This window comes from Eubalaena glacialis, chromosome 8 (assembly GCF_028564815.1).
Source record: "Eubalaena glacialis isolate mEubGla1 chromosome 8, mEubGla1.1.hap2.+ XY, whole genome shotgun sequence".
NCBI classification, from domain to species: domain Eukaryota; kingdom Metazoa; phylum Chordata; class Mammalia; order Artiodactyla; family Balaenidae; genus Eubalaena; species Eubalaena glacialis.
Window position 1 is genome coordinate 54543458 of NC_083723.1, and position 144179 is coordinate 54687636.

General features: G+C 36.4%; 1 protein-coding gene across 3 annotated transcripts; it reads right to left on the bottom strand.

Moving 5' to 3' along the window:
• Positions 1-18656: 18656 nt before the first annotated feature.
• ITGB8 (integrin subunit beta 8) lies at positions 18657-111720 on the bottom strand. 3 transcript variants are annotated; one of them, XM_061198510.1, is made up of 14 exons: positions 111589-111720; positions 77745-77830; positions 71721-71892; positions 62763-63009; positions 61212-61377; positions 60473-60631; positions 47583-47678; positions 38257-38346; positions 34582-34716; positions 31536-31941; positions 28850-29075; positions 27469-27575; positions 24310-24473; positions 18657-24213 (listed from the first exon to the last, which is right to left on the bottom strand). In XM_061198510.1, exons 1-14 carry the CDS (start codon positions 111713-111715, stop codon positions 24091-24093), a joined length of 2304 nt encoding a protein of 767 aa, XP_061054493.1. In that variant the 5' UTR covers positions 111716-111720; the 3' UTR covers positions 18657-24090. The 3 variants fall into 3 exon arrangements, with proteins under 3 accessions (XP_061054493.1, XP_061054495.1, XP_061054494.1); XM_061198512.1 differs by lacking the exon at positions 77745-77830 and having other exon boundaries at positions 111589-111659; XM_061198511.1 differs by lacking the exon at positions 111589-111720 and having other exon boundaries at positions 71721-71879; positions 77745-77828.
• Between the last annotated feature and the right edge of the window lie 32459 nt (positions 111721-144179).

The following is a 144179-nucleotide window of genomic DNA, read 5'->3' on the forward strand; positions in this document are numbered from 1 at the left end:
AAAGCTGCAAATGTCCAACAGCATAGGTGGCAAAATACTTCCATGAAAACAGGTGCCAGTTTCATCACAGAAATCCTGACAGAGCCAAAAGTTGCACAGTTCAGAGCTCCCATATGGTTTTAATTCTAAAAGCTGGCTTTAAACAAGGTGCTTTTCATTTTTAATTTTTATTAAAACCAGTTTGCTATGTTTTAAATGGGTTTTCTAGTCAAAGATTATGACAAGATATTCAAAATTATTTTTAAAAATTAAGAATTATATTTCACAATTGTTTGATAATGAAACTGGTTGTGTAAACCTATACAAAATAGTGCTAAATTGATGTTAATAATGTTTTTATGCGATCATATATTTTAGTATTTGTATATTGAATAGCACTTCTCCATGGGTAGAAGGAAGCTGAGTGTGTGTTTCCGGGGTGGGGGACTACAAAGGAATAGAGATTTCAACACAAGAAATAATAAGTAAACATAAGTATACATAAATTGCATTATGTGTAATTTAAATTCAGAGATGTCAAACAGATCTTATCTTTGTATCCCCTACAAAGCTTAACACAATGTTTCATACAAGGTACTGCTGAGCATTTACTGTATAAATTTATGCAACATTTTATCTTTATTTTATCCATATTTTTACAAAGTATTTTCAGAGAAACAGGAGGTTCTCTTTATCTTTGCAGTTCCACCAAAAAAAAAAAAAAAAAATGAGCACAGTCTTTCAGAATTGCTCCAAGAACAGTAAGGGTGGGAGGAGGATTATCTATGAGCATAACATGACTGGAATCTCCCCAGAACTAGAACTAGAAATTCCCTGTGTTATTGTGCTAGGAGAAAAATACCAGTTGTGATACTCAAATATTATGCTACCCTACTCTCCTCCACTGACTCTTATCTCCGTTTGCTGACCCCAGCAATTTCTCCCTCTTCTTGATATTGCTTCTTGATAATAAAAATTTGGAAGAGTGCTCATCTTCAAATGATTGGCCCATGGAGAGAGAACTTAGATAACTGGAGAAAGGCTCATGGAGGAGGTGGAATTGAACTGGACCTTGAAGGGAGACAGGGATCCAGATAGGTGAAGGGAAAAGAGGATTGTGGGTCAAAGGATGAGTGTCAGGCAGTCAGGATAGTGAGATCCCACAGCTTAGGGTTTGTGATTACACCTTGTGCAAAATTTGGCTGAATATGTATAGAGTAAGTTTATATTGTGGGGGGTCTTTACAAACAGCTAGGTTAGTTGAACATTCAAAAAAATCAATTAATGTAAATCACCATATCAACAAGCTAAAAAGGAAAAAAATATGATCATGTCAATAGATGTAGTAAGGACATTTGAAAAAGTCAACAACCATCATGAAGGAACTCTTAGCAAATGTGGAACAGAAGGGAATTTCCTCAAGTTGATGAAGAGCATAACTATAAAAGCCTACAGCTCATAACTAACTTAATGGTGAAACACCAAATGCCTTCACCCAAGAGTTGGAGACAGTGCAAAGTGTATGCTTTAATTACTCCTGTTCAACATTGCACTCACTAAGATGTGAGTTTAGAAAGGTCATAGGATAAAAGGTCAAGACACAAAAATCAATTGCATTTTTCTATACTGATAATGAAAAATTAAAATTGAAATTAATAAAAAGTATTAAAATTGAATTAAAATATAAAATACATAGGGATAAATCTAACAAAATATGTGTAAGATTTGTATGTTGAAAGCTATAAATCATTGAGAAAAATCAAAGAACATCTAATTAATTGGAGCTGTATCTTGTTCATGGACCAGAGGAATCAAGATTGTTAAGATTTCAATTCTCGGATTGGTTCAAGATGGTGGAGTAGAAGGACGTGCGCTCACTCCCTCTTGCGAGAACACCGGAATCACAACTAACTGCTGAACAATCATCGACGGGAAGACACTGGAACTCACCCAAAAAGATACCCCACATCCAAAGACAAAGGAGAAGCCACAATGAGATGGTAGGAGGGGGGCAATCACAATAAAATCAAACCGCATAACTGCTGGGTGGGTGACTCACAAACTGGAGAACACTTATACCACAGAAATCCACCCACTGGAATGAAGGTTCTGAGCCCCACAGCAGGCTTCCCAACCTGGGGGTCTGGCAACGGGAGGAGGAATTCCTAGAGAAACAGACTTTGAAGGCTAGCGGGATTTGATTGCAGGACTTCGACAGGACTGGGGGAAACAGAGTCTCCACTCTTGGAGGGAACACACAAAGTAGTGTGCACATCGGGACCCAGGGGAAGGAGCAGTGACCCCATAGAAGACTGAACCAGACCTACCTGCTAGTGTTGGAGGGTCTCCTGCCGAGGCGGGGGGGTGGCTGTGTCTCACCGTGAGGACAAGGAAACTGGCAGCAGAAGTTCTGGGAAGTACTCCTTGGCGTCAGCCCTCCCAGAGTCCGCCATTAGCCCCACCAAAGAGCCCGGGTAGGCTCCAGTGTTGGGTCGCCTCAGGCCAAAAACCAACAGGGAGGGAGCCCAGCCCCACCCATCAGCAGACAAGCTGATTAAAGTTTTACTGAGCTCTGCCCAGTAAAACAGCCAGCTCTATCCACCACCAGTCGCTCCCATCAGGAAACTTGCACAAACCTGTTAGATAGCCTCATCCACCAGAGGGCAGACAGCAGAAGCAAGGAGAACTACAGTCCTGCCTGTGGAACATAAACCACATTCACAGAAAGATAGACAAGATGAAAAGGCTGAGGACTATGTGCCAGATGAAGGAACAAGATAAAACCCCAGAAAAACAACTAAATGAAGTGGAGATAGGCAACCTTCCAGAAAAAAAATTCAGAATAATGATAGTGAAGATGATCCAGGACCTCGGAAAAACAATGGAGGCAAAGATTGAGAAGATGCAAGAAATGATTAACAAGGACCTAGAAGAATTAAAGAACAAACAAACAGAGATGAACAGTACAATAACTGAAATGAAAAATACACTAGAAGGAATCAATAGCAGGATAACTGAGGCAGGAAAACGGATAAGTGACCTGAAAGATAGAATGGTGGAATTCACTGCCACGGAACAGAATAAAGAAAAAAGAATGAAAAGAAATGAAGACAGCCTAAGAGACCTCTGGGACAACATTAAACACAACAATATTCGCATTATAGGGGTCCCAGAAGGAGAAGAGAGAGAGAAAGGACCCGAGAAAATATTTGAAGAGATTATAGTCGAAAACTTCCCTAACATGGGAAAGGAAATAGCCACCCAAGTCCAGGAAGTGCAGAGAGTCCCAGGCAGGATAAACTCAAGGAGAAACATGCTGAGACACATAGTAATGAAATTGACAAAAATTAAGGACAAAGGAAAATTATTGAAAGCAACAAGGGAAAAACGACAAATTACATACAAGGGAACTCCCATAAGGTTAACAGCTGAATTCTCAGCAGAAACTCTACAAGGCAGAAGGGAGTGGCATGATATATTTAAAGTGATGAAAAGGAAGAACCTACAACCAAGATTACTCTACCCGGCAAGAATTGCATTCAGATTCAACGGAGAAATCAAAACCTTTACAGACAAGCAAAAGCTAAGAGAATTCAGCACCACCAAACCAGCTCTACAACAAATGCTAAAGGAACTTTTCTAAGTGGGACACACAAGAGAAGAAGAGGACCTACAAAAACAAACCCATAACAGTTAAGAAAATAGTAATAGGAACATACATATCAATGATTACCTTAAACGTGAATGGATTAAATGCTCCAACCAAAAGACACAGGCTCGCTGAATGGATACAAAAACAAGACCCACATATATGCTGTCTACAGGAGACCCAGTTCAGACCTAGGGACACATACAGACTGAAAGTGAGGGGTTGGAAAAAGATATTCCATGCAAATGGAAATCAAAAGAAAGCTGGAGTAGCAGTACTCACATAAAATAGACTTTAAAATAAAGAATGTTACAAGAGACAAGGAAGGACACTACATAATGATGAAGGGATCAATCCAAGAAGGAGATATAACAATTATAAATATTTATGCACCCAACATAGGAGCACCATAATACATAAGGCAACTGCTAACAGCTATAAAAGAGGAAATCGACAGTAACACAATAATAGTGGGGGACTTTAACACCTCACTGACACCAATGGACAGATCATCCAAACAGAAAATTAATAAGGAAACACAAGCTTTAAATGACACAATAGACCAGATAGATTTAATTGATATTTATAGGAAATTCCACCCCAAAACAGCAGACTACACTTTGTTCTCAAGTGCACATGGAACATTCTCCAGGATAGATCAATTTTGGGTCACAAATCAAGCCTCAGTAAATTTAAGAAAATTGAAATCTTATCAAGCATCTTTTCTGACCACAATGCTATGAGGTTAGAAATCAATTACACGGAAAAAAACGAAAAAAATACAAACACATGGAGGCTAGACAATACACTACTAAATAACCAAGAGATCATTAGAGAAGAAATCAAAGAGGAAATCAAAAAATACCTAGAGACAAATTACAATGAAAACACGACAATCCAAAACCTATGGGATGCAGCAAAAGCAGTTCTAAGAGGGAAGTGTATAGCAATACAAGCCTACCTCAAGAAACAAGAAGCATCTCAAATAAACAATCTAACCTTATACCTAAAGGAATTAGAGAAAGAACAACAAACAAAACCCAAAGTTAGTAGAGGGAAAGAAATCATAAAGATCAGAGCAGAAATAAATGAAATAGAAACAGAGGAAACAATAGCAAAGATCAATAAAAATAAAAGCTCGTTCTTTGAGAAGATAAACAAAATTGATAAACCTTTAGCCAGACTCATCAAGAAAAAGAGGGAGAGGACTCAAATCCATAAAATTAGAAATGAAAAAGGAGAAGTTACAATGGACACCGCAGAAATGCAAAGCATCATAAGAGACTACTGTGAGCAACTCTATGCCAATAAAAGGGACAATCTGGAAGAAATGGACAAATTCTTAAAAAGGTATAACCTTCCAAGACTGAACCAGGAATAGAAAATATGAACAGATGATTCACAAGTAATGAAATTGAAACTGTGATTACGAATCTTCCAACAAACAAAAGTCCAGGACCAGATGGCTTCACAGGTGAATTCTATGAAACATTTAGAGAAGAGCTAACACCTATCTTTCTCAAACTCTTCCAAAAAATTGCAGAGGAAGGAACACTCCCAAACTCATTCTATGAGGCCACCATCACCCTGATACCAAAACCAGACAAAGATACTACAAAAGAAGAAAATTTCAGACAATATCACTGATTAATATAGATGCAAAAATCCTCAACAAAATACTAGCAAACAGAATCCAGCAACACATTAAAATGATCATACACCATGATCAAGTGGGATTTATCCCAGGGATGCAAGGATTCTTCAGTATACACAAATCAATCAATGTGATACACCATATTAACAAATTGAAGAATAAAAACCATATGATCATCTCAATAGATGCAGAAAAAGCTTATGACAAAATTCAACACCATTTATGATAAAAACTCTCCAGAAAGTGGGCATAGAGGGAACGTACCTCAATATAATAAAGGCAATAGACGACAAACCCACAGCAAACATCATTCTCAATGGTGAAAACCTGAAAGCATTTCTTCTAAGATCAGGAACAAGACAAGGATGTCCACTCTCGCCAGTATTATTCAACATAGTTTTGGAAGTCCTAGCCACGACAATCAGAGAAGCAAAAGAAATAAAAGGAATACAAATTGGAAAAGAAGTAAAACTGTCACTGTTTGCAGATGACATGATACTATACATAGAGAATCGTAAAGATGCCACCAGAAAACTACTAGAGGCAACCAATGAATTTGGTAAAGTTGCAGGATACAAAATTAATGCACAGAAATCTCTTGCATTCCTATACACTAATGATGAAAAATCTGAAAGAGAAATTAAGGAAACACTCCCATTTACCATTGCAACAAAAAGAATAAAATACCTAGGAATAAACCTACCTAGGCAGACTAAAGACCTGTATGCAGAAAACTATAAGACACTGATGAAAGAAATTAAAGATGATACAAACAGATGGAGAGATATACCATGTTATTGGATTGGAAGAATCAATATTGTGAAAATGACTATACTCCCGAAAGCAATCTACAGATTCAATGCAATCCCTATCAAATTACCAATGGCACTTTTTACAGAACTAGAACAAAAAAATCTTAATATTTGTATGGAGACACAAAAGATCCTGAATAGCCAAAGCAGTCTTGATGGAAATAAACAGAGCTGGCGGAATCAGACTCCCTGACTTCAGACTATACTACAAAGCTACAGTAATCAAGACAGTATGGTGCTGGCACAAAAACAGACGTACAGATCAATGGAACAGGATAGAAAGCCCAGAGATAAACCCGTGCACTTATGGTCGCCTTATCTTTGATAAAAGAGGCAAGAATATACAATGGAGAAAAGACAGCCTCTTCAATAAGTGGTGCTGGGATAACTGGACAGCTACATGGAAAAGAATGAAATGAGAACACTCCCTAACACCTTTCACAAAAATAAACTCAAAAAGGATTAGAGACCTAAATGTAAGACTGGACACTATCAAACTCTTAGAGGAAAACATAGGAAGAACACTGTTTCACATAAATCATAGCAAGATCTTTTTTGATCCACCTCCTAGAGTAATGGAAATAAAAGCAAAAATAAACAAATGGGATCTAATGAAACTTAAAAGCTTTGCAAAGAAGACGAAAAGACAACCCTCAGAATGGGAGAAAATATTTACAAACGAATCAATGGACAAAGTATTAATCTCCAAAATATATAAATAGCTCATGCAGCTCAATATTAAATAAACCAACAACCCAATCAAAAAATGGGCAGAAGACCTAAATAGACATTTCTCCAAAGAAAACATACAGATGACCAAGAAGCACATGAAAAGCTGCTCAACATCACTAATTATTAGAGAAATGCAAATCAAAACTACAGTGAGGTATCACCTCACACCAGTTAGAATGGGCACCATCAGAAAATCTACAAACAACAAATGCTGGAGAGGCTGTGGAGAAAACGGAACCCTCTTGCACTCTTGGTGGGAATGTAAATTGATACAGCCACTATGGAGAACAGTATGGAGATTCCTTAAAAAGCTAAAAATAGAATTACCATATGACCCAGCAATCCCACTACTGGGCATATACCCAGAGAAAACCATAATTCAAAAAGACACATGCACCCCAGTGTTCATTGCAGCACTATTTACAATAGCCAGGTCATGGAAGCAACCTAAATGCCCATCGACAGATGAATGGATAAAGAAGATGTGGTACATGTACCCAATGGAATATTACTCAGCCATAAAAAGGAACGAAATTGGGTCATTTGTAGAGAGGTGGATGGATCTAGAGGCTGTCATACAGAGTAAAGTAAGTCAGAAAGAGAAAAAGAAATATCGTATGTTAACACATATATGTGGAACCTAGAAAAATGGTACAGATAAACTGGTTTGCAGGGCAGAAATAGAGACACAGATGTAGAACACAAATGTATAGACACTAAGTGGGGAAAGTGGCGGGGGGGAGGTTGGTGGTGGGATGAATTGGGAGATTGGGACTGACATATATACACTAATATGTATAAAATGGATAACTAATAAGAACCTGCTTTATAAAAAAATAAATAAAATAAAATTCAAAAATTCAAAAAAAAAAGAAGGAAGGCTTATCTTCATAACTAGGAAAAAAAAAAGATTTCAATTCTCCCTACATTGATCTATGTATTTAATAGAGTCCTGATTAAAACCTCATCAGGCCTTTTTACAGGAACTGAAAAATATATATTTTAAAATGTGTGTGGAAAGCAGAGTACCAAGAATAGCCAAAGAACTTTTGACAAAGAAAAAACAGTGTTGGGGAATTCATACTGATTTCAAGATTTATACTCTAAAGCTAGAGTAATAAAGCCAATGAAATACTGGTAAAGGATATCCAAATAGACCAATGGAATAGAATAGAGTCTAGAAATAGAACCACACACATATATGGTTGACCCTTGAACAACATTTGGGTTTGAACTGTTCAGGTCCACCTATAGATGGATTTTTTCAGTAGTAAATACTACAGTACTACATGATCCATAGTTGGTTGAATCTGCAGGTACTGAATCACAGGCAAGGAGGAACCATGCACACTGAGGGCTGACTATAAATTATGCCCAAATTTTGGACTGTGCAAAGGATCAGTTCCCCTAACCCCTGCATTGTTTGAGAGTCAACTGTAGTCAATTGATTCTTTTTTTTTTTTTTTTTTTGTACAAATGTACCAAGTTTATTTAATGGATAAAGAATAGTCTTTCTAAGAAACGTTGCTGGAATAATTAGACTTTGAAAAAATGAACTCCACTCTATTTTTAAAAAACTTAAAAATGGATTGCATATCTAAAAGTAAAGCCTAAATTTATAAAACTTCCAGAAGGAAATATGAGAAAAAAATATTTTGACCTTTCATTAGGCTAAGATTTCTTAGATATGACACCAAAAGTATGAACCACGAAAGAAAAAGTAGACAAATTGGATTTCATCAAAATATGAAATTTCTTTCCTTGAAAGAGTCTGTTAAGAAAATGAAAGAAAACAAGCCAAAAATCTGGGAGAAAACATTTGAAGAACACCTATCTTATAAAGGATTTATACCCAAAGGATATAAAGAAATCTTTTATCTCAAGAACAAGAAGGCAACCCATTAAAAAAATTAGAAGGCTTGAACATACATTTTACCAAAGAAAAGATATGAATGGTGTGTTAATTATCTATTATCACATAACAATTTACTAAATAACCTAGTTGCTTAAAATAATGATAAAAAGTTTTCTCAGTTTTTGTAGTTCAAGAAATCAGGAGCATTTTAATTGGTGGTGTTCTGTTTTGTAGCCAAGATGTTGGTGGGGGCTGCAGTCATCTGAAGCCTTAACTGGGACTTGAGGATCTGCCTTCACAATGGCTCACATGGCTGGCAAGTTGGTGCTGGTTAATGTCAGGAGGCCTGACTTCCTTATCATGTGGATCTCTCCATAGGGTTTTGTCTTTAGGCTTTTTTTTTTTTGGCCACTGTGCTTACCAGGCGGCATGTGGGATCTTAGTTCCCGGAACAGGGATCAAACCCATGGCGCCTGCAGTGGAAGTGCAGAGTCTTAACCACTGGACCGCCAGGGAAGTCCCCTCCATAGGGTTTTCTGAATGTCGTCATTATATGGCAGCTGGCTTACGTCAAAGTGAGTGAGCCAAGAGCCATCAAGGAGGAAGCAACAGTGGCTTTTATGACTTAGCCTCAGAAGTTACACTGTATCATTTTCATGGTATCCTATTTGTTATTTGTTACAAAGCCCTATTAAATTTAGGAGAAGTACATAGAGGTGTGAATACCAGTATCTCAGGATCATTTGTTGGGGGGGGCAGGGGAGGTGGGGGAGACTTGGATGCTGGCCACTACAGATAGTAAAGAAGCACATGAAAAGAAGTTACAGATCTTTAGTCATTAGGCAAGTGCAAATTAAAACCACCAAGATAGAGCAGTACACAGCTACTAGAATGGCTTTTAAAAACCTGACACTACAGAGTCCTAACATGGATGCAGAGCAACTGGAATACTCATCTGTTGCAGCTGGGAATGTAAAACGGTACAGCCACTTTGCAAAACAGATTGGTAGTTTCTGATAATGTTAACCATACACTAACCGTTTGACCTAACAGTTCTACTCCTAGGTCTTTAAACAAGAGAAACAAAACATATGTCTGCATTAAGGGCTTTATGAGAATGCTTATAGCAGTTTCACTCAAAAATCATTAAAAACTGGAAATAGTCCAAATTCCCATTAACCAGTGATTGGATCATCAAATTGTGGTACATTCATACAGTAGAATCTTACAGTTCAGCAATATGTATTACTTATACATGCCATTATGGTTGAATCTGAAAATCACTATGCTACGTGAAAGGAGCCATACACAAAAGGCTATATACGGTATAATTCCATTTGTACGACATTCTGATAAAAGGAGACTATAGGGACGGAAATCAGATTAGTGGTTGCCAGGGGCTGGGGATAATAAGAAAGAATTGACTGACTATAAAAGGGGCATTGGAAACTTTTGGGAATGATTCTGTATCTTGATTATGATAGTGGTTGTACAGTGATATACATGCATTTGTTGAGATCCATCTGAAAAGAATGAATTTTTCTATAGGATAAATTATACTACAATAAACCTGACTTTTTAAAAAAACAAAGGTAATTTATTTAAGTATTATGCTAGCTTCCATACTTAGCTGCTATGAGAAGATTGGGTTTGGATAAATGTCAGGGGAAGGTCTGTTAATTCTGAGGGAAATTACAAGTAAGAAAGCTGTTTGGTTATGGTAAGAGAAATCAGTGATTGCATGGAAGGGGAGGTGTGTTAGTTTCTCCAGTGGAACAGAACCAACAGGATAGATAGATAGATAGATAGATAGATAGATAGATAGATAGATAGATAGATAGATAGACAGACCTAAAGGAATTTACCTGTGTAATTGTGGAGGCTTGGTAAGTCCAAAATCTGTTTGGGGAGGCCAGCAGGCGACAGACTCAGGAGGGTTGCAGTTCAAGTCCAAAGGCAGTCTGCTGGAGAACCAGGAAGAGCTGATGTTGCTCCAAAGGCAGACTGCTAGAGAATTCCCTCTTGCTTGAGGGAGATCAGCCTTTTGCTCGCTTCAGTGACAGAACTGATTCAACTTCAATTTCAGTTGATTGGATGAGGCCCACCTACATTATGGACAACTCGAAGTCCACTGATTTAAGTGTAAATCTCACCCTAAAACACTCTTACAGTAATATCCAGAATACTACTTGACTAAATATCTAGGCACTGTGTCCCAATCCAGTTGACATAAAATTAACTATCATAAGAAGGGGATTGATTGACCGGAAAGGGGCATAAAGAACCTTTTGAAGTGATAAAAATGTTCTATGGTGGTTATACAGGTGTATACATTTATCAAAACTCATCAAGTTATAAACTTAAGATTTGTGCATTGTATTGCATGTAAATTAAACTAAAAGAAAGAAAATCCAGAAGGGATGCTGGGCAGCTATGTCATGACATGTCATATCTCATATGGAGTAGTATATGTGAGTGTGTGTATGTGTGTATGAGAATGAGTATGTGTTTGTGTGTGTGTGTGTGTGTGTGTGTGTGTGTAAGGGCTGGTAGATAAGTGATGGAGATTTTTCCTGCTGTGACTTTTTCTTCACCATTTGTCTCTCTTTTATTCTTGAACCACCTACACCCATCATAAAGACTCACTGATGCCTTCACTCACCATCATTTTAAAGAATGCGTTTACTTTCTCCCCATATCTTTGGAAGTGTGTGGGTTTCTTCTTCTATCTGCTCTTGTTTTCGAATGATTACTGACTAATTAGGCCATTATCTACTCATTACCAGAATAGAGAGTTAAGATGTATGCTTATTCTTACTAAATGACTGAGGAGCTAGGAAGAAACTTAAATTGCATATATTTCTTTTATTAATAAAGGAAATTTAAAAGCTGACATATATAGTTACCATTTTAGTCATACAATTTTGACTTGAAGAGTTCTACATATTTTTTCTACCCAAATAGACTCAATGTCATCAGAGGACAAAGTAATGAAATCTTGAAGCTTAATAATTGGCCTTTTCACAATTTATCCGAGGGCAAAAGAGAGAACCGTAGTCATTTTAAATGTTGAATAATAGTCTGTATTTCTATTTTTTTAAAAATAAAAACCTTAGTCAAACCAAAGGAAGCAAGGAAATTGCCAAGTGAAAAGTAACCAATATTTGCAAAATCAATCTGTAGATTAAGGTGAATATTTTTTATACAAAGTAATCTGCATATTAAATGCACTAAAAATAAACTCTAAGTAATTTTTAAAACATAATAAACAGTATTATTCCAAATGTTTTCAATACATGTTTTTCATTGTTCTCAAATTCTCTGGTCAGGGTGAGGGCATTTAAATTACACCTAAAATCATTCTTGGGAAGAGTCTGATAGTATTGTTTCGGTATTTGAAAGGAAAAAAAATGACATTTATTGTTTCAAATTATATATAATTATATATATAAGTGCCATTAAATATATAATTATATATATATGTATATATATATAATGATTATATACCTGTAGAGTAAGAATGACACTTGGTTAGAATTAGGACAGACATACCTAGTACTTGCCATTCTTCCCCTCTAGTTTTCATGGGGGGAGATAGGACCCAGGCCACAGCCTTATGTGTTATGAGCACTAATCTATGATGAAGCCTCTTTTTCTGGCATGAGCTAGGCATCAGACTTCTGTCTCCCAGGTGTAGGGAATACATTTCAAAGGTCCTAAGAGTTCCCTTGAAGCCACACTAGGCTGGAAGTTAGAGAGAATATCCCCTCCTATCCCCAAAGAAAGCTGAAGTGGAGACTCAAGGCAAGGGTCTCTCAAAAATTATTTTTAACAATATCCATTCCTTCCTGTCTCTGCCCTCTCTTTATATCCTCCTTGGCCTGAGGGATCCAGAGTCCCAGAATAAGTTCTCAGTACCATTTCTTATTCTTTGGGTCTGTCTGCCCCTATATACACATATGCATATGTTTCCTTTCCTTTTTTCTATTCACTGATACTGTACAGGTTATTTTCACTTGTCCAAGTCCACACTAAAGCAGAAATACTACCAAAATAAGTTCAAAATTTAGAGGACCAGGGACAAATTTGAATGCATGCCTGTAGAGCTACTTTTTTTTTTCAGGATGAGATAAAACTGGATCTAGGGTAAGGGAGAGAGGGGTGACTTAGATATTTTTCTTAGAGAAGAGTAAACAAATGTGATTCCTCAAAGTAAGAGGGAGCAGAAGGGTTTTCTACTCCAGTGACCAGGGGGTGCAATGGAAGGGATGCTGTACCCAGCTGTCCTTGGTATCGCTGTCCCACTTGTATTCCCTATAGACAGCCAACAGACCTTGACACTTGCAAGTGTCTCTGAACAGAGAGGAGGGAGAGAAGTTGTATACTTTGGTGGACATGAGAATATGAAGAGAAGATTTAGCCCTCTGACCAAGATGGAACTCCACAGACCGTGTTAGGAATTTCCCTATTAATTAAGGCAGTGGTAGAGATCCTCCACTATCTCATACACCCACACATAAATCTGTATGCATTTAGCTTTTGGGAAGAACAGAGAGTGTTTAAGTGACAGAAAAAAGAGAACTGCCTGTAGATAATAAAAATATTTAATGTGGGCCTCTACATACACTGGATATGTTAGGCTTGTTTTAAAAAGTAATTGAAGTCAATTTTATTTTCTTAAACAACATGCCAGACAATCATTTTATTACTTTGATTTTAGCTGTAATAAATGACAGACAATTTTTTTTTTTTAAACATCTTTATTGAAGTATAATTGCTTTACAATGGTGCGTCAGCTTCTGCTTTACAACAAAGTGAATCAGTCATACACACACATATGTTCCCATATCTCATCCCTCTTGCATCTCCCTCCCTCCCACCCTCCTTATCCCACCCCTCTAGGTGGTCACAAAGCACCGAGCTGATCTCCCTGTGCTATGCGGCTGCTTCCCACTAGCTATCTATTTCACATTTGGTAGTGTATATATGTCCATGACACTCTCTCACCCTGTCACATCTCACCCCTCCCCCTCCCCATATCCTCAAGTCCATTCTCTAGTAGGTCTGTGTCTTTATTCCCATCTTGCCACTAGGTTCTTCATGACCTTTTTTTTAAATTTTTTTTTCCTTAGATTCCATATATATGTGTTAGCATACTGTATTTCTTTTTCTCTTTCTGACTTATTTCACTCTGTATGACAGACTCTAACTCCATCCACCTCATTACAAATACCTCCATTTCATTTCTTTTTATGGCTGAGTAATATTCCATTGTATATATGTGCCACATCTTCTTTATCCATTCATCCGATGATGGACACCTAGGTTGCTTCCATGTCCTGGCTATTGTAAACAGAGCTGCAATGAATATTTTGGTACATGACTCTTTCTGAATTATGGTTTTCTCAGGGTATATGCCCAGTAGTGGGATTGCTGGGTCGTATGGTAGTTCTATTTTTAGTTTTTTAAGGAACCTCCATACTGTTCTCCATAGTGGCTGTATCAATTTACATTCCCACCAACAGTGCAAGAGTGTTCCCTTTTCTCCACACCCTCTCCAGCATTTATTGTTTCTAGATTTTTTGATGATGGCCATTCTGACCGGTGTGAGATGATACCTCATTGTAGTTTTGATTTGCATTTCTCTAATGATTAATGATGTTGAGCATTCTTTCATGTGTCTGTTGGCAATCTGTATATCTTCTTTGGAGAAATGTCTATTTAGGTCTTCCGCCCATTTTTGGATTGGGTTGTTCGTTTTTTTGTTATTGAGCTGCATGAGCTGCTTGTAAATCTTGGAGATTAATCCTTTGTCAGTTGCTTCATTTGCAAATATTTTCTCCCATTCTGAGGGTTGTCTTTTGGTCTTGTTTATGGTTTCCTTTGCTGTGCAAAAGCTTTTAAGTTTCATTAGGTCCCATTTGTTTATTTGTGTTTTTATTTCCATTTCTCTAGGAACTGGGTCAAAAAGGATCTTGCTGTGATTTATGTCATAGAGTGTTCTGCCTATGTTTTCCTCTAAGAGTTTGATAGTGTCTGGCCTTACACTTAGGTCTTTAATCCATTTTGAGTTTATTTTTGTGTATGGTGTCAGGGAGTGTTCTAATTTCATACTTTTACATGTACCTGTCCAATTTTCCCAGCACCACTTATTGAAGAGGCTGTCTTTTCTCCACTGTATATGCTTGCCTCCATTATCAAAGATAAGGTGACCATATGTGCGTGGGCTTATCTCTGGGCTTTCTATCCTGTTCCATTGATCTATATTTCTGTTTTTGTGCCAGGACAGACAATTTTTGAGCACAGTCTTTTCAAAGGGACATGTCTGAGGGGCTCAGAGAAAATAGAACATCACTGACTCATTCAACACTTAATAAATAAGTACTTGCACTGAGTATTGAATATCAGGTACTCGTCTATGTGCACCAGTAAGCATAATCTATAGCTTTTGGTTTCCTGATGCTAACTTTTACTCTTTATGGAAATGGTTCTTAAACTTTGGCAGGCATCAGAATTACTTAGAGAGCTTGTTAAAACACAGATCTCTGGGCCCCATTCCCAGAGTTTCAGATTCAGAAGATTTGGGGTAGAGACTAAAAATCTGCATTTCTAACAAGTTTTCATGTGACACTGATGCTGCTGGTCTGGGAACTACTCTTTGAAAATCATGGACCTATAGATTATCCTGAATTTAACAGGGGAAAATATTTTAAAAATGTTGTTAATGGCAAATTAAGATTTTCTTAAATGGATAATTCTCTCTCATGACTTTAATGATGGTTAGAATGTATTTTGTACTCATAACAGTGGAAAAACAGCACAAAGTATGACAAAGCCCAATAAAGAAAGAGTTTTCCTCTCACCACTATAGACAGTTTTTTATGACCTTTAAGCAATTCATTGGAAGAAGTCTAAACAGCACTGGGCCCTAAGTACGAAATAATGCACCAGTCCAAATAAGTGCTAAAGGATTGCCAAGTTGGAAGCCAAGGTGCCATTTGTTTTTCTTATGCAGCCCACCACTACTTCTAATTATGATCAAAATATTCATATATAAATAACTAGATTAAAAGGAGATACTGCTTATCTTGCACTTAGGCTTATTTTGATAATACTGAAAGCATGACCATTGACATGGTTTAAAAATTTGCAGCTTTAGTTTTGTCTGGCCAAATATTTTGATGAAGTTAGAATTTAGTCTAAAAGTCATGGACTGGCAAGAACAATGTGGTTTGTGAGACCAGATTGGGAGTTTTATCCAATTTGGGTAGAAGTCTGTAGTGACTTTCATAGTTGGCATTAGAATTCTATTCAACTAAATTCTTTCCTTATCACCTGTATCTAGCCAATCTCCAAGTTCTCTCTAATTTTCCTTGTAGCAGTAACTCTTATTCCCTCCCTTTGTACTTTTGTGTAAATCTTTATTTCCTCACGAAAATTCTCTAAGCTCATTTCACTGATTTCTCTTTGTCATAATTTGAAATGCTCCCCTATTGTACCTTAGACCAATACAAACCATCCCAATATAAACATTTCTCTCTACACTGGCTCCCTCTCCTCTGCCATTATAAATGTGCAAATCTCTCCCATTCAAAAACAGTTTATTTAACCAATCTCCTCCTATTGAATACTAAAGTTGTTGACCATTGTTTTATATTTGGTATCATTTCTTGCTCATTCTTTTTCTCATTGAACATAGAGCTGTGATTGTGGCACATTCTTGGATGGGATTATATCCACCTAGTAAAACTATAGTTTAAATCTTGACATGGAAAAATGTTTGAAATGTTTTCAAAGAAAAAATATCTTTATACCATACTATTAATAGCATATTTCTTTCTTAGTTACAAACACACGCACACATAATATATGGCAATGGTCAACTCTGAGTGGTTGGATTGGAGTAATATTTATTTTAATTTTAATGTCAAGGTATTTTTGGATGTTTTACAACAAATATGTGTTATCTGCATAATAAGCTATAAAGTGCATAGAAAAATAAAGTGAAAATATGCCTACATATGAAAGTGATTGCCGTTAGGAAGTTGGATTTTCAAATTTTTCTGCTTTTGTATACTTCAGTTTCTTTTACATTAGCACTAAATAGTATTTAAATTTATTGTTAAATGGCATTTAATAGAATTAAATATTTAACATTATTAAGTGGTATTTATATTTAGTATTAGAGGGGATAAAATTAATGTTTAATTAAAAATTATATTTAGTTTATGTTAGTATATTCCAAACCATGTATAGTTCCAGTAATACCACTTTTCTGTGCAAAAACTTCAGGGCTTGCTTTTTCCTAGTAACCAAAGTTCAAACTTCTTAGTCAGGAAAGCAGGCTTTCCATAGACTAGGACCTGTAGGTTACTTTTTTTCATTATACAATGCTGCATCTCAACAAGATTTCAATGTTCTTGGATGGAATCCCCACCCTTTTCTCCTTTACTCTTCCCTTACCTCTCCATGATCTTGCTTTTCTGCATGTCTACACTTACCTTTCCTGCAAGGCCTAGGTCAAATGCTATCCTCCATGGACTGCTCCAGTCTAGTTACAGCATCTGAGTGCACTTAACATTTTGTTTTTCATTTTTAAGTTCCGTTCACTTCTTCCTGTGTAGTGTTTCTGCACATATATTAGCTCCTCAACTTTATTTATTGCACTTTTTTTGGTTCATAAGGACATAGTTAAACTAGTAAAACTAACTTAGTAAAAATCTATCCTCATAAAACATATGATCAGTCATTTATGGAATGAAAAACAGATCTGCCTATGAATCCAGCCTTGGCCACCTACTGGCTGCATTCATTTATACACGGTGCTTAACCTCTATGTGCCTTGTTTTCCTTGTTTGAAAAATTGACAGAAATGGTATTTAGTATCGCTGAGGAGTAAGACAATTATATAAATAACACACCATTAGAGTACAAAATATCTGCTATACCATCAAATGCAATGGTTTAGCTAAAAAGATTGTTTCCCTACCAGGGTTCAGTTGAGGAGAGCAGTTCTTGGCTGAAGCAGAAGCTCTGAATATTTCAGCACAGGGTTTCCTTTGCCAAGACACCTCTAATTGTCGAGATAGCAAAAACATAGAAAGGGGAAGTGAGATCCTGGGTTCCTCTCGCATCTGCCCCACTGGCCAACATTTAGTCCTGTAACCACATTTAGCTGCAAAGGAGTCTGGGTAGTTAAGTCTCAGCTGTGTGCTCTATTCAAACTCAGGGTGTGAGTCCTATTGCTAAAGAGGGAAGGGAAGAATGGGGCCAAACAACACTCATAACAAAATCAGTATTCTGAGCCTGAAAGACTGTAGCCCAAACCCAACTGGGATGAATCCTCAAAAACAAAGGCCTTGTTAAACCTCCTGATAGCTTCCATCTGATCTCTCCAGTGAAACCCTTTTATCTATAGTATGCTACACATATCCTTTCCTTCAAACTATTAAAACTCCTTAAGGACAGGAAATCTGTCTGCATATCTTATTTAACTTTCAGTGTGCTCCCTCATCTGCTTTAGTTTTTCCACTAGATTAAATAAAGGAAAATCACAACACAAGGGTACTCCATAAATTTCACTTGTTTAAATATGGCTCTGGAGAATGTGCAGTTGAAGATTATGAACATGTTATGTTTGTATCAAGGTGATGGTAGAAGCCTTTGTCTGCTAGAAAAAGCCCAATTTGTCTTTTAGCTAATTTTTCAGTTTTTGTAATTAGGATATTCCTTCTGCTTTCACCATTGGGTGGCTATTGAAGGGAAATAGAGGAATTAGGATGGCCTCACATCTTTATCATTGGCTCTACAGTTTTCCAGAAGTAGTAGCTTTTTGGAATTATGTAATGTCCTCTACCAATGACCATGTATGAATGTTATTACATTTCCTTGTGTGACAATGTACTATTGTCTGGCAGTGCTGAGAGTCATGTAGCACACAAAAAGAAATAAAGAAGCATTCTGTGCATACTTAGATCTTTACATTTTTATTTTAAAACATAGAATTTCATATTGGTTAACACCTACTTTTAAACAGAATGATGCATTAATTAAATGCCTTGTCATAACTGTTATAAGCTCTGTTATAAAAATAAACATCTCACAACAAACTACAGTGTCAGCTCTTTAATAAATACATAAACCAAAGTTAGTAGTCAATCAGAATTATATGAACAGGCTCATAGTATACAATGTGAAATTATCGTATTCCCCAATCTTCTATGTCATTTAAGGCAATTTAAATTTATGTATAATTCAAAGCCAGAAATAATAAGAAACTTGCTTAATGAGAAATAGTTTCTTTCTTAGAACTATTTTATATTCAAATATTTTAATTTAAAAATACACTCTATATTAAAAAAATTTTTTTTTACAAAGGCAGGACTTAAATGAAACACATAGGTTATATTACTGAAATTTAAAAACATTTCTAATTTTTTTGCAGACATTTAAAAAACTTTAATGAAGTAGCTGGTAAATGTAAAGTGGTTTTAAAGTTATGTTAAATATACACCAAATGAATTTCTATATTAATATGTGCAAATTTATATTTTATTTTAATTTAGAATTAAAATATTTTATATTCAATATTAATAAAATCTATGTGCCATACTTATTGTGTGGAATTGTTATCAAAATCACATTTATCTGTTGTACAGTGTAAAGTTAGTAAAGATTTTTTACACAAGTCATACATTTTCCACCCTTGATGACTGCAGTGTTTTGGTTTTTTTTTATTGTTGGATTAGATGATTTTAACTGAAATAGGTTATGGAGGTTAGAAACCTGATTAATAGAGTTAGCTTACAAAGGTAAATTTTTGTGGGAAAGTAATCCAGGTAGATAAAAGAGTAGTGTTATTACTCTCAGATATTTCATTAACAGCTGCCCAGATAGCTGAACAATTGTTTCATATAAGTCAAATAATTTAAATATACAGTTTTATGACAGTCATTACATGGGCTTAAGGTGAATTTATCAGAGCCAAAGAAAAAAGTCAAACAAAAGAACAGAAATGATAAAGAATAAAAATGTAGGAGAACTTGAAGGGAAAGTTTTCCTACAACACTGATTGGTTATATCATATTTTTCTCCTGTCATTGACATATGACATATAAGATGCTGCAAAACCTAAATATGCAAAATCTAAATCTAAATATGATGGTTTTATGTAATATTTTTCCAGTTAATTCTGTCTAAAAGTGAGATGATCATATGCAAGTATTATTTAGGAAGTAATAGAAAGAATAAAAATTTGTTAACAAACCTGGGAGAAACTCACTCATTCTTGTCAGTTAGGTTAGGGTTCGCTGAAATTGTAGCCACTAGCATAAAGCATAAGTAGGAGGCTGAAAGAGCTTTTATAACCTAAAGGTCTACAGGATCTGAACTCATAATCAGATGGTTAGGCTCCATGTTGAGTTGTATGTGATCCAGATGTACTGAAAACTGACTTCACATGTTATCATAAATGTGTTATTAAATATTTATACAAAAATGAATGTCCTTATACCCATGAACATTTGGTTAAAGATAAATTAGTATAATGTTTATTTAAGCAAAACTTCAAACACTGCATCTAAGAGGTCAACAACTGCAAGATACATTTAGAGATGTTAAATTAAAAAGTGGATGTCTTAGAATTAATGAAATATGAACACGTATAATTAGTTACCCATAATAAATTTACCATTGAGGAATTATAAGAGAAAAGGGAAATGATCTGAAAGAATGCTAGTTTTATATTTCTTTCAAAATATATCTCAGTTTGCATTGCATGAAGTGGAGTTCTTAAGGTCGATATAAATAAGGATAGTTGTAAATTAAAATGTTAAGAGTAAATAAAACAATATAATATGTACATGATTGGACTCCCAAGTGGTTGTATTTCACTTGATACTTTTATTAAAATATATAGATCTCAAATCCTTTAAAATTGAAAGAAGTCGAACAGTTGTAAAAATTTAAAATTCTTAGTTTTTAATGGGTCTTTGTTCGGGTGCATAGATTCAAATAAGTTTTAAAATCATTAAGAGATGTATGGAAATGAAGAACTTCATTATACCATTACAGTCAGTTTTTTTTCACAATTAGGCTTATTGAGCTTGAAGTTTTGGGACACTCTCTTAGGAAAAATGAGTAGAAAAGAACAGGAGTAAGGAAAGGAAGGAAAAGCCATTGAGTTTAACGTACTGTATCAGGTACCAGGAGGAACATAATTCTAAGGAGAAAAATTTTCGTAGTCCATCATAATCATATTTCAACATCTTATAGATGCCCATTGTCATACATAAGAATATCTTCAATAGAGATTAAGTGCATATTAAAAACATTTGAAGTTTATTCTTTAGTGAAGTGTTGCATCTGATGCATCCACTAATTTTAAGTCTGAATTTTGAAAAATTTGCCTCCAGAGAAATCTATTGTCTTTAACCTTAGATTTTTTTTTTTTTATCTTTATAAACCAAAGCTAAATTAAACATTTAGGACATAATCAGAGTTTTAGTGAATTTCTGAGTCTTTCAGAGAATGTCTGAGACTTCATAAATATTAATAAATTTCAAAAAAAAAAAAAAGATATCAGATGCTTATAAATGCATGTACACTGCAGTGTAAAGATATCCCCAGAGAAGTAAAATGCATACAGTTATATTGTAGTGCATATATGGCACATTTCTAAATCATGAAATACTTTAGGGCACAGAAATGCTGTCGTACCAAAAGTGTTGTTGAAGTTCTTAACTTTGTTAATCATTTAAAGTTTCATAACTCGTATTTAATATCAGTGAATCTCAAAAGGCTCCTGTGTTCATATTAGTTGAAAATAGGCTTTATTTACATAAATTATTTAATCTAAGAATACCCTGTTTTCCCTTAACTTTTAATTAATTCTAGCTAGTCAAATATTAATTCTTTTCTCACAAGGAAAATGTCAATTATTCAAGTAAATATAAGCTCTAAAATCTTTTAAGAATTAGACCTTTAAGTAAAAAAGGAAAGCACAAGACATCACAAGCATAACTGCAGTCATCATCTAGCATTGAACTGCCTACCAGAAAGTTTGTCCCTTCCTATGAGAAGAGCCTTGTTCCACTATAAATTAGTGCAAACTAGTGAGAGTGTCATAATATATATCCCTTTATTTTAAGAATTTCATTTTATTATGCTATTTTGGATAACTCAGCCCACATAGAAATTAGCTTATGAACATCATAATGTTTTAAAATTTTAAAATTTTCAGCATTTCAGTGAATGGATATTTTCCACTTTTTCCTTTTTGAGGGCTGTCAAGTATCCATTTATTTTCTTTTTTAAAAAGGATGCTGTGACAGGCATGCTGCAAAAAGAAGTTTTGCATTATCCTTGGTGATCAAAGGTATTTTACATAAGTGAGTCACAGTACTGAATTATGTCAATGCCGCTGATTTCTCATTTGGGGAGAGAAATACAGTTCAACCTAGCATCATAATTGCTTGGCTGCAGGGGACGGCTGATGGAGTTACTGTGTTTGTTGGCTGCAGAACAACTTATATGTGTTTAAATCCTCTTTAGGGTAGAATATGGAGTGGGATTTAGTCTTCATCGAAATGCAAATATCTGGCACTTTAACTCAAGTGCTGGAAGACAGAAAGTCTGGGAAGCTGATTATAAGAAGACATTTTAAAGGAATTTAAAATAAATTCCTTAGTTGTCATAGGCAAAGCTCTGTACTGCATACAGGACTGTTGGACTTCTAGCCAATAAAATCAGACTGAATAAGTCTGTAAGGATATGGTAATTGTGATGAAGTTCCTGTTGGGGAGGATAAAAGTTCATGGCCTCTGTCTGTATCAAGCTCTCTGGCTGAGCACTGAGCACTGCACAACTCCAGGGGGCGCCGTTCACACAGGCTATGGTGTGAACGGACTTCCCTCTAGTTAGGCTATTTTGCAGTCTCTTAGAAGCTGATTAGCAGATAGACTGGAAGCCAACCATGGACAATTCTGTTTGAATTACTTTTTTCTGCTTTGTTCTGAAATTTTCTTATACTTAAAACTTCAGTAAATCACATCTAAAAATACTTGCCAATTGATTATTTTAAAGAGTCAAGAGGTAGTATGACATTGTTCAATGAACAGTGGCCTGGCAATAAGAAAAAAGTTCTCTTTGAATGTTGCTACTTGGTCACTTAGGGGTTTTTGAGAAATCATTTAAACTTGCTGAGCCTCAGTTCGCTGACTAACTACAAGAGTGAATGAGCTTATTTCTAAGATATTGTCTATCCTCCTCCAATTGTGTACTTTTAGAATTCTGGTGAGTAGGGTTGAGGTGATTCAAAGAAAGAATGTCCTTAGACTGCATTGAAGGGCAAAAATAATATAGCTTAATTTAGCTTTTAATTTGAAAAATGCTATTATCTACTTGGAATAAATATTGGAGAAGACTCAAAAGTGTGGCGCTTTGCTTAGAAACTTTGCAGAGTTTCTAAATATCTCGTGAATTTCAACCTGATGATTAGACAAATGAAATGGTGAAATAATCCATCCAGTTTACCAGGTAAGAAGATATAAAACTCCACATCTGCACACAACGAAGCTGTTCAAATTTTGATGTTACTTGAAGTGTCCCTTATTAAATGTTCAGCTTTTAAAAGTATTCTAATAAAGTGACGTTGTATTATTATTAGGTTTTATGGCAGTAGTAACTTAGCACTTATTTAATCCAGTCATCTGTGACATTATATAAACTTATCCTGTAAGAAAGAAAACCAAAATATAAAGGCAAAGAGGAAAGAATGTTAGAATTAGTATCCATCTTGTAAAAGAAGAAAACAAACACACATGCATAAAACTAGTTTCGAAAGCAATATCCCTCAAGATTAAGGTTTTATCTGTTCATCTCTTGAATGAGTGAAACACTAATCATTTACTCATCTATCTGTTCTTGTCTATTCACTGCCAATTGTTGAAGTGTTTGGCAACATTAGTATAACTGCCTTATTATTTTTTCATCTGCATGTTTGGTGCAGGGATTACTGTACCCTTGTAGTGACACAATGCCAAAACTATCTCACAGCATTGTCTCTCTGGGAAGTGTAGAAATGGCGGGTACCTGTAAAGTGTAATCAGTGCTCTTCAGATGATCTACATTCTATGCTGATCTAAATAAGTTATATATTACAGTAAAGTGCTACAATGACACTAGTATCAAACAGTAGTAAGACACATTTTTCTCTGAAGAATTCAGCAGCAGTGTGAGTCACATGATGATGAGGATGCTTGTCAGTCTTCATTCGAGTGGACAACCAGCAACTGGCATGATCTAGAAAATTTATCTCCTCCTGTGACTTATAAAATTATTATTTTATAATAATAATTTTTAGGAGCGATCATTAAAAATCCAGTTTCCCATAAAGTACTTTTTAATCTTTTTAGAAGTTGCACCTGAAAGTTTCATGAGTGTTTAATTTGCTAATGTCCATTTTTATTTCTTCAGGTTTCTCACGTCGGTAGGTTACTGCTCTTGTGCAAACGCCTTGCAGAATCAACTTGTCCTTGATGGAGAAGAAATATTATCATTAATTAAGTGCCTAAATATTGAAAGTAGACAATAACATACTGAAAGTATTTCTTTTTTAGAATTCACTGACCTTTTTTGAGGCTGACACCCTGTAATCTGCCGAGGACTTAAATTTATTACTATTCCATTGTAGTATCACCTGTCTAATAATAAGGACTTTAAGCAACCCAATCAAGAATGTAACTATGAAGATGATGAAAAATATCCTCAAATAGCTTGGGCTAGAGAAACATTCTGTAAAGAAGCAAACAAATAAATGGTTTAAAAAACTGGAATGCGTAAGTCAAAGGGTTCTAACAATAATGTTAGAAGTAAATAATGTTCATCATCTCAGTAGGATCAGAGATATTTGCAAATCTACATTTTCAAAATAGAGGACTGCCATTATTGTTGATTCAAGAAGTAAACTAATTATTATTACACATTTATTATTCAAATCTTTTCAACAGAAAACTCTCCTTTGGAGAATAGCCACAATTAAGGTATTCAATAAGATTATTTCTTTGCAGCTTGATTCTTTATTTGTACTAACTGGAATATGTCCAAATCCCTTAACCAAATATAATTTTATCCATGACAGAGAGAGGGACAGTTTTTTTGGTGTGGTGTGGATCACTAAGTGAAAAATAGGATTTAAAAAATTATTTAACAGCTCCGTGCATTAACGTATGTTTTTCTTGTTATGCTTACTCCTCATTTGTTACACATCAGTAATGGAAAATAAAGTAAACATCTGCAGAAGCTAAAATCAGTACTACTCTAATAGATGAATAAATATTTCCTTTGAAACTGCAGTGTAAGTTTTCGTTATTATTACACATAGCTTCTCCAGGAAATGGGAGTGTATAATTTGGGACAATACCCAAATCTCTTTCCTCAATTGTTATTAATTTATTTTTTACTTGTCTGTTAACCAAATCTATCCTATTTTGCGTCTAAAAATTCCGCTTTTTGTTTTTTCAAGAACAGATAATTACTAGCTGGAAAAGGAAATGCTGCATTAAGAGGAGGGGCATTCTAGGTCTCTGTTTTAGCCCTAGACCTTTGGCAAAGTCTAGTTGGAAAGTCTGCAGGCTGCCAGAGGTATTACCCTAATCTAAGAGGAACATGGTTGCATAATACACAAGTACTCCACAGAACTCACCAGCTGCCCCACACTCACAAAATTACCTCCTGGCCTAAAGAAGCATGTGTTTTCCGTGCATCCTCCAGACTTTGGGGACTTCACCTAACTGTCTGAAGGTCTCCTTGAGAATGCCTTTTGGGAGGGGACCTGCCAAGGCTTAGAAGAACAGTCAGTCATGCGTGATTTGTGTCTGAAATCCCAGGGATGACCAAGCATTGCTCTGAATACGCCAAGAATTCAGTAACAAGGGCTCTTCTCTAAGTGGGAAGACTTAGAGCCCAGTTTTCTCTTGGTCATAATGATAAGGTTCCTTGAAAGGAATGCTAAAAGGAGGCTGGAGGACTACTAACTGGAATAGAAGCACCAAATGCAAGTGCAAGTCTCCCTTTGTTATGGTCTCACATGCAGAGAGAATCCAAGATGCTCTATTCAAAAGTGGTACCCTTGGTGGTGCCCAGGTTTGTGACATGCACGCCTTTCATTTCCCTTGGCTGACTTAGAATACTTAATCAGCTAAGGTGGCACGTGGCTTGATCTCACTTAATGGCTTCTTGCCTAGTAGGAGCTTAGCCAGAAAGACCAAAAGAACACCCTTTAAATGTGATCAAGTGGATAGATAATAGAGGTGGCTAACAAATGCCCTTTCCCTCTCCTTGCACAATAGTTGTGAAGGAGAGGGTAGCCCCCTAGCTACTAATACATTTTACAAATATTTCTAATGGGTTAGGATGGAGGACATTTTTGGGACTCAAATCTGCATGCATTTTTAAATTTGGAGAGCCAAAAATTTAGCCCTGGCCATGCCTCTTTTCTTAGTTTAGGTCAAGCAAGGACTTTTCCTAAGGAGCTTTAAGGGAATAGTTTTTGTAACCACACTTAGGTCAGAATAGGTTTGTTTCCTTAACATAATAAATTACATGTTGACAATAAGGGCTCTATTTATTAGAAAAGGCACTTGGCTTTGGGGTGTGATTGCTGCAGCCCCAGCTGGCAGCACATGGGCTCTTTTCAAAGCCAAATTTATTATGGGCTAAGGTTAGTGTGGATGTGAGGGGAGAGGGAAACAAAACTCTGGAGAAAGTTTATTCTCCTGTGCAATCTCTCTAAGACCTGGAATTATTCTTACAGGTTAGAGGAAAGACTAGAAATAGTAGTAGCAGTAGGAACATTTTTAATGAATACATAATTTCCAGCTTCATTTCTAATTCTTGTATAGTTTAACACCTTAAACCTGAACAAAATGGGGTGCTGGCTTTTGGGTTCTAATGAACTTTTGTCCAAAATGATCTTTGAACACAGCTTTCACATGTTTCTTCCATTCATATATCATCTTTTAACTGAAAAATTTTTTTCATGTTCACTGGCTCATTTAATCCACACAACTCTTTGAGGTTGGTATTATTATCTCCATTTTACAGATGAGGAAACTGAGGCTCAGTGAAATTTTGTAAGAGGGCTGATATTTCTTAGCTACTAGTGTCAGGAGACATGCCTTAAGCTAAGGTCTTCAGATTAAAATTTCCATACCCTTTCCATTGTGCCATCTTTATATTCATTCACCCCTAAATTGTATTTATATCAGAATGAAAATTATCAGGGAGGAATGGCCCTTTTGAAATTATGTACTTTGCAAAAGCAAATCATTGCTACTTAGAATTTTTTGGCGTCACCTGAAACATGAAAGTAAATGTTCGTTTGACATGAGGAAGGTTATAACTGGAAGCAAGTTTGGATTGTGAAGGGTAATGATGGCTCCATAGACCTTGTCTCTAAGGGTGAAATGGACTCTACCTAGGAAACTCCTATTCTTGGCTCACTGAGGTCTCTCTAGAAAATCTGTTTGGTATACTTCCATGGAGGTGCACAGCATGCGAATTTAGCTGGGTAGTTGAGATGGTTGTTTAATTGTTAGGAGGGAGATCTAACAATTCAGCCATACCATGGCAAATATCCTCAGCTGGTTTTATAGAGCACTATTTCTTGGAGGTTGAAAACATTGAAGCAGTTAGTTCTTTCTTTAGGATGGTAGATTATGAGCCTTTTGGGGGAATATGATTCTCTACAGATACTCTTCAGTACTTTGATTATTAACCTTTTGTTTACCTGATGTTTGGTCCACATAATGCTGTTCCTTGAGAGTACATGAGGTTTTACACCGATCAAGTATAGCTTGAGACAGATTGTGAGGGTGAAGGCATTGCACACAATTCCTGTAAGGGGAAACAGAAGTAAAAACATTTAATTTTTTAAAAGGTTGTAGCCTGTAGTATTTTCTGTAAAAAATAAAATAAAATAGCGTACTGCTTTAGGACAGCAGAATTGTAAAACTGGGAAAGAAAACTATGACGTTTACTTGTAATCTTGGCTGAATTTAATACCATGGCAAAGTTACATTCTAACCACTTAAAATATTTTAATGTATAAAATCAACATAATGATTTTTCTGTACTGAGAAGAAAATCTCTAGGAAATGAATAAGATACTCTCACTGCAAAATCAAAAACAAAACCAACTAGCACAGATGTTTTAGAAGATGAATATTATGATACTACTAGAAAAATTTAGCAATGAACATACAGTTCAAATTTTGGTTGGGTTCATTAGAAATACCTCCATCACTCCATCATTATCTTCCTAGTGAGTTACATAACCTACAATGCATAATTTAAAAAATTTTACTTGAGAATGTCTTTTTAAAAATTGAATAAAACAAATTGTAAGGCACAGTGATATTCTGAGTAGTGGTCTTTGAGCAGGACTCAAATTGTTATTGGAAAATTAATTATTGGCACAAAACAACAATGCCACCATTATTTAACATCACCTTTCACTTATCCATCACTTCTTTCTAGAGTGCTTCATAGCCACCACTCTTTATCTTTAAAAGAATAAAAATAAAACAATAATAACAGCTAACATTTATTCTATGATTACTATGCACCAAGTACAAAGGTTTAGGTATTTTTTGCATGAACATCTAATTTAATTATTTCACAGAATTATACCACGGTATTATTATTATCCTCACTTTTAATATCACGAAACTGAGGCACAAAGAATTTAAAAAATCTTGCCCTAGATCAAACAGCTAATTAATAGTAAGTTGGGAAGCAGGCAGCCCCTAAATCATCACATCGTACATCTTAAACTTACACAAGGTTATATGTCAATTATATCTCAAAAAAGCTGGGGAAAAAAACCCCAATGAACCTTTATGAACACTGAATATTATTCTTTAAAAAAAAAAAAGCCTATTTCAAAAAAGACAGTGAATACCTAGATAAATTCTCATGCATGGCCAAAGATTGGAATCTAAGTCTTCTAATTCCTAAATTCCTCATTCAGTTCTTTTTTAGCGTGATGATAACAATTTATCTGGAGAAGATCCGGCAACTTTTAGGTTAAGGTAGGCAAAATAGAAAAGGTCGAACATGAATATAATGAAGGACTGCTTTATGTATGTTTGGAATCAGGAAACACATACCAGTTTTCATTGCAGGCTGTGTGACATGTAGGACAATGTTCACAGAAGCGGCCGATGCTCCTGGGATCGGTGCACTCACACCTGCCACATACACATGTGCCTCTTCCACTACACACTTGGCCTTTTGGATTGACACAGTGCTGGGCAGATGCTGATGGGCACTGGCACCGATCCCCTTCCCAGCCCCTGAAGCACTGGCATTTGCCTGCCTCACACTCTCCATGCCCTGCAACAAAGACACTCCAAGACCTAAGTTATTGAGGTCACTGACTTTGTGAAGCATTTCCAAACATGAATTCCCCTTCCATCTCCATGGAGACACACTGACAGTCAAGTGAATAGAAACAGCATCACTTTCTATTTGTCTGACATAAACAATGCCAGGACTCAGGAGTGTCTATTTTCAAAGCTGTTCTATTGTAGATAATCTCCCCATGCTAATCTATTGTGCTGACAATTGTGAATTCTGCCCTGCCGCAGTGGCTGCCCAACTACCTGAAGGTCGCTGTACATTCAGTTTTAAATTAAAAAGACACAAATATAAAGAAGCTACAGAGGCTGACGTAATGTTGTCTGATTTGAAATTTGAAAAACGGGTATTTTATGAATAGCTTCCATAATTTTTTCCCTTAGTCACTCATTATTGCTCAGGGCCTGGGATAACTTTGAAGGTCTATTTGGCAAACCCTTTTAAGTGCTTCAGTTCTGCTAGTGCCTTGTTTAAAGATAAGATCTCTGGGGAAGTTGAAGTAATCCTTTCACATCTTCAACACATTATTTAGCAGGTTTGTGGGGCATGTCTTAAAGTATGCTGTGAGGTGTTATTAGGTGGTAAATGAGAGAAAGCAAGAAAGAAAGCAAGGTGGTATGTGTGTGCATGTTGTAGTTGAGGAAGAACACTGATTATACTCAGTTAAGTGGATTTTAGCCTGCAGGAAGTATCCAAGATTTAATATGCTAATGTGAACTAGAAATCATCAAGAGAGGGTAAATTTTCAGGGCTGTAAAATGTTTTTCAAGTTTATCTGGCCAAAGACTTTCCCTTCCTTCCTTCTTTCCTTCCTTTCTCCTCTTTCCCTCTCTCTTTTCCTCCCTCCCTCCTTCTCTTCCTCCTTTCCTTCCTTCCCTCGATTCCTGGCTTCCTCCCTCCTTCCTTTTATTGTGGAGCACCTCACAGGGTAACTGTTCCATAGCATCTACTGTTGGATCAGCTCAATTTGTTAAATGTAAAACTAATGATATCCAGGCCAAACAAATGCCTGCCAGACCCGGTTCCCTGTATATGGGCTGCATGCCTAATCCTAGCCAGCAGATCTGTGATCATGTGTTTTTATTCTCAAAGGACACTAGTGAAGAAAATGCTTGTCAGCCTACAGTTTGCATTTATAACTTATATACAAATAATTCAAAGCAGATTCTCAACTGCCTGTAGGTCAGTAGTATCATAGTCATATAGAAGGACCAGTACATTGATTTTTAATATTCTACTATTAAGAGAGACTGGGATTCTCAGTGTATTTCAAAGTTCATTGAGAGCTTGACAGCTGTGGGAAATGATGATCTCAGAATTCTTTTTCTGCCTTGTCCCAAACAGGATTAACACTAAAAAATTAGATGACAGTTGCAGTTTGTTCTAAAGTCATCTATAATCCATTCTACCTAGATACCAGGTACAGCTGAATAAATGTTTAGAATATAAAATATTATGTGTATAAGATAGAATATAAAGGAAATTTGCCATCACATATTTATGTGATATAGGGCACATTTTTAATTTACACAAGAATAAAAATTTATTTTGTATAGGTTTGTTACTTTCCATATGCTTATTACAATGAAATATTTCATTTCATCAATAATTTAATTAATATTTGCTTACCAAAATGCAAACTTTAAAAAGGTGCTTTAACAATAAGTGGATTTAGCACACTGTCACAAAAAAATTAATTCATTTAAAAATAATATTTTGTATTAATTTTCAAATGTTGCATATATTTTCTAGAATCTAACCTCTAGGTGGCAGTAAACTGAATTAACCAAAAAGTACTTTTGATATTTTCGTTTTAAATTATCTCATTTTAAAATCTGGTCTGTGTGTGGCCTCTGGGACTAATCTAGATTTCTTATGAAACCGGCATTTTCTTGAAGAATTCTGTCCTTTGACAGTTTTGTTGCTGGCGTTGTTCCAAAAATAAACTAGAGAAATTTAAATTACCACAGATTTACAATGCCGTCTATGATAATGCATTAAGAATTTTACAATGAATGAAAAGTATATTTTTATAGCTAACTATCCTCTGAGCAAGATGAAGGGAGTAACCACTTATGAGAATGAATCAGATCCTTCTAGAAGAATACCCAGATTATAGAAAATCTGTCAGACATTATCAGTAATTTCCTTTTCTGGTATATGTCTTTACAAGATCAAGGCATACTTGAAAATAACAATTAACTTTTGGTTTTAATTTTTAAATATTTCCTGTACAAAATAATTTAAACTATAAACATCAGAATCATGTACTGTAAATCTGTGGCTATGTCCTAATTTCACAGACTTTGAAAGTTTGAATATTAAATTCAGATTCAAAGTTGGTAATTATAAAGATGTGATTTAAAGATACTTTAACATATATGCTAGTTTAATATATAACTATATAAATAACTGCATGTACATACTTATACTCACCAGCACACAGATTTCCATGGTGATATGGACAAGAAAAGTCATCTTTTTCACAGTATTTTCCATACACTTTTCCAAGCTTAATTTTGTGACATAAACATTTCCCACAAATACAAACTCCTCTACCGCTGCAAGCAGATTGATCCTTGTGTGACTTGCAACTTTCAGAAGGAAATTGATCTTCATCAAAATGACATTTATTCTCATCACACTGGAAGCACTTGGCATCTAGAAAAGTTTCTTCTACACACTTTCTTTTAGGTCCTCTGCTGTCATCACACTGACATCTGCAGTTTCTATGTATATGAATTTTAGTGGTTTCATTGAAACCAATAGGTTTGATTATTGCATAGCTCTTTCCTTCCATTACATCACATTTTTCCATTGTAACTGTTACATTGAAAAGAACCTAAATTTGTGGGTGGGGAGGAAGAAAATATATTTATATGTCTTGATAATTTTTATTACCAATATTATATCTGTTAATAATATTTAAGTCAATAATATATCTTATAGAAATTAATATTTATAAATTACACATGCACTCTCATATGTAGACATAACATTCCTTTTTAATTTCATTTATTTCCTAATTAATGAACTGGAGAGTTAAATGATGCAATGACTGAGACTTGCCTGTATTGCAGCATTAAATGGACATGGGTTCAAGCCTATTTGAAATGTGTACTCTACTTCCGATCATAAATTTATATCCTCAACTGACTTCTTAGTAAACTTGAGAGAGAATAGACCATTTTCTGGATTCGGTCCTTAACATGTGGAGTTACTGAATATATTTGGCACTAAAGATAGATCAGATAAACTAAAGTCAAGAGCTTCTGCTCTACTGGTTTAAAAGCCTGAGATGAACAGTTGTTCAAATGAACAATTTTTATTTTGTTTCTGTTTTCCAGGGGCCCAAGTAAGTTTTAGAGTTAAATTTTAGTTTATACATGGTGTTAAGAAGAAAACATGGGGCTTTCCCTGATGTTACTCAAGGGAAAAAGATTTAGGATTCTCACTTTTAGATCTTAAGATCTCAATACAAGGTCATACATTTGTCTCAGTGGAAGATGTTAGTCCACAACTAAGGATCTGGCCTGGCAGGAATTGGTTTCCCCCATGCAAACTACAGAATGTCTTTCTCCTGCCAAATTTTTCCTTTTTCTCTATTTTGCCTTCCTGTACAACACGATTGGCCTAGAGTGTCTATTTATATTTGTTAACTCACCTTATGATCTTCAGGTACTTTGGCAAATAAGAAGGTTACATGTTTTTTTCCCATGTTAGACTGAGATATGTTACAATTTAAAAATACTTTGTGCTAGGCTTTTTGGTTGGGATGGAGTTAGATTAGATAGATAGATGATAGGTATGGATGAATATATATGGTTGGATATATATATGAATATATAGAGATTCACGTGCGCTCTCTCTATATATATATGTATGTGTATATAGATATAGATAGATAGATATCCATCCCAACCAAAAAGCCTAGCACAAATATACACAATGATATGAAAGGTCTAAATTTAGGTTTATACATTATATATATATCCATTTGGAATTAGAATTAGTCTCATAATATTAAAATCAATACTGTTGGTGTCGGACTTGAAATGTTTTTTCTCTTTAAAAATATAAGGATTAACAGACTGTAGGATAATGTGGTCAACTGCCAATATTAATAGAGCAAAACTTGGGCTTTATATAATTAAGTGGTCAAATGACTCTTCCTTAGTCAAACTGTTTATACTACTTGGTTGAAAGTGAGGGAAAAAAGGGATGTAGACAAAGAAAAAGAAAAAAAAAAATGTAAGGAGTAAGGAAAACCATTCTGCCAAAATCGATTTTGAAAGAAAGAGCTACTTCTAAAAAGGTAACCCTTTCTCAGAAACTAACTTAGCACTATCTTTTGCTAGCACAAAGTTTCTCTATATTCAGTGGAAATTAAATATGTATTTTGTAAACTGGCATAAAATGTCTTTTGAACAAAATTCAAGGAGTGATTATGGAGGAGCCTACAGAATTTGAATTTGAAATAATTAATTTCAAATATACAGCTTGTTGGAACAACTATACTACCTGCAGATTCTAAACTTCCCAAGAGGGAAAATTATATTCTAACTAAAGAGAAGGAAGATTCTCCTTTATTCAACCTTAGAATACTAGGATTTTTAATCTCTTTCAATAACTTTTTCTTTTTCTCTATAGCATGATATTAAAATAATAACATCATAGAACCTTAGAGATGGATGGAGGCGGGATTAGAAATCTTCTAGTTCTAGCTATTTATTTAAAAATGAGGCAACTGATGCCTCAAGAGGTAAATGACTCACTGGAAATCACTTCATTCTACAAGAATTTCTTTTAAAAGCATATTTCTGTGTATTTACTTTCTATTGTGCCAATCCTGGGAGAATCCCTATCTCCCCCGGTCCTATTTCCTGATGCTGCTATAATCCGGATCTCTGTTTTCCATATTTCATTCCTTTTTAGTTAAATGATGACACTTTTTTGTTGTTGTTGTTCTTAACAAATTTCCCTACCTCGTAGGTCATCGTATTGAGATAATACAAGTGTACTGGGACAATCACAAAGTGAAAGATTTTGTAATTCTTAATCTTTATCAACAGCATTCTTCCCTGTCGTTTTTACTTTCAACTTTCACATTTACTCTGAGAATTTTCAGATTTGAAACAAAAAGGTATTATCATCATCCTAAGTATAGGCACTTCTTGTTTGAGGAGATATGATTTCCTAACATTCACTGGCTGTGTCATCTAAGTTTAAAGTTATTATTATTAAATAATTATTTAATATGATATATATTTATTTATTTTAACTAGAGAGTTTGAGAAAACAGTCAATGGAGTTACAACAAGTAGGAACTTAGGGAGTAGATAATAAAAGTTACTTTGAAGTGTAAATGAGATTCTTGAGGTCAGTAGTAAACAAAGTTTTTCTGAATGGTTTGATTTTTCTGTAAGAAAGCATACCAAACAACTTAGTTTACTTTAAATGGGAAAAACGCACACCCACATACTTCGTCATTGCTTGTCACATTTCCGCATCCATCTGTGCCTGGCTTTCTGCTCCCATCTGGACAGATGGCAGTAATGTTAAAATAGATGCCTTTTATCTGGTTTTCCACCTGAACTTTCACTTCTGAAATGAGTTTCTGCAGAGATGACATTTTTTAGTTGTATACTGTAGCAGTTTCTAATGTAAGCAACAAAACAGAGTCAAGTTTATCATGTCATTCTAGATTTAATTTTTAACTAAATCAAAGAGTTTGTCTCTGTAAAAGGTCGATTAAAAACAGTGTTTCCACATAATGACCCAATTACATTTGAAATACATAAAAAATACTGAAGGATTATCTGCATTTAAATGGCTCTATTTTTTCACATATTTCCATGACTGCATTTTGATCACTTCAGAGATATTTCTCACTCAGCCTGTTAGGAAAATAATCATTTTAATCCAATAATATTTATATTTTTTGATAAAATTTAAATAAAGCATTGAGAATACATATATCATCACAGAGGCTAAATCTTGACAGCTTAAAATCTGGAACATGCTTCTGACATTTACAGCTATTAAAGAAGCATTTCAGTTTCAAACACTTTAGACTATCATGAAAGCTAAACTGCCTTATTGATACAGAATTGAAAGGTAAATTTTTGGGAGGGCATTTCTATACTGTAGGTATAAGAAATACCTGCCAGTTATGGCTCTATAAATTCTCCAAGAATGGCCTAGGATTTTTGCCAAATCCCTGGGGCTTGCTTGTGTCAATCAAATTTGTTCCAATCCTTAATACTGAAATAGGGCCCCTTACTGGGCAGAAAATCATTTGCTCATTTATTCACTCATTTATATAATCATTCAAAAAACATGTATGTAGTGCCTATTATGTATCAAGCACATCCTAATTTCATCTAATCTCTGAGTTCCAAAAGTTCTAGCTACATTAAATATATTCTGTAGATCTGTGTGAATTTCATCTCATAAAACTAAGAGTCTACCACATGTAAAAATCCTTAACTTATTTTTGTAAACAAAAGGAAAGGGAAAAGACGAAGTATGTACCTAAGGAAAGAGAGTGAGTAGCAGGGTGTGAAGGAAAAAGAAATCCCCATGGTTTCTAATTCTTTACTTGAGTAATTTTTCTTCTTCAACTGTATAATCAATAAAGAGATGTGTGCTTACTGATTAATAGTTGATCATGGAATTATGGTAGTAAATCTTTCGAGTAAGATACTTCCTCAAATTAGCAAATTTTATTTGAATAAAGGTAAGACTATATTAGTCACATTTTTTATCTACCAGAGAATTCATACATTGTAATCACTTAAACAATTTCAGCAAAAAACAGAAACTTCTAATGGTATACAAATGGTATCGATATGGTGATGGTTTGACAAATCAGAAGGAAGTTCCTAATACCATGAGTATTCTTTTTGCCCTTTTGAAATTCTGCTTCCCTTAAAACCTTAAGCTAGTTTCACCAATGTTTTTCAAACAGGGTATGAAGACAAATATCTAAAATTTTGCCCAGTTTTGAGATTAAGAAATTAAGTTTCAGACACAGTCTTAAGCTTGTCTTTTAATATCTAACAGGTACAGAGGCAGAATTTATTTTTTCTAATGTATAATTCTTTTTTATTCAACATAATTTATTTTTTTATGTCTTAATTTCAGCTAAATTACTATTAAGTTATTATAGTCATGATTTTTATATAGTTTTAATTCTAATGGCAATGCAGATGTAAAGGATAAAAAACAAAATGCAATCACATTCACCATGTACTAAATTTGTATATAATTTTATAAAAGTCTTAAAAAGGAAATGCAAAGTATTAAAAGTTAGAATAAAATATTTTTATTATTTTTTTCTTCAATGAACTGTGAAGAGTTTCTGTTGAACTGTGAAGACAAAATGAAATTTCAGAAGAATTTTGAAAGTATAGACATATATAAAATAATAACAGAATCCCAACTTAAGGAGATTGTTTAGCCAGAGTTTTTGTTGGTTTTGTTAGTGTTTTCAAATTGTTTAAGGTTAATCAGAACTGCAATTAGATAATGCATCACATACCTATCCTAGCAAATAAAGAACATGAAAAAAACCCTGCTGTTTCCCTTTCCATGGGTGCAGTTTGAGATACAGGAAAGTTTGTCAACTTACATATTTTCTTTGGGGTAATAAATGGGTTCATACTATGAAAACTAGGGTGACTTCTAACACTGTAAGCTCCTTTCTTATTTTGATTATACTTGGGAACAAACTTCGGATGGGAATGAATTGTACACAGGTTTGGTTTTCCTTGATAAGAAGCTCCACCAGTCCTAATGTTTTTTGTTTTTGTCTTTGTTTTTGTTTCATAACAGTGAAGAAGAAATATAATTAAAGATGCTTTTCTTATTTCATCCAACATAGTCTTCAGACATAGAAAAATTCCTTGGCAAAAAACACAAAAACAAAAAAATCTCGCAAGGTTTATTTTCCTTTTAAAAAAGGAAAGTTTAAACAAGTCCTTCATTTTCTATCCGGTGTCTACTTCCTGCCTTTCTCTTTTGTACCTGAGTTGAAGGCAGATGTTCCATGAAGCAAATGAGAAGAGAAGCCTGAGATTTCTCACAATGCTTGGGCTACTGTTAACACTGTTCAACTCTACTGTGTCAGGAAGGGAAAAAGAGAATTTTGGGAAGTGAGAGTTTATGAATGGTGCATAAATTCAGGGTAGAATAAAGCATATCTTTAGACACTATGTAAAAAGAAAAAACAACAACAGAAAAACAGATTGTGTAACACAGGAGGAAGCACCTGGAAGCTAGAATTAAGGAAGACCTAGGTTCTGGTGCTGCTGCTTCTGCTTGTTAGCTGTTTGGCCTTTGATTGATTTGCTTAGCTTCTTTGAAGTTCTACAAATACACAGTGGGAGTACTAATACCTACCTTATAGGTCGGTTGTGTGGATTAAATGAGGTCATGTATGGAAAATAACTGGTTCTTAGTGGTATTAAAATGACAGCTACTATTATTACAACTTCTTAAAAGAGATTATTCTATCCAGAAATGACCTAGATTGAGAGAGCAGATGTTTCTTAAATCTTTGCATTTGGTACCCACTCTACACAAACTGGGGACAGCATAAAACTGTCATCTCAATAAAGTAGTGTATCTCTTAGGGTGATTCTTTTAATCAAACTAGTTTGGTAAAACTGCTAAAGTAAACGATCAAACAACCAAGTGATTGATCTAGGAGACCCCAACAAAGTTCTCTTAGTAATCTCTATATCTCACATAGTTCATTTTCCCTGGAAAGTTGCTGTTTAAATAACACTGTGGATTGATTACTTATCTTTATGGTACTGGAAATCGTGAAATTTCTTGGTAATAAAGTATATTCTATAGCTGTGATTTGGTGACTCACTGAACATTTGATGAGGAAGGAAATTTAGATAGTCTCTAGCTCAACCTGAGTTTAGTAAACTGTGTCAATGAGACATAGTGAAGCACAGAAAGCTGAAATGACTTTCCCAAGGTTCTATAACTAGTTAGTGGTAGAGCCAGGGCTAACCTCAGTTTCCTAATTCCTAATCTGTTTTTTCCACCACTCCTCTCAAGATGATAGGGCATTAGTTTGTACCTTGCCATGGAAATTGGGGTTAAAAGTTTATTTGAAAAAATGTGTACAGTATATACATACCTGATAGGCTTCTACAACCAGATTATTGAGGTTTGCAGCCTTTGATTCTATTTCACCAGCAATGGTGCCAGGTAAGAGGGGTAGAAGATCCTAGAAAACATACCAATAACCTGCACTTAATGACAATAGTATACAATGGTTTAGCAATCAACAAATATTAAAAAATCTTGTAGTTATCAGTGGAAGGTGAGTCATTACATGAATCAAAAAATATGAGACACAAGAAAAATATAAGCAACTAAGCAGAGCAGCCAAAACATATGTACCTGAAATAGTGTGTATTTGTATGTGCATGAGTGTGTGTGCGTGCACAAGTTACATGCTGACCTAAAACTCAAAGCACAGACAGGCATTTCCCAAACTATCTCCCATAGATCATGGTCCCAAGAGATTTTAAAATGAGAAGGGTTCTGAGGTCAAATAAGTTTGATAAGTTCTGCATATGGTTTATTCCACATAGAGACTCAAAATGTACACCACTGCAATTCAGAAATAATTTAGCATTATTAAATGCAGCATTCCCTAACATTTACTTAATTACAAAACTCTTTTCTCATGTAACATATACAAATATTTTGCAGAACTACTTTTCCATGGAATGGTCTTTAGGACATATTTGCCCAGACAGGAGAAAAAAATCAAAGTCACAAATGGAAGCTTCATGGAGCAGGTGTTCTTGATGGATGGTACATAATAATTATGGAATCAACTCTAGTATTCCCAGTGAGAAATGAGAATTAGCAAAGGCTTAAAGGTTTACCCAAGTTGTAGATGAAGTAAGAATAGAGAAGAAACTAGTCTGACTAGAGTGAATGATGCATATTTATATGGAATCAGATTATGAAAACTCTTGAAATACATTTATACACTCATTTTACCATTCACAAGTATCATTAAGTTCCTGCTGTATGCCAGCTACTACTTGGTTACTAACAATTTGGTATCTCAGGTAATAGGGAAAATGTATCAGTTAAATATTTTTAAAATTCATTTATACAACCTTTATTAACTAACCACCATATACCACTTTGGAAATGCTAAATTGCTAGGCCACATAGTTTCCACACTTAAGGATCTCACAGGAATACAAATGACAGTTTCAAAAAACAACGTACACCTGAAGCAATAGACATATGTACAGACCCTAATGAGAGGGATACTGAGCAAGCATTTGAGAGCTGGGGAAAGCTGTCAGGGACTGTTTCCTGGAGGAGGTGATTCATGAGCTGTGTCTTAAAGGATGAGTAAGTTAGTCAAGTAATGATGGAGAAGGGCTTCCAGGCATGGGAGATAGGTAGCAAGAACAAAGTCACAAAGGAAAGAAAGAGCCTGGTGAGTGTGTGTACACAGGAGGATTAGAAGCACGACTGGAGGGACAAGTTTAACGCAGACAATATTAAAGACTTGATCCTCTAGATCCGAGGGAACCACTGGAACATTTTACTCTAGGGAGTACTGTGGTCACACTTGTGATTCAAATAGCTCATCCTGCAGCCGGGTGGAAGGTGGATTTGGGAGATGGGTTAGGAGGCTGTTACAATACAGAAAAAGATGATTAATAAAAATATCTCTGAGCAGCCAAATTAGGTGACTGCAACGGCATACGCAGGACTCTTAGCAGAGCTGACTCTTAGCTGGCTCTTAGAACCTGCTGACTCTTACTTTGCACACAATTCAATTAATAATAAACCTGGTTTTATGGTTTAACAGTCTGTGGAAATTTTCTTAAAGGAATAGGGAGAAACTACTAGACCTAATATCACCATCAAGAGGTAATAAATAGCAGAGAAAAAAGAGGTAAAAGCAATAAAGAGCTGCACAGTAAGTTGAAATTCAATTTGAAATTTAAGCTTAGAGGTTAAGAACACAGGATTTAGGCTGTTAGGAAAGTTTGGGGAAGTATATAACCTCCCTAAATGCATTTCCTTCATCTTTAAAATGGGCATACTAGTAATATTGCCCTCATTGTTATGAGTTTTAAGAGTATTAAATGAGTTAATGTTAATAAACTCAGTGCCTGACAATAGTAAGTGCTCAATAAGTGGAAGCAGTTACTATTGTTAATAAAGTGATTCGGGCATTTAATTTGGGTCAGAGCCCTACTTCTGTGGATATTAATGGTTGTTTGCTTAAAAAGGGGGTTCCATGGTATATAAGTTTGGGAAAACAGGGATTTATATTTTCACTATAGATTTCTAAGAGAAGAAATAGTATAATTTAAGTAGCACTTTCAGATGATAAACGTGGTAGTCAGGTATTAGGGAAATTGTTGAAGGGAACACCAGCTTTGTGGCAAATGAAAATTGGTTCAAGTATTTGTTGAAGCCAAAAGAAAATGTAGTTTCTCTGAAGTATTAAAAAATAAGTAAAGGACATTGGGAGTAGAAGGAAGAAGCAAAGACAACAAAGGAGATGAAGAAGACCCAGTGAACAGATATGTGTAATGAAAATTAGGGTATCACAATATTGTAGAAATGAAAAAAAGAGAGTTTTCTGGAAAAAAGAACCTAAAAGACTGTGAAAAGAAAGCTATAGCAGGATCACAGAAGTTATAGGTTTGAGGGTGACAGGGGGAATCCCGTGGGGTGCTGCCAGAGTGACATCGGTGCCACATGTCTTTTGGGCTTGTAGGACTCACGTGGCCCAAAAGATTCTGGACAAAATCAACATTATTCTTATGTAGGAAGGCTTTGACTGGGTCAGCCACTTCCATGGCTCCTCTTGTTCCTTTACTAGATGACGTAGACCAAATCTAGGTACGTTGGTGCTATTGTAAAATATGCTGATATTCCCCAACCTAATCTATTATGAAGGTATGCCCATGGGCTAGAAAATGCAGAACTCTGGACATGAGTGGTATACTTGGAGTGTGAACTACTTTTCACCTGATAAAAGTCTCCTCCATTATTGTCACAGTCAGTGCAACACCAAGTATCAGTGCCCACACTTGGTTCTAGGTGTTACAAACATAGAATTTATACTTATTTATACTTAAATGCTAACTTAAGACCCTGTGTAGTATACATTACTTTTTTTTTTATTTCAACATCTTTATTGGAGTATAATTGCTCTACAATGGTGTGTTACCTTCTGCTGTATAACAAAGTGAACCAGCCATATCTATACATATATCCCCATATCCTCTCCCTCTTGCGTCTCCCTCCCTGCCTCCCTATCCCACCCCTCTAGGTGGTCACAAAGCACCGAGCTGATCTCCCTGTGCTATGCAGCTGCTTCCCACCAGCCATCCATTCTACATTTGGTAGTGTATATATGTCCATGCCACTCTCTCACCTCATCCCAGCCCACCCCTCCCTCTCATTGTGTCCTCAAGTCCACTTTCCACGTCTGTGTCTTTATTCCTGTCCTGCCCCTAGGTTCTTCAGAACCTTTTTTTTTTTTTTTTTTTAGATTCCATACATATGTGTTAGCATACGGTATTTGTTTTTCTCTTTCTGACTTACTTCACTCGGTATGAAAGACTCTAGCTCCATCCACCTCAGTACAAGTAACTAAATTTCATTTCTTTTTATGGCAGAATAATATTCCATTGAATATATGTGCCACATCTTCTTTATCCATTCAACTGTCAGTGGACACTTAGGTTGCTTCCATGTCCTGGCTATTGTAAATAGAGCTGCAATGAACATTGTGGTACATGGCTCTTTTTGAATTATGGTTTTCTCAGGGTATATGCCCAGTAGTGGGATTGCTGGGTCGTATGGTAGTTCTATTTTTAGTTTTTTAAGGAACCTCCATCCTGTTCTCCATAGTGGCTGTATCAATTTACATTCCCACCAACAGTGCAAGAGGGTTCCCTTTTCTCCAAACCCTCTCCAGCATTTATTGTTTGTAGACTTTTTGATAATGGCCATTCGGACCAGTATGAGGTGATACCTCATTGTAGTTTTGACTTGCATTTCTCTAATGATTAGTAATGTTGAGCATCCTTTCATGTGTTTGTTGGCAATCTGTATATCTTCTTTGGAGAAATGTCTATTTAGGCTTTCGGCCCATTTTTGGATTGGCTTGTTTTGTTCTTTTGATATTGAGCTGCATGAGCTGCTTGTATATTTTGGAGATTAATCCTTTGTCAGTTGCTTCGTTTGCAAATATTTTTGCCCATTCTGAGGGTTGTCTTTTCGTCTTGTTTATGGTTTCCTTTGCTGTGCAAAAGATGTTAAGTTTCATTAGGTCCCATTTGTTTATTTTTGTTTTTATTTCCCTTTCTCTAGGAGGTGGGTCAAAAAGGATCTTGCTGTGATTTATGTGATAGAGTGTTCTGCCTATGTTTTCCTCTAAGAGTTTGATAGTGTCTGGCCTTACATTTGGGTCTTTAATCTACTTTGAGTTTATTTTTGTGTATGGTGTTAGGCAGTGTTCTAATTTCATTCTTTTACATGCAGCTGTCCAGTTTTCCCAGCACCACTTATTGAAGAGGCTGTCTTTTCTCCATTGTATATTCTTGCCTCCTTTATCAAAGATAAGATGACCATATGTGCGTGGATTTATCTCTGGGCTTTCTATCCTGTTCCATTGATCTATATTTCTGTTTTTGTGCCAGTACCATACTGTCTTGATTACTGTAGCTTTGTAGTAGAGTCTGAAGTCAGGGAGCCTGATTCCTCGAGCTCCGTTTTTCTTTCTCAAGATTGCTTTGGCTGTTCGTCTATTCGGGGTCTTTTGTGTTTCCATACAAATTGTGAAATTTTTTGTTCTAGTTCTGTGAAAAATGCCATTGGTAGTTTGATAGGGATTGCATTGAATCTGTAGATTGCTTTGGGTAGTATAGTCATTTTCACAATGTTGATTCTTCGAATCCAAGAACATGGTATATCTCTCCATCTGTTTGTATCATCTTTAATTTCTTTCATCAGTGTCTTATAGTTTTCTGCATACAGGTCTTTTGTCTCCTTAGGTAGGTTTAATCCTAAGTATCTTATTTTTTTTGTTGCAACGGTAAATGGGAGTATTTCCTTAAATTCTCTTTCAGATTTTCCATCATTAGTGTATAAGAATGCAAGAGATTTCTGTGCATTAATTTTGTATCCTGCTACTTTACCAAATTCATTGTTTAGCTCTAGTGGTTTTCTGGTAGCATCTTTAGGATTCTTTATGTATAGTATCATGTCATCTGCAAACAGTGACAGTTTTAATTCTTCTTTTCCAATTTGGATTCCTTTTATTTCTTTTTCTTCTCTGATTGCTGTGGCTAAAACTTCCAAAACTATGTTGAATAATAGTGATGAGAGTGGACAACCTTGTCTTGTTCCTGATCTTAGAGGAAATAGTTTCAGTTTTTCACCATTGAGAACGATGTTGGCTGCGGGTTTGTCATACATGCTCTTTATTATGATGAGGTAAGTTCCCTCTATGCCTACTATCTGGAGGGTTTTTATCATAAATGGGTGATGAATTTTGTCGAAAGCTTTTTCTGCATCTATTGAGATGATCATATGTTTTATCTCCTTCAATTTCTTAATATGGTTTATCACAGTGATTGATTAGCATATATTGAAGAATCCTTGCATTCCTGGGATAAACCCTACTTGATCAGGGTGTATGATCCTTTTAAAGTGCTGTTGGCTTCTGTTTGCTAATATTTTGTTGAGGATTTTTGCATCTATGTTCATCAGGGATATTCGCCTGTACTTTTCTTTTTTTGTGACATCTTTGTCTGGTTTTGGTATCAGGGTGATGGTGACCTTGCAGAATGAGTTTGGGAGTGTTCCTCCCTCTGCTATGTTTTGGAAGAGTTTGAGAAGGATAGCTGTTAGCTGTTCTCTAAATGTTTGATGGAATTCGCCTGTGAAGCCATCTGGTCCTGGGCTTTTGTTTGTTGGAAGATTTTTAATCACAGTCTCAATTTCAGTTCTTGTGATTGGTCTGTTTATATTTTCTATTTCTTCCTGGTTCAGTCTCGGAAGATTGTGCTTTTCTAAGGATTTGTCCATTTCTTCCAGGTTGTCCATTTTATTGGCATACAGTTGCTTGTAGCAGTCTCTCATGATCCTTTGTATTTCTGCAGTGTCAGTTGTTACTTCTCCTTTTTCATTTCTAATTCTATTGATTTGAGTCTTCTCCCTTTTTTTCTTGATGAGTCTGGCTAATGGTTTATCAATTTTGTTTATCTTCTCAAAGAACCACCTTTTATTTTTATTGATCTTTGCTATCATTTCCTTCATATCTTTTTCATTTATTTCTGATCTGATCTTTATGATTTCTTTCCTTCTACTTACTTTGGGTTTTTTGTTGTTGTTGTTGTTCTTCTTCTTTCTCTTTTTTCTTTAGGTGTAAGGTTAGGTTGTTTATTTGAAATGTTTCTTGTTTCTTGAGGTAGGATTGTATTGCTATAAACTTCCCTCTTAGAACTGCTTTTGCTGCATCCCAAAGGTTTTGGGTTGTCGTGTTTTCATTGTCATTTGTTTCTAGGTATTTTTTGATTTCCTCTTTGATTTCTTCAGTGATCTCTTGGTTACTTAGCAGTGTATTGTTTAGCCTCCATGTGTTTGTATTTTTTACAGAGTTTTTCCTGTAATTGATATCTAGTCTCATAGTGTTGTGGTTTCAAAAGATACTTGATAGAATTTCAATTTTCTTAAATTTGCCAAGGCTTGATTTGTGACCCAAGTATGATCTATCCTGGAGAATGTTCCATGAGCAGTTGAGAAGAAAGTGTATCCTGTTGTTTTTGGATGGAATGTCCTATAAATATCAATTAAGTCCATCTTGTTTAATGTATCATTTAAAGCTTGTGTTTCCTTATTTATTTTCATTTTGGATGATCTGTCCATTGGTGAAAGTGGGGTGTTAAAGTCCACTACTATGATTGTGTTACTGTCGATTTCCCCTTTTATGGCTGTTAGCATTTGCCTTATGTTTTGAGGTGCTCCTATGTTGGGTGCATAAATATTTTCAATTGTTATATCTTCTTCTTGGATTGATCTCTTGGTCATTATGTACTGTCCTTCTTTGTCTCTTGTAATAGTCTTTATTTTAAAGTCTATTTTGTCTGATATGAGAATTGCTACTGCATCTTTCTTTTGATTTCCATTTGCATGGAATATCTTTTTCCATCCCCTCACTTTCAGTCTGTATGTGTCCCTAGGTCTGAAGTGGGTCTCTTGTAGACAGTATATATACGAGTCTTCTTTTTGTATCCATTCAGCCAGTCTGTGTCTTTTGGTTGGAACATTTAACCCATTTACATTTAAGGTAATTATCGATATGTATGTTCCTATTACTATTTTCTTAATTGTTTTGGGTTTATTATTATAGGTCTTTTCCTTCTCTTGTGTTTCCTGCCTAGAGAAGTTCCTTCAGCATTTGTTGTAAAGCTGGTTTGGTGGTTTCTCTTAGCTTTTGCTTGTCTGTAAAGGTTTTAATTTCTCTGTTGAATCTGAATGAGATCCTTGGTGGTTGGAGTAATCTTGGTTGTAGATTTTTCCCTTTCATCACTTTAAATATGTCCTGCCACTCCCTTTTGGATTGCAGACTTTCTGCTGAAAGATCAGCTGTTAACCTTATGGGGATTCCCTTGTATGTTATTTGTTGTTTTTCCCTTGCTGCTCTTAATAATTTTTCCTTGTATTTAGTTTTTGATAGTTTGATTAATATGTGTCTTGGCATGTTTTTCCTTGGATTTATCCTGTATGGGGCTCTCTGTGCTTCCTGGACTTGATTGGCTATTTCCTTTCCCAATTTAGAGAAGTTTTCGACTATAATCTCTTCAAATATTTTCTCAGTCCCTTTCTTTTTCTCTTCTTCTTCTGCGGCCCCTATAATTTGAATGTTGGTGCATTTAATGTTGTCCCAGAGGTCTCTGAGACTGTCCTGAATTGTTTTCATTCTTTTTTCTTTATTCTGCTCTGTGGTAGTTATTTCCACTATTTTATCTTCCAGGTCACTTATCTGTTCTTCTACGTCAGTTTTTCTGCTATTGTTTCCTTCTGGAGAATTTTTAATTTCATTTATTGTGTTGTTCATCCTTGTTTGTTTGCTCTTTAGTTCTTCTAGGTCCTTGTTAAACGTTTCTTGTATTTTCTCCATTCTATTTCCAAGATCTTGGATCATCTTTACTATCATTATTCTGAATTCTCTTTCAGGTAGACTGCCTATTTCCTCTTCATTTGTTGGGTCTGGTGGGTTTTTACCTTGCTCCTTCATATGCTGTGTATTTCTCTGTCTTATTTTGCTTAACTTACTGTGTTTTGAGTCTCCTTTTCGCAGGCTGCAGGTTCGTAGTTCCTGTTGTTTTTGGTGTCTGCCCACAGTGGGTAAGGTTGGTTCAGTGGGTTGTGTAGGCTTCCTGGTGGAGGGGACTAACGCCTGTGTTCTGGTGGATGAGGCTGGATCTTGTCTTTCTGGCAGGACCACGTCCGGTGGTGTGTTTTCAGATGTTTGTGAACTTATTATGATTTTAGGCAGCCTCTCTGCTGATGGGTAGGTTTGTATTCCTGCCTTGCTAGTTGTTTGGCATGGGGTGTCCAGCACTGGAGCTTGCAGGTCATTGAGTGGAGCTGGGTCTTAGCTTTGAGATGGAGATCTCTTGGAGAGGTCTCTCTGATTGATATTACGTGGGGCAGGGAGGTCTCTGGTAGACCAATGTCCTAAATTCAGCGCTCCCACCTCAGAGGCTCAGGCCTTACAGCTGGCCGGAGCCCCAAGACCCTGGCAGCCACATGGCTGGAGAAGATGGGCTATGAGTTGGGTGTCAGCCACTGCCCTGTTTTAGCTCTGTCTCAGCTGTCTCCAAAGGTCATCCAGATACATTGGGTTATTCCACCTTACTCAGAACTTGCACATGCCAGTCTGGGATTTATAGATGTCCTCCTGATACTCTTAATTGAAATACCTTGCATTCATGGTGGTGAGAGATACGCTAATAGTGTTGGTTCTCTTCAGTTCAGAGACTGGGACAGTCTGAGCCTTCATGTGACCAAGTCAGGAGCAGCTGGCCAATGGTCCCAGAGTGGTAACATGTCAGATTCCAAGAAGGCTTTCTGCAGCACCTGAGCAGTAGTCCCAAGCAGCCGCTCCGCTCAGCTGCAGTACTCTGACCGGGGAACTCAGTGGGACCCTCACACGAGGATTTCTGCCAGCCCTGGAGCCTGACTTGCCCACCCAGGCGAGGAGTTGAGGAGAGCATCTCCTGCCCCATCTCACCAGAGGAACGGACACCTGGGCTATGTTAGTTAATACAGTATTAAATTTAGATTGTACAAAGTATAATAACTCCAGAATCCTTACCTGGGGTTCTAAGAAGTATTCTAATTTTAACTATAGATGCAAACATTTTAATTTTTATATTTTGGGACTTAACATACCTTATACCAGTGAAACTGTTTTCCTTGAACTGCAAATATGACATTAATGTTGTTGTCTATTAACTTTTCTGAAAGTTGGCCTAGTGAGGGATGTTCCTGTAACAGAAAATGAAATAAAGAAGGGAGTGAAATTTAGTAGTTCAATTCCACACACTTCCAACATCTGTTATGTTTAACAGATGTTAAACTGTATGATTAACATAAAAATGTATTGTGTTGGGAAGGATTATCATTTTACCAGAGGCATTTAAATTCTTTTAAAAAATAAGGTCAACGTCAACATTATTAAGGATATTTTAAAGACAAAGGCTCCATAAAAACCTCAGAAACTCAGAAAAATGAAGAGGGTTGCATTCAACATAGTACAAAGAGTATTTAGCACTTCTTTAGGTTAACATTGGACTCCAAGTAATATAATTGAAAGATTATTTAATATTCAGAAACAGAGACATATTAGTGACAATCACATTCTGAGGTGAAATTCAGTAACAAGTGTTAAAATGCAAATATATGCATGTCTATATATACATATTTACATACATATAAAAATTTGATATATAACATGGTGTAGAACAAAGTTTGTTTAAAAGAAGAAAACCCTGTATTCAAATCCCGGATTGTCAATTTATGATAAAAATTGTATTTCAGGTCTATCCTCTACAACATGTGAATAGTATCTGCCTTCCATGATTGCTGGCAAAAGTAGAAAGATAACAATAGTATGTGAATTATTTAGAGCACTTTCTTGCATATACTCAAAACTAATAGCAATTATTATAATTTTTATTTCCAACAGCTTATACAAGGTGTAGGTTACAGATCTTTCAACTTATTATCATTATACTTAACTTTTTTGTCATTTATGTATACGTATATTTATATTACAAATCTGTCTTACATTGATATATAAAACTTATGTAGCTCTAACTGTGACATTCTTTGCGGTAGTGAGAAAGAAAGCAGGGGATGAGTAGAAAGGGAATAAAATTTAGTAAATATGAGAAATCTGACAACTATGGAATTTGCTATATAAAGTTATGTAGTAAGACATAGTACTTGATATTTTTCTTTCTATAAATGCTATTTTAGATATTAAAGCAATCTCAAATAACAACTCTAGATACCTTTAGAGAAATGATGTCAAACTTCACCTGCAGTGGTGCCCACCTGTTGTTGGTGCCTAGTAGTGTAAGCCAAGGATCATGTGACTGAGCCTAATTAGTATCATCTGATTCAAGTTCAAATTACTCTGTAGTTTTTGTTTCCCCTTTCACCCTACAATGCTAACTGTGCTTTTGTTAAGGGAAAATTTTGTTTAAACCATCTTGGTTAATATTTCTGGATTTTGGCAACTATATGAACTTAGTGAAAGAGCTAATTTTACTAGTTTCACTTATAGCCTAAGTTCTTTGACCCGCTTATTAAACTCATATATAAGTTTGATAAGATATAAGACACAGCCTTGTGCTTAAAACTATCATCACTAACATGAGTAACTGGTGTGATTTGAATATCTGTGTCCTGCTTTCCAGATTCATACATTGAAATCCTAACCTCCAAGGTGATGTAATATTAGGAGGTGGGCCTTTGGGATGTGATTAGGTCTTGAAGGTAGAGCCCTCTTGAATGGGATTAGTGCCCTTATAAAAGAGAGCCAGTGGAGAAAGTTCCCTTGCGCCTTCTGCCATGTGAGGTTATAACTAGGAGGTGTTGCCTTTGAACCAAAAAGTAGGCTCTCACCAGACCCCGAATCCTCTAGTGCCTTGACCTTGGACTTACCAACCTCAAAAACTGTGAGGAATAAATTTCTGTTGTTTATAAGCCACCTAATTTATGATGTTTTGGTATAGGAGCCCAAATGGACTAAGATAATAATCATAACAAATATCCTTTTATTTCTATGTAATCTATAATTTCTGTGTAGAAACAAAATTTTCTTGAATTACAGTTAAATGTGATATGACTCCAATTTATGAAGGGGTATAAAAAGTATTACCGCATGGATTTGCATAAGAAAAATTCTACCCACAGCAATTCTTAAGAATATAATTTTAAAGTAATAGAAGAACAATCCCCAAAATATAAGTTCTATCAGATAAATTTTTATTCCTTGTTCCTAATAATATGCATACTCTTAAAACAGACTTATGACAGTTTGCATAATGCTAGTAAATTAAAGAGAACAACAACAAAAAAGAGAACAAGTAAAAGAAGGTAAGTCTAACTGTATTGGGAATATTTTTTTAATGGCAACAACTACTTTTCAAATATTTTTGCTTTGACAAAAAATAATCACAGTTTGCCAAGCATTCCCCCTTCTTAATTTTTAAAACCATTCATATTTTCAGGAAAATTTAATCCATATGTTTTTAACCAGCTTACACTTAACTCACACACTTACACTTAACTCACAAAGCAGCTTTTGGAGGCTTCTTAATCTCTTTCCCCTTTTCAAAAACAGGAAGTCACACTGACCAAAAGTACACAAAATTTAAATCTAGAAAGTTCTCGTTTGCTCCGAAGATCATTAAGAAGGTCAGTTGGATTTTTAAGCTTAAAAGAACACATTTTTTAACCCTAGAAAGAAATGTTTTAAAAGAAAATTCCAAGTACCTCGAGGCAGATTGTTAAAACTACAAATGTTTAATAGATGTTTAAACAAACCATTGTTGATGGGAGAATTGTGGATTAATGGCCATTGTTGAAGCCCCTTCCCCTTTCCTCCATGAAGCATAGTATCTTTTAAGTATTTTATCTTTTATGTCTTGTATTTCACTAGCAGGAACACTCCCTCTCGGCCAGCTGTCCTGTGCTGGTGACGTCACTGCTCCTCAGCTTTAACTCCCCCTCTGTCTAACCCATTACATATTGTTTCTCTGAACTCTGAAAATAATTAATGGAGATAGCAAGCATTTCTGGGGCAGAAGGGAGAAGGGAAAGCAATGTGCCAAGGCAGCTGCTAAGTAATTAAGGGCAAAAGGATTCCATTCACATTTTTCTTCTTCACCAACACCTTCACTGTGATTTGTGGGAAATAACTTATAAATGTCAGAAGGGAAGAGGAGGTAAGAAAGATTCAATGGAGACAGTTTCGGTTAAAGAGATAATAACTATGTAGAGATGTATGAATTTTAATAATGTGCCTGTGTAGTGACAAGAAAATAAGTGTTTAAGATTCTCCATAAAAGTGAGTTTCATTATAAAAAGTTCTTATAAGATAATATAGAATTTGAAGCATTGAATATCATAATAAGATACAAAAAGAAAAAAACAATGTCTTGGTTAAATAAAAGTACTCAGTTATCTGGATTACTTTTTATAGTTCACTTTTTAGAGGACAGAGACAGCATGAAAACAATGTGATAGCACAGATTTATTTAGAGATGAAGACTTTAAATTATGTGTTGTCAGTCCCCATCTCTCCCAATGGCCTATTTTTCTATCTATATGGCTGCATAGTCATAATCGCATAGACCCATGTTTCCCATTAGTGGCACTATGGACAGTTTGTGTTGTGGGTGTGAGGCTGTCCTGTGCATTGTAGGGTACTTGGCTACATCCCTGGCCTCTACCTATTAGAGGCCAGTATCTCCCTCCTCCCCCAGTTGTAACAACCAAAATGTCTCTGGACATTGAAATGTTCTCTGGAGGGCAAAATCGTTCTGGTTGAGAGCCACACCAAGAGCAGGGGCTTGGAAGCAGACCACCTGGGGCTTCAACTCTTGGCTCTGCAATTACTAGCCATGTAACACTGGGCATCTGTCTTAACCTTCTGTGATACAGTTTCTATATATGTAAAACATATAAATACTAGTATCTACCTCTCAGGGTTATGGTGGGAGTTAAATGGGTTAACATGTGTAAAGACTTTCATTTACCATTTTCTAATTATTAAGCCCATATTAATGGTAAGTAGAGGCTCATGTCCTGATGTCACACTGCTTGTCATTTACCTAGGCATTACTATACAGGGCTGTGTGACCACAGACAAGTTCCTGATCCTTTTAGTGCTTCCATTTTCTCATTTATAAAATGGAGGTAATAGCAATATCTACACTTCACTGGGAGGCTGGGTGGTGCTCCCTAAGTGTAAAGGGACAAATACCACAGGGCTGCTTAATAAAAGACATTTGGAGGCCATTACTAAAGGCTAAATGCTGGGCACTTGGATATGCTTTAACTTGCTTCATTTATTTACCTTTTGCACCTGGCTCCTGAAGTGTTTGAATTTGTGGCTCTTGCCAAACATGGTATCAGTTGCATTCTTGATATCCTTGTTACTGAATGAGGGGCATGGAATAACCATTTTTGTAAGCTTTTCAATGAGAATGGTAGTAAGTTTTCTGCTTATATATGATTTAACCAAACATATAATTTATTTGGAACATTCTATTTCATAAGTATTTTCATCAATTTTTGTTTTTATTGAGTCACTTTAGAAAATCAATATTTTTTCTCATTTTCAGGGGCACTATAAAAGCAACATGAGACTACTCCGAGCCTAGCTCAGGTGATTCTGTGTGCAACTTTTGCTTTCAATTTTAAAGAAGAAAAAATAAATATTGTTTGCAGAAATAATTTCCTGGGTAATTTTCTGCAAGCATGAGAAGCATTAAAATTAGGTCTATTCTAAAGTTATTATTAAAGTCATTATTGTTCACATGCCCCTCCCCCATCCCTCTCCCCACTGGTAACCACTAGCTTGTTCTCTGTATCTGTGAGTCTGTTTCTGTTTTGTTATATCCATTCATTTGTTTTATTTTTTAGATTCCACATATAAGTGAAAATATGCAGTATTTGTATTTCTCTGAGTCATTTTACTAAGCATAATACCCTCTATATCCATCCATGTTGTTGCATATGGCAAAATTTCATTCTTTATTATGGCTGAGTAATAGTCAATTGTATATATATACCACAAACTTCTTCATCTATTCAGTTGTTGATGGACACTTACGTTGCTTCCATATCTTGGCTATTGTACATATTGCTCCTATGAACATTGGTGTACATAGATCTTTTTGAATTAATGTTTTTGTTTTCTTCAGATATATATATATATATACCCAGGAGTGGAATTGCTGGATCGTATGTTAGTTCCATTTTTAATTTTTTGAGTAGCCTCCATACTGTTTTCCAAGTTGGAGGGTTCCCTTTTCTTTACATTCCTCACTGACATTTATCGTTTGTGGTCTTTTTGATGGTCATTCTGACCGGTGTGAGGTGATATCTCATTGTGGTTTTGATTTGCATTTCCCTGATGATTAGTGATGTTGAACATCTTTTCACATGCCTGTTGGCCATCTGTATGTCTTCTTTGGAAGAATGCCTATTCAGGTCTTCTGCCCATTTTTTTAATCAGGGTGTTTGTTTTTTGATATTGAGTTGTATTAGCTGTTGATATATTTTGGATATTGCCCCCTTATTGGACATATCATTTGCAAATATCTTCTCATGTTCAGTAGGTTGCATTTTCATTTTGTTGATGGTTTCCTTTGCTGTGTAAAAGCTTTTAAGTTTGATTAGGCCCCATTTGTTTATTTTTGCTTTTGTTTCCCTTGCCTGAAGAGACAGGTCCAAAAACATAGGGCTAAGATCTTTGTCAAAGACCATACTCCCTATGTTTTCTTCTAGGATTTTTGTGGTTTCTGGTCTTACATTTAGGTCTTTAATCCATTTTGAGTTTATTTTTGTATATGGTGTGGAAAAAAATGTTCTAATTTTATTCCTTTGAATGTAGCTGTCCAGTTTTCCCAGCACCACTTGTTGAAGAGACTGTCTTTTCCCCACTGTATATTCTTGCCTCCTTTGTCATAGATTAATTGACCATATGTGCATGGGCTTATTTCTGGGCTCTCTATTCTGTTCAGCTGATCTGTATGTCTCTTATTGTGCCAATACCATACTGTTTTGATTATTGTAGCTTTGTAGTATAGTCTGAAGTCAGGAAGCATGATACCTCCAGCTTTCTTCTTTTTTCTCAAGATTTCTTTGGCAATTTGGGGTCTCCCATGATTACATATAAATTTTAGGATAATTTGTTCTAGTTCTGTGAAAAATGTTATTGGTAATTTGATAGGGATTGCATTAAATCTGTAGATTGCTTTGGGTAGAATGGCCATTTAAACAATATTAATTCTTCCAATCCAAGAGCATGGGATATCTTTCCATTTCTTTTTATCATTTTCAGTTTCCTTCATCAGTACTTTATAGTTTTCAGAGTATAGGTCTTTCACCTCCTTGGTTAAGTTTATTCCTAGGTATTTTATTCTTTTTGATGTGATTTTAAATGGAATTGTTTTCTTACCTTCTCTTCCTGAGAAAATATATAATACTAATACATTATTAGTGTATAGAAAAGCAATAGATTTTTGTATATTAATCTTCTATCCTGCAACTTTACTGAATTAATTTATTAGTGCTAATAGCTTTTTGATGAAGACTTTAGGGTTTTCTGTATACAGTATCATGTCATCTGCATGTAGTGATAGAATCATCTATATTCATCAGAGATATTGGCCTGTAATTTTCTTTTTTTTGTACTGTCTTTCTCTGGTTTTGGTGTCAGGGTAATGGTGGCTTCATAGAATGAGTTTGAAAGTGTTTCCTCCTCTTCAATTTCTTGAAATAGTTTAAGAAAGATAGATATTAACTCTTCTTTATATGTTTGGTAGCATTCCCCTGTGAAGCCCTTTGGTCCTGGACTTTTGTTTGGGAGGTTTTGATTACTGATTCAATTTCAACACTAGTTATCAGTCTATTCAAATTATCTATTTCTTCCTGATTCAGTCTTGGAATATAGTATGTTTCTAGGAATTTATCCATTTCTTCTAGGTTGTCCACTTTGTTGGCATTAACTGTTCATAGTATTCTCTTATGATTGTATTTCTGTGATAACAACAGTAGGTTCTCCTCTTTCATTTCTTATCTTGTGTATTTGGGTACTCTCTCTTTTTTTTTTCTGAATGAACATGGTTAAAGGCTTATCAATTTTGTTTATCTTTTCAAAAAATAAGTTCTTGGTTTCATTGATCTTTTCTATTGTTTTTTTTGGGGGGTGTCTTTAATTTATTTATTTCTGCTTTGATCTTTATTATATCCTTCTTTTTGTTGACTTTGGACTTTGCTCTTCTTTTTCTAATTCCTTTAGTTGGTAAGTTAGGCTGTTTATTTGAGATTTTTCTTATTTCTTGAGTTAGGCCTGTATCACTATTAACTTCCCTCTTAGAACTGCTTTTGGTGCACCCCGTATATTTTTGAGTGTTGTGTTCCCATTTTCATTTGCCTTGACTCAAGATATTTTCTGATTTCCTCATTGGTTTCTTCATTGACCACTGCTTTTTTAGTAGCATGTTGTTTAGTCTCCATGTGTTTGTTCTTTTCCCGTTTTTCTTTCTGTAAATGATCTATAGTTTCATGCCATTGTGGTCAGAAAAGATGCTTGATATAATGTCTGTTTTCTTAAATTTGTTGAGACTTGTTTTGACAAGCATGTGATCTATCCTGGAGAATGCTCCATGTACACTTGAAAAGAATGTGCATTCTGCTGTTCTGGATGGAATGTCCTGTAGATATCTATTAAGTCCAACTGGCCTAATGATTCATTTAAGGCCACTGTTCCCTTATTGATTTTCTGTCTGGATGATCTCCCCATTGATGTCATTGGGATGTTAAAGTGCCCTACTATTATTGTATTACTGTCCATTTCTCCCTTTATTTCTGTTAATATTTTATATATGTATTCCTGTTTTGGACACATATATGTTAATGAGTGTAATCTATTCTTGTATTGATCCCTTTATCATTATATAATATATAATTCCCTCTTTGTCTTCTGTTATAGACTTTGTTTTAAAGTCTATTTTGTCTGATAAGGGTCTGCTGCTTCAGCTTTCTTTTGTTTCCATTTGCATAGAATATCATTTTTCAACCCCTTACTTTCAGTCCGTGTATCTTTAGCTCTCAAGTGAGTGTCTTATAAACAGCATATAGATGGGTTATTTTTTATCCAATCAGCCACTCTGTGTCCTTTGATTGGAGCATTTAGTCCATAGACATTTAAAGTGATTATTGGTAGGTATGTGCTTATTGCCATTTTGTTACTTTTTTCTGGTTGTTTCTCTGTTTTGTCTTCTTGTTTTAGTCTATCCCCTTGTGGTTTGATGATTTTCTTTAGTTGTATGCTTGTGTTCATGTCTTTTTAGTTTTAGTCTCTTTTTAGTTTAGTGGTATGCTTTAGCTCATCTCTTTTCTTTTTAGCTTTTGTATGCCTATTGCAGGTTTTTGATTTGTGGTTATCATGAAGTTCATATATGTTGACCTTTAACTATATCTACTTGTTTTAAACTGATAGTCATTTAAGTTCAAGAACATTGTAAAAGAGCTACATTTTTTACTACCCCCTCCACCTTTTGTGTTTTTGATATCATATTTTATATCTTCATATCAATCCCTTAACTATTTATTGTAGTTTTAGTTGATTCTACAATTTTTGTCTTTTAACCTTTGTAGTAGCTTATTTAGGTAGTTGAACCCCTGTCTTTACTATATATCTGCCTTTACCAGTGGCATTTTCCCCTTCCTATAATTTATTTCTTTGTTATAGCCTTTTCTTTTTCACTTAAAGAACGCCCTTTAATGTTTCTTGTAAGTTCGGTTTAGTGTTGATTAACTCTGTTAGTTTTTGCTTGTCTGAGATGCTCTTTATCTCTCCTTCAATTCTGAATGATGACTTGCTGTATAGAGTATCCTAGGTTGTAGGGTTTTTTTTCCTTTCAACACTTTAAGTATATCATGTCACTCCCTTCTGGCCTGCAAAGTCTGCTGTAAAACCAGCTGATAGCCTTATGGGTGTTCCCTTGTATGTGACTCTTTATTTTTCTCTTGCTGAAGTTCTCTCTTTACCTTTAACTAAAAGTTGTAACAATATTTTTAAAAAAACCAGCTGCATATGGACTTAAAACTTTCTGGGTGCATTTAGCCTGAGTGATATTCCCTTTACTTTCCTGATGGTGCGTGTTCATAAAACCCAAAGGTGCTAACACTCTAAACTGATCTTATCTCTTTAATTAATTTAAAAAGTTTTTTTATGCAGTGTTAAGCAAAGAAAAACAAAGTAAGAATCAGGAAATAAGGTGAAAATTTTTATTATATGCTTTAGTTTTGACATATTAGAATTTTAATGTTATTATTCTTGTAATTATATATCAGTAATTTCCATGAGACTAAATAAGTAAAGGAATTCTGAGGAGTTAAATGATAGGAGGGGTGAAGAATCACTGACCATAATATGATGGGGCACAAAAAAAATGCTCAGAGAGAGAAACACCATACCTGAGCTACTAAATATAATTAGAAGTGTGGTAGGATCTTGCCTATTTGCATCACTCCATCAGGACTGAGAGTCACAGCAATATTTGAAAGTCCCATTAATAATGGTTCATTGCATGACCTGTGTGCCTCTTCCAAATATTTGCTCTTTGGGCCCCTTTCATTGTTACTGGAGACTCTGGTGTTATTCTTGGCCAAGGATGGGGTGAATGGTTGTGAGGAGGGCTTGGAATTAGGTTGGGAATCACCCTGGAGGAGCTGGGTAGGGAGACAGGGTGAAATTCTAGGACCTCAGTATTAACCTGTCTTCTACACCATTAACAATTTTTATACTAACCTCTACCATTTTAGAAACAATTCCTTATTTTAAGCTGGCATTATTACTGGTAAATTATAAAAGTACATTACTACTCAAGCTTTTCATATTGGCAATTGGAGAAAAAGCAGTGGAAAAGGTAATTTATTTAATACTATAATATTATTTGCCAATGGCCATATATAAAATGTAACAATGCTTAAACTGTTTAAAATTTTATCATGTTATGTAATTTAAGTAAGCCAAATTATCTGCTTTATTTCTTCTATAAGTAAGACTGTAACTAGAAAGTTAGAGCAGAAACTACAGCAAGAACTTCACTGCTCTATTTATTCTAGTTTTCCCTTGAGACACTGTGGCAAAGTGATTAAGAATATAGATTTTAATAAAAGATTGAACTGGATTGAGCCCTAGCTCTGCCACTTATTAACTTCTTAGCTGTCTGTCCTCAGTCAACATTCTTAATTTCTTCTCCCCTCAGTTTTTCTGTTTATAAAAGAAAGATAATTATGACTACCTTACCAAGTTGTTGTAAAGATAAATTTCATACTGTATACACTGTACTGTATGCAGTATACTGATACTGTATGTACATATGTGATTTCAGTTAATAAAAACTGAAAACAGGGTAGATGTTATTATTCTGGAATTCACATTGACCCTCATGAAATAGCTAGGTGAATAAGCAGTAGAACTCTGGACCATGTAATTTAGATATGTAAAAGGTCTTTTATCATTTCCTTTTAAAAATGAAAGAACCAGAGTCTTGGCCCAAGAAGCTCAGGTACTATTCAACATTACTGGTATTGGCTGCTAGAGATAAAGCCAAGAAGCAAAGTGTTTGATTGCTTGTCTAAATTATACCTTTTTAAATTCCTCTATAATGGCTGAATAGGAGAGAATGGAGGTCATTTTAAAATAAGCAGGTACATATGCTTATTAGGCTCAGGGTAGCTTTGGATGTAGGAGGTTTCAGAGTAGTAGTACACCTTGTGTATATAAACACTTAGTCAAGGGATCAAGCAAAATGCTTCAACTTCTTTTGTTTTAGGGCAGTGTCCCTGGAAATGAAGGGAATGAACTTCTGAGGAAGAGGATCCCTTAAAACACAGACCTGGGATAAATGAGATAAAAATATTCTTCTAAGGTATTAATAAACACACTACTCTTGGTTTATTCAATACATATCAGTGACATGTGGAAGGTTCATTGTTTTAAGTAGGTAAAACAATTTTCAAGAAAGCAAATAAAGTTCATGATAGTTTGTCCAAATTCCTGATAAGAGCCCAAACACTGTGTAAAATTCCATCAGAATTATAATTTGTGTCCATAAGGTTATATGGCATGGCATATGTCTAAAAGTATGAGAACATTTCTTTGCCTTAAGGAATCCTTCCTATATGAGCAACAGCACCCTCTAAAATACAGTTATGGAGCGATGACTTCAGTGACTTGGCAAAACTTCAAAACGATAATGCAATGCAATTTGAGAATAATGTGATTATTATTTTCCCTTTAAAAAAAAAATGTTTCTACTTGTCTCACAATAGAATAGTTTCTCTTGTCTTCTCCTCCACTCCCAGTAAATGAATTAGAACTCTATCTCAGATTAAAAGAGGTTGAATGGAAGAAAAGATAATAAATGACTAAATTAAAGTGGATGGGTCTACCAAAGTGAAATGTGGCTGAGTAGAAGAGAATTAGCAAAGAGAAAGACACTAAGGGAATAACTCCAAATCCTAAAATTTAAAATTCAAATTCTAGTTATTTTTTAAAATCTTTAAATGTTGAGGCTGCTTTCAAGAATCTAAACCAACCAAGGGTTGAACTTGTTTTATGCGGTAATAACAGTTGCTGCTCTAGACTTTCAAAAAGTCTGGTAGAATGTTTCAGATTAACAAAATTTAAACTATTTAAATTTCACTCATGGGAACCACACACATTTCAGCATAATTTATATGCTTCTAATATTGCATTTCCCAAACTGTGCATGAGGTGCCTTAGAGCACTGCAGTACACTCACCAGGGTACCTCAAAATATCTTGAATTTTTAAGGGAAGCACAGTAATATGTGGCATCTGTCAGGTACCCATGAACTACTAGCTGGAGGTGGTTCACAGCTTTACCATTACATTTGGCTCTGTTCTTTTAGATGATGCCATATCTTTGCAAAACTGGGCAACGTGAAAATCAGTGCAGAACAGGAAGTGAGGATGGTTATATCTAGTCTGATTCCAAGGCTTGGGAAGTTCCCATTGTAACTTATTTACTAAGAATGACAAACTATACATATATATATATATATACACACATATATATTTTTTGATGTTCATGTGTATTATTTTTTTAACTGGCTACTAAGTTTTTAGGACTAAATAGTTATGTTATTTGGACCTAACTATTTAATAAACAGAACTGTCAGGCTGTTTGTTTGCTTGTTTTGCCTACATGTACGAGGGAAAAGATTACTAAGACACTAGGTACCGCAGTATAAGAAACTTTGGAAGCTTTTGTTCTAACATTTGCATGCCTGTATAAGTAGGTATCACGTCACAAGTAAATGATGCTTTATGCAGTTATTTTCTACATGCAGAATAGCTAATGCTGGGAAAGATGTTGTTCTAAGAGATTGTATTTAAATATATGATTCAGAGCTGAAACTAGCCCTCAGGAAGCAATCCAGATATGCACTGTTTAAATAAAAGAGCCCTTAAATATAGATAAACTTCAGAAGGAAGGAGTGAGGTATAAAATTGAAAGCCGGTTTTGTTTTAGTCCTTTTTTCCCATAGTCTCTACTTTGATTCTGTGTATTTTACTGTGAGGATTCCTCAAGCCAAATACATTCTTCTTAATCTCTAATATGTTTTTCAATACTAACCCTGTAGAAGTAGTTATAAGTAAACTAGTAAGGCAAACGTATATGTATATGCTCTTTTCCTTTTAAGGTCCTTCAGTTGAGTAAAAAGTAAACTCTTCTATCACTCTTATTTTCATAAATTATACAGTGCTTTGTAGGACATTAGAGAGTCAGCTACTAGATATTATCAAGTATTTCAGCCTTATATTTTATTGAGCAGAATTTATAGACTGCATTGTTCTGTAACTTGTCTTTCATGACTTATCCTGACTCTGCATCATGATCCTTTAGGTAATTTCTTGGTACAAGGACAGCTGAATTGCCAATTTAAACTTATACTGTAACCAGAAGAGTCATAACTACTAATAGGCTATTGCTGTATTACCATGCTCGTTGATCTGACGTAGACGTTGTTTTTCAGATGGCAGTTTCCGTCATTTGGCACCACTATGCCTGCCAATTTGCTATCTAGAGCAAGATGAGATGTCTGATCTGTCATCACCAGCAGCAATCTTTTAGCTTCTTTTCGCCATCCAATGTGACTCTTAAAATAAACATGTAATTAGATCTTGTACAATAACATAGATCTTTACTATGGTCTTCATTTCAAGTAAACATTAAATTTAAAACATTAAGTCAGGCTAGAATGATGTGCATAAATTCAATGCTGTTTCATAAATAGCATTAACTTTTATTTGTATATCCTCTTCCACAGCCGTTTGACCACACTATCTCCTGGCTAGAGACTTCTGGTGTTCCACAGAGGAAGAACAAGCCAGGTTTATGAAGTGCAGACTGCCCACTGTGATGTGAGTAGGACAACAAGCTATTTCTGTTTTTTCCTTGGAGAGTAGTGAGTGAAAAGAGCAGCCCTTTTGGAAATGATTTTCCAAGTGCAGAAGTTATTCTTTCCCTTTTATCTTTTCCTATTTATAACCCTCTCCTAATTTAGCCCCTCTGTCCTGAACACATACCAAAATGAATAATACTGGTGACAAATAACAGATAGGAGAAGAATGTATTCTTCTATGCTATGTTTTCACTCCATAAATCAAAGAGAAAAATCCTAAATTCTTGGAGAATTTTTCTTCTGAGCAAATATTCAATAATGTGAAACTTCTTACCTCACAGACAGCTGCCTGAAGCATAGCATCAAAACCTCCTTCAGGTGTATCTATATTTCCAGAGATCTTCTGTCTGTGAACTGCTTTTTCAAACTCAGTGATGTTCTCCGTCAAAGACAGCACATGGATATACCCATGGGGAGGCATACAGTCTAAGTTGTAGTCACTATATGGGTAAAGAAGAAATGCAAATTCTGTTTTACTATGCGTCCTTCACAGATCCAAAATACTACTCATAGTCATAGTAAAAGTGTGTGGTTGATGTGAGAAGGGAATACCTTTTTTTTTTTTGCCAAGAAAATTTTATTAAAGAAAATATGTATTTTATAGAATCAGAGAAAAGCTCAATATTGGTGAATATTTCTTTGCATGTAGGCATATAATGCCTTGGTTGTCAAAACATAAAGAAGATTAAACATGTTTCTTTAATATAGGACACCTAAGGGCTTTTATTATGCTAATATGCACTGTTAGTTTTTAAGAGGAGATGAGAATTTACAGTGATTTCCTATCACATTTGCCCATGGAACAGCTGAAAAACACTTTTTGGGAAATGTTTTTTAGGAATTTAGTTAAAATATTATACTACTGTTAGATATTTTAAAATATTTTGCTAATTTTAAAGTGATGCTTGGTGTAGAATTGATGAATGGTCAAAATTCATTAAAATTGTTTTGAGAATTCCGTAATGTCCCCAAAGGTGAGGATCATTCCTCAGGTGCATTTGTATTCGGGGAAAAGGTGTGTGAAGCTCCATGTGGAGAGGCATCAGTCTTGTTCCTCTACAACAGAAAGCAGAGTTGTTTTGGTAAATTAGAGTATATACTGTAAAGTGATCTGGGCAATTCATGAAAGTAGGAAAGAAGATGATAAAATGAAATGTTTTGTTAAGGAAGAACTGAACACATTTATATTTCTCTCTGAAAATTCAACAGGCTAAGTATCGTGTGAGAAATTCATATTTTAAAGGTCTATTTTCCTTTCATAGTAGGGAATATGCTGTTCCAAAATGATAAGAAAAAGGGCTCTTTCTAGCAAACAAATTCTCATCTTTTGACCTACCTACCCTCCATGTGCTAGCTGAGTTTTCTTTGAAATCACATCATAAGCAATGTAATTATAAACAGTCACAATACAGTAATGGAAATATAGATGCAATACTGGCAAAATAAGTACTTTAAATTTGATAAACCTTAATTCAGCAAATTTGGAGCAATCAAAAAAGGAATACAGAATTTTCAAAGAGGTATTTTATATATATATATGTGGTAGCCAGATTATTGGAGGTTTATCCAAAATTACTAATATTATTTGTGTTTTTTGTAATAGAAACTAAGTGAATGATATTTGAAGAAATATAAAGTAAAAAGCCACCCTTCAGTCTCAGAAGTTTTCAGATAGGAACATACTTCTTCTATACATATTTTCATTTATCATTTAATTAAAACAAAAATATAAAATTTAGTAAGTCTTTGATTTAAAAACAAAATGAGGTTTTATAAGATTTTAAATTTGTTTAGCATTAGGAAGTCCACGTCAAATATTAGATACCTGCATTGATTATGAATTCTTTCTGGATGGATACTAATGTATGGTGAAACTGTTTTATCAACGTATGAGCCAAATCCAAGGCGGAAGTCATGGGAGAAAAATGCCATTTTTCTAGATAAATCATTTCCAACTGAATTTAATTTTTCAATATTATTGTGCATTGATGCTGAGACATCAACCAGATAATAAAGATCCACAGGATATTTCTTCAGAGGATGAATTTTCAGCATAAAATTAGCTTCAGCTCCTAGTTCAAAGAAAGACAAACATAGTATAGTATTCATTTTAAACATCTCAGGTTAAGCTATCAATAAGTCAGTCACATTTTAGGTATAGAACAATTATCACAAATTTGTGCATAATGAATGAAATTGGGAATATTCCAGAATTTCAAGGCAGTTTGGAAACCGTACCATCCCAGACATACCAATGTCTTAGTCTCCAACTTCTACAATGCATTTCTCATAATTCTATAGGGCAGATAGAGATAATAGCAAATAGACCAGCTCAACATAAATGTAATAGGGAATATATTTATCACCATATGAACCTGTATTTCTAGTGTCTAGTAAAGCACAGCACAAACAGCAAGCAGCATTCTATCATAAGAGAGAGTAGGTGTCTGTGTTTGTTTTCAGGTTGCTTTTAGATATGAAGACAGCCAGAAAGGTATTCTAAGAAAATTTACCCCTTATTGGATGCAGGTGTAGATTCATTCTTTTGGGTTAAGGTATATTTACATATGAGATGTGAAAACTCTGGTACTGAGAAGTACATTAAGCTATTCAAAATAATTCCTACCTCATCATGAGTTACTTCATTAGATTCTCCCCAACAGTTAGTTGTAAGAAGAAATGAGACAGTGGTCTGAAGAATGATACGCAGCAGTGCCACATTGAGGACCTAGACAATGTAGGGGACAGCATTTGTCCAATGCATAATGGGTGCATGATAAACATATGTTGAAGAGGGATCACAGGGGCAAAGAAACTGGATGAGTAGAGAGGGTCACCATAAGGAGAATTGTTGGAGCCTCCAAAAGACAACTGTCTTTGCAATACAGTTTTATTTAGTTTTCTGTCCATTATCAAGTGATACAAGGATCTGGTACCCTACAGAGTTAGTACTTCTGTATTTAACTTTTTAAAGTACATGATGAAAAGTTATCAATTTAAATACAGGAAGTTTGTGAATTTTACTTTTTTAAATAATAAAGCAAATGCTTGTAAGTCATTAATTATTTGTACATGGGGACTATTTTGAGTGGAAAAAGTTTTTTAATAAATACCAATTTGTATACATAATTGGTAGCCTGATCTACTTATTAAAGGAATCTTACAATTTATCAAATCATATTTTTAGTCTTAATATGCTTAAAAATAGCAATATTTTTATACTTACTTCACAAATCAAATGTTCTTCAGCCAGATTATGGAATGTATTAAAAATAGTAAGGTTTTTTGGTTTGTAATGTTAATTATGGGAAAAAGGGGCTATTTACTTATTCCTAATTTGCCTTTAAATGCAGGAAACTTCTTTATTATAACATTCTTGGATTTTCAGCCCAAGAGTTTGGGAGGAGAAATTGGGCTTGCATAGCCCAGCCCAGTCAACTCTTTCACTCCTTTTTTTTAGGAGCTGGGCTGCCTCCAGTGAACATATATTTGGCTCTGCTTTCCAAGTATCTGGTGAAAAATCCTGCCCATGTGGAAGTGTCCTGCAATTTGGGTAGAGAAGTTTAATTCAGAAGAATGATAGAATCTGGTAGACAGGGCTGGATCGATGAGAAATAGAAATGGAGCATATTGGGGAGTGTGGTTCATGTGGAGGAGCTTGAATTTTAATGTGTGGGTCGGCATTTAATTTTTAATTTTTTTAAAGTTGTGTAGTTGTTTTTTAACTGTTGACTTGGACACATGGCTGAAGGCATTAGAAACTGGCCACATGGTATTTTCATCTTGATGGATCATTATAGTTTATGGTGGCTCTGTCTAAAGATGAATGGCTGCCTATTTTTATAGAGTCATCGAAAAATGTACCAGATATTCAGCGTATTGTGTGAGTTGTTATATTATTGGTTGGTTATCTCAGCCAACAGGCAGAGTCTACATAGCATCAACAAAAGCACAGGCCTTGGAGGCCTGAGCTATTCAGGGAGCTCCAGGAAAATGCTAGCCACACAGGGGCCTTCAGCACATGTCAGCTGCTCATAGCCTAGCAAGCGAATCCTAGTCTCACTGGCCTCAGCAAAGAAGAGGGCTTTTAGGAAGCCTTGCCAAATGGCCATGGTTAGAGGATGCAGGCTGCTGTAGCTTGATTTTGATTACATAGATGCTGGCGTTAGCACATGTACCTGGGTCAGTTGAAGACCTCAGCGTGGGCTGACACCTCAGTAAGACAAGTTTTCACTAAAGGAGAAAGGAGAATCTTTCTGTACACAGGCCTTTTACTCATCGCTGGAGAGAATGATAATCGCTACTTTTAAACTGCAAGGCCCTTGAGTGTCCTAAAAGGTTCTAGCTTTAAGTAGTAAGCTTAAGGTGGGCAGCCCTACATAGGCTGACCTCAAACCCCACTCTGCTTGTTAAGGAGGAAGCTGAAGGGGCCAAGCTTAGATGACCACATTTTGCCCATGAGCCTGAGACACTCCCCACATTATGCTCTCAAGTTGGCTTTGGATTGGATAATTATATATGATGGAGAAACCTTCTCTTGGAGGCAGTAGAAATATCTTTTCATGGGAACATGGATACCATGTCCCTGGATAAAATCGCCATTCAGTTCCTACTGGGGTGCCACCAACACTGGGCTCAAAGGGAAGATGACATTAAAGAGGTTTTGAATATATCGAATGAGAAAGAAACACATCTAAAAATAAGACAATATCTGCGGCCATCACCACTGTGATATAAATTCCAGCAGCAATGTCTTAAATGCTACTCTGAGAGAGGAGCTATGTGGGGGTGGATTCTTTTAGTGGGTAAGAGCTACTAAGTGCAGTGATCCATATAAAATATTTACCACAGTATTTGGTACACAGTAAATATATAGACATTAGTAATTATTACCATTAGTATTACTAGATTCTAACATTAGATCTGTTCTAATGTTAGAACAGATGATAGATAGAACTGTTCTGTCCAACATTAGATAGAACTGTTCTATCTAACATTAGATAGAACAACATTAGGATAAGAACTGTTTATTCATCTCTGAAGCCTCTGGGTTTGGTACATGCATAGCCACTCATAAATGTTCTTTAAACTATATTTGAAGAATATTTTGATACAGCATTTCAAAAGGCCCATATGTATACCACAGTAAGAAGCTAATATTTATAACTTCTTTCCCATAGTTTAGGGAGATCTTAAATAGTTTCTCTCTATAAGAGGAAAAGAGTATCATCTGGCCCCAAAATATTTATGCCACCACTTACATTATCTCCAGGAAAGCTTCATTCTCATAATTTGAGATTCTAAAGGCTCAAACCCTATTCCTTTGATTAACTTTAAAGGCAAGAAAAGAGTCTGTGACATAGAATAAGAAAGAGGACTTGGAGGAAAGTTGAGACCTACTTAGAGCTATTGCCAATATTGGTTTGAATAGACCAAAAAACTAAAGTTGTTCGAATGAGTTTTAAATCACTCAAATAATGGCGTGAGCATCTCTGAAGAGCTGGCTACAACAAACATGACTGGATATTAAGAAAAGATAACTAAGAAATATTCTGCATAAGATGAAACTGAAAAACCATAAGAAAATACGGAGAACTGTAGCAGGAAGAAAGAGCTGCCAATTTCTATTCATTATCCTTGAGCAGGGGAAGGAGAAGGCCCAAGAATAAGACTAGTTTGAAACAGCAAGGTACAGACCAGCACATTTCTGGATTTCTTTGTGGGATAAAATGGGGGATATGTGCCAGGTGTTGAGGAGGAAAAATGCATGACTGTATAGTTTTAGGTTTTTTGAAAAAAGTTTTGAATTCAAGAAGAATACCTGAAAAATCTTACATTTTAAATTAAGCTACACTAAAGAACTTTTTTTCTTTACAGTATTAAAATGAATCAAGTTTGAAACCTTTTCTTCAATTAGTGAAGTACAAATTATACTAATCCTTGTCATATACATTATATTACTTCTGAAACAGAAATCGAGAATTATCTTCTCTCACCTATCTTCCTAAAGATTTCATTTCATTTCACTGTTCTTAGGGGACATAAACTAGGATTAGTAGCCTATTTCTGTTATTATTTTGCCATAAAATTGATAGGTAAAAATTTTAAAAAGTATAGTTTAAGAAGTGAAAAGTAAAAGAAAATATCTTTTTAAAATCTCATTTAAAATATTCAATTATATACATATTTTATATAGCCCTAACATTCCTTTAAAAACTTAGTATATGATGTAATAGAAATATTTTTATTTTTAAAAATAAAAACTTTTTAAAATCCTTAATAAATGCTACATTGAAGGTCATGAATTTTCATCAGGTAAGAATAAAGTGATTATCTATAAATAAATCTAATAAATCAAAATTAATATTAGGGAATAAATGTATTTTACACTTAGGTATTCATTATACCAGACCCTCAACTCTTATATATGTGTTAGGGTGCAAAGGACTTTTACATTGTAAGGAATGAGGTTCCTATATATCTGGAGTTGGTAAAATACAGCTTTATATATTATGCGCCAAAGCTGGCATGTCTTTGATGCCACGATGCACTTTTAGATGAACTTATTAAATCTATTTTAATAATTATTTGCTATATATGCAGATTATAAAAATATAGTTCTGTCATAGCTATGTTGGAAAGATAACATACACGTTAGACAGTTACACTATTTTCACACAGAAATTCATGAGGATTGGGGAATTGACTAAAATCAAACCCTGTAATGATTGACATAGACATTAAGCATTTGTCTTTTGATTCTCCTACTCCCATGATCTCATTCATACTACCTTCACTTACTACCTCATGTTGACATCTCCAGCTTCTCTATCTCCAACCCTATCTCTCCTCAGAACTCCAGCCTCTAACGGATAAGTCACTACGTTAACTCAAGATGTCTGTTTGAACTCAGACTCACCCCCTCCACAAAGAGCAGCCTTTCCACCTCACCTAGATGCTCGAGCCAGAGCTCAGGTGTTCCCATACTCATCAATCACCAATCCCTGGGGATGAAACCTCCGGATTATCTCTCAAGTCTGGCCATTTTTCTCCTGCCTTGTTACCATTACTGCCATTGCTTATCTACAGCACTGAAATAACTTCCCAACTTTTGAACTGTTAATTTATAGTCTCAGGAGGATTCAGCCACCATTATGTCTACAGAAGAGTACAGACTAAATTCATTTAAGTGTATAAATTTAAAAGTAACATATACCAGTATAAAAAAATGCTCCTTGTAATTTTCAAATCTCAAGTATTTAAAAAAGAGCCAGACATTTTTAAAGGCTATTAGTCATATTTTTTAGAGGTAAATAATATATGATAAGCCTCATCTGTTAGCTGTTGAAAATTAATATTCAATGAGAAAAATAAGCAAATTTGTATGGAGGGGCAAATCACACACAAAATGGAGAGATAAAGATAGTTAATAAGCTTAAGAAAAATGTTCAAGCTTTCTAGTAATAGGAAAAAGACAAAAGAAAACAGCTAATGGACTAGTTACACTTAACAAATTGAAGAGATTAAAAAGAATGAGAATGGGCGAGGTTGACTCTTGAAAGCCTAACTGGACATGAATTTTTCTTGTGAATAATCTGGTAATATACATGACCTAGTAAATCTATTCCTAGGAATGTATCCTAAATAAATATGTTGTTATATATATGGAGAGATAGATAGATAGATATAGATAGATACATGTATAATGAGTATCACTGAAGATTTGTTTAAACAAACTGCATTTAAATTTGATTGGGACTGTCTTACACTTATTGATTCACTTAGATTTTGTTACATTACTAGAATATATTTATAGAAAACTGTTATTTTTATAATATTGTTTTCCTATTCAGGAACATAAAATTCTTCTGCATCTATTCATACTGTGTTTTACGTAGCACAATAGACTCTACATATTTTTTAGAAAGTTAATCACTAGGCAGTTTACATTTTAGGTTGCTGCTTTGAAATGATCCCTTTTTAAGTTATATTTAATACTATATAGGAAATTCATTGATTTTTGAATATTTAAAAAATTTCCTGCCATGGCCTTTTATTTTTAATTTTAATAGTTAGTTTTCATTGATTTGCCTGGATTTCCAGGTAGACATATAATGATAATTTTGCTTTATCTTTTCAAAATGTTGATAACTCGTATTCGGTTTTCTTGTCTGATTGCTTTTATGTAAAACTTTCAAAAGGATTTTAATACATATTAAAGAAGTAGTCTTCAATTTTGGTTTGGGCAGGAATGGATACTAAATTTTTATTGTATGATTTTTGGCATCTATTGAGATAACAATATATATTTTTCTTCTTTTGGCAAACTAAGATGATAAAAATACATTAATTTTAAGACAATCAACTACCCTAGGTTAAATCTACTTGTATGGTGACATTGCTTTTATTATCACATGCAGTTTAATTTGATTTCTTAAAATGTTATTAGGGATTTGATACTAGAGTTATGTTAAGCTTGTAAAAATTGAGTAGCTTCTATGCCTTCTCTAAAACCATGGAAGAGTTTATGTAGCATAGGGATAATGTGTTCCTTAAATGTTTAGGGGAACATGAAATCATTTCTTCCCATGAAAACATTTAGACCTAATGTTTTTAGGGGGAGTTTCTTTTATAATTTTCTTAACTTCTTATATCTTTATTAGGTTTCTTAGGGGTTTCCCTCTTCTTGAGTCAATTTTAGTCATGTATATTTTCCTAGAAAATTATCTTTATTATCACAATTTATATATATTACCACATTTAATACATTTTACCATTTTTAATATTTTCTTAAAGTTTTTTTTTTACCCAATATTTGTTTCTCTGGTTATGGTCTGTATAATCAGGTCATTTGCTTTTTGTCCTTTTTTCTTAATTAGCTTTGCCAACAATTTGTCTATTTCATTGGGCTTTACAAATAACCAGATTTTGGATTTATACGTTCATTTTACTTTTTTATTTCTATTTTGCATTTCGTTTTGTTTTTTTTCTTAACTTATGAATTTCTTCCTCTTGTTTTCCTTATGGTTATTTTGTTTTTGTTGTTCCTATACCTTTATCTGGATGCTTCATTCTTCTTTAATAATAAAAGCATTTAAAGTTTTGAATTATCCTGAGAGCAACTTTGAACACATCCCATTATGTTATGATGTGTGTTGTTATTATTGTTATTATTAAATAGTCTATGACTAGAGTTTTGATTTATTCTTGGAGATAGAATTTATTTAGGAAAAGCTTTTCTTTGTTTCTCTATTATTTAATATTTGTTTATCCTCTTGTATTGATTTTAAATTTTATTGCGAGGTGTTCAGAGATGTTGGCCTATAAAAACAGTTTCACTTTTTGGAGTTCAGTTTTCTTGTATAAAATATAATTAATTTCTAAAAATATTTCATGGCCTTTGAAAATGTTATTTTATATATCAAGGATTATGGATTGAATTTTGTCCCCTCCCTGCCCTCCACCCCCCAGCCAAATTTCTGTGTTGAAGCCCTAACTCACAATGTGATGGTGTTTGGAGATGGAGCCTTTGGGAGATGACTAAATATAGATGAGGTCCTGAGGGTGGGGTCCTCATGGTGGATTCAGTGCCCTTATATGCAGAGACAACAGAGAGCTCCTTTTCTGTCTGTCTGTCATTCTCTCTCCCTCTCCAGAAACCGAATCTGCCAGCACCTTGATCTTAGATTTCCTAGGTTCTAGAACTTTGAGAAAATAAATTTCTGTTGTTTAAGCCACTTAGTGTATGGTATTTGGTATGGCAGCAATAGAAGATGGCAAGTGTCATAATCTTACCAACCTAGTTACTTTAATTTTTGTGTATCCCTTTCCAGCTGTCACTCATTTATGTCCATACTGGGCTGTATAATTGTTGGATATGGTGAAGTGCACAGTTTTAATTGGAAGCTGGGAATATGCCTAGGGCCAAGAAAGAAATGGATTTCGTTATTTTGGTAATCCAAGAGTCTGGGAAAAATAGCTCAGCTTTGGAATTGGGAAGTCATATGTCGATAATGGATATTCAAAAGTTTAATGACAGGACAAGACCACCCAAAATGAAATAATGATGGCTTGAAGGCAATCGCATACCACTTAAAACTAAATGTATCTAGTTGAGTGATGCATATCTTTGTACCTGAACTTATCTTGCCTTATGTAGTTAGTTCATTGGGATTCTCTGGCACTGGAGAAAATGAATAATTTCCAGTGGCCTGCTACATGTGCAATACAGTGGTGTGGAAGGATAAGTATAAGAGAAGTATTGGAGGAAAAGTGTACGTTACTCTTGGGGCCAAAGCATCTCAAGTTAATTATGATAATTATGAATTATAGTTTTCTGTTTAAAAGCTTATCACAAAGGCTCTAAGACTTAGCTTAATTCACATCTCTTACTAATTAATCAACTAACAAATTCAGCAAACACTTATGGAGTGCTTACTACATGCCAGCACTCTGTTAGGCATTGGAGAAACAGAGTGGAATAAAACATGTTCTCTTTCTTCCAGAGCTGGCAGTGGCATAGGAACACAATTATAGTACAATGTGATCAAGTTTGGAAACACATAATTATAATATAGTGTGGTCAGGTTTACAGAGAGTGTCCGAGGCCACACAGCTAGCTATAGGCATAAGAAAGACTAGAATTCTGATTTCTTGATTCTGAGCCCACTCTTATTTCTACTGCAGCAATACTGCCTGCCATAAAATGTTAAATATGAGCAAATAAAGCTAGATATAATTTCAAATTAAGAATCATCATTGATTTATTTGAAAACAACCATACCTTGACGTAGCTGAATCAGCACTTCTCCTGGTGTCACCTGGGTATTGATTTCATTTTCACTTGGTGTTACATGCACAGATGGGTATTCTATCAAATCAATTGAGCAGCCTTTGTTTATTAAATTGGAAACAATATCACAACGTTCATTCTTTGATCCACCTGAAATGAAATCCTGTTTAAAAGAGGGAAAATCACTGATGTTTTTAGTGCATATCATCTCAGTTATAACCAAAGAAAACCACATAACAAACACTGCAAAGACGCCATCTTCCGATATTGTACAAATTATACAACTATTAAGAATAGCTGCATGTTTCCAATAAGAATACTGGCAAATTTGTCTTAAATAAAGCTTTAATTTCTAAATCTTATTTTGAAAGAAGAAAATGAATATTAAAAAGGAGATTTAAACTAAGTACTTTAAATACTGTTAACTGATCACTGTAAAATTATACCAACTTAATTCTTTCCAAATATTTTACTTTGGAAATACTGCTCCAAAAGAAAATTTAGCCAAAATAGACCATTCAGTGTGGTTCCACATGTAAGCTTCAGTTCTCAAAGAACCCAACTGGCATGTTTACTATATACTATTATGTTTGGAATGTCAGAGCAAGTCCTTAGAAATCACATGCCTCATTAGGTCCTGAAAATTCATAAAAGAATGAATTGGAAATCTATATTTCTTAGACTAAAAATTCTCCGACTTCTTATACACGTAACAGCCTGTAATTCAGTAAATCAAGGAAGATGCTCATAATGAGGCTGGGAGATATAAAAGTGCAGCTCAAATTCTCCTGATTTTGAACAGAATCTTGAACTTTCATTACCATTCAGCACTGGTTAGTTGATGGTAATCCAATAGCCATCCAGTAAACTTGGAATTAGTAGAGCAAGCTTAAAATATAATTTATCTTGACTGAGAAAGATTTGATGTTTTTATTTTTGAATGTAACCATTTAGGTTTTTTCCTAAGAACAGGAAATGTACTGAAAAGTATGGAAATATAGTTTATTATATATAGTGTTGGCCTGAATTATTTGGGATATTTGCTTACATATTGCCTGGATATTTGCTTAGTGATCTTCCTGGATGTGGCTATTTTGATCTGGCATTCAGTCATTCCTCGTCTTGTTCAACCGATTCAAAGAATTGAGTTTCTGATCAGTTACTCATTCAATCAAAGAATGTTGACTGAATACATACTCAGGGACAGTAGTTTGTTAGGTGCTGAGGATACAGACTGGAACACGACAGATAGAGTCCCTGTTATCAGAGTCAACAGACCATCAGTGAATTCAGCCATTAAGCAAGATCCTTGGCACTGGTGAGGAATTAGATGGGATGGTGGTAGGCAATATAAAAACATTCATACAAAGATTTTAATTTAATTCTTCTCTCAATTTAGAAAAAGGGTTGGAAAACTAGAGACAGTGGGACAAACACAGCTCATGGCTTGTTTTTGTATGGCTTGAGTGCTAAAAAATACTTGTTATATTTTTTAAATGCTGTAAAACAATAAAAAAGGAGAAGAAGAATGTACAGCAGACATAGTATGTGGCACAAAAAATTTTACTATGTGACCCTTTACAGTACTGATCCTGAATTAGAGTGTGGTGCACAGTTGTAATAAAAATATAATTAAAAGACAAAAGAGAGGGCTTCCCTGGTGGCACTGTGGTTGAGAATCCTCCTGCCAATGCAGGGGACACGGATTTGAGCCCTGGTCGGTGAAGACCCCACATGCTGTGGAGCAACTAAGCCCATGTGCCACGACTACCGAGCCTGCACTCTAGAGCCCACATGCCACAAGTACTGAGCCTACGTGCCACAACTACTGAAGCCCGTGCGCCTAGAGCCCGTGCTCCGCAACAAGAGAAGTCACCGCAATGAGAAGGCAGCGCACCGCAACGAAGAGTAGACCCCGCTCCCCGCAACTAGAGAAAAGCCCACACGCAGCAACAAAGACCCAACGCAGCCAAAAATAAATAAATAAATAAATAAATTTGTTTTAAAAAAGACAAAAGAGAATATGTTCTTTTCAATCAAGATCTCCAGGTGTCATTGGTGAATGACTTCATGGGAATAGAAGAATTCCATTTGCCTTGCTATTGACCATACACCTAGATTTTAGCCTGAAGTTTAAAATGTTTAAAGCCTTAATTTCTCATTTCCAAGTTTATCCTATCTGTTGTTAAAACTTAGAGGTTCTGAATGTGAGATTTAGTTTTTAAACAACTTGGAGCTCCTCAGAGAAAGGTGGTATATACTGCTAGATATAAGGGGCTGGATGGGGGATCTCAGGTGTCCCAGAGCCTGGGAAATACTGAGGGCGCATAAGGCTTGGTACATGTATGCTCATTCATGCCTCCCATGAAGGCCACAGACCAAGGGCCACATGCGTTTTAATTTAATTAATTTAAGTAAAAACTGCAAGCCTTCAAATCAGGAAAGGAAACAAAGTACAAATCACTCTGATTTTTCTTTGCAGCCGGAAATTTTGTGATTTGTATATACAGAATGAAAAAGAGGGGGAGGGTGGTTAATTCACTGCAACTATACATCAAGCTATGCCATTTGACCTTTAAATGTCAAATCATTTTGCTGAAATAGGCAAAAAAATATCATTTGTTTTGCAGTGTCTGAATCAGCATGGCTGTTTTTACTCTACTGTAAAAACTAAGTTAGAAAAACATTGCCAATTTGACAATTAGGTTTGAAAAGGGAAGAAAAGATCGTGGCATCAAAATAAAGAATGGAATGCTTCCCCTACCCACTGTGGCCTACTTTCCACTCTGTATAAAAGAAAAGAATTTGAAACCACACCCTTTTAACTTTTGGTGTTTTGTGTCATTTTAATGTCTTCTAATTCTTATATTTCACTTTTTCTACAAGAAATACTCAAGCAAACTTATACTCCAGCTGTCTAAAACCTATTTGAGAATGAAAAGCCCAGGTTAGAAAGTTACCCTGGTTGGCTTCTCATCAGTTGTTACTTTCATCCATTTAATGTAATAATCTGGAGATATAAATAGGAAGAGGTTTTTCTCCTACTCATTTCTGAGTCTTTCTAACCTCCAAGCATGGCAATCTGCACAGAAATGAAAGAATTCTATCATCTTCCTTTTTGACAGTGAATGCCCTTTGTATTATATTTTAGTTTAGTTATGCTCCAAGGCTGCCCTGTAAACTTCTGGCTATGTAATTACAACCTGTATCTGACATATCGGGCAGAAGAGGAAGTGAAGTCTTCAAAACTTTCACATATGTTAAGTCGTCTTTTTTTTTCACATATGTTATGTCAAGTCTTTCACATATGTTAAAAGGAATATGAGGCATTGAACTAGGTAATATTGATACAATTTTGTCTATCCTAAATATTTTCCAGTTCCTTTTATGTAGCATGGAGAGAAAGAGAAGTCAAAGTATATAGAATGGCAGATTGACATGCTACACAAGAATGCAGACAAATTGATTATACTCTGTGTAAATTTTCTAGTGAACTTTTACTTTTGACCAGCTTTGAGAATTATACAAACCAGGCTTAAGTTGTTCATGTTTATCTTTTCTAATCATGAACAGAGAAAAAAATGCATCTTTCTTTCTTGTCCCTCTACTCTTGCTGGCTGAGAAATAAAACCATCAGTTGCATATGTGACTAACTGGTGGGCAGTCTTTCAAAATTAACCATTGCATTTTTCCTTTCAGTGGTGTCAGGTCAGCATGTAGGGAGTGGACAGCTCCTTCTGTTAATGATATGGCCAGTGACTGCGTCCTAACATGGGTTGCTTCCCCTGACGTTGTATTCTTAACACAGGCAATTTTCTTAGTTTCCTAAGTCTGAATGAATTGCTCTAGAGTCTCACCATAGTACTTATAGTAACTTAAGCAATGCCTGTGTGCCAAATGCCTCCCACATACAGTTTCATTTAAACTTCACAACAGTGTATCATAGTTACAGTTATTATTTCCATTTCAGAGCTAGGGAAAACTGAGGTTCAGAGTGGGTAGGTTAACATGGCCAAGTTTACATAGTTGGAAATTGATGGCACTGGGATTTGAATCCAAGTTGATCTCATTTCAGAGCCTGCTTTGTCAACACATAAATTAGACTACCCTGGCACCACATAGAAGAATATTTCGGGATATGAACAGCCAAGTCATTTCTGGATGTTTTCTGAGATCCCCTTCTGAGGATTGGACCAACAGCAGACACCTCTGGAAGCCACCCTACGTTTCCTCCTTGGCTTACCTCCTTCCATTGGACCACCCATTCCTCTGAATACACAAAATCCCTCCTCCGTGGCAGGACTGACATTGCTACTCCCATAACTGTGACTCTCCAGACTTTTCATGCCAGTAGAGGTGTGAGATGGAGAAGGGTGCTCTCTGGAAACTGACATTCTATATGGCTGGCATGTTGCATTTAGCTGGTAACTGGGTTTCTGAACCATCTTTTGAAAATTCCTCTAAACTATAGTCACTAAAGTTCTCAGGAGCTGAAGTTAAGTTGGCACAATCTTCACAACTCTAATGATCTTCCTTGGTCATGCAGTAAAGATCTAAAACGGAGTGTTGGGTGAGGGTCAGGAAATATCAACATATCAACAAATGTAAAACATACCTGACGAGGAAAAACTGGAAGTAAACTTCAAACTCAAGGTTATAGAGGTGAGGAAAGGGAGGCTCAGAGAAAAGAGTGAATTCTGTCTGGTCATTTGGATCATAGGAGGGAATGAGATTGGTCCTGGAAACTCTGGAATTGTCCTCTCTATGACATTGCCTGGCTCCATGGGTTCTGGCAAAGCACTGCCTAGTTTTGAGTGACATCTGATTTTCTGACCGATAAAGCCCAGAGTACATCCAGGAAGCCTCTGGGCTGTCAGTAGGAGGGCTGCTTACTTTCAGAAGACGTGGCTACTGTTTCACGATCCCCTCCCCTGCCTTTTTCCTGACTTGTTGCATAGAAGAAAGTAATGTCCATCATCCTTTGCTACTTTTCATATTTCTGTTTGCTCTTGGGGGATGTATAAAAGGGCAAGTAATAACAGGAGAGATTGGAAAGATAATGGTAGGTACAGTTTTTTCAGCTAAATCAGAGCCTGCAAAAGCTAGAGATTTCTCTTCATGTCAAGCAAAAGGCCATTAAAGGTCTGTTTGTTTCAATTCTCAGGAACTACATAAATAATTGTAAAGTTACCTAGGCAATCTCATAAAAGAAACCCCAAATTAGCAGCTGGCTTCCTCATTGAAACTTATTATATAAGGTAGTTTTGATTGAAGGTTACCAACAAAAGAAAAAACTCAATACAAGTTTAGAGCCAAGAAGGAAGGAACACATTATAATCGTTTTACTAAAAAGTTTGTTATTGGGATATGTTTCTCTTTATTTGACTATAAAAACACAAATTTTGAAGAATAAACATTTTCTGGTTATTCTCCATGTAACAGAATTTAATGTACACAATATTGCATGAATAGGGTCACATGTCAAAGAAAAGCATCCCATTTTGCATAAGTAGCCAGTGAACTGATGTACAGTGTTATGAAATGGAGCAAATCACTTATCTCCAAGTATTTCAAATAAAAACAAATGAGATGGAACAATAAATTAGCTTGCTTTTCTTTAATAAGCAAGCACAAGACAACGATCCAACTTGGATATATAACCTAATGCCCCAAGCTGCAGCAAGAATTTCACACAAAGCCTACTGACCTATCAAACGTTACTATCCGTGTTTGCCAATTCTCTCTATAGAACAGATGGAAAACATAAAATGGTTTGCACTTCATTTCAAAATTACCATAATTTTCCTAATAAAAAGGTTATACTTATATTCAGCCAGATATGCTGTTTCCAAGCATGAAACCAAAGAAAATTTTCCTGATGCTCAGCAGTATCTTTCTTTTTCCTGATGCATCTTCAAGGCACAGAATATTAGGTCAGTGAAATCATGCTAGAAAGAAGGTCAACTTTAAGGAAAAGAGAAAAGAGCAAAAAAGGAAAGAAAGAAAAAGGCACACCTCTTGAGCACACCATCCACATTCCGGACCCAGCGCAAGGCACTTGGTGCAGGACACTGCATTCGAAGATGCACATCTATTGTCTTCTGTAATGGAGGATAAAATGAGGCATTACGGTTTACTCTGATATTGGGAAGTATGTGAAATTCTAGACCAAAATGTATTTTGAAAACTGAAATAAGCTGACCCATAGTTTTAAGTACATGACATCAAAAAATATATAATTTCTTTGGGAATTGTTAACCTGATCACTGCAATTAATATGTACCGTATTTTCTGCATAGCTATCATCTGGTTTTATAAAATTAGGGAAAAGAAGGTGATAAAAATATGACTATAATTAGGTTTTGGGGTTTGGTTTGAAATTCTGTTGCAATGGCAGAGGATCCTCCAAATTTTTTAGTGTGCTAAAGTTTCACTGTAGTTCATATTATCTGAACCAATGAGGTGTTTTTGGATCTAGAATTTTTCTGTAAAAATAATCATATAGAGACCTCAATCTCAACATGTAAATCCATATTAAGTCATAGTGAATGAAGTTTCTGAGAAACATTCTTGATGGACATACACAGTAGTTCACTTGGTAATTCTGACTGCATTAATATTGATTATTTTGGCATGAAGGATATCAGAACCAGACAAAATGGCATTGATTCAGTATTTTAGAGGTAAAGTGGTTAAAATGAATGAGTTGTTTTAGTTAACCTAATTTAATTTCTCTGACTGGACCACTTTAAGATTATGACCAATTCGCTTTTCCATAGCTACCCACACTTGTCTATTATGTGTTAATAACATAGTTGTGCCTGGATACTATTTACCTTTATCCTTCTAGCCACTATCTACTTAGATCATTAAAAAGAGGCTCATATTACAGACTTAAACACATAAAATATAATAAAGAGTGAGTCATAATTTATTTTATCATGAGGTTTTAGTGGAACAATCACATGCTTCCCATACTCCATCCTTTACAATGAAATGTCCCAAGGACATGGGAAATCACAGCATTCCACCCATCTCACTTACACGCACACAGTAAATAACATAGACATCCTGGCTTTAAGTAGTTCACAGTCCAGGTGAGGCGAAAACTGTACAAGCAAACAATAAAATACAGGGTGATAAGCATAACAAAATATCACCAATGCACTATGGGAATATGGTGAGGATCTTCTCACTGTACTTAGAGGGAAGGGCAGGGGTCAGAGAAGAGGGCATGTTTATGGACGGCTCCCCAGAGGCAGTGATACCTAGTATGTCTCTTTGCCCTCTCATTTCGTTTCTTCTCATTTGGGTTCATCTCTTTTTAAAAAATGTAATAGGCATGAAAGAAGACTGTGTGTGTGCCCAATCACACATGCATATCGAAGTTTGAAAGGGGATAGAGTCTACAAAATCTCTAGCTATCCCCATCTAATTGGTTTCTCTTTTTCTTCTCTCTCAACTTGTCCCAACGTTCTTGAAGACAGGGTTAAAATGGTTCTGACCTGGAGGTGGCATGGGATGGGCGTTGGCAGTGAAGAGAGAGAGAGGAATACAGAGGAGTAAACATAGCAGAGAGGTGCATTGGAATATTGGGAAGTATGTGCAATTCTAGACCAAAATGTATTTTGAAAACTGAAATAACTGGGGTGGTAGTGAGCACTCTTCCCTGTATTTCCCCAGACACCAATGAGTTAAGCTAAAAGCATTCTTCCCTAACATCTCATTGTTCTATTATCCTTCTCTTTTGTCCCCTTCATCCTTTGTCCTTGGCTTTACATCAGCTTTTAAAATACACTATCCAAAACATCTTCCCTGATCTAGATGCACTGCACTGGCCTAGAATTTTCTTCACTGGCCTAGAATTCCAAGGACTAAAAAAATAACTCATGTTTGGGCTCTCTTTACTACAGTGTGGTCACCAACTATGAAGACTCCATAACCTAAAAATCTTCCTTCTGACTTATCCTCCAAAACTGTAAAACCTGCTTATTCCTAAAGTATTCAGAAGAGGAGTGACCTTTTTAGTTTTGTTCTCAGAAAGCAAATCAGTTTAGGTCTAGAAGTCAAGCACATTTGCAGACCTAACTTGACCTTTACCAACTCTTAAGCTTGACCCAGCTGGAAGATGGAATTAAGTCTATTTCAGATCAGAGTTGACCAAGCCTTTCACTGAATAGGTAGGACTTTTGCTCTGGCAGTTAAGACTGCCTCCTAGAAGGGAGGCTGCAGATTCTATGACTTTGGTCTTTGTTTCTAATGGTTGTCTGACTCTGTCTTAAGTTAACCTGGTTCAAGTTCAAGTCAGGCTCCTACTTCTATAGCACATGTAGTAAATAATGAATTTATAAGCAAACATCTGTTCTCTCTGAATCGTTTTTAAATTAATTAATTAATTAATTAATTTTCGGCTGTGTTGGGTCTTCATTGCTGCGCGTGGCCTTTCTTTAGTTGCGCCGAGCGGGGGCTACTCTTCGTTGCAGTGCGCTGGCTTCTTATTGCAGCTGTTTCTCTTGCTGCGGAGCACGGGCTCTAAGCACGTGGGCTTCAGTAGTTGTGGAACATGGGCTCAGTAGTTGTGTCACGTGGGCTCTAGAGCGCAGCCTCAGTAGTTGTGGTGCATGGGCTTAGTTGCTCCGCGGCATGTGGGAACTTCCCCTACCAGGGCTCGAACCCGTGTCCCCTGCATTGCAAGGCGGATTCTTAACCACTGCGCCACCAGGGAAGCCCTGTTCTCTCTGAATTTTGCTTTCTGTTTTCTTTTAAAAGTTCTAGTGCCAACCTCCGTTCTCAAACTTAAGACACCTAAGGATGATGACCAAGGGACACAGAGACTTTGGTTCTGTTAATACTTCCCAGGTTCCAAGGCTGACATTTCTCAGAGTCTATTTAACTACAGGAAAAATGATCCTGTTTAGATGATATGTTTATTAATATTATTTTGAGGATGTTTAATCTACAGAAGTGAAAGGAAGAAGAAAATGGACCAGGAAAAAAATAACCTAAAGACAGTAGAAATTTCAACGTTTAGCTTGGGATCTTTCCATAAGTCACGTGATCAGATCAAGTGAAAGTTCTAGGAAACATTTCTAATGTTTTTCTGGTCTAAAGTCTACACCACAAAATTTCAACAATATTTAAAGGATGTCCATAGTTATCTGGAAGAATGAACTGAAAACTGATAAAGATTATCGTCCGTGGTATTTAGAATCAATCATTCTAGATCCTCCTGTTACTCCTAGACAGAATGATTTGTAAAAAATGCAGAATTGCATTTTTTCCAGACAGCATCCTCTTCCTAATTGCATTTACTATACAAATTAAATTAAACTTGGATAATTATATAAAACTGCTTCCTTTAAAAAAAACAACAAAATAAACACTGTTATAATGGATATGTATTCTACTTTGATAACAGTCAAAACCAGGCAAATTGAGCACATGTAGAATAAAGTTTGGAGTATAACTTCAGGGTTTCCTTGTTCTAGGTGTATATCATAGTCATGTAAATGTTACAGATATCTTCAAAATACATTACCTGATTACTGAAAGTTCTTGCGTACATGACACTTAATGTGTTATCATTTGATATAAAAGTTAAAACAAAGAAATAGATTCGTGTTTTAATCACTTGTAATTATCTAGTTATTCCAAGTTTTGACTGAGGAACTGTTTCGTAAAGGCCCCTACAAAAATATAGGGAGGGAGGAGGTGGTTTAGGGCTCCTTCTTTGAAAATCAGGCACAGGAAACAGAACCGAAGTCACAGTTAAATTTCAATAGGGATTAAGTAAAGGGGCAAGGGAGAAAAGGTGGAAGCGTGGGAAGCTCTTTGGAAAAGATGGATCTGAGTAGGGAAGCTTGGAAGAGCTTAGAAATGTATTACAAGGAAGTTAGTGCCTGAGGCAGTATCTCAGAACAGGGAGAGCAAGTAAATAATACAACTATTGGTATTTCTCTTTTTTCTTCTAGTTTTTTCCTTGGAGTTCACATAAATAATACAAAATTGAATTGTTCATTTATGTGTTCTTCATTTCCTCTTTTAATTAGCATTCAGAATACATGAAACATAATTTTACTTTTGAAATAGAGAAGCAGATATAATTAAAATAATTATAATAATACATATGTGGCAAAACTTCAACTACTAAAATAATTTTTATGCAACAAATGCATATTTCAAGTATGCTCATATAGAATTAGTTGAAAAAATTCACTTTAATATTTGTAGTTTGTTACTAAACTATAATTCAGAAAATACTATTCTCCAGCAGCGGCATCCAGCCTAGATTGGCAATTTTTTCTCCTCTACCTCTAACATACTGCTTAATTTCTTTTGAACTTGTAGCAAATAAGCATTCAGCCCATGTAAATGAAAATGAGTACCTTTATGGAGAAAACCATTTTGTCTAAATAATTTTGCCTCTACTTGCACTTGAAGAAACATACACCTACATTTATGTTTAGTGAAAAACACCTTGGCTTCCTTTCTTTCTTGTCTCCCTGTTAGTATTTCCAGTGATTAGGTTTGATAGTCTAAAGATGTATTTGGAGGAAAAGGTGGTGGTATGATAATGTTCAATTCTTATATAGTGGCTCAGGAAAAAGGGTGAGGGGATTCTAAGAAAAAACAATTGTCTTAGATCCTCAGAGGAAGAACCTGAGAGAGATTCTTGGCAAGTGATTTTTGAGAAGGGAAGTGAGATGAGAAGGTCAGGACAAGGTGCTCAGCAAAGATGTTGGTGCAGTCCAAGTCTGATCTCAGCCTGATCCAACCCAGAAGTCATACCCAATTGACACCATGGAGTTGTCCCACCTTGAGGCAAGGGTGGTCTAACATTTATACCCTCATACCAGTCAGTCATTGGCTGCAGGCAGCCTGGAGGGCATAGGGTGGGGGGCAGGGTAGGTTAAAGTCCCAGATATCTTTGAGCCATGTAGTTTGCTTTGGTGGAAGCCAATTCTGAGAAGGTGGCGTTTGTGAGCCATTAACAGCCAGAATTCACAGTAGCTGGGGATGGTGTGTCAGCCTATAAAAGGATTCCAGATGGGGTGCCAGCAACATCTACTAAAATGATGTACCCCAGAGAGTGATAAATAATTAGAGTAGCAGGCAGAGATTGCTATTTGCCTGCCTGTTCTTTACTAAGAGTATCCTAGTTTTGCTGAAGATGGCATTGAGAAGAACTGGAACATCACACTTTCTAGCCTAACTTACATGGTCATATGACTAGTTCTGATGACTGGGATGAGGAGGCAGAAATTGCTGAATGGGGCTTCTGTCAAAGTTCTTCAGAAAGAGGGCTGATTCAGCTGGAAGGCCCCTTTTGTCTTATGCTTGTCCTGCTTCTTCCTGCCTGGAACATGGATGTGATGACTCAAACAGCAGCAGCAATCTTCATACTTGAGGTAACCTTTTTCATGGAAGCCAATAGTAAAGATGGCAAAAGTAAAGAAGCCCAGGCCGCTCATCACTGTGGAGTTGCTGCCCCCTTTCTGGGTGGTCTCTCAGAACTGTTTCTGACATTAGGAGGAAAATTCACCCCAATCTTACTTAAGTCACTGTTTTTAAAGGCCCTCTTACTAGCCGATGAACACAATGCCTCAGACAGTTTTTCATCTGAGATTCAAAAGATAAATTAATGAGATGTTCATAGCAGCATTATTTACAGTTGCCAAGATATGGAAGGAACATAAGTGTCCGTCAACAGATGAATGGATATAGAAGATGTGGTATACACACACACACACACAATGGAATATTACTCATCCATGAAAAAGAATGAAATTTTGCCATTTGCAACAACATGGATGGACTTGGAGGGTATTATACTAAGTGAAATAAGTCAGAGAAAGACAAATACTGTATGATATCACTTATATGTGGAATATATAAAATAAAACAAACTAGTGAATATAACAAAAAGGAAACAGACTCACAGATATAGAGAACAAGCTATTAGTTACCAGTGGGGAGAGAGAAGGGGTGAGGGGCAAGATATAGGTAGAGGATTAAGAGTTACAAACTATTATGTATAAAAAAAAAAACTAGAAAGATATATTGTACAACACAGGGAATATACCAATATTTTACAATAACTATAAAAGGAATATAACCTTTAAAAATTGTAAATCACTGTGTTGTACACCAGTAACTTACAATATTGTATGTCAACTATATCTCAGTGAAAAAATGAAAAAAATTAATAAGAGAAAGACTTGAGCAGAATTAATATAACTGCTTTTTTAGAAATGTTAAGCATAACATTACTTTATATGAAACAGATCATCCACCCTAAAGAGATTGTGTTTTTTCATGTTTTGCTATTCTTTGGAAAAGTAAGACTACTAGACTGTCAGTTCCTAGAAAACAGGTGCTTACATATATTTTCTTTCTTTCCTCAGTGTCTGAGCCTAGCACCTGGTACACACTCAATTAATGTGGGATGAATAATTGATATTCTAAGTTGAGTTTGATTTGTCAATTTAATTTCTCAGGTCTTCCTAGCTCCTGAATATGCATTTTTAAATAATCTTTCTTTCCAAAACCTATTTGTTGCAAAAGGAAATATAACTATGTTTACTTAATGTTTCACATCTGGATGACCTCATCTTGATGTTTCCAAATGTGAAAAAAAACAAATATACCTATAGTGACAAATTTCTTTTCCTTACATTTGGTCTTCTGATATTGTACAGTTCTGCTGATTTATTTTAAAGCAAGGCTAGTTTCTTTCTAAAGAACTCTGAATATGTGATGGAATGATACTGAATTGAAATAGCACTTTTGAATGGTACCATTATCAGATGCAAAACTACCAAATTCACTTTTTTTTTTTCTTATTGTTCAGATCTAAATCAGATTCCATTTCAGCAAATGTTTTATGCCCGTATGAGGTTGAGTGACTTCTTACTGAGAGGAACTTCCTTCTAATGCCAATGTTAGGAAATAGCATTAGTACCTTTTCTTCTTATTAACCAGGTTTATTAGATTTTTATTACATGTAATCCTCGTTTCAGGGACAAATTTCAACCTCCCTTGTTATATAGCAGAAAATCATGTGAGTACAATAGGGTTTTATGCTAGCATAAAGATTTTTGGAGCACAAATGGGGAAAATAAAGCCACTTTCAACACTGGGCAGGTTAAGAAATGTCAGGGCAATGCTTCACATTCCATTAGTCTGCCCTGCCCTGTTTGGGGCAATCCCAACATGAGTCAGTATTTAAAGTACGCTGGGATGGCATAAATCAGAACTCTAGTTCATGATGGAATTTACAAGAAGAACCACTGTGAAGCCACTGATGACACTCATTTGTGTTGAAATGGGCCACATCAAGAAGGCTAGTCTGGAGGGGTCATATCAGAAACTTTTATTGTGACTCATTTACACACATTTTAACCAACTTTGCTTTGAAAAAGTTCTGATTGCAGGCCATCTTCGGTGATTGTGTAATTTATGCTCTACACCAGAACAATTTTAACTTGAAAGGGGGAACTATTAATTACACTGGTGAAACGGGTGTAAACTGAAACTCCTCAGGCAAGCTGAGGCCTCAGGTCACCCTAAATGCACAGTAGTTTGGTGTGTAGAATAAGAAATAAAAACAATACACAAGGCAATCCATGCTCAGGTGATTGAAAATGTACAAGGAGAAATAAAACACCATGAGTTATTATTATTTTTTTATAGTGTGATCTATAAGCTTTATGTATTTGCATATCCAATTCTCTCTTCAGATTGAGAAGTTCCCAGCTATTATTTCTTTTTTTAAACAATTTATTTATTTTTATTTTATTTATTTTTGGCTGCATTGGGTCTTCTTTGCTGCGCGCAGGCTCTCTCCAGTTGCGGCGAGCGGGGGCTACTCTTCGTTGTGGTGCACAGGCTTCTCATTGCAGTGGGTTCTCTTGTTGCAGAGAAGGGGCTCTAGGCGTGCAGGCTTCAGTAGTTGTGGCACTCGGGCGCGGCAGTTGTGGCACATGGGCTCAGTAGTTGCGGCTCCTGGGCTCTAGAGCGCAGGCTCAGTGGTTATGGCACACGCGCTTAGTTGCTCCGCGGCATGTGGGATCTTCCCGGACCAGGGATCGAACCCATGTCCCCTGCATTGGCAGGCGGATTCTTAACCACTGTGCCACCAGGGAAGCCCCCATGAGTTATTATTGATGAAGGAATCTCTTCACATTAAGGACAAACCATCAGGTTTGAAAGATAGGTAAAATGCACAAATCTGGCTGAAATTTGTGTGATTGTTTTTTAGATTATATCTTCTTTGAAATGGGAAGGAGACCAAAGAGTATAAAGAGTACTTGTCATTTGCATTTGAAAATGACTTTGCAGTTCATATTATTTCCTAACAGTGAATTTTCTTTTGGTGGGCCAAGCAGGTATTCAACAAGATAGTTCCTGAAGAGGCTCAAATCAAGTTTTGCATTTGCTCCTTTACCTGTGCATATCAGTTTGTCTTCTGACATTCACTCACCTGGTGGGAATTTGTGACAAAGCGAGGGAAACTCAGGAAGAAAGGTGAGGGGCAAAAACACAGCATCTCTCAATATTGCTTTCCTACTTCAGACTTGGAACTTGAAAAAGGATCAAAATCTCAAGATTCAAGGAGGGCTCCAGAGGCCCCTCTGAGGCAAATTCTGGTTAAAGCTGCATTTGTCTAACTTGGAAAAGCAATATTAGTCATGTGCTTTGTGTCTTGTTTTAACTGGAACTTTTCCATACATTCCAACTGTCCTGTTTATGAGGCACACTCCCTTTTTATAAAAGCCAAAATATTCACCGGTTTCCCACTCTGTTCCTCTAAGTAATGTTTTTTAATCTAACACACTAGAGTTCTAGGGGCTCTTCCTATTTTCCTCTCCAACTCTTGGCATGTATGAATTTCCTTTCTCCCACCTAAAAAAAAAAAATCATAGTGCTATTCATGTCAAAACCCAAATGCCCCAGGATAGTAGGAATACATTTTTTTCATTATATCTTTTAATCCTGAAGTCATGTTGAAGGCGTGCACTTGATTAGAGCAGCAGAGAAACACCCTATATTGTAAAGAATTTTATTCTAAGTAAAAAAATAAATTAAAACTCAAAGTGAATTTTAGTTAATTCAGCATTTGGTTTTCCTGTAATTACACTTCAAAGACCAAAAAGGTATCTATAGTTGACTCTGCCACTTGAAAATCAAACCTATATATATGATAGGATAAAATTAGGGAAAAAACCCCAAATATTTATTAAGTGATTACTCTCGTTTGGGCCCTGTACCAAGCACTTTATATGTATTATCTCACTGAAAACTTATAAAAGTCCTATGAGGAAAGCACTACTAAGCCCATTTTAAAGATGAGGAACTAACTAAAACTCAGGCAAAGTCTCATCTCAAAGTCAGAGAGCTAGTAAGCACGGAGACCAAGTGTGAACCCAATTCGGACTACAGAGCCTCTTCTCTTAAACATTGTCCTATATGGAATAGAGAAAAACATAAAGAAAGACAATTATACCAAAGTATGATTTAAAACCTAAAACCCTTGTTAATTAGTACTATTGTTAATTCTTAAGTGATGACTCAATAATAATTCCCATGTAGCTGAAGACAATTCTTTCATACCAGTAGTATGTCATTACTTTTCCTATCATCAGTCCCACTCTAGAGATGAGGATGTTAGATTCTCCCCAGTAGGATTATTTTCTGTCCTCAGTGCCAAAGACTTCCCTAAGCACTTCAGTGCCCTTTTCAAAATTCACTTTATTTCTGAGCACAAGGAAACTTTGAGTTTTAACACCAAAGCCCCAACTTGAATGTCTTACCAAGTGCCTGAATCAGATTGGTTGGCACTTTTTCAGCAACGGAGAGAGCTTCTCCTTTTACAACTGTGTTTCCCCAATATCTTGCCAGGGGACAGTTCTGGGCTGCATGCTAATTAGGCAGAAGCACTTGAAATGGTGTTTGCAGTTGCAGTTTCCATTTGTGAATTTCCAGTTCTGCCCTGGAAGCCAAATCTGGAACAGGGAAGCAAGCAACTTGTTCTTGTCCTAACTGCCTTGGCTTCATAATTTAACTTTGCTGAGGTTTTGCTTCCTTGCTGATGAGGTAGGGAAAATGCTCCTGCTCTTTATATGCTGTATTCATCTACTGTGTTGTGAAAACACTTTAAAAAGTAGAATATGAGTTAAAATGACATGATTGGTGGAAAACTTTTGCTTTATAGCATGTACAGTCCTGTTAGTTTATGCGGACATTTTAAGATATAATTTATAGTATGAAAGATGTATTTTTAAAGGTCATCCAAAACCCTATATGTTAGATATATCAGTTACTCATCAGTTGTCTGTAACGCAGAATCATTCATTGTTTTATGTTTTGTTTTGTTTTGTTTTTAAAGAGGAATAATGGTTTTAAATTTTTATTTATTTATTTATTTATTTTTGGCTATGTTGGGTCTTCGTTTCTGTGCGAGGGCTTTCTCTACTTGCGGCAAGCGGGGGCCACTCTTCATCACGGTGCGCGGGCCCCTCACTGTCGCGGCCTCTCTTGTTGCGGAGCACAGGCTCCAGACGCACAGGCTCAGTAGTTGTGGCTCATGGGCCTAGTTGCTCCGCGGCATGTGGGATCTTCCCAGACCAGGGCTCGAACCCGTGTCCCCTGCATTAGCAGGCAGATTCTCAACCACTGCGCCACGAGGGAAGCCCCCATTGTTTTATGTTTTAACCTTGTCAGCAAAGAAGTACAAACTTTTGCTGGGATGAAAGTGTTCTGTATGTTGTTTGTAGTGTTAGTTTCGCAGGTCTATACATCTGTCAAAAACTGTACAATTGACACTTTAAATGATGTAAATTTTATCAGTAAGGTTGATTTATTGATGTAATATTTATCAATAAAGTTTATTTAAGATTAACATTATAAATTAACTGATAGAGTATTATTTGTTAGATAAAGGACAATCAGAGCACAGTGGGGAAATATATTCCTTTCTTGAGAATATATATAAAAACATTAAATTACTTTATGTGGTTTTTAAAAAGTATGCCAATGACACATTATATAAATCTTTTGACTTACAGATCAATTTGTGGTTAACTAAAGTCATTTATCCCTACACTATATTTACCTGGTTTATATAACCTATTCAGATCGAGGGGTAAATTATTGTAATGCTTTTTCAAACGGATTGAGCTCAGCTGTGAGATGATAAAAATTTTTTCAGGTTAAAAAATTATTTTTTATATTCTACTTGTAATTCCTTGCAAGGCTTCAGCAGCATGAAAAATTGAAAGGAGTGTGTACTAATACCAAGTGTAAGATTAAGTATCTTAGTAATTAGTACTAATATTAGCACTAATACTAATATAGTTTGAAGTACACATTAATAATATATTTTATAGTCCATTCTCTATAATAAAATCGCTTCAATCTTCAAGCCAAAGATGATTCTAAATACTTCAGTGTCTCTTATAAAATTCATTTTACTTTTGGACTCAGGCAAAGGAAATTCTGAATTATAATTTAAAAATTTTCACCTTACTCTACCTTATAGGAATGAAATTTAATATTTTATAATATTTAAATTATCTAAACTATTTCAACTAATTGCCCAGTTTACTTCCATTGGCTGGAATTTGACTAGGTACTTCTTTATACATATATATATCAATGATCAGTACTTTACCTCATAATCTTCAAGGTGTACTTTCCAAGGACAAAGATATTCTCTTATAAAACCACCAAGAGTTGGTGAATTCAGGACATTTTATATTGATACTATAACACAAACTAATCTATAGTCCATATTGTCCTATGAAATTCTTGTTCCATAGTCTCCATATTTCCCAAAATGGTCCAGCTATTGCTTCCACTTCATCAAAACTCAGCTTTATTAGAGTTTATCATTCTTTGGGTAAATCTTCAACCAATGCTTTAATCTTCTTGCTCTCACTAGCTGTTTGTAGGCTTCTCCCCCATTCCCCCAGTCCCTGCCTCTAAAACGTATCAACTTCTATTCTTTCAAAGTTCACAGCTCTTATTTAATATGCCCCTCCCAATCTTTGTTATCATCACGAGACATTTTTCTAAATTTTACAAAGTATTATCTTGCTCACGATTTTCAGCTTACCCAATTCCATAAAATCACCCAAATCACCCCACATCTCACTACCTCCACCTTAGACAGAGTTGTTGGGAATCCCTGGGGCCTGCAGCAGGGAATTCTCATGAGCTATTGGGGCCAATGGATCATGAAACCATGAGAGAGTTATTAGACCCAAAGACCAAAAGTAGGATAAAGGGCAAATTCAGGAGGAGCCAGAGGATGGGACAGAAGGCAGGCTCCTGAGCCAAGAATTCTAAACATGAAGTTGAAAATAAACAGAAGTAGTGTTTATGCATCCTAAGCAACAACTTATACCTTAGCATCTGAAGCTGCCTTTGTGGGGCCCTGTTTCTTCCAAATTTCTTTCTCATTTCACCTAACCCCTAGGCCTTGTTGATTCATCTCTTGTTGACTTTCCATCATAGTTTCTCACATTCGCTATTCTAATTCTTTCTCTTCAAATCCCCAAACACTTCTACCAAGTCCTCATACTTAAGATATGACCCAACCTTACCTTTATATTACCTAGAATATCTAAATTACTTTTTTTTTAAACTCAAATTTGTCTTTGTTCTCTTTTCAGAGGAAGAAGAGTTTCGTACTTGCCAAGATGATTTCCTCTCTCTGTCTAGTGAATTGCTCACTCAAAGGCAAATGATAATTTCCTAATTATATCTAGTAACTAGTATTTAGCAATGTTTAAATGTGCTCTACCTTTCAACAGTGAGTGGACACTCTATCACTTCTCCCATTCCCACAACTAATTTTCTTTTTATGTCTTTGGCTATTTTTACATCTCTCTAAACTCTATACCTTGATGGCTTCATATACTAACATGACTTTAAGTCTCATCTGCTTGCACATGACCATCAAATTAGTATCTCCAGTTCCAAATTCTCACTCAAGTTTCTGTCTTGAATTTTCAACAGTCTTCTGGACATTCCACGTAGGTTCCTACTGGAACTTCAAAAGCTTCAAGTCTCAAATAAAAATCATCTTCCCATCTATCAGTAGCTTTTCCTGACTTGACTGACCTATTTCTGTTAATTGCAATATTTTCCTAGTTATTCTGCTTTAAATATTTATGGTCAACATTGACTCCTCCCTCTGCTGTAATCCCAGCAACCTGTTAGTCACCAATACTTCTTGCTTTTACCTCAGTATCTTTAGCATTCATCTTTCCCTTATTGGACTTCAACCTAGTTTAGACTCTCATTATTTATCATTTGCTTTACTGTTAACAATTTTCTCAGTCTTTTACCTTGGGCATCTACCACTGAAATTCATTATACAGATGTTCCTCAGTTTCTCCAGGGGGTTGGTTCCAGGACCCCCCGCCCCATACCAAAATCCAAGGATGCTCAAGTCCCTTATATAATATAAAATGGCACAGTATTTTCATATAAGCTATGCACATCCTCCCATATACTTTAAATCTTCTCTAAATTACTTATGATACTTAATACAATGTTAATGCTATGTAAATATTTGTAAATACAGTGTAAATATTATGGAAATAGTTGCTAGCATGTGGCAAATTCAAGTTTTGTTTTTGGAAGTTTCTGGAATATTTTTTCTGAATGTTTTCAATCTGTGGTTGGTTGAATCCAGGGATGTGACACCCCTGGATACGGAGGGTTGACTATATACATTATTGCCTACCCTACTAAACAATCAAAAAGCCTTCAATGATTTTCCACCACCTGAGTAGTCAAGTTCAAACAAATTCACCTATATCTAACTCAATGGCTCTCTCTTTCACTTCTCCCCTGATGCCCTAGTCATGGCCAGTATGTATGCCTCCTCTCTCTGCCTGAAGAGTCATCCTGGGCATTTCCCTCTGTTACAGTCCTTCCAGTTCTTCAGCATCCAATTAAGACACTTATCTTACTTTTACATCTCTGCCATCCGTTCCTTCCTGTTCCTTTCAGGTGTAGCTTATCTCGCTACTTTTGAGTCCTTACAGAATTTGCATTGTGATTCTTACATTCTGCATTCAATTATAGTTATTTGTATGTATTTTATTTAGTTATTTGTTTATTTAGTTAGTTGCAGATTATGCAAGTGTGGGTATAAATTACATATTACGTTTGTAAATATATTTAGCAAGAAGCAAATTCCTCCAGGGAGGAGATGATGTTAGATAGTTTGGAAAGTCTTCACTAAACCCTTTCACTTCCAAAGCATTGTTGGTTTGTACTACCTTCGGGTATAATCCTCAGCTATTATATACCTCCTCAGATAATCAGCTCCAGCTGATTGTCTGAGGGGGTAGCCCAAGGCATTCAAAAAAAAATGTCCATCTCCCACTCAATAGGAGATTGAGTAGAGTGAGCATCCTCACACCAGAACTAAGTCAGGCTTCCTCAGATCGTTTCTCTTCATTCCATAGAATCAAGAACAAGCCCCAGAACTTCCACCTTCCTCTTGCCACTCACAGCTTTATCACCACTATCTACCTTGAGTTCACAAAGACTAATTTCACTTATCCGTGTTCATGTCAGTTGCTTCAAGGAGTCTAAGACTTGCAAATGCCCCTCTAATCCCTATTAGGCTGTACACAGTCTCTCTTCTCCCCTCAGCTGCACTCTTTTACAACTTCAGAAACCCTCTTCTTGTGGTCTCCAAAATTATTAGCCCATTTCCAGAAGAATTCCCTGTATATCAGTCTCTTCTATGAATTTTCCCGCTCCTTGCTCTAATGAAAACTGAATCACCCCTGAGGTTCGCTTCCTTTGCTGACCTCATGAGTAATGGCTGTTTCTCCCATGACCCTCATGACACTGGGCCTAGAGGCAGATAGCTGCCCTCCTTAGTTCTTATTGCCACTTCCAGGGCACTCTCTCTCCCTCATCCCTAACCTCTCCCAGTTTTGACACTGTTAACTCAGATTACATCACACAGACCCCTGAATTACTACGGGCATTTACTGACGCCAGGGTGATGCCTTCTCGTTTCTAGAGAATTTTGACTCTTTGCTTATCACACTCTCCAATACTACTACTATTTCAGTTCATGGCAATTTCAGTATATATGCAGAACATCTTTGCAATACCTAGATGCCCCACTTCCTCATTCTCTTCTCCAGTTATTTTGTCCTCCACTCTGGTTTAGCTACTTGCTTAAGCCACGGTCATAGCTTTAGACCTTGTAATTACCAGTAATTGCAACCCCTCTACAATCCCAGTATTTCCCATATTACCCTCTCTGACCACTACCTCCTGTCTTTCAATCTCACTCACTTCCAGGATCCTGACACCAACAATCTGCCACCTCCACTCCTTCCATTTTCCCACCTATGTCACATCTCTTACATCCCTTGATAGCCTCTCTTTTTTCCGATCCTCTCCACCAATTATCCACAAGGCTAACTCTCACTGCCCTTAAGACTTTGCTCAAACACCCACTTTCTTAATGATGTGTAGCCCGTCTAATCCATTTAAAATGGCAACTCCCACGTATCCCCCTAATCCTGGTCTACTATTTCCCATAGCACTTAGCACTTTTAACATACTATATAATTACTTATAACCATGTTTACTTTTTATTTTGTTTCCTCTTCCCCCAAAATATAAGACTCATGAGGACAAGGATTTTTGTCCTTTTGTTTCCTAATGTTTCTTATACATCTTGAACTATGCTTTCCACACAGTCATTGTTGAAAAATTATTTGTTAAATGATGAGCACTTATTAGATTTTAGTTTAAATTATAGAACCTATTAGATTATAATTCACATTTAAGTGCCAGTCTCTTCCTTTCAAGTGACATATCATTGAGGAAGATGCTATCCTTTCATATTTCCCTCCAGGTTTATGGACTTGGCTCAGCTATCACATTCTGATGGGAGGAGGCAGACCATAGACAAAATAAATAGAAGGTCTAGCATTCTAGAAGGTGCTATATGTCTAGCACTTTCTGTAGAGAAAAACAGACTCAGATGCGGAGTGAGGAGTGCTAGAGGGGAAGGTGTGAGCACTGCTGCTTATCCCCCAGCTGCGTTTGTTTTCACTACAGAAGGTGCTAGACAGATAGCACCTTCTAGCATGCTGGACATTCTATTTATTTTGTCAATGGTCTGGCGCCTCCCATTAGGATATAAACTACATGTGGGCAGATATTTCTGTCTGTTTTGTCCACTGCTCTATTTTCAGGGCTTAGAGCAATATCTGGCACATTGTAGAGACTCACTACATATTTGTTTAATGAGAAGATGAATGCATGTCTCCTCTGCATTGACCAAAATGTCCCGTGTGTGCCCTCTCCCCCAACCCCCTCTCTCTCTGAGTTGATGTGTTTACTTCTGCATCGTTCAGTTAACTTTCTCCCAACTGTGTCCCCTTCTCTCAGTCAACTCTGGAACTCAGCTCAGGATGCCTTCCCTTGGGGAAGCTTTGTCCTGTTACTGCACTTATTCTCTCTGGCCATTCTGCACTGATCCCCAGCACTCATAACACTTTTTTTTTTTCAACACGTTGAAAACACGTTGTCTCTGAATTTTGCCACTTTGATATCCCTGGTCTACTCATTCAATAAATTAATCCTTATATTTCTGTTCTTCCTGTCTTTATACACTCATTTAACAGTTTTCTGCTAATAGCTAAAGACAATGCAAGTAATCACATATACCTTTAGGGTAAGGGATACACAACCTGGATTTGCTTTATGTTGATGCATTTTATGATGGTTTCTAGGAATACATTGTACCTAAAAAGGTGAACCATATGTATAGTAAAACCTAAGTAGTTGAAACCTTCAGTTAATCAAGGCTCTGCACTTTAATTCTCTGCTGAAGCATAAGAAAATTTAAAATTAAGTATTAATATTTAGAAGGGACTTCGAGGTTCTGTCTCGGCATCAGGACACACTTGACCTATATCCTGTCTAATTCAGGAGAAGTCAAAAGCCCTGCAACACTAATGACCCAGACCACCCACCTTGGCCCCACATTGCTATCTTGTTTTACATACTCACACAGTTCCCAAGCTCAGCTATCCCACCTGCATGATATCTTACATCTCCTCTGTCCCCATAGCAACTAGTACAATGCCAAATGTACTGAGTAGGTGTTCAAACAATACCTTTTGATTTATTGATTGAATGATAACTGGGAGGCTTTTCTCAAATCTCAAAGTCTGAATGATGTACTTACTAAGATAGGAAAGTTTACAGATACATCTTTAAAAGATTTTCTAAAGAAAGCATCAAACTATGAATGACCATGGATTTCACATGCACTGCAGGTAACCAGGGTTTTACTATAACTGTTTCTCACCTTCTCATGGACAGCACTGTTAGTATTATTAAAAGATTTTTTGAGTAGAAGGAAGAGAATGGACACAGATTTGGTCAAAAGAGGAAAAGATTATCATCTGGGAACAGAGCAGAAAATTCCACTTCTTAAGGAATTTGAAGTTATAATGATTTGGATGGCCTTCGTCCATTCATGAATTATTAGATAATTGTTTAATACCTGCTATAATCATGGCATTGTGAAGGGTCTTAAGAATAGGGTACCTGCCTTGTGAAGCTTATAGAGTAATAGCAAAAACTAACATATGACAGAACCTTAATAAGTGTGCTGTGAAAAGAACAGGCTAGGTGCTATGGCAGCAAAGCATAGGAGGATGTCACCTAAAAGGGAGACTCGGAGGGTCAGTAAAAACTTCCTTGAGGAATTTGCCAGATCCTTTTATTACATAATTGCATCTCTATTCTGTCTGGTTCCCAAATATATACTGTCTGTTAGAAATCACACAGTATTGTTAAGTTGTTACAGGGGGTCAGCCCATTCAGCTGGATCAGTTAAAGCTGGCAAAACAGCAGCAACCCATTCAGAAAAATGAAATCAACCCCCAAAATACAACACCCCAGGTCTAATCTCTGAACCCCTATGTTTTCTACTCAGCTTCCCCTTGGCCCTTATATCCCTTTTGTCTTCCAATACTTAACTACCCTTTTGAAGTTCAACCTCTGTGCTTCTGCTAAAGACTCCCAAGCTGCCTTTTAAAATATATAATCAAGTATGATTATTTTTGAATGGTAAATAGGAGCTGTTTCCTCACCATGACTGAGGCTCTTGAGTGCCTGTCTATCCTGTCAGACCCATTTTGCAGATCCACTGAGTGTGCAGAGATAGGTCAGTTTATCTACCCCTTCTTCCCTGGAAGATTCTATTCTGTTCCCAAACAAATGACAGCCTGACTCCAAACTCTGTTCCTAGGCTTCTGTGCTCTCACATGCATGTGTACCTGTGGCCATTGATTACTTGCCTCCTGAACAACCCTGAGACACCCAGATTTCCACCACAGTTCACCTTTGCACACCAACAATTGAAAAAGGAGATGAATGAAAGGTCTTTTTCAAAATATATTTTTAATATATAAATTAAGTTATATACATTATTGATAATGTCCTCTCAGATTCTAGAATTCTCTGCCAGTCTTCCAGTGTTCATGTGGTATCTCCTGTGATCTTTTGGATGGAGGCGGCCACTGTATATCTGGGCAATATCCAACAGCCTTCTTTGTATAACCAACTAATTCAGACTATCCTAGGCCACTTACTGTTAGCATCCACAAAGCTTTGGAAAGGTGAGTTTGTGCTATTAAGGGTAAAGTTCTTGGGAACCCAAATTCCTCATAGGTAAGTCATATATAGGAGTGCCACTGTGCTGTAGAGGTAGGCTTCCAAATTTTAGGTAATTCCATATTTCTTGGGATTTTTCTGGGTGTTTTAGTTCTCTGCTTGTCAATAAGGACCCCTAGGAAATATCCTAAAGTGGATTGACCAGTTAGTAGGTCATCTGCCACTATGGCAGCTCCACAGAACTCGAAGGCCCAATTCTGGAGTACTCTGGAGCTTGAATTCTTTAACATAGAGCTAGAAGCATCTACAGGCTTACCTTATTTTATTGTGCTTCATTTTATTGCGCTCTGTAGATATTGTGTTTTTGCAAACTGCACGTTTTTGATAACCCTGCATCAAGTGCATTTGTTCACTTCATGTCTCTGTGCAGCATTTTGGTAATTCTTACAATATTTCAAACTTTTTCATTATTATTATATTTGTTATGATGATCTGTGATCTGTGATCTTTGATGTTATTATTGTAATTGTTTTGGGGCACCACGAACCATGCCCATATAAGAAAACAAACTTAATCAATAAATATTAAGTGTGTTCTGACTCCTCCACTGACATGCTGTTCCCCCATCTCTCTCCCTCTCCTCGGGCCTCCCTATTCCTTGAGACACAACAGTACTGAAATTAGGCCAGTTAATAACCACGCGGTGGCCTCTAAGCAGTCAAGTGAAGGAAGAGTCCCATGTCTCTCACTTTAAATCAAAAGCTAAAAATGATTAAGCTTAGTGAGAAAGGCAGGTTGAAAGCTGAGACAGGCTGAAAGCTAGGCCTCCTGAGCCAAACAGTTAGCCAGGTGAAGCAGCAAGTGCTCATGTAGAAGCTGCAGCAAATTATCCAGAAGATCTAGCTAAGATAATTAATAAAGGTGATTGCACCAAACAACAAATTTTCAGTGTAGACAAAATAGCCTTATATTGAAAGAAGATGTCATCTAGGACTTTCATAGCTAGAGAGGAAGAGTCAATGCCAGGCTCCAAAGCTTCAAAGGGCAGGCTGACTCTCTTGTTAGGGGCTAATGCAGCTGGTGACTTTAAGTTGAAGCCAATGTTCATTTACCATTCGGAAAATCCTAGGGCCCTTAAGAATTATGCTAAATCTACCCTGCTTGTGCTCTATAAATGGAACAACAAAGCCTGGCTGAGAGCATATCCGTTTATGACATGGTTTACTGAATATTTTAAGCCCACTTTTGAGACCAACTACTCAGAAAAAAAGATTCTGTTCAAAATATTACTGCTCAGTGACAATGCAACTCATCACCTAAGGGCTTTGATGGAGATGGACAAGATTAATTTGTTTTCATGCCTGCTAACAAAAGATCATTCTGCAGCCCCTGGATAAAGGAGTAAGTTTGACTTTTGAGTTTTATTTAAGTAGTACATTTCATAAGGCTATTGCTGCCATAGATAGTGATTCCTCTAAAAGATCTGGGCAAAGTCAATTGAAAACCTTCTGGAAAGGATTAACCATTCTAGATGCCATTAAGAACAGTTGTGATTCATGGGAAGAGGTCAAAATATCAATATTAACAGGAGCGTGGAAGAAGTTAATTCCAACCCTCATGAATCACTTCGAGAGATTCAACACTTCAGTGGAGGAATAACTGCAGATGTGGTGGAAATAACAAGAAAATTAGAATTAGAAGTGGAGCCTGAAGATGTGAGTGAATTGCTACAGTCTCATGATAAAACTTTAACAGATGAAGAGTTGCTTCTCATGGATGAGCAAAGAAAGTGGTTTCTTGAGATGGAATCTACTCCTGGTGACGATGCTACGAAGATTGTTGAAATGATGACAAAGGACTTAGAATATTACATAAACTTAGCTGATAAAGCAGCAGCAGGGTTTGAGAGGACTGACTCCAGTTTTGAAAGAAGTTCTACTGTGGGTAGATGCTATCAAACAGCATTGCATGCTACAGAGAAATCCTTTGTGAAAGGAACAGTCCATCGATGCAGCAAACTTCATTGTTGTCTTATTTTAAGAAATTGCCAAAACCACCACAACCTTCAGCAGCCACCATCCTGATCAGTCAGCAGCCATCAACATCCAGGCAAGACCCTCCACAAGCAAAAAGATAATGACTCACTGAAGGCTCAGATGACAGCATTTTTCAGTAATAAAATATTTTTAATTAATGTATGTACATTATTTTTTTTAGATATAATGCTTTTGCATACTTAATGGTCTACAGTATAGTATAAGCATAACTTTTATATGTACTGGGAAATGAAAAATTTCATGTGACTTGCTTTTGCAGTATTTGCTTTATTGCAGTGCTCTGGAATCAAACCCAAAATATCTCCAAGGTATGCCTGTATGTAATTTAGTAAAAGGGCCAAGAAACCCAAGTTCTGTACGTGGGCTTTTCTGTTTTAAAAAAATTAAACCCAAAGGAATTGATAGGTGCCCAGTGTAGGAGAAAAAACCCATGTCATCTGGGCAGTATTTGAGAAGTCTATCCTGTGGGGAAGCGGGGTATAACATCCAGTTATAGGTCTAACCGACCAAACATTTCTGCACCGCCAAGTAATTCAGTCAGAAGCAGCACCTGTCTTTTTTTAACTTCAAAATCAAACACATCTCTGAGAGGCAGGATTTGTCCAAAAAGCCCTGATATCTGACTTTTGATAATGCCCATAAGTTGATTTCTACCCCAGTAAGTCTACCACCAGATAATCTAGCCTGCAGTCCTGTTCTCAGAGAGTAATGACCTCTGGCATCAATGCTATGCTGACCTGCAAGTAGCCAAGGGTCGGCCCTGGACATATATATTAACACACATGTGCTCCCTAACAGTGGGTGCTGGGCTTTATTCTTCAGCTGTGTTATGCTGCCTTCATTGGGGCACAGGTACCTATTCAGGACACCTCACCCCTTCTAACACCCCGTCTTAGTCCCATCAGATGTCACCAAGCATCGTGTGGCCTTGAAGTCTTCAAGAGGCATCAAACAAGTTATATCCTCTGAACTAAAGACTGGTATTAATAACATTTAATCTTTGTGTTTCCATTACCAACCTCAGGGGTTGGGCACTGTGATTATATACATTGTCCTTCACCTTAGGGCTCTGGTTCTAGATGGTTGTGATTGAAACACTCATCAAAAGGGACATTTTAAACCAAAATTCAGGATGCCTGAAACTGACTCCCTTCCTGAGTGTGTTTTTCAGTGTTATCATCTTCCAGATAAGTTTTCTTGAAACTTGAGCCTCATGTATCATTTCTAGAGGGTTTTCTTTTGCAAATTATGGTTCAGTTGTCTTCAATTCACCATATAAATCCAAATCAAATGCACAAAAGATAATAGAGTGATACCTTGGGAGGTATGCCTTGTACTAAGAAAGAGACCAGGTAGGTCATTTTTCTGCCAATAATTCAGTTCTGCTACAATGAGTTCTTTGTTTCCAACTAGAACAGCCAGTTCTACAGCAATTTCTGCACACCCCAAAACTTTCCTGCATTCTTTGTTTTACTGCAGTCAACGAATACCTTACACCATTAGGAGTAGCCAGCCTGACCGCTGCCAAGCCTGACTTGAGTAGGCAATTAAAAAAGACAATGCCTAGTCTGGCACTCCGTAAGGTACTTCCTTAAGGTCCTGTAGAATTTTGAATTTTTCTTTTAATTATTGTCTTTGTTCGAACTCATAATATTCTAAAGCTCCTTCAGAGCATAGTAGTATCCCTCATTCTATAAGATTGAAGATCTTTTCCCTACGTAGTACCTGCAACAGTTACTAGGGAATTATACTGAATATATGGCCCCCACCGAAATCAGGAAAAATGCTTGTACCTTGGAAAATGTTTGTGGTTCAATTCCAAGGATAGGACCCTGTTACCATATGTATATTTGGAACAACAGTACCTCGACTGTGGCTGTATTTTACCATCGGCATATCAACTCTTTCAATCCTAGAAGGAGGCTGGGTCCAAAATATCAAAACATCCCTGACCAAAAGCTACTGCACACCTCACATACCTAATGAGAAATATTTGGCACATTTCTTCAGAGCTGACATATTTCTAGTCTGCTATTCTCCTGTCTTCATTACCAGCCTTTCCCATTTCCAGTCTTTCCATACTCAGTCTCTCTCATGGACTTTAGCTTGAATTAGCCTTTGGTTGCTACTCTGGTTCCTCACTCTGTACTACCTGGGTGCTGTGATTTTTTGGGGGCAATTCTCTAGAATAATCAAACTGTACCAGTACTGATCTAGAATGGCAACAGACTCTATCTTTGACAAATGTTACCAGCATATTAAAACAAAACAACAACAAAAATAGCTGGGAAAGAGTGTAACAACTCTCTTCAAAATAACTATAGTAATGATGGTTTGGCTCATTGATAAGGTCAGCATGAAAGATCACTTTTTAAGACTTTATATGCTGTTTTAAAATATGAACTTCTAGTACTTTGAATAACAGCATTCAAAATAAAAGCATCTTTTAGAATCATCTTAAGAGTATATATCCAATAAGACCACTATAATTTAACACTGCAATTTTAATTTAATGATCTTATTCTTATTTCCTAAACTAATTTCCTAAAGTTAGAGAAGATAATTTTAATATATCTATTTATTTTTTTTTTATTTTATTTTTTTAAAATAAATTTATTTATTTATTTATTTTTGGCTGTGTTGGGTCTTCGTTGCTGCGCACGAGCTTTCTTTAGTTGCAGCGAACGGGGGCTACTCTTCGTTGTGGTGCGCGGGCTTCTCACTGTCGCGGCTTCTCCTGTTGCGGAGCACGGGCTCTAGGCGTGCGGGCTTCAGTAGTTGCGGCACGCGGGCTCAGTAGTTGTGGCTTGCGGGCTCTAGAGCTCAGGCTCAGTAGTTGTGGCGCACGGGCCTAGTTGCTCCGTGGCATGTGGGATCTTCCTGGACCAGGGCTCGAACCCATGTCCCCTGCATTGGCAGGTGGATTCCTAACCACTGCGCCATCAGGGAAGCCCTAATATATCTATTTAATATTAGTAGTTTCGTAGCAAGAATCGATCCTAGTACTTTTGTTGAAAGGTAGGACTGTTTTAATTAAATTATAAAATCCCAATGGAAATAATTTTGACTTTTATTACATTTTTCTTTCATATGTAAATTAGGCTAATTTACTTGCTGTAAAAACAGAAAGGAGGTCACATTAAGACTGATATTTAAATTGGAAAATAGTCCTTTTAGTCCATAAAGGCAGTTTGGCAGTATTTTTTCCACACATTCATTCACTTATAGATATTAAATATATGCTAGCTGAATAATTCAACCGAATTTGCCTAATTCATGTCAGTAAAATGTTCTTTTCTGTCACATGTTTTAAACCAATAAGGGGAAATAAAAAGTAAAACTAAATTAAAAAATGTATACACTAGACTCTCTCTATGACACTGTTTTTCAGGAAAATAAAATTTAGTGTAATCTGTATACATCTCAGAGCTTTACCAAAAAGCACCTTGACATAAAGTAGTTCTCTTTATTCAGTGATCTATGGTGCATTCATTGTCTGTCACCCTCCCCCAAGTAATACTTAATGTACTAGACAAATCTGTCCCTAAATTTTTTTAGGGCGGGAGCAAGAGTACAAATGGTGGCAGGCATAACAGGATTAAATATTTAACAGTTAAAACCCAGGCTAAGAAACTATTACATAAAATAAGTTCTGTTTTCCTACATTGATAAACACGCATTGATAATGCCCTAGAAGGCTAGGTCTGAATTTAGAATTTCAGATTCTTAAGATTTCTGGTTGGGAACTTTGCAGTGTGTGTTGTTCCTCCAGCCCTCAATCTGCCCCTCTTCTCTCTCACTTCTAGCTTTATTCTGCAAAGCAAATAGCCTATCACTTACCTGCATGGATACTCCAGCCTGCATGTCCAAGCTCTATTTATTTCCCCTCTCCTCGGGTTTGGCATGTGGGTGGCACAGTCTAAAGAAAGTAGGTTGGGGCTGCTTGGGCAGAGAATTCTAAGGATGATCTAGAAGGGAATTGAAGACTCTGGACAGGCATGCCCCATGGATTCCTTGCCTGTGGAGAGGGCCAGAGCAAGGCCCTCCAAGGCCCGGGATAGAGACTCTTCTTACCCCTGGAACATAGTCTGTTATGAGGTTGAGAGTGCAGAATCAAACCCACGCAGGTCTGACTTCTGGTTCTATTGCTTATTAGCTAAGAGATCTTGAAGAAGTTATTCAATGACTCTTTAACTAGTTTGATTACCTATAAAATGTGAATTATCAGAGTACATACCTCAGAGGGTTGTGGGCATTAGAGGATATATTTTCCTATCATATATACAGGAGTGTGTCTGGCATACAGAAAATACCTTACAAATGTTAACTATTGTTATTCTTTTAACTCCAGAACAGTGCCTGACACAAAGCTATAGATGCTTTAAGAAAATCTGAGTGCATTATGATTAAATTGATTAGAATATCTTGTTTTTTCATTACTTTTTTTAGTATTTGGTTAAAATGACTACAAATTTCAGGTTGTATAATCTAAGTAGAAATCAATTTTAAAATACACACTGAGGGTAAAGGATCAGGATTACTTTTCATATTAATTAAAAACAATGAAAATAATTATCACAGAAATTTGAAAGCAAAACAAATTTGTAAAAAGTAGATTAAAAAACTAAGTCTCTATTGTGATCTTTGCTAAAGATTTGCCTGTCAAGTCAAGAGACTGCTTTTTGGAGTGGACTTGGAATGCAGAAACAAACGTCCTTTCATGGTGTTAAACCTTTTATAGTAGAACTCACATTCAAAAGAAAACTGTATTTCTTGAAGTTCAAATTCTAGTGAGGATTAGAGCTGAATAGGGCTTATTTGCTTAGCTGCCCAATTTAAAACTGATCACTATTATCCTCACCTCATTCATTGAGTCATTTACTTCAAATAATTTATTAGGGCCTATTGCATGCCAGGCATTGAAAACGCAGAATCAACAGGCACAGTTTCTCCTCTCAAGGAGGTCACAGGTTGATGTGGAGACAGGACTTCAACGAGGAGCCAGAATGTTAGGCATGGGATGTTCTGGAAGGGCTTTGCATACCATGCAGAGGAGCCTGAAGACAATGGAAGCCATGAAGATTCTGAATAGGGAGGTAAAGTGTGGACAAAGGTTTGAAATAATGGAGACTGGTTAGGACACTCATAGATTTTTGCCAAAAGATTTGCCTCATGGAATGAAGACTATTTCAGGCTTTCTCTACTCTAGTGGCGTTGTATTAAAAGGAGCGGATAGATTCGAGAAACCATTATGGACAAAGAGTTGATGCTAAAAAACAAAAATCTCCATTTTCCTTTAGTCATCTTACCTAGAATCACCCACTTATTTATCATCTTGTCACCCCTTCACTACCTTTCAACTCTTTTCTTCCTAGCCATAAGTGAGAATTTGATGACCTTTAATAGCAAAGGGGAAAAAAACTCCTATTACTGTTAACAGCTTAGAAATCCTAGTGTATCTTTTTGCCTCCCGTTTTCAAGAAGGAGCTAAACTATAGGAAAGATTGTGAAATGTCTGATGTGTACCATAGAAAGAAAAAAATTTAAGAAATTTAATGTTTTCTTACTAGAATGACCTACTCTGGCTATCCTGTATATAATAGTAGACTGTCCAGTCCCTCTCAGGTCAGTTCCCTCAGTCTGCTTTATTTTTTCTTCTTTTTACCATATATATTCACACACACACACACACACACACATATATATATATACACATGTGTATGTATGATATATGTCACATGTGATAAATTGTATATCATATGTATCATGCATATATACACATGTATATATACATGTATTTGTCTTCTTCAATTAGAATGTAAGCATCATGAGAGCAGGGACTTTGTTTTGCTCTCTGTTGTATTCTTAGTGCTTAGATAGAGCCTTTGATGTCTCAGCATTAAACTCCTTCCTGAAGAGTCACAATCTCTTGCACTCTTTGGATGGCTCCCACGGAAAAGAGCGGTGAGAAGAAAGGGCCATTCTTCCATCAATGAGGTGATGACCAGAGAATAAACCATCAGCATTTACCTGTGCATATATGGAGTAGGCTTTAAAAGAAGCATGGCCCTTGGACATTCAAAGAGATCTGGAAGTTTGCCATGAAGGAGGTGGGAACTCCAGATGTGTACATTGACACCAAGCTTAACAAAGCTGTCTGAGCCAAAGGAATAAGGAATGTCCTATACCGTATCCATATGTGGGAAACAAGGGTGAAGATTCACTAAACAAGCGCTATATGTTAATAACCTATAAACCTGTCACCACTTTCAGAAATCTATAGACAGTCCATATAGATGTGAACTAACCGCTGCTGTCAAATAGTTATAAAACTGAAATCACTCACACACACACACACACACACACACACACATACAGAGCAAAAACTTCTGCCTGAAGAAAGTACAGCAGTAGATGCCTTGAGCCTGGCATATACTGGAAATGCCATGCTCTAAATGACCAATATTGGTAGACTACTGGCTATGGCTAATCACTGTAAATATTTAACAGCCGAAAAAACACTTACTTTGTAAAAATGCACGGAGAAAAAATAATATGAATATATTAAACAATATAGAGTATCAAGCTATATAATAGAGTGGCTCCAAATGGCTAGGAATGCTTTGAGCCCTATGTTGATCAATGGTGTGATGCCTTGTACCATGATTTTGTCCCTTTGAACACTCTGACTGAACTGGTTACCAGCTACTTAGTAGGTCAATGTCTTTCTCTTTTTCTTTCTTTCTCATAACCACAAGTCAAACACATCTGTAACACATCGGAAATCCTGTGGGAGGCAGAGTTTCGCTCCAGGTTATGCCCATAAGGCCACGTGTCTTCTTGCCCTTTCTTACTCCCATATGAAAACAACCATAGTGAAGTGTATAAGAGGTTGAGAGTATTTGCCTCCACAGGAGGTATGTTTTCACCATGCCCCGATTCACAAATCTTTATCCTCCTCTCTGCAGTTACTCTGTGAGGGTAACAGCATTACATGGCATAGCCCAGCAATCTCCAGGGAAGGAGGTCCAAACTCTGTTCCTAGGCTTCCGTGCTCTCACATGCATGTTACCTATGGCCATTGTTTCCTTGCCTCCTGGACAACCGTGAAACACCCAGATTTCCACCACAATTCACCTTTGCACACCAACAATTGAGAAAGGGGATGAATGAAAGGCCTTTTTCCAAATATGCCATGGGCCTCCTCATGAAGGTCCTCTATCTGACAGTCACACTGAATGTATAACTTAAACATCTAGAAACTTTTTAAATCAAGTATGAGGCAGCATAACCGAGTTCAAATCCCATCTTTTCTACTTACTAGCTAGGTGATTTTCAGTGAGTTACTTATCTCCTCTGTGCTTCAGTTTCCTCATTTCTATAACAGGAATAACAATTCTACCTCTCTCATAGTGTTAGTATGAAGGTTAAATTAATGTGGTAAATCATTTATATCAGTGCATGGCACAGAGAGAGAGCTACCCAGTTGTTTGTGAAATTACATGAGCATTGCACTTTCTTTCCACTACATATAGAAGCCATACTTATATGACATCTTTAGGATACAACTGGAAAAGTTACATTTTTAGAGATTAGCAATTAGGTCACCTACTTAAGAAGCTCAGTATTTAATTGTTCAATTTAATAAAATGCAATATGCATAAGCATAAAATATTTTTTTCTATGGCTTCTTTTATAATCAATAAATAGCTTACAGAATACATTGCATATATAACTGGAGAAGATACATAGGGCTAACAGTCCTCATGCTGGCAAAACTCCTCTAAATGTGTAGACTTGGGCTGCAACAGGGACTAGAGTTTTGAGGACCAAGAAGGACTGAGCATAAACAATACAGGGTTGGTTATGAATGTTGTCAGGTCATTCAATGAACATATAAAAAGACTGTTTCCTTATGTCAGTTTGGTAAGGTAAGATTCAATAATATTAAAAATAACATAATTTTTATATAAGTTACTCACTGAGACCTATCAAACCAGTGAAAAGACATCATTTAAACGACTGAGAATGCTATACAACAAGCACTTTCAAGGAGGATGCTTTGAGCATCTTTGCTTAATAAGTACAAACAAGAGAAAGACTATATCACAAGGCAGTTTATTACGTTTTAAGAAAACTGGATGGTCTCTGCATATCAGGCCCCATTTATTAAAGTTTAAAGAACTTTAGATAAAAACTGTACCCTCTGAGATCCATCTAGTGATCCATAGAATGGCCCTGGGGGAGGGGAGTGGTGAACAAAGTGAAAATTTAACATAAACTGTACCTGGATAAATCTAATTTAACAGGTGGGGCAGAAAAGGCTGTTAAACAACACAGACCAGATTATCTCAAATACTTTATTTGCTTCAAGGAAGGTTCATTCAAAATGGAGTACAGGAAAATTGAAAAGGCAATATATTGTTGCTATATCACGTTATTTCTTATGTCTCATAAAAATATCAAATTGGAATGAAAACTGATTATCTTGTTAACTGTCTATATTAAATCCTATTCAACAGTGTACCTTTCTCTTCTAAACTATATCCTCTGACTTCCCTTGTTTTATTAAAGTTATTAACTAATTTTGTTTTCAGTCCAATCAAGGCTTAATTAGCTTAATAGGTATATATATTCATGAATAAATAATATATCTTTAAGACTTAAACATACATTTAAAAAAATTATCAGCTGGTTACTATTATTCTAAGAACTTTTTCTACCTGGTCAGTCCTCTTATTCTTCAGAGTGCTATATATGGTTCTACCACTTGAAGATATCCTATACTTAAAAAAAAAAAAAGTTATGGTATTAATTCAACTTTTATCAAATCTGAGTGGACAAAAGAAAATCACAGCAAAACCAGCTTTTTAGGCAATTGAGGTGGTGAACTGACCATGGAATGTGGGAGAAACAGAGAAATCAAGGGTGCTGCCAAAGTCTTATCCCAAACTACTGGAAGACTGACATCGCTTACTGAGATGAAGAAGAGTGTGAAAGGAGCAAACCTGAGGGAGAAAATTGGAAGTTTGGTCTTGACTATGTTAGGGTTAACTTTGCCTTTAGACATACAGTGGAGATGTTGAATAGGCAGTTTGCTAGACCCTCTGGAGATGAGATAAGAGGGCAGGACTGGAGCTGTCAGCATAGAAATGGTATTTAATACCCAAGACCTGATCAGTCCACCTGAGACCCAGTATATATCTAGAAGAGAACATCTGAGGGCTGAATCCTGGGCCACTCCTATATTTGGAGGTTGGGACATGAGAAAGAACCAACATCAGGGATGGAGAAGGAGCTTAAACCAAGAGAATGGGGGTCCAGGAAGCCAAGGAAAGAAGTGTTTCAAAGGTGGGAGTGATCAACAGTGTCAACTCGCTGACAGATGGTAGGTCAAGAAGGATGAAGACTATGAACTGACCATCGGATTTGACAATAGGAAGGTCACTGTGATCTTAACAGAGTGGTGTAACTTCAGGGATGATAAAGGAAGCCTGAGCAATGGATTAAAAGAGAAGGTGAGGAGAATTGGAGACAGCAAGTATGGACAATTCTTTCAAGAATTTTTGCTACAAAGGAGACAGAAATAGAAGATGAGAGCTATTACAGCATGTATGGATATGCATATGCAGTAAATGATCTAGTAGAGAGGAGAAAAATGATGATTCAAGAGACAGGGGGAACAGTCCTTAAAACTGAAACTCAAACAAGATATACCTGCTGTGATTCCACTGAAATAAAGTAATTACATTTGTCTGTATTTTTTCTTTTTCATATGCATGCATACTTTTTAAAAAATATTTTTAATGGAGCTATATAATAGAACCACTGAGAAGCAAATACTTGAAACTGTCTTTGCCTTTGCTTGCCTCCCTCACTTCCGCATTCCTGCCTTTAAAGATAGTGGACGTTCTTGTGGCCCTAAATTTTAGCTAAAAAAATTTGTGTTGTGGGGATTAATGAAGCGTGCTTCTCCTCTAGTAGTATTTTGATTTACTGATATATTTTAGGACAAAATGATATGAGACATTTGCTTCAAAGTAGTCTTGTTGGGGGAAGGAAATGAAATGCGTGGGGGAAGACATGAAAGAAGCTGGGCTTCAGTTGATAGTTGATGAAGCTGGGTGATGGGTCTGTGGTGATTCCTTACACGATTCTTTCTTCTTCTGTGTGTGTTTGAAAATGTCCGTAATATAAAGTTAAAAATTAGAAGAAACATAGTGTCAATACCATGCTTAATCCAAAGAAATCCATTAAATGGTGAAAATTTTGATAATTTGGTAACAGGTGAAAGAACTGTTTGGGGGCACAGGAATTTTTATGGCATTTTTCAAATCATATCACCTACTTTGCTGGTATGATTTGAAAATATACAGCACAAACATAGCCTTCTCATATACAGTACAAGCTTTTTTATCGGAACGTATCTCAGTTGCTTTAAGATAGAATTAATTTGGATGCTTATTGTGCAAATAATTTAGAAAACTGGATTTTTAAAAATGAAGCGTTGGTTCTCTTAAATATCCTCTCATTTTAGGTAAGCATAAAGAATTCTGAAACTTATTCTATAAAACATGTTCTGAGGTAATATACTACACTTACAAAACAATGCTAATCCAGTTGATTGTTATGTAAAAGAATAAATAGTTGATTATGCACAGAAGGTGAAATTTCAGCGCAATAGTTACCACTTTCCAAAAAGAAATGGTAGTTTCTGAAATTTGTCACTCTTATATTGCTATATAAAAATTTAGGTTAAAAAGATTTTTAGCCTTTCAATACTAGCAAATGTAGAAACAGCAGTGTTACTACATTAACTCTTCAAATATTAACCATTAGGTATTCTCTAGTGTTTTCCAGTTACTCATTAACCATTTTATAGTGTTATTGTTTCTCTGATTGTCGGTAATTTCCACCAAGGAAAGTTGAAAAACAAACTCCAATAATTTGTTTTCTAGGTCAGAATAATGTTCAGATTTTATTAATAACATCCCCCTTTCTCACTATATATTCGTTATTAAAAGTCCACTATGTATTTGGGACCTGTAAATTCTACTTCAAAAATTAAACCCAAAGTTGTGCCGTTTATGGTTTCTTTTGTATGGCTTTATTGCCCTCAACATATCCTTGGTGTAAACTACTGAGCAAGGGAACAAGATTTCCTTTGTAACTGATACCTAAATTTCTATTCTGCTTTAAGCATCTAATTTGTACTGTGAAGACATATAATTTGAGACTTGTAGCTATATCACAAAAGTACAACAGTTTACGCTGATCTCTAATTTTCTGAGTTGTACTGGCTATAATTTAAATTTTTTGCATGTTTTTAACTGCAGTGCAAACCAGTATACATCAGAAATCTTTGTATATTGACAGAGACTGGGAAAAGGATGCCTTGTTCTGATTTCAGATAAGCATTCCCTTTTCACAACTGCAGGTGCAAGAGAGCTCATTCATAGTATTTGCTTCAAATCAGCTACAGTCACTGGATGGAAATACAAAGCTATTACACGAGAACTTGACTAATCTTTACAAACGCAATGAATATTTTAAAAAAACTCACAATTACTAGCAAAATCTGGGGGCAAGTAGCACTTTTTCTTTTGCCTAAGTATTGGGAACAAAATATACCCTGTTGACACAAGTTTTGGTCATCTTACTAGTGTATGTGCGTGTGTATGTATTTACTAAATCCGGAAAAATACTTTGTCACTTATTAACACAGGATGGAGTTATGCTCAGTGGTTTCACTTAACCGATAATTGATAATGTTACTTTTTCCTTTGCCTTAAGTTTCACTTATTTTAAAATCAACTTATAAGCCAAAAAAGAGCCACAAGATAAAAATTAACTCTAACTGCTCTCATTTCACACAGTTGGATAAATCTTCTTTTGAAACAAATATTAGACAGCTGTGTATGCAACCAATAAGTGAAGCTAGCTAGCATGTTTCCATTATAAACTCTTATTTATAAGGTTATGACTTGATGGTTTTAATTAGCTTCAGGCAGAAATTTGGCTCGTCAATTCAAAGCATAGGAGAACATTTTAATCTACAGAACAATTACAACTCTCCTTCAACAGGAGAGGCCAGAGAAAGGCTCTAATAGAATTTAAGTCTCAATGACCAAACACAGATAAAGTAAACATGTTCCAAAAAGTATGGCAATAATCATTGCATTGGCAAAAATAAATATTTGGCCTACATTTAATACCAATAAGAACTCATCCTAAATTCATGATTATTATTATCACTTACTTTATGTCTTACTGTTTGCTAACAATCCAGTACTGCCATCTTAAATTTGCATCTAATTCAGAAGTGCCAAAGCACCTTTTCACACACTATTTGACTTGAGCTTCTCTTTGTGATTTGTAAAATGAGGGGACAATATCCTTTATAAAGAAGTATCCTCTCCAAATCAGGTAGTTCTGACAAAAGTGGCTTGCCCGGACTGAAAGTTGTCAATCCTGCTCTTGGGTTCTGTCTCAGGGTCTCGGTCTCAAGGATTGATCTCACTGAGGGATCAGTTAGCTAGGAATTGTTTCTTGAGCTGAAAAAACAGTGACTTAAAGCAAGAATATTCTTCATATATGTTTAAGTCATTCAGGCTGAGCACTATGGTAGAGGAAACTTGTGTGCAGCTATCCTTTTCTTTCATGGACTCAAAAACAGAACCCTCACTCTCATTATACCAATTTATCCTCAGGCTTGAATCAAATGCAAGTTAGGGGTTAGTGGACCCACATACTAGAAAGATGGGCAGCATCTTCAAGGATGCCTTCAAGGAGGATGCCTTCAAGGACGGGGCAGAACCCCTAAACGGGCTTCTGTAAATACGGCCCACCACCCTCCCAAACTTCCATTCTATTAACTGCCTCCCTCAGCAACACACAGGGTCTCCACAGGTAATCAGTTATTGCTGTCCCTCTAGGGAGGAAACGCTTGACACCTGGCCTCCCTCGGGCCACCTGCAATGGAGAACGGCGCCACACACCCACCCTTCTGAAGTTCTCCGCAGATGGAGGCTGTCACCGGGCCGCTTACCTGGCCGGGATGCTCTTCGTGACAGCCCAAGACCTTTGAGGAAGGGAAGAAAACAAAAGAAAACAAAACAACTTACCACTTTGGCCCAGTCCAAGAACAACTGAAAACACCCAGGCCGCCCGGAGGAATGGGGCAGGACCTGGCCTGCAGTTTTGCAGGCAGACTAATGTGGCAGTAAAAAAAGCCAGGGCCGAGCGGCACATAATGCAAAGCAGCCCGCACTGCACCGCGCCCGCCGCCTGGCTGCTAACCGGATGCGCGCTCGCGCTCCCGGGCGCGAAGTGCCAAGTGTTGCTAGGACGTTTCCAGCAGGCCCGGCAGGCGGACCCCGCGGCTCGGAGCAAACGATGCAGGTACGGCGGCCTGGGCACAGCTCGGCATTTCAGGGCCCCCGCGGCCCTCCCAGCTCCGCACGGCTGGTCCCGCGATCTCCGCGAGAAGCACCTCCTCTGACGGCCAATGGCCCGGGGCGGCGACGCGAGCAAAGGCTCCGCAGCCCGCTCTGGGACAAAGAAAAGAGCTTTTGTCTCTCTCCAGCCGATGGGGCTTCTGCTGCATAAATCAGCTTAGCGAAGAGCCAAACACAATCAAACCCAAACAAAGCCCGAAGCTGGGGGGAAAAACCAGCCTAATGTACATTCAGTGGGTGATGCTGCATCTGTGGGAGGGGACGCTGGCGAGGCCGAAGGGGAAAAAAGTCGATGGCGCATCAATGAGGTCGAGCTTCTCTCACAGGTGGGCAGGGAAGCCAACTTCACTTAATTGCAACTTTGCAGCCTCGTCAGATGAGCAGCGGGCAAAGTCGAAGAGGCAGCGTCCTGGTTGGCGAGGGAGGAAGCTTGATGTGCCAGCAGCCGGGGGAGGCGGCCCCGGAGCGCCCTAGAAGCCCCCGCCGGCGCCCGCGGACACCGAGTGAGGCATCGCAGCTCCCTGCTTGACCGGGAGTGGAGCGCACGGCCGCGAGCGCAGGAGGAGAGGTTCCCCAGGGGTGCAGGAGCCTGGCTTCACGGGGGCGGATGCTTCGTGCCCTCGTCCTTTTGGCCCCAGTGTGCTGCTCAGGCGTCCCTACGTCCAGAGCCGGGACAGCTGTCGCGCTCTGGGATGCACCCCGGAGAGGATGAGAAGGAGGCGAGGCTGGCGAGGGGCGGGGGAGGAATGGTCCTGCTCCGGCCCCCGGCTGGGGTGGGGAGGGAGGGTTGGGGCTCCCAAAGTGCGGGTAGCTAGGCGCGTTCGGGCTGCGAGTTGCTAGGAAACCGCCCCACGCTACAGAGTTCCTTGCCGCGGCCGCCCGCAGGCGCGGCGGAGGCTCCGGCTGCAGCAACAGCTCGGAGCAGCGTGGGCGGGACATTGGTGAGGCATGAAGTCACCGCGGCCCACACTCGCTCTTTGTTTTGCTCACTCCAGCTCTTTTTCTTCCCCTTGGCTCTGAGAGTTGCCATTCCCATCGTTCACAAGAACTCCTGATGCGTAGCCGCGCAGCAGGAATCTCACACCGTGTTCTCTTTCCCCCTCCTCTCCGAATCCCTGCATCCCAACGCTCGCCTAGGTGGCGCGGAGAGTAGCTCAGCAAGAGTGGCAGCTGTGCGCAAACCCCAGCCTCTGACCCCGAAGCTGCGCGTTCTTTTGTTGGGAGATACTCACTGCTCGGCAGCTGCCACAGACTACGTGGAGTCCAGGCACCTCTCCCCGCCCCCAACACCCTCTGTTCCGCTGGTGCGCACTGCCCACTTTGCTGGCAGAGTTCGGAGCTCACCCTTTGCCCCACCCCAAGACTGTTCGGCGTCTCCCCAGCCCTTGGAGAGTTGGCCCGGTCCGCAGGGGCTGTACCCGGAGTTGCAGCTGAAATTTCTCACGGCTCCTTCTCCACTCGGAGCCTCAGCCCTGAGTTGGACAGCCCTGCTCTTCCCAGGGTCTGGTGGTGGCTCTGGGCTTTTGCCAGTCACGGTGGATCTTTTGACCTTAAGCGTCACCTTCCAAATAAACGGAACAAAGAAGTTACAAAGGGCGGCGGAGCAGAAGAGTGAGACTAAGGAGAGGAGGTGGGAGGGCCGTTCTGCCTATTGGCAGCTCAGAAATTTCGGTTCAAGCCTGGAGCGGGTGTTATGCCCGGCAACTGTCGGGGAAGCCGCGCGCCTTCTTGGGTCCCATTCCTACGACGTTAGGCCGAGGGAGGGAACCCAGTTCCCCGGATTGAAAACAAGGCGCTGTTTCCAATCTGAGACACAGGCTGATGGTTCTCTTTTTCCTCTAGGGGCAGGAGAGGTTCCCCGTGGTAAAGTCTGACCTCTCATTTTTCCACTAGCAGCCTGCCCGATCTCTTTCATAGAGCACCGCCTCTTACAGGCATCAGAGCATTCCAGCCAGGTCAAGGTGAAATATGCGGGAGTTTCCCTCCTTCTTATTTGTTTAATAGTTTCCATCTCCATATTTGGAGTAAAAAAACAAGTAGGAGGCTTTCTCGCTCTTTTTTTTTTCTTTCTTTCTGTTTTCTAATTGTTAACTGCGTGAATGGAAAGTACCTGGTTAATAAACCACGACATTAAAAACTCCCCCTTTTCAGGTGTGGACTGCACATTGGGGCCCACAGGATTAGCTAAGCAAACCAGGAACGCAGCTGGAAAATTACTAGTGCCCTGGATCTACAAAGCAGGTCCTTTTGAGAGACCAAATGAATGACCCAAACCTGAAAAAACTGATGCTTGTAAACGTAATTCCACTCTTGGCAATGTGCTCTACATAGAATTAAATCCAGCCCAGCTTCATTTTTTATTTTCTTTCCTTAGTTCCAAGTTTGAACAGCTATAGTTTTGCTTTCGGTGGTCTTAAAGGAAGGATCCTGAAAAATGGCTGGAGTAGGGATGAGGATTTGAAATTTGAACACAAAAGGAACATATTCAAGCTTTGATTAGTGACTCTTCAGTGAGGCAGCATGTGTATTCTCCAGAGATTAGTTCACAACCCTAAGGAATGCAGCCACCCTTGAGACAGTGCAGTGCTACAATAAAGAAAAAAGGTCAATCCATAATCCCTATAAGGATGTATGTGTAAGTACACTCTGCATTGTTGAGTGACTATCACATCAGGGTTTCATGACATTTTTAACTCTAATTCTTAGTGTTGGAAATGTAAATGGAAGTTACAATATTAAATAAAATAAATTTATGCAAATAATAATGAAAGTAACTTTGTGAAATATGATAAGGTATGTACAAATTTTTTAAACTCTATATTGTTAGATGTTGATATATTCTATATACTAAGCCAAAACAACTGTGCAGCAAGAGGAATAAAACAAAGCTTGTAAATCGGTAAGCTTGTAAATTTTGAAGCCCTTTGGAAAGAAAGAATTCTGTGTTGTGTTATATGAAGCCCATGCAAATATATGTCAGTATACCAGTTTTATGGAGATGTTGAGGAATAAGCACACCTCCATATATCGTCACTCCCCTGTTGCAAAGAGGCTATAATTCTGATTATCAAAATAAAATAAGAGAATATTGCAGCTGTGAGACTATGATCCTTGCAAATTATTTACTAACAAATTATCTGTACATTTGGGGCTGTAAAGACAAAAGGGAATTCTCCTGAATCTTGCAAATCATCTGTAAGGGTTTTTTACAGTAAATATAACTAGTGGCCCAGGAGCAAAAAGTTTGCTTGTTTCCAACAACAACAACAAAAATGTCACCACAACTCGTCCTTTTTCCTGTATGAAAATGTACAGGATATTGTGAAGAAATGTACTATTATTCTCTTCATATATTACCTGAAGAATTCTAACAGAGATAAAATGTTCCAGAAGATGGTGACTTGAGTAATTTTTGTTTCTTTCGTGTTCTGCTATCTTGCTTTGAAATTTCTGACAGCTGATTTTTCATCATTTGTGTTAATGAGAGCAAGTGACTTTCACAGATAGTCTAAAAATAACATTTTAGCTATTCATTTCAGGCTTCCTATCATCAGAATCTTTTAGTTGCTAATAAGTCATAAAATTAGATGAATTAAGTTTCTGACCTACTACTCCTTTAACCTTGATTTCTCACTAATAGTTTATGGTGAGAAATGAATAAGCTATAGACAGTTAACAGGAGTGAGAGAGACATCTGAGAGACTGACTGCTCCTTTTAGTGTGTGTTCAACCTTTAACTAGATTTTGTCCAAATTATTGACCCCATAGTTACAGCTAAAACCATATTCACACTTTAATATTGTATCTTTCTGAAGTTGGATCAGAGATTTTCAAGGTTTTATTCAGAGGTTTTAAGCTGATGTTCACAAGTTGTCTATGAACTTGCTTCATCTACAGCTTTTAGGAGATGAATGATCTGAATGATCAAGCCAGTGGGATATAGTATTATGACTATGACTTCTAGATTCTTCCAATGATAAAGAATGTAAGCCATCAGGAGGTTCAGGAGGTACTTTACAGAAAGTAGTGTTCCTTATACTGTGAACTGAGGACTGCCTACAACATAGTCACCTGTAGACTGATTCCTTACTCTATTCCAGGAGATTCTGAATTCATAGATCTGGTGTGATGCCCAGCAATATGCATTATTACAAACTTCTCAAATACTTCTTTATGTACTGCGGTTTAAGAACCCCTGCCATAATGGATTAATGCAGAGACTCCTCAAAGGCGTCATGTGTGCTTAGTGATAAACTCCAGTGTCAGGTGCAAAGTCAAAGAAAAATGAACTGCTGGAGCCAATGCCTCTTTCCAAGGTATTCTATGGATGAATAACTGTGTGAGATGTTAATATTTTCAGAAATAAGACTTCCATGATTAAGTTTAGGAAATGCTGGGTTAAAGTTAAGTTAAATCCTTTGCTGGAGAATTTTTTAGGAACTTAAATAGGCTAACATGCAATTGGATTCTCCAAAGGAAGAATCCTTTATTCAGAGAACATCTCACAGACTAATTTTACATAAAGCACACTGCTGAACTAATACTACTGTAGAAATGTGGAAACTAAAAACCAGGTTGATGAAGAGACTGACCTCACTTCTTCAAGAGAATTACTGAGCAAGCAGGAATCAGAGCTCTGATTCTTCACCACCACCTCGTATCAGTGATGACTTTTGGTTTCAAGTAAGAGTTAGACTGTAACTGTCGTAAGTAAAAAAAGGAAACGATTGGAAGGAAATTGGGAGCTCACAGAATTAGCAGGAGGCTGAGAGACCAGTATTAAATAAGGCCAGAAACCAAGGAAGGCATAAGCAGTAGCAGTAAGTCTCCAAAAAATAAGAATGCTCTCTAATCATCCTTTCATCTTTGGACCACTTGCTTAAGATTCAGAATCCTGGTTGAGAATATCTAATTTTCAGAACTTTTGTCACATGCCAGTCCCCTGGCTTTCTGGGAGTGGAGAGAAGGAAGGAGGAGCTCTTGCCTTTGGCTTCCTTAGTGGAAAATAAAATACTATTTTCCAACAAGATGACACAAAATTATCTTAGGTTGATGAAGGAAGCCCTGTAAAGTGACAGATGCTCATTACTCACATATCCTGAATTCCATGGACTACTGCTTTGCATTACAGTTGAATTTTAGGTAATGATGCAGCTTTAATTTAGCTACCCTACCCACTAACCAATGCTTTTGGTTGGCAGTATTAGTTATTTTCATGGGTGCTTTTGAATGAAACATTTTATCTGTGCATAGTCAAATTCTAGCTTTCTGTTATCCTTCTATATATAGCATGTAGCAAATTAACGCTTATTTAGCCTTTAACTCATTATCAGTATGATTATAGAGATGTGATGATGTTTAGATTAATTAGCTTAGTGAAATTTTTCATTGACAAACTTTCTAGTAGACACTACTGCTGACATTCATGTGTCCCTCTGGGCATACCACTTCATTCCACCCAGGCAGAAGTGCTGGGAAATGAACACTTCTGGACACTGTCTCAACCAAGGACTGACCTGATGGGAAGTGAGGTATAAATACCCCAGCTCCCTTGCTCCTTGAAAGGAATCACTTTGGGCCTTGTGTTCCATACTAGTGCTTCTCAAACTATTTTTGGACCAGTTTTTCATTTTCAATCCATCATGGATTGGAAAAAAATAAAACGAATTATTAGAAAAATGGATGTTGGGGCTTCCCTGGTGGCGCAGTGGTTAAGAATCTGCCTGCCAATTCAGGGGACATGGGTTCAAGCCCTGGTCCAGGAAGATCCCACATGCCGTGGAGCAACTAAGCCCGCACGCCACAACTACTGAGCCTGTGTCCCACACCTACTGAAGCCCACGTGCCTAGAGCCCATGCTCCGCAACAAGAGAAGCCACCACAATGAGAAGCCTGTGCACCACAACGAAGAGTAGCCCCCGCTCGCCGCAACTAGAGAAAGCCCGCGCGTAGCAACAAAGACCCAATACGGCCAAAAATGAATGATAAAATAAAATAAATTTAAAAAATAAAAAAAAGAAAAATGGATGTTACAAAAATGTCAAGTTGTTACCGAAGTTTCTAAGTACTTACTTTTACTTTTTATATATTCTTTTTCCTGGGTGCGTCTTAAACAGTTCAAGAACTGGTTCTGTCACACACTATATTTTGAGTAATACTGAGCACTATTTCCCTAGGTTCCCTGTAGGAGTAAGCTGCAGTTGCCCACAGGGATAACTGTATTCAAACATCCTTCATTCACTGCCTTTCCCTCCTTCCTTTCTCCACTGTTCCCTGATACTTTCTTGTCTCAGGGTCCTCTTCTGGAGGAACCTAAACTAAAACGAGTAATAATGAGCCTGGAAACTACTCTATGGTGTTCTCCGAGTGTGAATTTGAATTTTATTCTTGTCTAGCTATAAGGCAACCTGCAGAATAAAAAGCACAAGGGCTTTGGAATCTGTACACACTAATTTTTAATCTGCTACTTAGTAGCTGTAGAATCATGGGCAAGTTATTTAACTTCCCTGAGATTGAGTTTATTCATTCATACAGTGATAAAATTAAAATAGCTACCAAAATTGCAAATTAAAACAAGATACTACTACACTTCTATTAGAATGGCCAAAATCCCAAACACTGACACTACCAAATGCTGGTGAGGATATGGAGCAACAGAAACCCTCACTCAGTACTGGGGGAAATGCAAAATGGTACAGCCATTTTAGAAGAGTTTGGTGATTTCTTAACAAAACTAAACACACTCTTACCATATAATCCATCACTTGCACTCTTTGGTATTTACCAAAAGGAGTTGAAAACTTATCTCCACACAAAAATCTGCACTTGGGACATTTACAGCAGCTTTATTTATAATTGCTAAAAGTTGGAAGCAACCAGGATGTCCTTCAGGAGGTGAATGGATAAATACAAGGGGGTACATCCAGACAATGGAATATTATTAAGCACTAAAAAGAACTGAGCTATCAAGCCATGAAAAGACATGGGGAAACCTTAAACGTATGTTGCTAAGTAAAAGAAGGCAATGCGAAAAGGCTACATACTCTATGATTCCAACTATATGATATTCTAGAAAAGGCAAAAGTATGGAGACAGGAAAAAGATGGTTGCCAGGTTAGGAGGGGAGGGAAGGGTAAATCGATGGAGCACAGGAGAATTTTAGAGCAGTGAAACTACTCTGTATAATACTGCAGTGGTAGATATATGTCATTGTACAATTGTTAAAACCCATAGAATGTACAACATCAAGAGTGAACTCTAATGTAAACTATGGACTTTGGGTGATAATGGTATGTCAGTGTAGGTTCATCCATTGTTATAAGCATACTGCTGTGATATGGGATTTTGACAGTGGGGGAAGCAAAATATGGGAGGGTAGGGAGCAAAAGGGAACTCTGTACTTTTCCATTCAATTTTGCTGGGAACGTAAGGAACGTAAAACTACTCTAAAAAGTAAAGTCTATTAACACACACACACACACACACACACACACACACATACACACTACTAAGTAAGATTATTATGAGAATCAAAGGAGAATGAAACATGTTAGAATTCACCATACATTATGCCAAGGGTTTTTGGGATGGTAATTTAGGTTACTTTAATTTCACAATGTAAACAACATTGAAAATGCATAAATACTTATTTCAAGACTTGCATATTGTCATAAAAATAACATCAAATATCTTTGGTTTTGCTGAATACATAATTTTCCTTTTCTGGTAACTATACAGTTCTTTACCCACATTAATAGATGTAGTGAGCATGTCTTTATATAGAAGCCTGTAACCCTAGCATTCTTTATGACAGCCTAGTTTTATATCTCCTTAATCAAAAAGATTGTTCCGCAATCTTTTCAGCCTGAAGTCATCCTGTATAGTTTGACAGATAACTAACTATATGAAAGCTTCACATATTTGTACATGACAGGGACAACATACTTAATACTGCCTTTTATTTAAAATTTAGCATGTTTAAACTTATACGTAGTCAGGAGGGGAGATGAATATGTAATATGTTTTAAATATCATTGCTTTATTGCTCAGTGCTCTAAATGTATAACAATGTTAAGGATCCACAGCTGGTTCTCCCAAATAAAAGGTATCAGCAGACATTGTAAAGACAACATTTCACCATTGACATAGTTCATCTGTTGAGCCATGGTGGTATGTGGACTGATTTGCACATCACTATACAGCTAAAGGCCTTTCTGAACTTCAGTAATTCAGAGTAAGCCCACAACTAAAATTCTCTCTCTCAGTATTTTCTCATGATCACATCGCCTCTGGAGAATGAAGTCACTACAAAATTTAAATTATTCTAATCAAATTCACATGGCATTTTTATACTTGGAATGCTTCCATTCTCAGCCCTGTTCTCCAATTTCAAAATTACTTCATGTTTCACCTTGAAGAATGTGACCTTTTAACATGGTGAGGAAATTCTTTGTAAATTAGGCACAGGATATTCAATTTAAACATTCATTTAATAGGTATGTCAATATTTATTGAACGTTTACTATGTGTAAAGTGATAGGTCCTATGGAAAATACAAGCATTAGTAAAACCCAGTCCCTTTTCTCAAAGATATTATAATCTGATTTGGAAGTAATATATAATAATAAAAAAAAAGATGACTGAGTTGGTAAATAGAATAACTCAGATGTAGGCTCTACTATCAATGATGATTTAATGTAACACAAGATATGCTTTGAATATCAATGTAGAGAGAATAAAAAATTTAATAAATAGTGATGGGACAATGTGAGTTATTTGGAAAACAACCAACACGAATTTAGAAATTTATTTTATTTTTTTATTTTTATTTTTCCATCTGTAACTAAGCCTTTTTTTCTTTTTTTCTTTAAGTATAGTTGATTTACAGTATTATATTAGTTTCATGTGTACACCATAGTGATTCAATATTTTTATATATTATACTCCATTTAAAGTTATTACAAAATAGTGGCTATATGTCCATGGGCTGTAGAATATATCCTGTTGCTTACCTATTTTATACTAGAAACTTACTTTATACCAAAATGCATTCATGATGGATTAAAGAGCTTAGTGTAAAACTTCAAAACTATATACATATAATTGTTTTCTGGTGTTGGTAATAAAAGTTCTTTCTAAATGTAAAAATAATGTATCCAATTTCAAAAGAACAAATCAACAAATTTGATATGATTTCTTTAAAACTTAGGTGTTTATAAATATTTCAAAAAAGGGTAAAAATACTTAACACAGAATATGTCCATACAAATGGATAAGAAAACATTTAGTCTACAATAGATATATATATGCAGAAAGCATCAGCATATGATTCAAGGATAGGAAATACAAATGCTTAAAAACATGGCAGTTCAGTGCCATCAGCTATCCAAAAAATACTAATTAAAAAACTGAGACGCATCTTGTTAGGGCAAAGTGGTAACTTGCAAGCTTCTTACATGTGCAACTGGTGTAATTTATTTTGGTATGTAGTGTACAGGTACAGGTACAGACTTTAGTTTTCAATGGGTGTGTAGTTTTCTAAGCATCAATTTTAAAGATTATAACTTGACTTTATCACAAACTTCCCAGACATACTTAGAACTATTTGTGGATATTCTTTTCTGTTTAATTTGTATATGTGTTCATTCATGTAGTAATGCTACAATGTTTGAATTGTAGTGGCTTTATAGTTAAGTTATATAGCTGCCTGCTAATTAACAGATACTCAACTTCTAATAAAATTTATGACTTGTAAAAAAAAAAGAACTGAGATGCCATTTTTACCCATTAAATGCTCAAAGAATTTTTAAATGACAATACTTAATCTAACAATAGAAGGCTGAAATAGGAACTCATTAATCTTAGAACGGTAAATTGGCTCAAACTTTCTTACAATCCGTTGACAGCATGTAATAAATCTTTAAAATATCTGAAACACTAATTTTATATCTGGAAAATTAGCCCCCTAAAGATTCAGAAATATAATAAAGTTATTTATAAAGATGCACATTTCAGTATGATAGAAATCACAACAACAACAAAAAAAATGCAAACGATATTTTGGTCACTAGAAGAATGCTTTTTAAAGCTAAAGTAGCAAAGAATATTATCATGATTTTAGGTGTGCCCTAGGTATTACTGTTCTCTCTTAAAGATATGTACTGCATAACCCCTGTCTTTCATTAGTTAACAAATTTTATTAATCCCACCTTAGTGAAGTGTCTGCAGTCTTTTCCTTCCTATTTTATTTCTTTACTGCTGCCTTAGTTCAGGCTTTTCTCATCCTTATCTTGAACTCCCAGCCACCTCATTGCCACAGTGCTATGAGAGTTTTCCTTCCAAAATACAAATCTAAACTTGTTATCCTTTCTAAAGATTACTTTGGCTATTTGGGGTCCTTTGTGTTTCCATACAAATTTTTAAAATTTTGTTCTAGTTCTGTAAAAATGCCATTGGTAATTTGATAAGGATTGCGTTGAATCTGTAGATTGCCTTGGGTAGTATACTCAGTTTCACAATATTGATTCTTCCAATCCAAGAACACGGTATATCTTTCCAGCTGATTGTGTCATCTTCAGTTTCTTTCATCAGTGTCTTGTAGTTTTCTGAGTACAGGTCTTTTGCCTCCTTAGGTAGGTTTATTCCTAGGTATTTTATTCTTTTCGATGTGATGGTAAATGGGATTGTTTCCTTAATTCCTCTTTCTCATCTTCTGTTGTTAGTGTGTGGAAATGCAACCGGTTTCTGTATATTACTTTTGTATCCTGCAAATTTACTGAATTCATTGGTGAGCTCTAGTAGTTTTCTGGAAGCATCTTTAGGGTTTTCTATGTTTAGTATCATGTCATCTGCAAACAGTAACAGTTCTACTTCTTCTTTTCCAATTTGGATTCCTTTTATTTCTTTTTCTTATCTGATTACTGTGGCTAGGACTTCCAAAACTATGTTGAATAAAAGTGGCTAGAGTGGGCATCCTTGTCTTGTTCCTGATCTTAGAGGAAATGCTTTCAGCTTTTCACCATTGAGAATGATGTTAGCTGTGGGTTTGTCATACATGGCCCTTATTATGTTGAGGTATGCTTTCTCTGTGCCCACTTTCTGGAGAGTTTTTATCATAAATGGATGTTGAATTTTATGAAAAGCTTTTTCTGCATCTATTGAGATGATCATATGTTTTTTATTCTTCAACTTGTTAATGTGGGGTATCACACTGATTGATTTGTGGATATTGAAAAATCCTTACGTCCCTGCGATAAATCCCACTTGATCATGGTGTATGACCCTGTAATGCATTGTTTAGATTCAGTTTGCTAGTATTTTGGGGAGGATTTTTGCATCTATGTTCATCAGTGGTATCAGCCTGTAATTTTCTTTTTCTGTGATATCTTTGTCTGGTTTTGGTATCAGGGTGATGGTGGCCTCATAGAATGAGTTCAGAAGTGTTTCTTCCTCTGCAATTTTTTGGAATAGTTTTAGAAGGATAGGTGTTAATTCTTCTCTGAATGTTTGGTATAATTTGCCTGTGAAGCCATCTGGTCCTGGACTTTTGTTTGTTGGGAATTTTAAAATCACGGGTTCAATTTCAGTACTTGTAATTGGTCTGTTCATATTTTCTCTTTCTTCCTGCTTCAGTCTTGGGGGATTGTACCTTTCTAAGAATTTGTCCATTACTTCTAGCTTGTTCATCTTATTGGCATATAGTTGCTTATACTACACTCTTATGGTCTTTGGATTTCTGCGGTATCAGTTGTAATGTCTCTTTTTCATTTCTGATTTTATTGATTTGGGCCCTCCCCTTTTTTTCCTTGTTGAGTCTGGCTAAAGATTTATCAATTTTATTTATCTTTTTGAAGAACCAGCTTTTAGTTTCATTGATCTTTTTTATCTTATTTATTTATTTGTTTGGTCTCTATTTTATTTATTTCTGCTCTGAGCTTTATGATTTCTTTCTTTCTACTAACTTTGTTTTTTTGTTGTTGTTCTTCTTTCTCTGGTTTCTTTAGGTGTAAGGTAGGGTTGTTTATTTGAGATTTTTCTTGATTCCTGAGGTAAGCTTGTATCACTATAAACTTCCCTCTTAGAACTGCTTTTGCTGCATCCCATAGGTTTTGGATGGTCAAGTTTTCATTTTCATTTGTCTCTAGGTATTTCTTGATTTACTCTTTGATTTCATCAGTGATCCATTGGTTGTTTAGTAGCATATTGTTTAGCCTCCTCATGTTTGTGATTTTAGAGTTTTTTTCTTGTAGTTGATTTCTAATCTCATAGGCGTTGTGGTTGGAAAAGATGCTTGATATGATTTCAATTTTCTTAAATTTACTAAGGCTTTCTTTGTGGCTCAGCATGTGATCTATCCTGGAGAATGTTCTGTGTGCACTTGAAAAGAATGTGTATTCTGCTGCTTTCAGGTGGAATGCTCTATAAATATCAATTAAGTTCATCTGGTCTAATGTGTCATTTAAGGCCTGTGTTCCCTTATTGATTTTCTGTCTAGATGATCTGTTCATTGGTGTAAGTGGTGTATTAAAGTCCCCCACTCTTATTGTGCTACTGTCAATTTCTCCTTTTGTGCCTGTTAACATTTGCCTTATATACTGAGTTGCTCCTATGTTGGGTGCATATATATTTACAATTGTTATGTCTTCCTCTTGGATTGATCCCTTGATCATGATGTAGTGTCCTTCTTTGTCTCTTATAACAGCCTTTATTTTAAAGTCTATCTTGTCTGATATAAGTATTGCTACTCCAGCTTTTTTTTGATTTCCATTTGCATGGAAAATGGAGCTGGAGAAATCAGGCTCCCTGACTTTATACTATACTACAAAACTACAATCATCAAAACAGTATAGTCCTGGCACAAAAACAGACATATAGATCAATAGAACAGGACAGAAAGCCCAGAAATAAACTCACACACCTGTGGTCAATTAATCTATGACAAAGGAGGCAAGAATATACAAGGGAGAATAGACAGTATCTTCAATAAGTGGTGCTGGAAAAACTGGACAGCTACATGTAAAAGAATGAAAGTAGAACATTCCCTAACACCATATACAAAAATAAATGCAAAATGGATTAAAGGCCTAAATGTAAGACTGGATACTATAAAATTCCCAGAGGAAAACATAGCAGAACACTCTTTGACATAAATCGCAGCAATGTCTTTTTGGATCCACCTCCTAGAGTAATGGAAATAAAAACAAAAGTAAACAAATGGGACCTAATTAAACTTAAAAGCTTTTGCACAGCAAAGGAAACCATAAACAAGACCAAAAGACAACCCTCAGAATGGGAGAAAATATTTGCAAATGAAGCAACTGACAAAGGATTAATCTCCAAAGTATGTAAACAATTCAGGCAGCTCAAAAGCAAAAAAACAAACAGCCCAATCTAAACGAGCAGAAGATCTGAAAAGACATTTCTCCAAAGAAGACATACAGATGACCAAAAGGCACATGAAAAGACGCTCAATGTAGCCAATTACTAGAGAAATGCAATTCAAAGCTACAGTGAGGTATCACCTCACACCAATGAGAATGGCCAGATCAAAAAGTCTACAAATAATAAATGGTGGAGAGCGTGTGGAGAAAAAGGAACTTTCCTACACTGTTGGTGGAATGTAAATTAGTAGCCACTATGGAGAACAGTATAGAGGTTCCTTAAAAAACTAAAAATAGAGCTAACATATGATCCTGCGATCCCACTCCTGGGCATATATCTGGAGAAAACCATAATTTGAAAGGATACGTTTACCCTAATGTTCATAGCAGCACTATTTACAGTAGCAAAGACATGGAACCACCTAAATGTGCATCAACAGATGAATGGATAAAGAAGATGTGGTATATATTATACAATGGAATATTACTCAGCCATAAAAAAGAATGAAATAATGGCATTTGTAGCAACATGGATGGCCTTCGAGATTATCATACTAAGTGAAGTAAGCCAGACAAAGACAAATATTATATGATATTGCTAATATTTGGAATCTAAAAAAGTGATACAAATGAACTTATGTACAAAACAGAAATAGACCCATAGACACAGAAAACAAACTTATGGTTACCAAAGGTGAAAGTGGGGGGAGGGATAAATAAGGAGTTTGGGATCAACATATGCACACTACTATATGTAAAATAGATAACCAACAAGGACCTACTGTACAGGAAACTATATTCAGTACTTTGTAATAACCTATAAGGGAAAGGAATCTGAAAAAGAATATGTATATATATTATATATTTATAATATACGTATATATATATCTGAATCACTTTGCTGTACAACCCAAAACTAACACAACATTGTAAATCAGCTATACTTCAATAAAAAAATAAATAAAACTCTGCGCAATGAGGGAAAAATTTTTAAATTAAAACAAAATAAAAATAAACTTGTTATCCTTTTCTTAAACCCATCTATGATTCATCTTATGCCATTCCCAACCTCTCTGCAGGCCATGAAAGAGACCATTAGCTTCAACTATGAAACCCTGAATATTCTGGCCCCAAATCGCATTCTGGGTACCACTTTCAATGGCATGTTTCTCCCCTCTTCCCAACTTCACCTACATGCTGTACAGAACAGAATCCTGATTTTCGTACAAGCACTTTTACTTGTTTTTTCCATAGGCTTTTTCCTCAGCTGGGCATTTTTTTCTCCTTTTCCTTCTCTTTTGTCCTACTTTATTCTCAAGAATTATTTCTAATGCCACTTCTATGTCTTTCTGGATTCCTGTAGGCATAATCTAAAGTGTCTTTCACTTTTAACTAATTTTTAAAGGAAATTTTCTATTAAAAATGTAATGTGTTTTTATAACAGAAAATGTGAAGGACGTATTACATTTTCATGGTGAATTTCATTTGCTTTATTTTTATGTAGCTTTGTTCATACTGGACTTACCAGTTTTGTTAATACAGATTTTTCAGGAATATCTTTCTAAGTTATATATTATTCCCAAATGAGTTTGTAGTTCAGTTTACTTAAATATGCTCCTTGATTGCACTAGATTCTTGGCAATGAAATAGACAGTATGCTCAAACTGGGTAATTTGAAGAGAATTTGACAATAAAGGGACTATTCGCAAACATAGGGATAGGGTTTTGTAATAGTGCTGTGTCCTTGAGTTAGAAACCATGGGGAGATACATCGCTTTCCTTAGGCTTCAAAGAGCAAAAGAAGGGTGCATCGCTGGACCCCAGAAGTACTTAGTGTGTGGATATCACCTGACAAGTTCCGTCACCTTTGTTGAAGAGTCACAGCCAGCCTGAGGTCATCTTCAGGGAGGGGCAGGAAGAATAACTACCCCTACTTCATTCTTTTCCCCTTCTCTGCTTTCTGATCAAGACACACAATTGGCAAAGCTCATCCCTAAGCCAGGTGGTAGTGGAGTCCAGAAAGGCTGGCACCTCAGGGCAGAGCAAAGTGGAGTGGGAAGCTGGTGGGGCAAGCAAAAGATACTTGGCATAGTCCTAAGATGGGATGTGAGCTGTTTATTGTTTTTGACCATTATAAAAATAAACATATTTGCATAAATTTTTATTCAAATTCTTAAATATTTAAGATTCTTTCCTTAACTAATTTCCAAGGTGAAGTTACTTGGTCAAAGGTTAGATACATTCTCAATGCTCCTGATACTTCTTGCCAAACAGCTTTGCTTTTTCAAAGGACCCAGAAAAATAAGAATTAAAGGACTTGATGAGAAGCTTTGCCCAGTTAAGATCCCAGCCCTGGGGAATGATTGTGCCCTTGGAAATGGCATCTTAAGGCAGGCTCCCAGAAGGAAATAAAAGCAGAGTTAAGCTGGGTAGTTGAAGCCTGCAGGGCAGGTTTCATGGAAGGGAACAAGTGATGGTGTAGTCCCCTGAGCCTTATAACAGTGGGGAACCCTTAGGACCCTTGTTTTGAGGGTCAAGAAGAAGGAGTATTTCAAGAAACACACACACACAAAGGGCATGGAGGATCTGTATATAGAGGGCCTCCAGATGGGAAGAAAGGAGCTAATCAGTGAACCAGCAGGGAAAAAGCAGGGCAAATAAATGCCCTGATGTCCATCTCTTCCTACTCTCCAAACTCCTGCCAGTGCCCCAGATGGGCCAAACAAACACAGTGTAAGCCAGAGAGGAAGCAACCCTTTAATGCAATGTACACTGGCCAGCTTCCTGGGACACAAAGAGGGTAGAGAAGGGAACTGGATGGGTGAATGGAAAATATCTAACACATTTAGCTTTAAAGGAGGTCAAATGGCCAAGGGAAAGGAGATTGGCTTCATTAAGATAGCCATAATCTATCTTGGCAAGATTAGCAAAAGAAACATGAGAATTGCTTCTTAGTCTGAATTTCACATCTTTGCTAATCGTTGAGCTTTTGTATTGCTGCTAGCTGAGGTCCCTTTCCTCTCAAATATACCCCTAATTATTTGCTTGGATTTCCTGGATCTTCTTGACTGTGAAACACAAGTTTCAGAATCAAATATTAACACATTTTGTTTGGCCCTCATACTATCTGCCCATAGAGTGGTTTAAAAAATTATTGATTTTTTGCCAAATGTTTTAAAATCAAGAGATTTCATAAAATCCTACTTTCAGCTTCTATTGAACAATGAGAATATTAGGCATGACTAGGCTTACATTTCTGCAAGGCAATGAGCTGGAACTGCATATTAGCTGCCCCCTAAGGAGCCCAGGCTCTCCAGTTTGCCACAGTCTTCACCATTCTCTGTTGTCTTTCTGAGAGTCAATTACCATTTTTCACTGCAATCATGTTACTGCTTTTCATATACCTAGATAGGGTTTGCTCATATCTGTTACATGCCTGAGTCCTGTGGACATTTAACTTTGTGATCCCTGCACTAGTGGCTTATGGACAAAGGGGCAGTGCCCAACCTCCAATTCTTTATTTCCTTAGCATCAACCGAACATTTAATATCAATGCAGCAGGATCTACATTATGGCCAATGGAATTTGGCATAAGTAAAATTACTGACAATCTTTTCACAGTTCCTTTTACCAAATAGTGATTACCTGTTACCTGTTCTGTGTCCTGGCCCTCACCACTTTCCACTGTGCCTCTTCTCTCTGTGTTTTACTCAACCTGTAGGAAGTGGTTTAGAATTATAACAGCTTCTCTCCTGTTAAAACAGATATACTTTTATGAAACTAGATCCTGCCTAGTTGGTTTTAGGTCCTGAAACTAAATAACAATATTGCCTCCATCATGGACACTGAAGACAGTATTAGGGACATGCTCAAGCAAAGATGTACATACAACTGGGCAACAACAGGTTTTGTTATTTACATAAAGTGTTCAGTAAGACATTAGGCCCAGCACCTTTAAGAAACTATTTATAAGTATTCTTTTGAGTACTAGAAAGCTGAAAAGATAACAAGAGTTTGAAGAACTTAAAGGTTCATTTTACCCACATAGCTAACAATATGTCTCTAGAGAAGGGAGAGATGTAACAACTCAAAGCATAATTGCCATACAAACTTCTTTTAGAAGGATCCCAGAGCTTGAAAACTCATTCCAGAAACCTTGCTCTGTTTTGGTTTTCTCTTATCTATTTTAGGCCCAAGGACAGAAGATTTAAGGACATATTAAAATACACATACATTTATGTTTTGAGGAGGGTGAAAAAAATAATTTTACTAAGTAACAAAACACATAAAGATTCTTTCTGGCTTTGGGTTTAATGGGAAAGAATTAAAAACAGAAAAGTTAGAACTTGATCATTATTGAGAAATTTAATTTATTAAATTGGTGTTTTCCTTCAACAAATACATTTTTAAAAGAAAAACATAGTTTTGATTTTTTTCTTTTTACCACAAATGTAATAATAACATGTTCAGAAAAGATTATTGTCATGATGAAATAACACATTTTTGCCAAAGTAATTACTGTAATAATAGCCTATTTCACATTTTTCCCTTCTCCACCCAACTCATTTTTTTTAATGAGCAGACTTTCATCTGCTTAGCATCTGAGGCAGATGACAATGCATTTGCCTAGCTAATGGCTTTTTTGGGGAGTGGGGCAAGACAAGTTCTATATAGAAGGAGATGAATCTCAGCATGATAACATCCTATCAGCAACTTCAGTCTCATCTTGAACTTTGTAAATCGTATAAACTATTTGGTGTAGCTTGACATCCAAGTGGTAAAATTCTAAGAATATTGACCGATGTTTTTATATCTACCTCAGGCTTCTAATGGAAAATCTAGTAAATAGAGCTGATTTTATTGGTGGAGAGGTGTGAAGCAGAGTGATCCTATTATACTTGAATTGGCTGTTCAGCACTTACTAAATGGTGCTTCTTACTGGCCTAAGAAACATTTACTGAGCCTTAGGATTTGCTTCAGTCCCAAAGAAGTGCAGGAGAGTGAAGTGAGAGTCTGGCACAGGTCCTTTTCTTGCCATAACATGGCAGGTAAGTTCAGGAGAGCACTTAGGCCAAAGGTTCTCAGTAGGGGAAGAGGAAGAGGGGTGCCAACAGGTCACCTGTAAGTATTTTACAGTTTTACTCTTTAGACTCTGCAAATACTTCTCCTCAAGTTAGAAGTCTCAATCTCCAGGTGAAGGGGCTAATATTCTACACACTAGAATCACCTAAGTAGTTTTTAAAGACTACTGCCTTTCCAGCATTTTTTGAATCAGAATCTCTAGAGTTGGGGATTGAGCTGGTATTTAAATACAGTTGGTATTTCAAAACGAAAAAAACTGATAAATTATTCTAATTTGTAGCCAGTTTTAAGCACCATAGGCTCACTTGTGTAAGTTGAAAATCTTTACAGATAATCCTGATGTTCCAACTCTAGTGCCCCCACCCACCCCTTTTCCTCAACTCCTGGTTGAGAACTCCATACCTATATAACGAAGAGAATCACAGGTAAGTATGGAGTACCTCACTGCTGGGCCAGGTCTAGGTGCAAGTTTCTCAGTCTCCTATTTAGGCTTGATAATTCTTTGTTTTGGGGAGGAGGCGCTGTGCTGTGCACTGCACAGTGTTTACCGACATCCTTAGCTTTTATCCACTAGATGCCAATTGCATCTCCTCCCCAGTCGTGACAACAATTAACTGTGTCCAGACACTGCCAAAGGTCCCCTGAGGGGCAAAAATCACTCCCGGTTGAGAACCAGAGGTCTAGGCAATAAACTAAAGCAAGACCTAGCAAGCGGGTCTGGGCCCTGGGGAGACCTGGCTGAATAGAATTTGAAATCCTTAAATGGAAACTGGAATGTGTGAAGATTTATCTGAGGCTTTATGTTTCATCTGAGGCAGCCACATAATATTTTGAATTTGTTCTGGTTATTTATTGCTGTATAAAAACTGCCGTACAACTTAGTGGCTTAGAACAGTGACAACATTAATTTTATTCACAAGGCTGAAATTTGGCCATGGCTGGGTGAGAGACCTTGATTTTGCTCTACTCTGGTGGCCAGAAAGCAGGGAACCAGAATCATCTAAAGGTTCACTCACATGTATGGTGGTCGATGCCTAGCTGTCAATGGGGGCTTCAGTGAGAGCTATGGCTGAAAAACCTTCATGTGGCCTTTCCGTGTGGCTGCTTGGCTTTCTCACAGCATGATGGCTGGATTCCAAGGACAAGCGTCCCAGGAGAATTAGGTGGAAGCTGTATTGCATTTTATGAATTGGTCTTGGGAGTCACATAACATCATTTCCACTGTAACCAAAAGTCTGCCCAGATTCAAGAAGAAGGAACATAAACCCCATCTTTTGGTGAAGAGATGACAATGTCACCTTAGAGGAAGAGCATATAGGATGGTATGCATTGGTACAGTCATCTTTGGAAAATACAAAGGCAGATTTTTTAGGACTGCTTACCTGGTGTCTATGGCAATGCTAACTAAAGATTGTTCTATGGAACACCTATATCAATAAGCTGGGGAATTCTTGTTTCAAATACTAATTTCTAGACCTCTCTCTCAAGGACTCTCATTTCTCAGGTCAGCTTTAGGCATCTGGTATCTGGTTTTTCAATAAGTCCTCAAAATAATTCTTATGCGTGTTAAGAATGTTCTTTGTTTATACAGATCCTTCAATCATTTACACATTTCCATTACACATCTACACATTTTCTTCCATGAAACAAGGTGGTGATATAGAGAGAGGAATGTAGCTATTTAGAAGAGCTGCTTCAAACATATCTTTGGGTTTGTAATCTGCACATATTATTTGTCAAAAGACACTTTGAAATTAGTGTTGCTAATTGGGATTTTGTGAACGTTTGATTTGTTTTAGTTTTAGTTTCCATGCATGTCAAAATGAAAAAAGGAAAGAGATAACATTATAGTCCAAGTCAAGAGATTTGGGATTTTCTTTTAGTCTAGTCTTACGGTCAAATTTTATGTGCTTTTATGTTACATTTAAAACTATACTTTTGGCATCAAACAAAAAACCAATGTTTATAATGATGTAGTTGAAGTTGTGTCATAAGGAAGGATCCTTTGTAGATACTTAAAATGATAATGTATGTGATAATGTGAATACCATTTTCAAGGAGCATCATGAAAAATGTGGGAAATAAAATCCTAGTATAGGGACATTTTCCTGTTCTAAATTTTGCTGATCAAGCAACTTCAGTGACCTAAAATATACTTGAGAAAACAGCATGTTAAAAAAGCCTCTGTACAGTCAAAATAGAATACAAATGTTCATACTTTACTTGGAGTCTACATACTATTAACTTGCATGAAAGTCTAGTAGCAGGTTTCTGAGCTTACAGCCAAAGAAAAACGTCATGTTAGAATGGGTCAGAAGTGGATGTCTACAGTTTGGCACAATGAGGACTAGGACAACTGAGACAACAGTAACACAAAATTTAATTATTTCAAAGCAGAATAGTTTTCAGTTTTTCAGAGTAGGGGAGACCCACTTTTATATCTCACTTTTTTTAGGGGTACCACTAGGTACAGCAGCTATTTTTCATCATGGTGACCCAGAGTTTTTGAAAAGCTTAACTTATTTTAAATATATTCTATTTAAGAGATCAGGGAAATATTTAACAATTTTAGAAAAAATTCTTCTAAGTGGTTAAAATTAAATAAGCTTTGGTGCTTTTAGTAAATAAACTTCCATTATTCATAAAATTATTTTTTGTAGATTGCCTCATATGCAGAAAATGCTAGATAATAAGTGTTTATTGATGTACAAATAGGTCATTCTATTAAAATATTTTCTTAAAATTTTTTTTACTAAATTTAAAGCTTACACGTGACGTAAAATCTAAATTAGAAGTCTAACATGGAGAACTATATCAGCATTTCAGTTATATTCATATCAGCAAATGTTAACAAGCTGGGAGGGAACAGCAGAAGCAAGGGGTCATTTGACATACCACCAAATCTTATTGAATTTAGCTCCAAAATTCATCTCCAGTGTGTTCATTTCTCTTGCCTCCACTGCCACCACCCTTGTCCATGTCACCATCATCTCTCCCATTTGTACTTCTGTAATTGACTATTAACTGTCTCTCTCTTCCCTTGGCCCATTCCAACCCCTTCTTCATGCAGCCATCAGATCAAATTACTTCCTTCTCTAATCTGTAGATTTCCATTCTATTTCAAGTAAAACCCAACGTCCTTACCCTGGCTCTCAAGGCCCTGCATGATTGGGTTCCTTGTTACTTCTCCATTCCCATCTCACAAAACTCCCCTTTGCTCATTCAGCTCTGTATCCTGTGGCCCTCTCTTTGTATTTTGGCCTCTTCGTAGACAATTCCCTCTGCCTCTTTCTCTGTGTTCTTGGCAGAGCTGGCTCCTTATTCTTCAGGTCTCATTTTAAATATTGCCTCCCCTTAGAAACTTTTCTTGATTACCCTGATGAAAGTCTGTCTCCCCTCAACATTATTCTCTATCACAGTACAGTGTGTTAAGTTCCTTTATAGTTCCTTCCTTCCTTCCTTCCTCCCTCCCTCCCTCCCTCCCTCCCTCTCTCCCTTTCTTTCTCCCTTCCTTCCTTCCTTTCTTTCATCTTCTCCTTCACAAACCCCATGAGGGCAAAAAGCAGTCTGTTTTATTGAACACTGACAATGGTGAGTGCCTGACACACCTACTAAATATTTTTTGAATTGATGAATTAATGATTAGTGGTCTATAAATAGGTCAAGGCATAAATAGATAAAATCCATAGTGGTAAGTATACATGCTAATAAAACATGTCTACAAGTTTGGGAACAACTTGGGTAGTTCATAGATGCTTTATTCATATGAATTTTGAAATGAGAAGTTTGTAGAGCTCATACCTAACTTTTCACTATGATATCGTCTGACATTTATTTCAGTCTCCAAACATGACTTTGTCAGAATCCAAGTAGGGAGTTGGAGATATTTTGCCTGATTCAATCAGGTGTTTCTTAGGAGACGAATAAAGGGAGTGAGAATAGGATATGGAACAGGTCAATTATTAATTCTGATATCTTATTTACCCTTAAATATAATCAAGAGGTTACACCTGTTATTTATGTTTTCTGTGGAATTCAAAGACTTTAGCGTATACATTACATTCAGCAATTGTTCAGTAAACATGAGTTTAATTGCATTTACCTTGGAAAGTTTGAAATGAGAAACATTTCTCTTTGTTCAGGCTTCTCCTCGATTTACTCTATGGCATCCAATTAACGATAATTCTAATACAGATTATGACAAAAGAGAAGCCAGTTTCTTAAAACATCAGTAGCTGGTGCATTTTTCTTTGAAGCCAGAAACCATGATTTAAATATTTGTATTTCTAAGATGGACCTAGGAGTGGGAGTGATACATAATAAGGACAAACTGTTTCTTGAATGAATGGAAAATTTCAAACCACTCAGAGGACCTAGTTTAAATTGCCTTTGAGTACCAAATAGATTGAGAAGTGGATATAATTATATTGGCTGCTGATGCAAGTATACAAAAGTGAAAAGACATTGTGAAATAAGTCTCTTTACCCTATACTTATGTGAAAACATGTGATGTTGCAGGCAACGGTTTTGTTATAAATGGAATGCACAGTAGGTCTTATGTAAAATAAAACAAAAAAGAAACCTTTAGGTGGCGGCCAAGAGCTATGATTATGAATTCCATAGTCTGCTTTTATGAGAATTTATGATCTTGTTTGAAAGTGGTCATGTTAAATGGGCTATTTAAACCACAAAAATTCAGTGCAAAGCAAATACAAGAAACAAAATTAGGCCTGGAAAGAAATGGATTTGAATGAGAATATCGTCAAGCAATCAATCAAATCTTAATTTTGCTTAAACAACGGGTATTTTGATTATGAATATTAGTTAGGAAACCAGATCTGGGAAGATAATTGTATTGGTATTGAGTCACGGAATTATTTATTCTTGGCAGTTAAATAATTGTTTTAAGCTTGAAAGAAATCATCTTTAAACAAAATGGTAGCATTTTAAGAACTCAGAGAGTGTAATAAAGATGTCAAAACTGTCCAGATGCTCATTGTGCAGTTGGAAACTCCACTCAAAGTTGACACAAGTCTCCAAAAAAATAAATAAATAAAAAGAGGCCAATGAGCTAATTCATTCTTGCAACATCTGCCAGAAGCTATGGCTTCTTGGAGCACTAATATGTTCTTTTTCTCTTCTTTTGCTGCTCTCTCAAATGAAGAGCCGACCAAACCCATCATTTACCTCTTTCAGTTCTAAAAAACAGGGGGAAAGATGAAATAATTTTTTAAAAAACATTATGATTTTGTGATGGTATGCACCAGTTTTTCCTCTCTGCTTGTTTTCTCCATCAATATGCATTAACCTACTTGAAGGAGAAACGATTTTAAGCATCACTATTATATATTGCTTTATAGTAATTTTCATTTTAAAGTTGTTACATTAATGATTAGTTCCGTTGGCATTTAAATTCATTACGTACACTTTTGACAATGTTTTTGGCAACGTAGACTAAATTTAGATATTTGTTTGCATTTAATCAGAACTTCGATGATGAAGTGTCAGGTTCAATTCTTGTCCACTTCAGTAGCACACATTTAACATCAACTGTATGCACACCGAGGAGCATGGAGGAGAGAAAACAAATAAAAGACAAACTTGGTATACATGGAATTGATAAGCTTTTTAGATGCAACAAGAGAACAGAAACAAATTAAAATACTATAGCAAAAACCACACATTGTTTTTGAATAATAAAAAAGAAGAGAAGGAGAAATATGGGCTGATATTAATTGAGAAAATCTCTATAGAGAAGATTAAAATTAAACTGGTAGTTTCTCAGTACATTATTGGGAAACATTTTAATTCCTAAGAAACTCTATTTCAATTACTTAATGTTAATATTCCAAAATTATACTGTAGTAATATAGATGTAACAGTAGCATTGAACAGTTTCTTTTCTAAATATTCTTCACTGTGTTAGTCAATGGAGATGGTGACCATCCCAGCTCAAAAAGCCTTTTAGTATGTTGCTGGATTACATAGCAAGCTGCATAAGGAGGATTACTCAGAAATTATTTCAGTCCTCCAGCAGTTTGCAATGTAAAATTGTCTAGGAGTAAAATTAGGCTAAAAATCTAAAAAATTGAACCTATGGGATTTGTGTGGTGGAAATATTTTCTGTATCACCATGAATGTATTCAAAATGATGTTCCTGAAGCTAGGAATCAGAGAGTTGGCTCTAACGCTGACTCTGATGGTGGATATGGTGATAAAATTCTGGTCAGGATACATCATTTCTCTGGAATTATCTTCCTTCTATGTAGCATGAAAGAAGAGAACTAGATCTTTAAATTTCCTCTTAACTCTAAAATGTTACATTCCAGGATTTTTAGAGAATAAAAACCAAACATGATTCAGCATTATCGAAGTAGAAATTTTTGTCCATCAGATGAGTAAAAGCATGGCATCGTTTCAGTGAGAATTGCAAAATGAATCCAACTGTATACAGGACCCCACACGTAGGTCAAGAATGACCCCCTAGCATTGTGCAATGTTCAGCTTGCATGACTGTATATGTTGGCTCTATAATTATATTAATAATAAGGAAAAGAAGATACTGTATGGAAAATTCCTCTGTACTAAAAATTTTATTATAACAGAATATTAAACTAGAATAGGATAAATTTGGTTTAGTTACCAAGTCATGGTCTTTTTTAAGAACCTGAGGTCTTTAAGCAAGATAAAAACTGTTAAATGCAAAAGCAGTAAACGGAAGAAAACAGAAAGGGCAGATATCTTAACTATGGTGAGTGAAAATGATTGAGCAAGGCTTTGAGTGCTATAAAACCAGTAGATATCATGGGACATGAATATTTTCTCATGGATTTATAAGACTGAAAATTTGTCAGGGGATGAGTGTGACTTTTAGGTGCTTAATAAATATAATTTACATTAAAATTCAACTTCAAGTATGACAAATCAAGCATACACAAAGAATCTGCCACTATACTAATGGATATACATATATATATAATTTATATAGCTATATGGTCATGAATAATTCAAATATTAGGATGTATATCTCATTAGTTCAAAGCAATGCATTGAAACCTGAATGACCATTTATCTTTGCATGCAATTCACTATTGAATACTCTTAGAAATTAGGTAAAAGTCTATAAAAGGAAGATGAACATCCTACTCCCAAAATTGTTTGTAAAAAAGCAATTCAAAGTACTTGCCATTTGATGATAGAGGATCAAAAACAAGTTCTGAGTTTAAAACATTTTTATTATTCTATCTGCCATATGGAATAAACAATATAAAATGATGCAAATGCCCCCACCCGAATACCATACAAAAATAAGTGGGAGTAAAACCTGTTTTCTTTCCTTGTTAACTATTGCTTCAAAAGCTACAGCAAATCCTGGGCCTCGACTTTATTCTGCTGCTTGTCAGTTGACCAACCGTATAATATACAAAAGTTATTTTTTCTTGAGTGGCAGCAACTCAGCATGCTGGACTTACTGATTTCAAAGTCCTGTTCTTCTCTACATGATTAGGGTGAATAACACCTGATCTAGACAGATAAAGGTGACAAATCTCATTGATTCTACTCACTGTGAACCTACAGGGAGGACAAAGAGACTGGTTAACAAGAAGGCAACCTACTGTTTAAGATGCTATTTCCTAAAGCTAGTTTTTCTTCCACTTTTATCCTAATAAAGACAAACTTTAAATTGCTCCGGTCATAGTCTTTTGCACAAGGTCAGTGGGACTGGGGTTCAAACAATCAGAAAAAAGTAATACATGGAAGGAGAAAGAAAAATAATTCATCCAGAAACAATACATAATAATAAAAAAGAGCAAAAGGTACAAACTTCTAGGAGAAGAGGGGGAGCATAGAGAGGATGAAAAGGTAGCAAGATTGAAAATAAACTAAAGGCAGGTAAGGAGACTGAAAATAAGGATAATACAAAAAAAGGTAAGGATTGAAGAGGGACGAGAGTAAGAAACAAGAGTGAAGCCAGGAAAAAAGTGACAAAAATGTAGAGTAGGAACAGCAGAACAAAATGGGAAAAAGGAGGTCAAGGTTTCAGAGCAAAAACACAAGAAGGCTAGCAGACAGCAGACAAAGAAGTGAGATACAAATGGAGAGGATGAAGTTGTCTGGATTATAAAGTCGGGGGAAAAGAAGGCAGGCAGGAGGGTGGGAGGTCACAGAGCAAAGAGCCACCAGAGCCAGTGATTTAGCTTTGTCTCTTATTAGTGGAGTTCATGCCACTTGCATGGAGCTTGCAAATGAGTGTGAATTATTTTACTGGTATCATTTATCATTCCAAGTCCTGCTATAATAATGTTAGGAATTTGGCATAGTGGTGTGAGCCTTAACTGAGGCTATCAACTTCCCTTCATATTCAACCAAAGCAGCCGAATTTCTATCCATTTGCAGTTTGCAAGCTCTATTCAGATAGCATAAACTGGCAATAGGTTGACTAGGAAAATTCTGGACATTTAAAAAAAGAAAGAAAAATAACCTGTTTTTATTAAAAAAATAATCTTATGCTCATTTGCTAACAGTCTCACTGTTAGCATATAGATTGGGTTGTTTGTTTGTTTCTCAAATCAAGTTGACTTAAATTTAGGCAGTTTCATGTAACACGTAATACAAATTGCCATTACGAGGACCAAATTGCTAAAATAAAACAAACCATCCAGTCACTATTTCAAAAGGCCCTTTGCCTAGGTAGTGAGTTTTAAAAACTGCTTTTGGGAGAAAAAAAAAAAAAAAGTCTCTTTAAAGTTGCTGTTAAGGACACCAAGAATGCATTTGTTACTTAGGTCAAAAGAGATCAGAAGTAGTTTCTTAGCTTTGAGCTGGAACTTGAAACCTAGATATATTTTCTGCTTTTCTGTCTTTTCATTTTGCTCTTTAATAGCCTCTGAGCAAACTATCCATCCTGTGAAGTTTTATATCTTCAAGTTCAACTCTGTATAGGTGTTCATTTTTGTTTCTCCATGGGAACAAACATGTTGCCAGGGAAACTGGGTAGCACAGAATATAGATAGTACAGAAAGCTTTATAGGAAGAATCAAGCTCCTAACACAAAGTAAACTACGTAATGCAAGTACTTCTAACACCTAACAAATTATGGCATCTCGAAAAGAGTAACTTTTATCAAATTTTGGAACAATAGAACAAAAGGAAATTATACTGTTTTCTCATTAGAAAAAAAAATGGTTTATTTTTCATTAAAAAAAAATAGAAACCACCAAACAGATTAATTGTGGTGATTATTTGCATTGAATAAAAAAGATGCCTTCAAAGATTTTCTTTATATGATGGGATATAAAGACACTGACATTGTCTTATCGCACACCTCACCTACTATGAAGTACGCTGGACCTCAGGTCAGGGAAAGAGAAGTAAGCAGGAAAAAGGGGGCTGGGATCAAGGATCTACAGTGGGTGGGTGACCAGCATTCCTAATCGTAATATCTGAGATTAGGAAGACTGAGATTGTGGGCCAGGAATAATTTATAAGGGGTTGGAATCTGGTGGGAGAGGATACAGCAATAAGAATTCATGGCAGTGCTAGTGTTTCAGCTCCAGGCAAGGAAAGGAAAGAGCGAATTTAGTTGGAAGCAGAGCTTCAGTCAGTGTCTAGGGAAGGGGTGTGAAGTGCCAGGCCAGATTCTAGTCAGGAGCAGGTCCCTTGTTAAACCAGTGGTGGTTTAGCTTAGGACACGCATTGCAGCCCGAGGAGTGGAGGATGTCTGCAGGGAGAGGAATCCGATAATGAAGATTGGGCAACAGAATGTTGGGTGGGAGAGTGGTTGCAGCTTGCCAGGTGCATGAATGCGTAGTCACTCCACAGACACTGGATTCTGGGCTCAGTAATGCGAGTTTAATTCCAGGCTCCATTTAATGATTGTGGTTAGAGGTCTTAATATATTGCCTGATTGCGTTAGGAGTGACTCCGAGAGTGGGAGGGGCAGAGACTGAAACAACAAAGTTTTAGGCAACAGGGTGATGCTGATACAGCAATTGAAGACAAGGAGAGACTTGATATGCCCCAAATCAACCCACAATAAGAATTCTACATTTATGGTTTAATGCTAGTACAATTGTGTATAGGAAGAAGCATTTGCAATTCTACACTTATGGTTTAATGCTAGTACAATTGTGTATAGGAAGAAGCATTTGCAATTCAGTGGCAAAAGAAGGATGCTCACACAGGCCCCACATTTAGTTTCACGTTTTCAGTGGTATGCTATCCCAGCAATTATTTTATATTACCTTTAAGTAAGCAAAATGTCTGATGTGACAACAACCCCTTTAATAAAAGTAGCAAAATAAACTTCAGTAAAAGAGTTAACTTTCTAAACTTGTGCCTAGGTGCCATCTCCGTACCTTGTATTTTTTAGTCCTACAGTGTCTGTTTGGCAGAAGCTCAAAGCCACTGCAGGGAACCAATTTGAGCTGCACTTTGGTTCATGAAGTCTGAGATCAACAGACTGGCAACTCTTCAGCTTTCCGAAATAATGTGGTCATGCTGTGTGTGCCTCATCACACTTTGGAGTTATGGTTCATTTAATTTCATGGAATAAAATAGGCTTCTATGCAAAGTAGCATTTTCACCTATAAGTTAGTAGCAGTAAAACAAAACTATCAATAATTTTGAAGTAAAAACCCAGTGTCTCCCATAACTTGCATGTAAATTCCCCATGCCATAGTTATAGAAATCCTCTTACTAATATAAAACAAAAAATACGAAAAGTCATAGACAATTATCATTTTAAAAGGAAGTGAACATCCAAAAGAGGAAGATGAGAGGTTAAAGGAAACATTGGAATTAAAAATGATACTGACAAAGTTAAGAAAGAATGAAAATAAGCTGATAAAGATTTTAAAATTATTTTTAAACTGTAAAACTTAATGTAATGTGTGATGTCCCTCTTATGATTTGTAGGTTGAGAGAAAAACGACAGCGATATGTTAGATCCTTTCCACATGGCCCTGGTCACAGTAGTCACATAGCAGCATTCTCCCTTTTTGTGTATGCAGTTATTTAAAGTTAAAAATTCCTCTCAAGGAAATATTGCCTCAGTGGTGGATCGGTGTCTATGTGACAAAATATTGTTTAGCTATTTCATGCATAGTACACATATAGTACAAAAACCTATCTGACAAAATATTGTTGAATCATTTCACTTCATTAACCTGTGAGCAAAAGAGTTTGCCATTTCTAATATGGGAGACACTGTACAGGTACTGATCTGGGCACTTGGAGTACACCAGTGAGCACAACATAGCAAGAAAGAGGAATGGTTGAAGATTTACAGTGTAGTGAATTAGGAGCAGATGTGAAGTGCTGTCAAAGGTAAACAAAGGCAGGCACAGTTAAAGTGGTAAAAATAGACTTAATCAGCAATAACTATTGCAGTAGGGAAAGCAGTCCAGCATGCTCTCAACTCAACTTTAATTTGTACAGAGGAGACTCGGTGTTTTAAAAAGAGAATGAAGGAGTAAGGAAGAGAGCAACAGAATTTTTCAGGGAAGTAAAAAAAAAAAAAATTACAGAAAGCAAGAAGGGGACATTTGGTCCACATGAAATCCATCTGGGTTTGCTAACTGGCACTTATCAAAATTAGGGTCCTACCCTCCCACAGAGACTGGGAGACGGGGGCCCTATCTTCAGGCGTCAGCTGGAACAAGTAGTGAGTTCTTTTGGAAGTCTTGAGCTTTCTCAGGCAGGTACTTTGAGGGGACTAGGGTCATCCTAGGGATGTGGCCTTGAGCTGTTAGAAACCATACTAGCATTTATTCAAATCTTTATAGGCCAAGGTGGAAACCTAGTTGAGTCGAGGACTCAGAAGAACCTGACTAGAGTTTAGTCCATGAGGAATGTTTGTCAGTGCTAAGGAGAAATGTGCCTGGGAGGTCCCTCTAGACTTCACATCTGAAACCTCCAGAGTGAGGCATTAGAATTTTCCCAGCAGACACAATGGGGAAATTAACGGGGCCAAATTTAGTCAGGGTGTGTGGCTTGTGGAGTGGCAGGAAATTATGTTGAAAGGTAGTCGGGAGTGAGATCATATCAAGCTACTGAGTTTGGATTTTATCCCATGGTCCAGTGCTTCCCAAAGTGTGGAACTTGTCTACAGATGACCTTTTGATGGTACAAGGATGCTGCATTAAATCATAATTAAGTCACACAATGAAAAAATAATTTCCTTTTCAATTATCTTTTAATCCCTCTAATTAATTTAAGGAGAAAAACTTAGGTTGATACTAATCTCTATCAAATGGTATTTGTTAATTATCTTTTTGAAAAAGAGGGAGTGGATTGCTACTAAAATTTATTGATATTGCCTTATTTTCATTGAATTTTTAAAGATAATTTGTTTTATAGTAACTAATGGAGGTTTTTCATTTTAATAATATGAAGATTTCCTTTTAAACACATTTAAGTTAAAAAATGCTGAGTTCATTTAAAGACAAATATTAGGTACACTAGCTGAAGGAAGAGTCAAGATGAATCCCTTATTTTGGAGTGGCTCAAAGGAGAGAATGGTGGTGTCATTAACTGAAATAGGAGTTACAGAAAAATAACCAGAGCAAAAGAAAAGGAAAATAAAAACCAAGAATAAGAAATGCCTTGCCAGTTGTTACTGGATGTACAACAAAGTTTATTTAGACCTCTTGTCTTCCTAGATCCCATTGCTTTAAGATCAAACCCAACACACCGTAACATTTTCTACTATACAGCCAATAAAAGCAAGCCATGAAAACAGCCTTATTTGCAAAACCTGCCTTCTCACTGCTTTGCTTCACCTACATCATGCCCAGGTAACTTTTTGTTCTGCCAGGCATTAATTCTAGATTATGTCCTTGGTTTCTAGTGTAGTTTGGCCTTAAACTTCAGGATTTTCTTTGGTCTTTATTTTACTGCTTTTACTTTTGGGCATTTGTGAATACTATCCCCAGCCAAGCTTTGGACCCTTGTGTATCAGATCCGGGCACCAGTGTTCCTACAGTAAAATATTGTCTTGTATATGTACCCTCTGTCTCACAGGATGATTCCTCATGATTCCTCCCTCTTGCATGCCAGCTTAGTAATGGGACTTTGTAACATGGGACTTTCTGCGTATCATTCATTAAGGTATCTGAGGTCAAGAATGCCAAAGCTTTCTTCATCTTTGGATATCAGCCAGCCATTTTCCTTTTTTGGAGTAGTTTAAAGCGAAATCTCTCTTTGGGAGCAAGACCTCAAACATTTTTTCTTTCTTTTGAAATAGATTTCTTTTCCTTTTGAGTTTCTCTTTGAGGCATGCATCTGAAGCTATTCTCTCTGTCTTCTGAGATGCTGTGTTTTATCTTATCAAAGAATACATATTGTATATGGCTATCATCACCTTGAAGGTGGCTTTTCCTTGCTGAATGGCTGTGGTGAGGTCAGTCTGCCTTTTAGTTTCAATGGACCTCTTCAAAATGAGTCTTAGAATAGCTAAGTCTTTAAATGAAAAATTAGCACAGTCATATTTTCAATTCATCATGTATTATTTGTATTCAAATGAAGTACTTCATGGTTTCTCATTTTCAACATTTTTGGAAATTTTGTTATATTTGGAGATAAAGTAATAGATGCACGTTTTAAAATAAGTTTTAAATTTTCATATGAAACATATAGGTATAATTAAACCCAAGAATAGATGGTCCTTTCTACTGATAATCTATTTATTTTTCAATTTTGGGCTTACTTTTACTGAAATTTTGACATAGGTGCCCAAGAATTAAAGGCCTGCACATGAATTAGACTTGTAAAAACACAAGTGCATACTTCCTGAAC

What these genes read in the sequence shown, in the direction of transcription:
- ITGB8 (XM_061198510.1), bottom strand. Translation starts at nt 111,715, where the DNA reads ATGTGCCGCTCGGCCCTGGCTTTTTTTACTGCCACATTAGTCTGCCTG. An exon ending in TCTTGGACTGGGCCAAAGTG is followed by an intron (nt 77,831 to 111,588) that starts GTAAGTTGTTTT and finishes CCTCCATTACAG; the next exon opens with AAGACAATAGATGTGCATCT. An exon ending in TTATGTGGACCAAACATCAG is followed by an intron (nt 24,474 to 27,468) that starts GTAAACAAAAGG and finishes GCTTCTTTACAG; the next exon opens with AATGTTTCTCTAGCCCAAGC.